The sequence below is a fragment of the Scomber japonicus genome, chromosome 5, assembly GCF_027409825.1.
Source record: "Scomber japonicus isolate fScoJap1 chromosome 5, fScoJap1.pri, whole genome shotgun sequence".
Classification (NCBI taxonomy): Eukaryota; Metazoa; Chordata; class Actinopteri; order Scombriformes; family Scombridae; genus Scomber; species Scomber japonicus.
In genome coordinates, this window is record NC_070582.1 from 6249733 (window position 1) to 6393568 (window position 143836).

Consider the following 143836-nt stretch of genomic DNA (forward strand, 5'->3'; position numbering starts at 1 on the left):
GCACAAAAGACACTTTCTGTAGAATTTGAAATTATCTGCATATGGCACCACCCAAGGTTGCACCACCAGTATCACAAGACTCATGACAACGGAACTGCTATGACTCAAAGTTCCCGTTGCTATAGTAACAATGACAACAGTAACAATTTTGCCTAATTGTTGATATATGCATGTGTCATGTAAATATGGTTGCAAATGTAAAACATGTTCAAGAATGATTGATGTTTATATCAAATAGGCCATAGCAACGAAACACTAGTAGGCCTACAACATGAAAAGACAAAAAAATTCCAAACATATTTACTTATTTACTCCCTCATTTGGTTCAAATTAAGTTTGTAGGAATGAAGGGAAAAAATTGTTTTATTCATAAATCAGTGTGGCAAATACTTAAATCATCATTTAAATGCATATAAAAACATTGTCTCCATTTAGAAGCCTTACACCAAAACACATGGTTTTTCTCTTGGCACAAAAAACAAATGATTAACGAACGAATAGCGATGAGATCTGGAGCTGACAGGTTTTAATAAGGCCTCTCAACATTATCTCATTATCCTGCTTATGCTGAGCTCCCAGTTGGCTGACATGTGGATCCCCTCACCACTAATCAATTACTCCTTGGCCCATGGCTTTTTCTATTGCACATTTTACTGGAAGTAGCTCTTGAGATACATAAAGTTTACTAAAAGAGCCAGTTGGGTGTTTTTTGTTTGTTTTTGAACCACATTGGGACAGTAGACCCCTCTGACTGTCCACAAGCTTTGTTCAATGCACTGTAGTACTCAGATGAAGATACATGGAAGGCAGATGATGCTTTTGTCTGTTTCATATCAGGATCATCCAGAAACATGTGTTTAATACACACTTCACTTCACACTTCAGTATCTCTCTGCAAGCAAACACAGACCTGGAGGAGTATGTGTAATGTGGTCAAGGTGGGATTCAAGTAAACTTCAACACCATGCAAATGCCAGTGAGAAATCAATCACAACACCAATTCCTGTGTTAAACTGGAGCACAATGCAAATTCAAAATATGAAACAAATCACATTCAAATTCCAACTAGCACACAATATTACAGGAATAAGACCCCACCCCTCTCTCCTCTCCTTTCAGCATGTTTGAACTCTTTCAACTCTTTTCTTAGGTAAGATATTTGCTCATATATTTGCATTATTCCTTAGGAAAACAGAAGGCGTAATTCTTAGATCAACAGTACAGTACAAGGTTTCAATCCATTGAAGCCTCAACTTCCTGTTACAGAAGAACTGGAAAAGAAAAGACACAAGTAAAGGGACATAAGGTTATGACTGGGTGATTCTGGAGTTAGCCAGGTGATGCGGTCACATCAGGTCTGGTATAGCTTCGGGTTGAAAGAGGGGAAACAGCAATGCGGCATTGGGCTGACTGCCATTTAAGACAATGGGGCTCCTCAGAGATGGAGCTTCCTTGAATTGTGCACAGTTTCCATACAGTGAGTAAAAAACATGAGACCCCCGGAGGTGGTTTTTCCATCATGGCCGACCTGCGACAGAGTTCCCATCTGAGCTGATGTGTCAGAGAGAGCGACATGGGCCTTGAGGGAGCCAAAGTGAGCAGCACCGGTAATTAAAGCAATTTTTGGACATGCAAGGGGGCGTGTTTGTGTCTGTGTAAGGGTTAGAATTAGAAGTAGTACACAGGTTTCACTTTATATTTAGCTTTGGTGGTGTGAAAACTATCAGAGCCCAATTTCGAATATGTAGCTGGTTAACACGGGAAAAAGTGACTAAATTCAGTCTTTGAAAAGAAGTCAGTATGAATTTGCTGTTGATGTAAAATGCAAACAGGTGCAAAACATAAGAAACTAATTGTGGATGATGATGATGATGATGAAAGCACAAAAACAGAAAAAAACACTTTCATTTTCTCTTTTTGAAGTTTAATTGGCGATGGCATTTCATAACTGCACTGTGCACATATTGCATAATTTCCTCCGAGCACAAAGCACTTTATGTACATTGTTAATATGCAGTGCATGTGTACACTATGGTATTATAACACTGCTTGTATCTTAATTAGATTCATCAAAGCTTCTGCACATCCACACAGGTGTTTTCATTTATACTATTTGGACTCTTCCTTACGCTCTGATGGGAATACATGAGGTCAACTCACTTTTCCACATTTAATTTGACGCGTCCCAGTGGGAGAAACACAGGTGTAATTAATTAATATTATTAACAATGGTTGCATTCCATTTAAGTGAGCCTGTTTCAGTGTCCTGGTGTTTTGCATATTGGCTTACTGGAACATTTAATGGAAGAGCATGTTAATGTGATCAGCTATACAGCCTTAGAGCAACTTCACTGGCTGCTTCACATCTGGGGGAAAATATCCACAAGATTGGTAAAAAGGTGCTGCTGCAAAAAAACGGACCAAGCATGCAAATCGAGCATGTACAATCTGTATAAACATAAGTCTCAAGAAGAGGTCTAATCAGCCAAAATAAGTACAAACATTTCTGAAGATGGACCATGGTCGTGGTCAAGGTCGCCTTTAATGAGCTGTCAAAAAAAACTCTTTGGTTGATGCTCAGAATGTTTCCATTGGTCAAAATATTAGAAAATAATATTTAAAGTGCAGTTCATTGCATGACAAAGGATGGCGCATGGCACAAAAAGTAACAGAAAACAGTATAACAATTTACAGTGTATCTCTTGAATTAATTAAATCTGCCATTATTCCACTGATTAACATATCCATCAGGCCTCTGCCAATTATTGACAAAGTAACTACAGAAGGAGTTTTGTTTTGTTCGGATTGTGTCTTTCGTTGAGTGATGTAAAAATTGACTACTCATAACTTTATCATTTCTATTATTTGATATCAAATAAGGCAGTCCAGGAAAACTAATGACAATTGGAAAAAAAAGACTAAAGAATTACAGTTTTTAATTACACTTATAAATGCCATCTAACACAGTAGATACATACAGATCATGTGAAGGCCTCATTAGATACATGTTTAATCAATTCTACAGCTTGTGGTGGTGTTTGTATTTAATTGAACTGCATTACAAAGTGCTACCAGTTCATTAGGTACAAACTGATGCCATTCAATACAACAATGCTGCAATAATTCAGCCATAAAATGAGGAGGGGGGGCATTGTTTAAGACACCTGTGGATAATGCAGTCAGGTGTGGCCTCATAAATCGGTAACTGGTATTATACACTGTAAGGTTTTCACATTGTTTTTGCTCCTTTGAAATACTTTTATAATATTACTCTAACTCATGGGATGATGCTATCCAATACAACTACTACAGTAGATGGCTGCTTTTATATAGATACACAGTACTGCTATCAAGATTTAGGACAATTTACCTCCAATTCTCTCTTAAATTCAGGAAGTAAACTTGTCTGCTACATAATTATTTCCATTTAGATGTACTGTAGGGCTTTCATTGAAATGTCCTGTTGAATACACAGTGCACTGGAAGCAAATCAAGCCCAAACCTTGCTAATATTGCTCATCATATTGCTGCATAGAGGAGAGTGAATATCAGTAGTTTTTTTTGTTGTTTTTTGTTGTTTTTTTTTGGATAAAGGAAGCCGTAAATTAACAGTAGCTTCATTAAGGGACAACAGCGCTAATGCCATCGAACAGACACAGGTTTAAAGTAAAAAAAGTAAAAAAAAGAAAAAAAAAGAAAACATCATCATCTTTGAAATAATCTTATCAGTAAGAAAAAAAACAGTGCAAGTAAAAAAAAAAAACTACTTGTTGAAAGAAGACAACTGATTTTAAGGCAGAGGATATTAGAAGTTTGGATGTTATCCTAAGAAAGGAAATAGCACCCAAATGCAAATAGACTCACTGTTACTTGTACGTCTCTATAGTAGAGACAAGAGGCACTCTATTTTATGTTACCATAGCAACGGTCAAACATATCTTCCCCTCGCCCAGCTGTACCAGTGTTTTTGTTTTCCCTGCTCTGGTTCTAGCTTTTAGCTGAACCCGTCCTGGTTGTGGAGAAGACGGAGGGAGATGTTTTGTTTTTCGGCCGTTCCTAAGTCATGATTTTCTTCTTGCACTCCACGGAGCAGAAGAGGAAGCCCTGCACCGCCATGAAGCGTTGACCAACCAGACACTTGGTGCAGCCGGAGCATTTAAAGCAGTCCGGCTCAGCGTGCCAGTGGTGATCGCCGTAGGAAACCCTCTGCGCCTCGGGATCCACCGGATTCTGGCAGACTGTACATTTCTGGGAAGAGAAAGGATATAATGATGTCAAGTCAAATATTCGTCTATTTTACTTTGACATTTTAGATTGCTGGATTTGTTTTCATATTGTTATTCAAACTTTTATTACATTTTTGAGATTTTTTTCTGTAGATTACGTTAGGAGGATAATCTCTCAAGACAAGCGAGCACATACTGTATAAGAAAAATACACCAAAAATGTAACTAATATAAGCCGTGACTCATTTACTGCTTCAGATCTTTTTTATTAAATCCACATTTTCACTGCACTGTAACTTTTTATTCCTATATTTTTTTTATCTGTCTTACTCTATTTTAACTTCATTTTATATCTAATTTAACATGTTTGATCATATTTAAATGTATTTTTATTTAACCATGTGTTGTTTTTATATCCTGTCTTGATGCATTTTATCTTTTATGTAAAGCACTGTGAATTGCTTTGTTGTTGAAATGTGCGATACAAATAAATGTGCCTTACTTTACCTTTTAATTGTGTGTTGGTGGTAAATTAAGTATTAACCTTCGTGTAGTCCTCCCGGGTCAAATTGACCCCGTCTGTTTTGACTGTTCCTTCCTTCCTTCCTTCCTTCCTTTGTTCCCTCCCTCCTTCCTTCTTTCCTTTCCTTTCTCCCTTCTTTCCTCCCTCCCTCCTTCTCTCTTTCATTCTTTCCTCTGTCCTGCTTTCTTTCCTCCCTCCCTCCTACCTCCCTTCCTTCCTTCCTTCCTTCTTTCCTCCCTCTGTCCTCCCTTCCTTCTGTCCTCCTTCCTTCCTTCCTTCCTTCCTTTCCTTTCCTTTCCTTTCTCTGTCCTTCTTTCTTTCCTCCCTCCCTCCTACCTTCCTTCCTACCTTCTTTCGTCTGTCCTTCCTTCCCTTCCTTCTTTCCTTTCTTCCCTTTTTTCCCTCCATCCTTCCTCTGTCCTTCTTTCTTTCCTCCCTCCCTCCTACCTTCCTTCCTTCTTTCGTCCGTCCTTCCTTCCCTTCCTTCTTTCCTTTCCTCCCTTCTTTCCTCCTTCCTTCCTTCCTTCCTCCCTCCTTTCCTCCCTTCCTTACTTCCTTCTTCCTCCCTTCCTTCCTTGACTCGAGGACAACAGGAGGGTTAAGTATAAAATTATTTAAAGAATAAAATAGAGAAGCTGAAACATGTAAATACATTCATGCTCAATGATGGCTTCAGTTCAACAGAACACTTGGTAGCAGGCAGTCGAGTACCTTTTAAACACTTACTTCAAATGACGCAGTGAGAAGTCAAGGCAAGTATGAAGTTACATAAAAACAGAGGCTTTGCAGGGGATTACGTTGGATAAATCTTGTAAACACACACCGAGTGCTTCACATTCTTGGCTTTGGGTGGCCAGCGTTCATTTATAGTTGTTCTCTTACATCCAATTTACACCGAAGTCTATTTTTCAACCTGCCTGAGACACTTTTACACTGTTAAGCTGTTTAAACATCTCAGGAGCATGGAGGTTGGGCCACTGCTGTCGATCATACACACTCTGAGTTTGTTGTCACCATGACAGCCACACATCCAGACTATGAACACATTTATATTGTCATTATAGAATTTCAGCCTCTATTTAGTCATTTAAATAATCAAATAAAAATGGAAGACTGATAAGTAATAAAGTATTATATAAAACAAACAAAAACAGGTATATTTTTTTGCTTTATATAGCAAAATTCTTTTATACATTGCTGATCAATGCTCTGATCATCTGATTAATAATGAGCAACATATTACAGGCAGGCTCGCAGTACTCAGGAACTTAAAAAAAATAAATATATATATATAACCACTAAGAGTCACTGAATTCAGACATTTTTAAATCTTACATGATGATGAGCTTTTATATTAAGTCCATAAAGCTCATGGAATATTTGATATCGCTCCATTAAAGCAAAGACAGCCACAATGTGCAACAGTTTCTTCCCACAGGCCATTACAATTATAAATATTAATAAATCACTGCTGCTTTTATGTGTGTCTAAGTTTAGTTTTGTGTATATGTATTGTTCCTATAGATATATATGGGTGGAATCACAATAAACAAACTTGAACCTGGACTTTAGGTTTATAAAGTTTCCCAGATACTGAATGCAACAAAGTCTCTCTCACCACAGCGTAGTTCTTCATGTAGCAGGGTTTGCAGACAGGTTTATCTTTCTCCATGACATACGTCTCTCCAGCCAGGATGCAGTCGCACTCGAAACAGCAGAAGTGCTTCAGATGCCAGTTCTGGCCTTCAGCCTGAGTGTACTCGTTACTGAAGATCAGCTGCAGACAGACAGGCATCAAAAATGTAGATGGAGTAGTGCCACCAACATCACAACTACAGATACGTGGCACAGTTGCAATTTTGCTTCCTGAATATATTTTCTCACCTCGTCACATCCTCCACAACGCGGCTTCTCGCTGTCTCCGTAGTGGCGTCCACAGTACAGTTTGCCTTTCTTCCAGAAGTAAATCATGTCCACCAGCAGCTCGGTGCAGTTACAGCACACGAAACAAGCCGGGTGCCACATCTTGTCATAGCCGGCCCGCTCTGCGTACACGGCCGGCTCGCCCACACGCATTGGCTGCTGGCAGTGATGGCACGACTGGAGTAAGAAAACAAAAAAAGGAGAGAGAGAGAGAGAGAGAGAGAGAGAGAGAGAGAGAGAGAGAGAGAGAGAGAGAGAGAGAGATTGTTAATATGGCGGTGGATTGGAGAAGATCGAATTCTCCCTCAGAGGTTCCTCTGACAGGTTCAATACTCATTGGAGACCATTACTTAAATATTTAGATGCCCCGTGGCTGCCCCCCCCACCCCCCCCCAAAAAGACTATTCTCTCTAAGACACTCCAGCATAACAAATTTACTTTGATGACTGAGGAGCAAGCAACCATTAATACTACTTTATAATGATCAACACTAGCACTTTATGGGGTGGGGGTGTTCATTTAAGTTCATTGAATGTTACAAAAAGAAAAAGAAAGAATGCTATGTGTATGTACTTTATGACTGTCTGTCTTCGATAAATAAAAGTTATAAAACGTTTTTTTTTAAATATGGCGGTGGATTCAAACACCAGCAGAGCACTTTAACAGGTGATGGAATACTGCTACAATTTTACATAATTTTCATTGCCTATTACTCATTTGTGACTTCTTATTTTCTAAGAACCAACAGTCCAAAATCCCTAAAATAAAACCAATAAAACTGAGAACAGCAGTAATTCCTGGAAACGAGACAATATGCTGCATTTTTGCTTGATAAATGAAAGATTAGTTCATTCAGTTTGCAAAACAATAATACACAACCGCTCCCTTTTTTTTTTAGAACAAAAAATAATTATGTACTTCTCAAAAGGTACACAAAGGGTAATTACCTTCTCTTTGAGTCCCTTTCAAAGTCAAATAGGGCCTCGTTTGATCTGACAAAGGAGACATTTGAACTTTTTCACAGTACTTCCTGAATGGAAGAGATTGGCATATTTCACTACTGAAAATAGGCGGAATTCCCCTTTTTGGATACAAACGCCACTGTGGCCTGACCGTGGTGTTATTTAGATGACTTGATATCTGGAGCTACATTAAAGTAGAGATAAGTACATATAAAAAAGGTATGGAGTCAGTGAGAGGAGTATGTTTTGACAGACTTGGATACTGTAAGGAATTACGAGGGAGGGAATTTAAGAACACTATAACAACAGAGCAGAGATGTTGACTTACAATCTCACTTCTACTCTTGCATAACCACTGCTGCTTCTTGTTACAGTATCAAAGGCCGTCACACAGTAGAAGAAATAAATCATAAGACTACACACACACACACACACACACACACACACACACACACACACACACACACACACACACACACACACACACACACACACACACACACACCTCAGCTGTGACTCATGACTCACTGTGAGCTCTTATCAAATCAACATCCATCACTTTTATAACAGGAATCTTAAATCAGATATTTGGTTTTATGGCTCCATCTAGTGTCCAATCTGAGAACTACATGTCATTATTCCAAAGAAATCCACTGCATTATTAAACTGAGATAAATCTTCCTTATTACTGTAACTAAGTCATCAGATTGTAACAGAGCTGCAAACATTAGTTGATTAATTGATTGCACAACTATTAAATTAATCACCAACTATTTTGACAGTTGATTAATTGATTTTGGGGGTCATTGTTTAAAGAGAATATGATCAAATTGTAATGTAGTGTAAATATTTTGTGGTTCCTTTTAGTAGTAAATAGATTATATAATACTATTTATATATAGTAATATCAATATTTATATATAATTACATAAATAGTAAACTGAAGATCTGGACTGCTAGGACTAAAGATGACTTTTAAGGATATCGAGCTGGGTTTGCGGAAACAGTGATCAATATTTTTCACAATTTTCATGTTTATTTTTTATAGACCAAATGATTAATTGAGAAAATAATGAACAGATCAATTGATAATGAAAATAGTTAGTCTAATAGTCAGTTGAAGCCTTACATCACGTTCATATTCATTTTATTTAAATTATGTTTGACTTATTAGCAATCTGAGAAGTTGAGAGGTCACAGATAGACGCTGCTTCATTTTAAAGGGCTCACAAACCAAAATAGTTGAGAACCAGTAGCATCGAATAAACATACTATACACAAACAATACTCTGTTCTTGCTCCAGACGCTGAGATAATGACAGTGAGTTGACTCAGAAACTGGTGCAGATTGTTGCCACAACAGAATAGTAATGATTAAGATGCCTACAGCCTACATTTTAGGCTCTACTGCACTGGTTCATTATCACTGGTTTTGTTTTTAGACTTCACTACAGCACAGTGTCCCTGCAGATTGGAAGGGGTGGGGGGGCGGGGGGTTCACTGTGTTGTTCAAGGACGCTTCAGCAGACTGGATGATGATATGGGACTTCTCACTAACCCAATTAATCCACTATACTACTCATTCACCTTTTATCAGTTAGATAAGAAAAAAAAAAGCATTAAGTAAAAAGTATTGTTTGCTGATTCATATCCTGACGGTTTGGTTACATCGTTCTGCAAATGTGGAGTAATGGTGTAGAAATTAGACTGATTATTTTTTGTGTCAGAAAACGTCCTTATCAATATTGTGATGATCATTTTGACCACATGTCGCAGCCCTTTGGTGTATCTAACAATGACAGACAGACAGATATATAAACCACTTACAAAGTTCTGTGGTAGTCCAGCTTGCAAAGTTCCTGGGACGCCGATGGCTCCAGCAGTGGCAGTAGTTCCCATGGCTCCTCCAGCTGGCCCGAAGCCAGCTGAGGCTCCAATCCCAGGCCCTGAGAAAGCTCCAGCACCTCCAGGTCCAGCTCCAGCACCTCCAGCTCCGACTCCAGCTCCAGGTCCTACTCCAGGTCCAGCTCCGACTCCAGCACCTCCAGCTCCAGCTCCACCCATGGGACCAACACCAGTGCCTGCAGCTCCAGGCCCAAAACCAGCTCCAACTCCTGCACCCCCAACTCCAGGTCTATACCCAGCCCCTCCAGCTCCAGCTCCAGCTCCAGCCCCAGCATTAACACCAGCTCCATTGGCCCCAGGTCTAAACCCAGGCCCAGCATTAGCCCCTCCAACTCCAGCTCCAGCACCAGCAACACCAACTCCACCAGCTCCAGGTCTAAACCCAGGCCCAGCATTAGCCCCTCCAGCTCCAGCACCAGCTGCACCACCAGCTCCACCCGGCCCTCCTGCCTGGATTTGAGCCATGTCTTCAGGCAGCATGACATCTCCGATCCCGAGGGCCTCATCCTTGTACTTGCGGACGAACTGCTCCATTTGCTTGACCTCGGCGGGGGTCAGCTCGTGGCACTTGGACGGGTCCTGGTCGTGCTCGGGCAGCTGGCGAGCCATCTGCTGCCGACGATAAGCGGCCCCTTCTGAACCCGCCACGGGTCGCTTCTCTGGTGGGAGCAGCTCGATGTAACGCACCGCCTGGAAGACAGAAGGCAAATAAGAGGAAATGGTTTTTTGCTCAGATGGGACAAACAAAGATTGTGTGAAGGACAAGGATGAGAAGAGTACAGAGAAGAGGAAAGGACCAATCAGAGAGAGATTAAGAGAAAACTGTCTTGGGGGAAAAAACTCTTCAAACAGTGCTTCTGGTGAGAAAGACATGCAAAACAAAAGATACAGGGAGTTTTGAGTTCTGGTATTAAGTCCAAACAGGAAATGAGTGTGAATGTGAGAGCAGCTGCCATCAAAAATTACAATACCTTTTAATTATCAGTATTTCAGAAAATCTGCAGAGCTATCTATAAATCACAGGAGCTTTTGTGTTCATAAGGAATCATATTTTAAATCATTAAATTGCTTATTTGAACATAACAGGTTTAAGGATTTTTCACCAGTAATGTCCAGACCCAAAACATCAATATGAAATTATACACATATTAAACAACTCTGACAAGATTCAGGTAGAAATTGCACTGTCACACTTGACTCTGTGCTTCATTTACTTATAATTTAAGTATAATGAAAAGATGGAGACAACAATAGAAAAAGAGGTGAAGTTTTCATATCACTGCTTCAACGGGCAGTAGTGAAAAGGAGGTTTTTTTGAGTGCACTTATGCACACCAGAGTTAAATGTGCTAGATGGTTTGTTTAATCTAAACAAAAGCAAATAATAATTTTGATAGCACGATGGGTGCAGTAGTGTGCTGTAGTTTAGCTGCTTTATGTCTTTGTTGTCTATGTTGACTATTAGTAAATTAATGCAGAGGAAGAAATTATATTTTGCTTCAGAGAGGCCAGAAGTGATGTCTTTCTCACATTTCAGAAACTGAAACCAGAGAATATTGAGAATTTTGGTTTGAGTGATTTTTTCACTTTTGTCTCACATAGGTTGAACTCTTACCAGATATTTATTGGCTACCGGTGGTGCCCACTCGTAGGTGACTGACTTCATTGGTACATCTTTGGAGACTGGCAACACATTGGCTGCTGTGGCGCTGACAGCGACTGGCAGCTTGCCAGCTTTGATGGGTGTGACACTGGCAGGTGCTGCCTGAGCCTGAGCTTGAGCTTGAGCCTGAGCCTGAGCCTGAGCCTGAGCCTGAGCCTGAGCTTGAGCTTGAGCCTGAGCTTGAGCTTGAGCCTGAGCCTGAGCGCTGCCGGGTGCTGAGCCTGCAGGGGCTCCAGCAGGCTGTGCATAACCAGCTGCAGCAGAGGGAGGCACCATAGTCGAGGAGGCACTTGGAGGAACAATGTAGGAGCTGGACGAGCTGGGCAGAGTGATGGTGACCATGTTGCCCTGGTAGCTTGGTATGCCATCAGTCTTCAGCTTGGCAATAAGCCCGGTGTACTTGGTGTCTTCAAACAGCTTTCCCACCTTCTTGTTCTCCTCAGAGTTCATCTGCACATTGTGCTCCGTCAGGCCACATTTGCAGTTTCGGCAGATTTTTCTGCAGAGGAGAGAATGTGATGAAAAGTTAGGAAAACAGGTAGGACTTGAATTTCTCTATTAGTTTTGATAGAGAGAAAAGATATCAAATTAAATTCAGATGGTTTGCCCTGATTGTGCATGTGTGAGCTGTGCATGGACACAGTTGATGGTAAATCCAAGAAGATGATTTGTATAATTAAAACGCTACATAGTGGAGCACAATGTTTCTGTTTTCCCAGTTTTGCATTATATGTTAATTACTGTATAGTCCTTAGGAAAGAGCCTTGATCTATACATTCATTCTTATATTTGAAACTGCATTACAAACTATTTTTTATACAATTACACATCTCTTTAATTCATTCTTGCAGCACAGCGATTACAATCTCAAAACAAAATGCACTATTTGCAAAAGCACCAAAGTGCATCCGACAGATTTATAGTAACAAAACAACTAACTCCATCAAAACAGCTCAGTGTTAAATTCAAATATCTCTACACTGCAGTATGCACATGTCTCAACAAAACCTGCTTCATATTTGCAGAGTAACCATGACATAATTCATGACTGCTAGTCATGCTCCAGCATGAACAGGCTCACACATTTCAGCAGGATTGAGACAGCACTCTTTTGTTTGTCTCTGCAGTGTCAAGCTGCTTAAACCCACTGTGATAAATCCACTTGGACACATTGAGTGTTTGTAATTTACATTTCAAAAAACATTGCTGAAAACATTTAAGAACAACCACTATGTTGTGCAGCTGGAGTTAATAAAAGCCTTAAATTAGGTGGAAAAGCATGAGTGTGTACAGAATGTCCAGTATACAGCATGTCTACAAGGCCCATATATGCACATAGCCGACTAGCTAAAGCAAGAATCTACAGATCCACTGTGGCATGATAAGTAAGGCCACCGTTTGCTTCTCACAGTACAGCATTCCTGGCTAAATTGAGAATGACATCTATAAACTCTGACCACCACCGGAGACCCACAGGGAGCCTTTATGCTGGTGCTGTGGTGGGCATCACGACACCTGGGGCAGTCTGAAGGAAAACTAGACAAGTGTGGATAATTGTCAGAGTCCTGACAAAACTGATTTCCATGAGTCAGTGGCCCAAAGTTAGAGCACAGACAGCGTGACAGACTGGGAAAGCAAAAAAAGGGAACCCTGGGAAGTCAGGCTGCCTGTGCACTGTCTCTATTCTGTTAACCAATACAGTGTCTAAACTACAGTAGAAGTCATGAGAGTCAGTCGGGGGGAAATTGGAGGGCAGACTTGGACCAGAAATCCTCATCTTCAGCACTAATTAGACCTAAAGTTATCCATTATAGACTCAGACTGGCCATATTTCCACCATCATTTTTTGTTAACAATAAGCCAGTGGGACGTGGAGCTCTGTGTTCAAAGACAAGCAAGACAAGCAGCAGTACTGGGGGAACAGCATGGTCCCATTATGATGGTGACTCCTGCTGCTATCTCAGTATTTTTAATTAAGCAAAGAGGAAAGTGATGTTATGGGCCAGTCTGGGCCGAAGAATGGATGTTTTTTTTTTTGTTATTCTAGGAAAGATGTGCTGAATAAGCTCACTTTTCTTCACCATTGTCCTGGTTTGTAATCTTGAACTAACTCACCTGGCAGCTGCCTAATAAAACTACTGGTTTCTATTTTGGGCCTTTAACCCTCCTGTTGTCCTCAGGTCAAGGAAGGACGGAGGAAGGAGGACGGAAGGGAGGAAAGAAGGAATGAGGAAGTAAAGGAGTAAGGAGGGAGGGAGGAAAAGAGGAAGGCAGTGAGGAGAGAAGGAAGTGAGGAAGGAAAGGAGGAAGGAGGGAAGGAAAAGAAGGACAGAAGGAAGGAAAGAAGGATAGAAGGCAGGAAGGAAAAGAAGGAGAGCTGGAAGGAAGGAAGGAAGGAAGGACGGACAGAAAGAAGGAAGGGAGGGAGGGAAGACAGAAGGAAGGAAGGAAGGAAGGAAGGAAGGAACAGTCAAAAGAGATGGGGTCAATTTGACCCAGGAGGACAACAGGAGGGTTAAATAGCTCCACCTGAGGGCTCCTTTACTCCAGAGAGCACTTTCACCACAGTTGCTGTTCATTTCCTTTAATTACCCACATGTCCTCAGTGACACAGGAAGTCACAACCAAACTTGCTGCTGACAGTTCAACACACTAGACAGAAGTTACACAAACCTCCAGAAATGCAGTTCAAAGCCTTCACACTTGTCCTTGCATTTCAAACAGGCCGCTCCCGCTCCGAACTCATGCCCCAGGGTCATCTGTAAACAAGACAAATGAAGAAGGTTAGTGTGTTATCAGGGACTTTAAAAGGAAATCTTGAGCTTCCACAGGGCAGGGCCGACAAATATTTGGTTATTTGCTCATGCTGCTCCGGTGCTGCACACTAGAGACCAACATCAGATTGGGAATTCTTTAGGACTTAGTGGACCAGCCCAATCTTTGATAAGACTGATACTCAACTTATTAAACTCATTACTCTGGATTGAAAATGCTTCAGTAGTAGACGTGATGGCATCTAGAAGGAACAAGACTGGGGACAACTAAATCAAGAGGATTGAGACATGAAGGGAAGTAATTCATTGATCCTGGGCAGGACAGGAAGAAGATTTCACTCCTCATATAATACACAATATAATATAATGATGTAGAGATGCAATGATTAGTCGATTCATGAATAGTTTTAAGTCATTTTGGATGAAATAATGCCACAAAAATGATTCCAGCTTCTCAAATGTGAATATTTTCTGGTTTCTTGACTCTTGTTTGACAATAAACTGAATATTTTTGAGTTGTGGATTGTTGGTTTGGGACAAAAAAAGACGACATTTGAGGACATCCCCCTTGGGCTTTGGGAAACATTTCACTATTTTTCAACAAAAGTGATAAATCGTTTATTTGTGGACGTAATGGACTGAATAATTGATAATGAAAGTAATTGTTATTTGCAGATCTAGTTTGAGGGGGGAAAAAGTCCCTACAAGTCGTCTAATGTGATTCAGATGATTTGTTATCCAAGCAAATTCATTTTCTTCTTGCCTTTAAAAGTATTTCCTTTTCTCTTCCACAGAAAATATGTAGCCGCTTCACTTAACTGCCATCAGAAATTACATCCTCTCTAGTTTTCCCTGCCAAGTGAGTCTGCGCTGCGCCTCTCTCTTTTCTCTCCATCTGCATCCTTTTCTCCGGCCTCACAGTGAACAAAGCTCCGTCCACCTTAAGCCATTACCATCGCTTATGCCCATATATGGTCAACTATTCAATGGTGTTGAAAGGCTTATGGGGGATGCCAGCAGGCACCCCAGTTGTCTGAGATGTTTTGACCCAAAAGACACTCACTACTGAGGAATGCAGACAGTGAAGAGTCTAGATGCTATTATTTTGGCTTCAAACATATCTTCCAAAGAACTGAAATATTCTTTGCCTGGAAGACTTTCAGGAGCTAAAGAGTGATGTTTAGAGGCATGATTTGTGATTTGTGACAAACAGTAGAGTACATATAAGTGAATCTGAAGTTGCACAGGCTCTCTCCTGCTTTCAGTTTTGCAGCATAAACAAAGTAAAAAGTGTCAGAGTGGATGTCTAGCTTGTTTATTTTATTCAGAAAATGACAAATTGTCAAATTGACGCTATAAATACAAGAAAATCCAAAGCTGTTTGTCCTCCTAGACCAGGGGGGTCAAACTCATTTCCATTCAAGGGCCACATACAGCCCAATTTGATCTGATGTGGACCGGATCATTAAAAGGAAGGATAGACGGAAGGAAAAGAAGGAGGAGAAGGAAGAGAATACAGGAAGGAAAGATGAAAGGAAGAGAAGACAAGAAGTAATGAATGAAGGAAGGGAAGACAGATGAAAGGAAAGAAGGAAGAAAAAGAAGACAGGGAGGAAGAAAGGTAGGAAGGATAGACTGAAGGAAGGAAGGAAGGAAGGAAGAAAAAGAAGAAAGGAAGGAAGGAAAAGAAGACAAGGAGGAAGGGAGGAAGGGAGGAAGGGAGGAAGAAAGGTAGGAAGGACAGACGGAAGGAAGGAAAAGAGGAAGAAGGAAACTGGGCCGGATTGGACCTCTCGGCGGGCCGGTTCTGGCCCACGGGCCGCATGTTTGACACCCCTGTCCTAGACTTTTAAACTTAAGCCCTCATCACTGTCCACTTACACTCGCTGTACTGACTGAACTGCCTATTTAATCTGTTCATAAAGATCATTGTGTTTCTTCTACCTCCTTAGGGCTTAATGGTTTTAAACAGTATCTCATTTCATGTTTAATATACTGTGTAAAGCACTTTAAAATGCCTGTGTGTATGAAGTGTGCCATATAAATAAACATACAGTACAGTGTATGCTACCACATGTGGGGAGCAGAGTGAAAACTATTTAACAGCATTCTTTCTTTAATTCAATTGGAGGCTGTTTAGAAAAGATATGGAGCTGAGCAGTTGAAATGTGAAGCTTCTCAGCCCAGACCAAACATTCCCACTTTTCCTCATTTCCCCTCGTTTTCAGTACAACGCTCCTTCACTATCATTCCATGTAGGGTCGGGTATGATCTGAAACTTTCCAATAGTAGTTTCACTGGTGTTACCCAAGAATCTCAGCAATGTATGCACATGCTATGATATTAAGAGGTGAGTAACATCTGGAACAGAGCATTTACTTAGTGTGCAGGTGGGTTTTTGTTTGAGTACTAATCATAAAGCAATCCTTGATAGAGTCTAAATAAAGTACAATCAAAAATTGGCCAAATTTGGGTTTTGGTTGGGAACAAGAATAAACAGGATTACAAATCTGTGCACTTATTCAATGATCATTTTCAGTCTTTGACAGTTGTTGATACTCAGCTACATTTTGGCTTGTATCAAAAAAGTATTAAAGGTTCAAATCTCAACTTTTATTCCACTTAGAGGATCGTTTTGTTGCATCTCTTCTCAAGTTGATGTGAGAGTCCATTATTTATATATTTGTTGAGGAAGCAAAATGATTTGAATAAAAGTGGAAATAGGTGTAAAAATCCTGTTTTGATTTTTTATCACATTTCAAACATTTCCACATTTTAGGATATTAAAGTGTTAAAATAAAAAAAAACACTTTGTTAAGGAGGTCCCTACACTGGGTCTCAAACTCTCTCCTCTCCACTCGGCCAAACACAGAAATCTGCTGCTGTTTTAACCCTCCTGTTGTCCTCAGGTCAAGGAAGGAAGGGAGGAAGGAAGGAAAGGAGTAAGGAGGGAGGAAGGAAGTAAGGAAAGAAAGAAGTAAGGAGGGAAGGAAGGAAGGAAAGGAGGAAGGAAGGAAGGAAGGAAGGAAGGAAGGGAGGAAGGAAGGAAGGAAGGAAGGAAGGAAAGGAGTAGGGAGGGAAGAAGGAAAGGAGTAAGGACGGAGGGAGGAAGGAAGGAAGTAAGGAGAGAAGGAAGGAAGGAAGGAAGGAAGAAGGAAAGGAGGAAGGAAGGAGGAAGGATGGAAAGGAGTAAGGAGGGAGGGAGGGAGGGAGGAAGGAAGTAAGGAGAAAAGGAAGGGAGGAAGGAAAGGAGTAGGGATGGAAGGAAGTGAGGAAAGATGTATTGAAGGAGGGGAAGAACAAAGGAAAAATTAGAGAAAGAGGGAGGAAGGAAGGAAAGAAGGAACAGTCAAAAGAGACGGGGTCAATTTGACCTGGGAGGACGACAGGAGGGTTAAACATCAGGACACACAGACAGCGGATCAGAAGACAGAGGACAGAGGAGACAGTGACATCATCGACCTGCGCCCTGTTATTTGACTTTTTCTTCATTTTTCTTTCTTTTTGAAAACAAATCATTTCTAAAACATTTGCACAGAATAAATATTTGTTAAACCCCCCCCCCCCCCCCCCACACACACACACACACTATTTGTGCTTTTCCAAAGACCATATTTGGATGTGAATCTACTCCTACTAGATACTTATACTCTACTTAGCTTGCTTTCAAAGTTAGTAATTTAAGAATTTCAGTGAGTGCTCTTTTTAGATCTCTGGATGACATCATCAGTTAAATACTGACCTGAAATACAAAAGTAATTGTTGTGATTTAAGGTCGACCCAAGATAAGTGCTCACCACTAATGGATGTGTAAATATTTGTCTCAGGCACAGTAGAGACATCAGGCCATTTTTGGTTGAAGTCATACAATGTGTGTGTGTGTGTGTGTGTGTGTGTGTGTGTGTGTGTGTGTATTTCCTTGGAACACAGAGTTTCACAAACTGATATAGCCTTTGCAGCCGGGTGATCAGTGACTTTGTATCATGACTAAGCCTGCTGGGTAATTATTCGTGTTGACAACCATGCTGATATGAAGTATAAACTTCACGTCTTATGAGTCACTTCCATGATGAGTCATGTTTGTCACTGCCATGATGAGACAAGGTCTGTTTCTCAGCAGGCCAACGGCAGCTGTAACGGAGGTTAGTCACTGACTGTGGAGACATTTGGTGACTTTCACTCAAACCTCAACATCTTCTTTCTTTAACCTTTACATTGTTTTAACATCTGAGAGCTGTAAGAACAACCGACACATTTCTTTTAGCCAGACGTCTCCTAATGTGACCCACAGCTTACAAAAACTGGAAGGAAGCAAGGAAGGAAGGAAAGGAATAAGGAGGGAGGGAGGAAAAGAGGAAGGAAGTAAAGAGAGAAGGAAGCAAGGAAGGAAGTGAGGAAGGAAGCAAGCAAGCAAGGAAGGAAGGCAGGAAGGAAGGAAGGAAAGGAGTAAGGAGGGAGGGAGGAAAAGAGGAAGGAAGTATGGAAGGAGGAGGGAGCAAAGAAAGAGAGAAGGAGGCGAAGAACGAAAGAAAAATTAAAGAAAGAGGGAGGAAAGAAGGAAGGGAGGAAGGAAGGAAAGAAAGACGGGATAAGGAAGGAAGGAAAGGAGGAAGGGAGGAGGAAGGGAGGAGGAAGGAAGGAAGGAAAGAAGGAACAGTCAAAAGAGATGGGGTCAATTTGACCCGGGAGGACGACAGGAGGGTTAAAGAAAATCCTTATACCCTTCATATTCTATAAAAATGTCCTCCTGGATCATAAAATAGTGATTGTGAATGTCTTTTCTTTCTATAAGATTAATCACATATATATTAATAATTGATGGGGAATATATGAATGTGAATTATGAGGATTAACATGTTTGAGTTCTCTTACATCTTCAGCTAATCTGTTCTATTTTACGTCTAATGTAGTGAAACAAAAGTAGCAGTTGAGATATCTGTGTGTGTAATACTTTGGCAGCTATTTGACAACTTTTGTTTCATTTCAAAATCCTTTATATCATGTAACACAAACAGTCCTCTAACAAAAACCTGCTTCTGTTGAATAGCCGGGAGCGATGAAGATATTCATATATCAGCTCGTAACACAGAAGTCTGACATGGATTTGAACAAACAGAGAGAGAGAGATGTGAGGAGGATGAGGTCACTCGTCTGTGTTGCAACTTTTTCCACAAAAATTCCTGCTGATGGCAACTTCAACAACCGTTTAGGTGTTTAGAGAGGAAAATGAATCCCGGTGAAGTCAGAGCCCTCAGAGGCACGACTTCAACTTAACTAAACTGCAGTGATGATGATGATGATGATGATGATGATTCTCCTGCCTGAACACAGTGTGCTCACAGTCATATTTTACTATTACATCAGCTGTCTCTTCTGAGGACTGCTTGAGACAAACTGAGCGTAATATTACCTTAATATAGAGGTTGCTTTACTTAAAAAAAGGAGGTCAGTCACTGTTTGGCAGTATTTACAGCTGCCTCCAGCAGACAGAGAGCCTGCAGCTGCCACAGATTTATCTCCTCCAGGGATTAAGAGCAGATGTCACACTGGGTCCGTCTGGGTCATCCAGTTGTCCACATCCCATCTCCAACTCCAGCTTACTGTACGTACAGTAGAAAACGTCTCATCTGTGCTGTAATAGAGTCACTTATGCTCACTTGCTACGGCTAACCAGCAACCAGCAACCAGCAAACAGAAAGTAGAAAACCACCAGCAGACACATGTAGGACTGTTGGCTCTGTTACAGGTGGATGAGTTATTTCACTTTGGCAGACGACCAGTTTTCTCGTCATATTTCATCCAAAATGTAACTGCCAATTAGAATAAAAGACAACCGTATGACAGCTGCGGGCGGGGCCTGAAATAGGACGCAATGTGGACAACTAGCCATAAATTAGTGTCACGCCACTCACACATCATCATGTGCTTCACTCGCATGGAAACAGGACGTTTTTCCTGACTTATCCGGATGTTTGGTGCATACGCAGTAAATTTAAATGTTCAAATCAAAAGGTTGCCCGTGCAGGTGACTGAAGCCAAAAGTCATGTTGTAAAAAAAGTTGTAGCTTATTGAGTGACTGACGCTGCCAATTCACTGCTACACACATTACATCACGCTAACCGCTTTTACCCTTGGAGCTAACTGTACTGCTGCTGCCAGCTATCTAAACATCCACCCAAGGTTGTGAGGAGGATGACTAAGAGAAGAGAAGATGAAATAAATCAAATGTGGTGACAAATGACTGTTACAGATGCCTGGATTACCAAGAAGAGCATCTGCAGAAAAACTGACCCCCATATACAGAACCTCAGGCCACAAAGATGAGGGCATTTTTAAAGATAATTTGAAGTTTCATCTACATTTACCATACATACTTCTCAGCTACTGATCACAGATTTGAAAAGTACAGTTAAGCACATTTTTCTAGATGAACTGTTAAAAAAAAAATTCAAAAATTGCAACACTGTTATTTCCTAATGCACCTAAAATAGAAACATGATTGACCAACAAATGCATAATGCAAATGAACTCATGGTGACCTCTGTCCATCAATCGATTTCAGTACAACAGGAGAGATTTGAAGTTATAATCTCGAAGATTTTTATTTAAATAAAAATCTGTTAAGTCACGAATGAGATGACACAATGGTGACTCAGGCTATGACCCACTGATGAAAGCCCATTTGCACTTGCAGTATTACAAAGTGGGTGTCTGTGGTGATATTCACAGCAAAAAAAGCACAAGTGGCACACAATTAGTGACACATTTTCCATTTTCCATCACCCAGGAGTAGTTGGGGATAAAAGAACGGACTCTTCCACTCAACAGTAGAGAGGGGCTGATCTGTAGTCTTGCCAACATGACACAACACGACCCAACATGACCCCCTGACTCCTAACCCTGTCATGGTCGTGTACATATTGGAAATCTGCAGACAGACCTACTTAGACTTGTGTGTCTGATATCACACAGGCAACATTGTTTGCCCAAAAAACAGACCTGTAATTACCACTCATCGCCACAGGTGCCACCAGAGAGCTCTTCAATATTGTTACTTTAAAAAAAAGCAGATTTTCAAAAACAGCACTACCGAAACAATACCATACATCTAAATCTACTGTGTTTATCCATGGTTCACCACAGACCACGCAGAAGGAAATCATTGTATGCAAGAAATTCAATGAATGCAATTTGAGCCCACTGCCCAGCAACCATCTGTCTGCAGCCTCTGAATCAATGAATGTCTCAAATACAAAATCTCTGCCTCAAAAAACAGACAAGTTTAACATTTTAAGAGTCTCACAACAGCATGATAACTTTACTTTTCTCCTTGCATGGAGTGATAACACCAAATTACATTTAAAAACTCTCTAAATTTGATATCTTCTTGTATATATCCTAAGATACACGAAGTAGAAATAATGACTTAATAAGTCATAAGAACTATTGAGACTTTATCTACAATTCGGCATATATACTGTTGTAAATTACTGTCATACAGCTGGATTACATTTTAATTTAGGCCTTCAATAACAGAGATGTTGGCAGTAGAGAGCAATTTTTTTGGCAGATCTATCACTCCTTCGTGAATAAAATCTATGCCGAATAAAGCAATGTCTTCAACCCATTCCCTTAATAATTGTTAATACTTTATAGGTCATTTAGGTTTTCTTAATACTTAAAAGAAAGTCATTATTTACAGCTTTTTAAACGCAGTATGGGAACGTCTTCAAAAAAGGGGGAAGTAAACTTACTAACAGGGTGCAAGGTTATTTCAGGATAAGACGTGCCTGTTTATATCAACTAGATCCTACAATCAGATAACTTTAACATTATTTGTGTGGTTTAATTTACATTTTTACATTTTTTATATTAATTAAAAAGGCAAAAACTTGATTGTGAGTGCCTTATTAAAAAAAACAACAATACAGGAAATAAGTGTGGCAACTTTTCTGGCCACCTGCCCGCTGCTCGGCACACCTTTCCAGGGCGTTCCCCGGTCAGTCACGGCGAGAGACAGAGTAACAACGTTGCTCTGCGGGGGGAAACCTTACCTTCTTCACCTCCTTCTCTATCTCCATTTTTGAGGGTCTGTCGGTGTAGACTTTAGTCGGTTACAGAAGAAGCGAAGAGAAAGACCTTCACCGACGAGGCTGTCAGGAACAACAAAAAAAAAACAACTGACAGAAAAAAGGAGACGAGAGAAATAAAAAGCCCCGGTTCACTCTCTCTGTCTCTCTCTCTCTCTCCGCTTTCTTTCCTGCGGTCCTGCTCCGCTGAAAGGTCAATGAGGAGAGAATGAAGGGAGCTGTTTCCGGTTGGTGCTTACAAAATAAAATACCTGTTTGGAGCTACTGCATCTGTCATATGTAAAATACAATTAATGTAACTACTATTACTACTACTACTACTACTACTATTATTACTATTACTACTACTACTACTACTACTACTACTATTAACTACTGCTATTGTTACTATGACTACGGCTACTACCAATTATAATCATAATCACAGGCAGGTTTGGGATGGTTACTTTGGAAATGTAATTACAGATTACTAGTTACCTTATTTGAAATGCTGTAAATAATTTAACTATTTCAATTACTTAATCAAATGTTACTTATTACATTTAATTACTTTTCTAATGAATGTTTTCAGCTGCTAGATTAAGTGTACCCATTAGGCACCAAAATCTAAGTTCAGGTGTTTTTCATACTGACATGATTTATAAGGGAGATCATTTCTTATAAAGCAACATTTATCTCTCATTTGAAAATGTATTCATTAGTTCATGTAGATTTTGGAATATACAATAAATAGTAAGTTTAATTTAATTACACATTTTTTCTTAGTAACTGTAACGGATTACAGTTACACTTATTTGGTAATTAAATGACATAGCACTGTAGCTAGTGACTCCCCAACACTCATCATAATAATAGTAATAAAACCTTTTTTTTATAGTACATTTCAAAATGCAAAATGCACACAACTCAAAGTACTTTACAAGACAAGATCAAAGTAAAAAAAAAAAACACAATTATTCGATTATCAGAATAGTTGCTAACTTATTTTCCAAAATCAGAAAAAAATCAGATTAAAATAGCTAAATTACAGGATACACAGCATCTTCAGAGAGTATTGTGCTGTATTAAATATATCAGTCTGTATTTCGCTTCGTTAATCATTTTTGTTTTATTTTGAATACAGCATTTCCTGACTTCCGGAGCTCTCTCCGTGTCATCTCTTCAGCTTGACACGGCTTTCACTCTGGAGGTCCCATTCAATTTTCACTCATGTTCAGGACGGCACTTCCGCGTTGATGGATCTTCATCTTGACCAATAGAAATAGAGAAAACGGCCACTATAGGACAGGACAACCAATCAGCGTGCAGCAGGGGCGTGTTCCCTCATAACAAAGGATATGACTGTATTTTGACAGATTCAACCTGCTGTAGTGCTGATTTGACATTTTACTGCCTCTCAGAAATGTTTCAATTATTTTATTCCACCATATCATGACATTTTGATGATTTCTTAAAACTAAGTAAAAAAAACAATATATTATAAGTAAATAACTGTGAAAACGTACAAATTCACATTGGAATAAGCCTTGCAGACATAAAGACAGACGCCAACCGCATATTACAGGCGGTTTGCTTTATGGGACCGATGGATTTGTGGTTCAAACTCAGACGCGTGTCAAACATCTGCACTGCTGTTGCCTCAGCGACAGGAAACAATGTGGTTAGCAGCAGCTTCCTCTGTGAACTACTGAACTTTTTTCATAAGAAACAACACTGTCACTCCCTGACAGGTCAGAGGGTGCTATCTATCAAGGAACAGCTATGGATGGGTGTGCATGGTGTTTTTCAGCAACACACAATGCTGATCTATGCACTCTGGTATGAACATCTGTAATACACAATTTCCTTTAGTGCTCCAGAGCCTGTAAAACTCCCAGACAGCTGTTTTCCACCATTTCCAGAGATGTTTTCATTTCATCTGTAGTATCCAAAACACAATACAAAGTTATACAATGCTGTGATCTGCAGCAGCCAAAAAAGCATTACTGTGACCTCATTTGACCCTGAACAAGAGTACATGGGTATAGGAAATGAGCAGATAAATAAATCCAAAGGTAAAATTAGACTTAACAACAGTGATATGACACCTAAGAATAAACTCGCCTTATCATCTCAAACTACAAAGTGTCTGCCGCTAAATGAGTGCACTGACTGCAGACACTGCACATACGAAAGTTTTCTAATTGGATGTCTGTACACTTCTTTTCTTGAATAAAAACTTGAAGCTGAAATCTGTTATTTTATTATTTCATATGTATGTTGGATGATGGTGAATCAAGAGAAAAATGGTCTCTATAAGCTGCTATTTTAACATACTGATAACGTGCTCAGTGTTGCCTCTAAACTGTAGGTGGCACCCTGGGCAGGATCTGAAAATGTACTTAAGATATTGGATAATCCACCAAGGTAGGTTGGGTGTATGGTCATGTGACTTCAGGCCAATCATTGTCCCAGACTGGCAGGGAGGCAAGGGGAGTGTCTAATAAATGACATGAGTGACACCATGTTTGGTCCCTGAACAAGAAAAATACAGCCGGAAATCTAAACTGTGCCTATTTGATGTGCCGTATTGGCTTACATATATGCATGAATAGAATAGAATAGAACAGAATAGAATAGAATAGAATAGAATAGAATGCTTGTATATGAATAGAATAGAATAGAATAGAATAGAATAAAATAGAATAGAATGTTTGTATATGAATAGAATAGAATAGAATAGAATAGAATAGAATGTTTGTATCATAAATACCCTCATACATAATAAATATGCTAAATGTTTTATCATTACCCATTGGCTGATGCATGTCAGGATGTGCATTATTGGTTACTTTTGTAAATGTTTTTAACTTTTTGATTATAAATGCTGCTTGTAATGTGTTTTATGATGACTCTGAGGAATTGAGGAAGGCTGCAAGCTGAAACATGTTTGTCTGTTAATAAAGTTCTTCTATACTGCAAGTGTTGCTCGAGCTTTGACTTTCTTTAGACTTTTTTCCCTTTGCCATGCACCTTGGATTTAAGTAAAGTTATGCCAGGACCCTCCACCATTTTCTTTACACCAGACATGTCATTAAGAAAAATGACAACATTGCTTTTTTATTCGAAAAGCTTAAAACGACCATAAAACAACCTAAAAATGTAGCAGTGAGGCAGGAAGTTGGGGGGTTGCGACACATCACATTTAACTATGACCACAATCTCTTCCTGCTGTTGTCTTGATTTGAAAAAAGTAGTGCTGATGTATTCTGTCCAACAGATGGGGATAATAGATCAACAAAATCTGTCTGTCACCTTGAAGCTGTCCCCTCCCCTTCCTGTGCCACCATAAGGCCAGGTTACATCATTGCCAAGTTGTTGAGCCTTCATTGTGATTACTAATTAGCCCACCCCCCCTCCCTCTCCGCCATCACATGCTCTTTCCCAGCCGGCAGCAACCCCTTCTGCTTTCTGACTCAATCACTTCTGTAAATAATAGATGGTTGTTCAGTTGCTTTTCACAAATGCAGTATTATTTGATTCATCATCACTGCAGAAAGGTATGAATACCAGGTATAAGCTGTCATGTCGGACCTCATTTGCCACCATTGTTCACCCCCTACTAAGATTTCAACAGGGCCGGATTAATCTGCAATGACGAATCTGGGAAAAAAGGAGCTGTGGGTTCCCAAACCATTTGTCCCTGAGTCCCGAGGCAACCAGTATTTCTATGCTGGAATACAACTCCAGTTATTTTAGGATCATTTCAGGAAGATAAATGTGTTTAAAGATAAGCACCACACAAGCATCAACTGAAATATTTACCATATGAAGACTAGTGGCCCAAACACAGACTGTATATAAACATGGTTGTTACTCATTGGTTTACATTGGAGCTGGTTTCAAGGCCAGAGTTGCTGCTTATCAGAGCTCACGCTTTGACCGTGAAACTCTGTGTCAATGGAGTGAGACTCAGTTGACACAGATCTCATGATCCCATGACACAGACATGCCTTTTCTCTTAACGTTTTGTCTTCACTTCCTCCGATGTAAAATTTGTGATTTATGAGCAAAGGAACAGCAGGGGGTGGGGGTTCAAGTTCAGACAGGGTGAGGCGCAATGTATAACAGGGTTAAAGCAGATTGTCTTTGAAGGCTCTGATCACCATCTGTTTGAACCCAAAGTGTGCAAATCATTACAATGTGCATTCTGCTGGAACTGATTATTTATTCATTTATTGGATGATGGGAAAGACTTGGTGAGGAGCACTGACCTTTCTTATCCTATAATTTGAAGAAAAAAAGTGTGTGATATCTGGCATGAAGTGGGTCAGTTTACCCTGAATAATGCTCCTTTTATTATGAACAAAGACAAGAAATCTCACTCCAAGCTGAAGACCGAAGTAAGCGTGGCATGTTTCCAGATCATGCAAGGCAATACCAATTCCTTATTTGTTCCTGGCTCCAAATGAAAAAGATGTCACTGACCAAAAGCAACAGGGCTGCCAAGTTTTGTTACACTAGTTAACTGTGAACACCAAGCAGTTGTTCTAATAGGGCAGGAATCATAATCAATAAACATTAAACTACTGAGGAGAGCAGCTGTCAATCAATGCCCACATAGTCTTCAAATCTTACTAACAGAGCAATAATTTCCAAAATAAACATGAGCACACTTATTAGAGGACCTGAAATTAGAGATTGAGACATAATGTGTCATTAAAAAAATGATTAATTTAGTATTTCTAGAGAGAAGTTGGCTCTTTTTCAATGGGAGTCAATTGGAGCCAGCATCTAGTGGCCATTGGTGACATTGCACTTAACGGTACATCAAGGCAAGGCAAGGCAGTTTTATTTATATAGCACATTTCATACACAATGGCAACTCAATGTGCTTTACATAAAACAGAAAAATATGCATAAGCTTCGGCCTTAAACTGTGATAGTTGTCTCTTGGCAGTGACCTAAGGGCCTTAACCATTTCAGCTTTTAATCCTGCTTTAAAGGAGCATTTGACCAAACATTAAATAATTATTTTTAACCCTTTATTTTCTTTAATTGACATAGAGGCTGACAGGAAACAGGGAGTGAGAGAGAGGAATGACCTGCAGCAAAGGTCCCTTGCCAGAGTCAAACCAGGGATGCTGCCATTATGTGGCATGTGCAGTAACCAATCAACTACCAAGGCCCTACATTACCAAACATATTTGTAAGTAAATCATCACAAAGTAATAACCAGGAACAACCTTCGCCCTGACTGGTAATCCAGCTCACACACAACATCATTCAGCCAAGATCAGAAGTGACGGCTGAACCACAAATGTGCAGTAATAGTTTGTGCCTTCATTCACCTTTTCAAACCTTTTATTTTCTTGTATCTGAATACTTTTACTTCAAAATTCATGTGTATTATGATGTAATATTCTGCTGTTTTTTGTGATCTTTCGTCTACCCAACATCACATTTTAACATAGATAAAACATTAAAATAAGGAAGCTGCACACTCTCAAAAAATGCTGTTTCATCGTGACATCTGTCACTGTCAGACATGTTAGCTGCTGAGGCTTTCAATGATGCCTAAACCGAGTAGGTAGGAGTCCAGCATCTTGCTCAAGGACACCTCAGCAGGCTGCATGGCTGTGGACGAACACACTGTAAGTCTGTGTGAAACGGAAACTCTCCAGCAGGTGTTTTCCACACCTTGACTCAATTTCTGTCTCTTTACTTTTCCTCTGCAACGTCGTTATCAGCTGGGTTGCATAACACAAACTCGCAGGTTCTGGGACATAAACAGAGGAGAGAGGTCGTTTTAGTGAGTAATGGAAAGATCAGTACTTTGCTATCATATGAACTGGCTTTAAATAGGTACATTTTTAAATGTGTCGCTGGTATCTTTTCATAAGGACATTTGATCGATACGAGGAAAGAGTTAGATTTTAGTGTCAAAACTACGGATAATGTTATCTGATGTCTGTTGGTCAATATTTAAACATTCCCATTGACTATACTCACTAAAATGTGACTTTCTGAGAAGTATAAGGCGAAAATTGGATATTTATGTCAAGTAAGTGTTTCATGCAGGTCTTCTGTTTCTTAGTGTAGGCGTCACATTTTTGGGTGGATATCTTATTTTGAAAAGAAACTACAAAAGCACCAGATATCCATTACTTTCCCTCAGTTTCTTGTGTCTGAAAGCTTTGTCCTCCCAGCCCACATGCATGAGGGCATGTAACCCAGACAGCTGGTTTGAATTGAGCTCATTGAAGTTGCTTGTTGATTACAGTGTTGCCCAAACAGTAACAAACAGGACGAAGTTGAAGCACAGTGTGGCCGGCCGTGACTTCCTGTTAAGCAGTGAGATTCTATTTTGAGCTGTCAACAGACTTCAGACCAGCACTTAATGCTAACTGAGATAGGACAATTACCTAGTATTGCGTCATTGCATTATTATTAGGGCCTGAGCGCTGACCAGCACGAAGCCGTATTGTATCTGTAAACCGACATGCATGGGGTGGCGAGGGCCCGTTCATCGCTGCTTGCACCTTTAATTATTTTTATTTTTCTCAGAAACTATCCACATTACAAAACAGGAAAACAAGTACAAAATGTATCAATGAACACATTTTGGTTAGAGTGAAAGTGAAAACACATCTTTTTTTGGGCTTTTTTGCCTTTAATGTACAGGACAGTGGAGATAGACAGGAAACAGGAGGCAGAGAGAGGGGGAATGACCTGCAGGATAAGACCGCTCGGCTTGGGATTTGAACCGGGATCGCCTGCAACGAGGACTATGGCCTCAACACATGGGGCGGGCACTCTACCCGCTGGGCTATGCTCAACCCCGAAAACACATCTTTAAAAGCAAATATTTTTGATGCCATAAAAGACAATTTGTAAAAAAAAGGCAACCAATTTGATAAATCAATAAGGTCATTTATTAGAATATTCTCTGGTGACTGCTTCTCAAATGTGAGGATTCAGTGCTTTTCTGTGCTTTATATAACTGTAAATTGAATGTTTTGGACAAAACAAACACTTTGAACATGCTACATTTCGGTCTATAAACTGGTGAAGGGCATTTTTCACTATTTGCAATAAAACAATTGAACAAATATGAAAATAATTAAGCCCCATTATTTTTTCACACTCTTTATGTTGCTGTAATGTTCATACCTGTCAAACGTTTGGACACATTTCCCCATTCACTGAAATGAGAAAGTGTGTCTGTTATGAATGCCAATACAGCAAAATAAACCAAAAATAAACCAAAACTAAAACCCACATTGATCAACTTTCTTCTTTCTTTGCACAACTGAACACAGCTTCAGGTGTGTGAAAAACAACAAGAGTGCATGGTGCAACTTTTCATCTGGTATCTTCGGGCTGGTGTGGCAACAGGACCAGCTGTTCACACACCTCAATCACCTTAAGCAAGGTCGTGGTTTGGACACGTAACCCGGCCACATTTGTCCATAAAAGTCGGTGTTTGCCCCTGCCACATTCACATTGTTGGACATGATGAGGGGGCTGCTTGTGTTCGTCGCGCTGTTTGTGGCCGTTTTCGGCAAGGAGACATTTGAGGGGTAAGTAGGCCTCACTGGTGGATTTGTAGGGTGTAATTGAACTGTATATGTGAACTTATTGGCCTCTTTTAAATTTATTCCATCCAGTAAATTACAACCAACAAAAGCTTGTTTAAATACCTGAAATCATCCATTAAATGCAACGATTTGTATTTTTCTCAGGAACGTAACATTTACAAAGTTAGTAGAGGAAACACATTGCAGAGGACAATATAGTATCAGCATAAGTAGACTCTTTAAAGGGCCAGTTCTCCTAAATTATATTTGGATTTATTTATCCAGATTTTAACATATTGTTCTCTGAGATTTGTGCCTCCAAACCTAAAACAATGGAGGTGAATGAAACACGGACAACTTTCAATCAACAGCCAAATTTCTAAAACAATCCCCCGCTGAAGAATAATCCACTGACTCTGATGTTCTCTGAATGACTTAGAGTTACAGGGACACTATTTCTGGATTCTTTAAATCTGTAGAGTCCCTCTCGATCTTTAAGAAAAGACTAAATCCCAGTACCCAGCTGAATATGATTAAACCTGCAGCATATTCATTTATAATCTACACTCCTGTCAGATACTAAGAGGATGAGATTTGCACATTTTAACATAAGTTATCTGTGTAATGATTAAGTCCTTTAGACATCTTCATTTTTAAAGGTAAAACCCCTCGTTTCCTTGTTTGAGGCCACCAAATATGACGTATTCAGTTCAGCTTTATATAGATAATAAAAGCCACACTGGGAAATAAACCATGAGTGGATCACAAATCATCTCAGCTTGTGCTCTTCAGTTGAGTAAAAAGTTGTAAAACTCTGATGTTACTCTTTGTTACAGACATCAGGTCCTTCGTATTCTTCCTAAGAATGATGTCCAGCTGTCTCTTATCAAGGCCATGGAGGATATGGTCGAGTTTGAGGTTAGTCAACATCATCTGAAAATTGTCTTCATTTGTCTCTTTCTTAAACAATTAGCTTCTCACTACTTTCAACAATAAACAGACACTTGATTTGACTTTGCATGATGATTGTGTTTTCTTTCAGTTGGACTTCTGGAGGGACGTGAGTGATGTGGCTACTCCTGTGGACATCAGGGTTCCCCTCCACAGCCTGCAGTCTGTCAAAATTCATCTGGAGACCCAGGACCTCGAGTACTCCGTCATGATTAATGACCTGCAGGTAAGAAGTAAAAGCCTGGATTCTCAAGTCCTGGCTCGAGTAGGAGCAGAATTTAATTTCAAATGCTGACCAGTTCAATATAACTGACTGATGGATTTGGCCTGCAGATGATGCTGGATGAAGAGAAGCAGGAGATGGAATCCGCTGCTCGTGTTGCTATGCCCAGAAACACAGACAGCTACGACTTCGCCAGTTACCACACCATCAGCGATGTGAGTACATAAACCCTGTAAACAAGTATACTTCTGCCTAAAACAACATTCACTTAATACCTTTGATATAATCATTGATTCTAATGTATAAAATGAAGATTTAGACATTTCAAATCAGGGTATTTGACATTTCTATAATTTAGAATTTGGCATTTTTCAAATTTTGTTCAACTAGTACTGAATAATAAAACCAAAGGATGTGTCTTTGTTTTAGATCTACAGTTTCCAGGACATGCTGGTGGCTGAGAATCCCAAAATGGTCAGCAAGATTGTGATTGGACAGAGCTACCAAGGCCGTCCCCTGAATGTGCTCAAGGTAAATGAAAGAAATAATGGCTATAATGCTGTACTTTAGATTTTTTTGCTCATTTATAGGATGGAATATTATTGTTTTCTTTTTTCTGTTTCATAGTTCAGCACCGGTGGAACTAACCGTCCTGCCATCTGGATCGACACTGGAATCCACTCCAGAGAGTGGGTCACTCAGGCCAGTGGTACCTGGTTCGCCAAGAAGGTACTTTAAATGACTCTTAGGTTTTTTTTCTTTCCTCTCACTGTCTCTGCAGCTTCTGACCACTGATCATCTACACTGGAACTTGTGTCCTTTACTTTTAGATTGTGACTGCTTACGGCAGTGACCCTGCTCTCACCGCCATCCTCGACAACATGGACATCTACCTGGAGATTGTGACCAACCCTGATGGCTACTACTACACCCACACCAGCGTGAGTCTCACATAGAAACAAACAACTGATTTTATATTATTATAAAATATATAGGCTGCCATCTTCAGTTTTTTTTATCTATGATATCTATCTATGATGAGATATTGATTAATGGAAAGATTTCTTAACCCTATGTAGGTCCCAAAAATGTCATTACTCCTGCAATAAGAAATATGTGAATCTGACTATTGCATACCTTTTTATATTGTGTGCATCAAATACAGTAGAACCAGTAGATTTATATCAGTTACATTATAATAATAATGTTGATAACCATAGAAAAAAAGAAACAAAAGAGAAAAAGAAGCTGATGAAATACTGATGTCTACAAGACAACGGTAAATTAGTAATATAAAAAATAATAAAAATAACTGAGATAAGTTACTCTGATGTTTCCAGAACCGTATGTGGCGTAAGACCAGGAAGCCCAACCCCGGATCTAGCTGTGTCGGAGTTGATCCCAACAGGAACTGGGATTCTGGTTTTGGAGGTAAAGTCTTTCCCTGATACCAAGGCACCATATTTGTTTACAGTAGCTCTAAACCTACACATGTATATTTGGCATTTATGGAGAGCCTTGGACTATTTGTATTAGCATCTACTACATCACCAATTTATTTCTATAATGACCAGCGATTACAGCAATCCTTTAATACCCTTGCTATTTCTTTAATTTTGTTTCCATTGTTTTAGGACCCGGAGCCAGTGGCAGCCCCTGCTCTGAGACCTACCGTGGACCCAGGGCTCACTCTGAGTCTGAGGTCAAGTCTATTGTGGACTTTGTGAAGTCCCATGGCAACTTCAAGGCCTTTGTCTCCATCCACTCCTACTCCCAGATGCTCCTGTACCCCTTCGGCTACACCAGGACTCCAGCCAAGGACCAGGCTGAGCTGGTAAAAAAACACCTTCTGCCTTTTTTTGATTTCTTTATTCTGAATTTTAGTTGGTTGAGCTCTGTGGTTTGCACAGGGACAAACATGAGAAACTATGAAGAATAATCTGAATGTGATCATTTCTCTCTGCAGCACGCTCTGGCTAAGAAGGCTATCACCGACCTTGCCTCCCTGTACGGTACTCGCTACAGATACGGCAGCATCATCAACACCATCTGTAAGTTTCAGCAACACGGTTATAAACTACTTTTACTTAATTCCACCTAATACTCATTATCAGAAAATATCATTTCCTCTTATTATTTATTTTAGTAGTGGTTGTACTTCCACTAATAAACAGAGCATCCACAGATTAACTAACTTTGAATTATGATATATTACTCACACATGTCCAAAGCAACTTGCACTGCATTTAGCTTCCATAGGTGCAAGAACTAGATGTAATCACAAGCATTAATTTCAGTTAACATGAATCTTTTTTTGTTTTAGACCTTTTAGCACATAGTTGTAAATTAGAAAAAAAGAAATTCTCCATATAGCTGAAAGCCTCACTGAGATATTCCCATCTGATGCTGCTGATTTCATATTTGGGGTATAATATTTTTTCATTTACAGACCAAGCCAGCGGTGGCACCATTGACTGGACTTACGAGCAGGGCATCAAGTACTCCTACACCTTCGAGCTGAGGGACACCGGTCGCTACGGTTTCATCCTGCCCGCTAGTCAGATCATCCCCACCGCCCAGGAGACTTGGCTGGCTCTGATGGCCATCATGGAGCACACCCACAAGAACCCCTACTAAACCCCTGAGGAGACTCCACTCCACTATTAGTGTATTTCGTCTCGAAAAATGTCATTTTTTGGGACTAATGTCATCTTCATCATCATCCTCCATGACTCTTAAAACATCATGAAAAACACAAACAGGCAAATAAATGTGTCCATTACAAAAAAAATGCAGTTTCCATTTCTTTATGATTATTATAAAGTCTTTTACTTTGTTGCATGTTTACACACATGCAGTACTGTGTTTTCTATGTCTGCATAATTTTCACATCCTTTAAATCTCTTTTACTCAGGGAAACATCAACATCCGGCTCCTTTTTAAAGAGATTATATATGAATATTTCTCATATTAAACATTTCAAAGTTCAATTTAGTTTAAGTCATTGTGGATACAAGCATCAGCTACACATATACAGTAAGGATAATTATAAAAACCTCACCATTCCTTCACCAGTCCTGTTCCAAGGGCATTTTCATCTTCTTTTCATTCATGTTTTTGTATTTTAATTGAATTGAATGGGGCCAGTTGGGAATTAGAGGTCGTTATGTTACATCCTGCTGAATTAAAGTCATTTCTCTCTAAAAGGGAAGTAGTTCAGGTGCTTTTAATAAAACAGTTATTCAACAAAATAAGATCCTGTTCACATTTCATACTCTAATAATTAGAAGTATGCTGGCTAACCAGAATAGATATCAGTATGTTCAGATAGAAAATTTCAAATCACAATTACTGAAGGTCACTTGGGAGGTTTTTCAGGGATCAGTGTTGTGACCATTACTGTTTATTTTGTACATAAATAATAAAAGTGAAATGTCCAAAACACTGAAAACGATTCTATATGCAGATGATATACATGTTTATATTGTTGTGGGGACAACTTGTAACAACTTTTGGATACAGTGGAAAAAAATATTGAAAAAGCTAAAGAGTTGGTTTGATGCAAATAAACTTACACAGGATTTAAGTAAAACAAAATATATAACCTTTGGTAATCATTCAAATAAGACACTTGTTTTAAATGATGTTGAAACTGAAAGAGTGAATATCTTAGAGTAAAAATAGAAAATAAATTGTGTTGGAAACCATAATTACCTGCCAGATTCACACTGTTGGTCATAATGAAGGAGGCTGCTTGCATTTTCCACACTGTTTGTGGCAAGGAGGCGTATGAAGGGTAAGTGGACCTCTAAAGGTCTCTCACTGGTGGATTTGTAGGGTGTGTTTTGTGTTTTAACTTTACAAGTGAAATAATAATAACTGAACATATAATTTGAAAAATAAAATTATTTATTTATTGGCGTCATTTAAATTGAATGCAATAAAGGATGAAGTTCAAACAGTGTGGCCAGGCCATGACTTCCTGTTGAGCAGTGATATTCTATTTTGATATGTTAATATTATTTTTACATTTAAGTTAAAATGAAGGTAAAAATTCTAATTTGTTGACAAGGATATTTTCTATTAAAAAAAAAGAAAAAAAATCTTGAGAAACAAATATTATAGCAACAAGAAAGTGTTTTATTAGTCATTTACACTGTGCAGAACTCTTTTCGATGTTTTTATATAATTATAAATTGATTCATATTTGGAGATGCTGCTTTGAGGTCTATAAACAGGTGAAGGGCATTTTTCACTATTTACAATTTTAAAAAGGGTTAACAACTCACATTTCCCCATTTTCTGGAATGAGAAAGTATGTCTAAACTTTTGACTGTCAGGATATGTACGTATGTAATACAGCAAAATAAACTAAAACTAAACCCAACAGACATTGATCAACTGAACACAGCTTCAGATGTGTCAAAAACATTCATGGAGTTCATGGTGCAACTTTTCATCTGGTATTTTTAGGCTGGTGTGGCAACAGGACCAGCTGTTCACACACCTCCATCACCTTAAGCAAGGTCATAGTTTGGACAAGTGCCCGGCACATTTGGCCATAAAAGTCAGTGTTCAGCCCGGGCAGATTCACATCGTTGGTCATGATGAGGGGGCTGCTAGTGTTCGCCGCGCTGTTCGTGGCCGTTTTCGGCAAGGAGACGTTTGAGGGGTAAGTGGGCCTCTTAAGTCCTCTCACTGGTGGAACTGTAGGGTGTAATTGAAAATAATTGTATGTTTTACCTGTAGACCCAGCACCTTAAAGACCTTCTGCAAACATCTCTGCATATCATGGACTGAACAAAAAAACTATACATAAATACAAAACATAATACTTCTTCTATGCAACAGCTTCTTTGGACTGCCTGGTGGTCTTATAATACTCAAACTTGGCACTTTGTTGTGTTGTTCTCTCCTGACTAGGTCCCTTGGCCCTAGGACTTGTTTTGTATCAGCTGTCAGATATACTTTGCTTTGGATTTAAAAGCAACTGCTAAATTGCACTAGTCTTTCTAAAAACACATTTTAACAATAGAAATATAGCAATACATCCCATAACAATAAATCATATTGGCCATTTATAATGGCTGAGGAGTATCATTTATCATATCATATTATTAAGTCAGATATTTCAAATCCTAAAAGTTTAATCGTTGTTTCCTTGGTCCTAGGACTTGTTTTGAATCAGCTGTCACATTTACTTTGCTTTGGATTATACTAGTCCTTCTAAAAAACACATTTTAACAATAGAAATATAGCAATACATACACTTTACCTAATAATTAAGTCTGATATTTTTTATATATTACAGACATCAGGTCCTTCGCATTCTTCCAAAGACTGATGTCCAGCTGCGTCTTGTTAAGGACATGGAGGACATGGTCGAGTTTGAGGTCAGCTACGATCATCTGAAAAAAAACTCTAAAATTAGATTTGTTTCAATGCAAGTTTCAAATAAGTTACATCGCTTTTCCTTATTATCTTTGTCTCTTTCTTAATATAACAAGCAACTTTGTTTTTAACCCTCCTGTCGTCCTCCCGGGTCAAATTGCCCATTACCTTCCTCCCTTCCTTCTTTCCTCTGTCCTTCTCTCCTTCCTCCCTCCCTCCCTCCCTCCTACCTTCCTCTGTCCTTCATTCCTTTCCTTCCTTCCCTCCCTTCCTTCCTTCCTTCCTCCCTCCTTCCTTCTCTCTTTCTTTCATTCCCCCTCCCTTGATCCCTTCCTTCTTTCCTCTGTCCTTCTTTCTTTCCTTCCTTCCTTCTTTCTTTCTTTCCTTCCTTCCTTCTTTCCTTTCTTCCTTTCCTTCCTCCCTTCCTTCTTTCCTTTCCCCCCACCTTCCTCCCTTCCTTCTTTCCTCTGTCCTTGTTTCTTTCTTTCGTTCCTTCCTTCCTTTCCTCCCTTCCTTCCTCCCTCCTTTCCTTCCTTCTTCCTCCCTTCCATCCTTCTTTCCTTCCTTCTTCCTCGCTTCCTTCCTTGACTCCAGGACAACAGGAGGGTTAAGCACTTTAAACACTGAACAGACAGTTTATTGTTTATTTGACTGAATTTGTTGCTTGATAACTGTGTTTTCTTTCAGCTGGACTTTTGGAGGGACGTGACCACTGTATCTACTCCTGTAGATGTCAGAGTTCCCCTCCACAGCCTTCAGTCTGTCAAAATCCATCTGGAGACCCAGGGCATCAAGTACTCCGTCATGATTAAAGACGTTCAGGTATGAGGTAACATCCTGGATTCTCAAGTCCAGGCTCAAGTAGAAGCAGAATTTAAGATAACCAACTAATGGATTTAAATGGTTGATGTCTAACTTAAATATAAATGGTGGCACTGGCCTGCAGATGATGCTGGATAAAGAGCAGAAGGAGATGGAATCTGCTGCTCGTGTCGCCAAGCCCAGAAACACTGACAGCTACGACTACACCACATACCACAGCATCAGTGATGTGAGTACACACAGTACAACTGTTGTACACTATGTACTTTTCTTTTGATATAGTCATTGGTTCTAATGTAAAATGAAGATTTAGAAATTTCAAGGGGTACTTCAGGGTATTTGTGAGTGACATTTTGTAAAATTTAGAAAGAGATTTTAAACGTTCCAGTTTTTGTGTTCTGGACACATTTCCATTGTTTTTTTTTTGCTATAGCCCTGATTGCATGCATTCAAAATCTGTTTTCTTCGGTTCTTTTACCTCCATTATGTTTGACTTTGATCTGAGGACAATCAGCACTTTTTTATGACAGTAAAGCTGTCACTGATGATTTGGCTTCTACTAAAAGACCAGGACTTTGTCTTTGTTTTAGATCTACAGTTTCCAGGACATGCTGGTGGCTGAGAATCCCAACCTGGTCAGCAAGATTGTGATTGGTCACAGCTACGAAGGTCGTCCTCTGAATGTGCTCAAGGTAAATGAAAGGAATAATGGCTATAATACTGTACTTCATAGAGAGTAGTACTGTAAGTAAAGCATTTCCTTCATGCATGTGTTAATGTTGATTAACAAATCTTTAGAATTGCACCATTTATGAAATAAGTTTGCTCATGTATTCATTGGATAGCATAATGTTCAACTGCATGTTTCCTTTTTCTGTTTCATAGTTCAGCACCGGTGGAACTAACCGTCCTGCCATCTGGATCGACACTGGAATCCACGCCAGAGAGTGGATCACTCCGGCCAGTGGTACCTGGTTCGCCAAGAAGGTACTTTAAATGACTCCTAGGTTGGGTTTAATTTCCCCTCACTGTCTCTACAGCTCCTGACCACTGATCATCTACACTGAAACTTGTGTGCTTTACATTTAGATCGTGACTGAGTACGGCCGTGACCCTGCTCTCACCGCCATCCTCGACAACATGGACATCCTCCTGGAGATTGTGACCAACGCTGATGGTTATGAATACACCCACACCAGCGTAAGTCTCACATAGCAAACAACTTTTTACTGATTTGATAGTAATTTCCATTCATATTCAGTTTTTATTGATGATATCCAGATGAGATATTACTTCATGTAAGGATTTCTTAACCCTATGTAGGTTCCAAAATTCTCTTGCAGTAAGAAATATGTGAATTTGAGAACCTTTTTATATTATATGTTCATGTACATCAAATATATACAGTAGAACCAGTGAATAAAAATAAGAAACAAACTGATAACTTCCTCTGATGTTTCCAGAACCGTATGTGGCGTAAGACCAGGAAGCCCAACCCCGGATCTAGCTGTGTCGGAGTTGATCCCAACAGGAACTGGGCAGTTGGTTTTGGAAGTAAGGATGCCTCTTTCACTATATAGAGCCCTAAATGTGAAGCAATACCTGCTTTTTTTTCCACATACACATTCATACACAGTACAATGTGTAGTGAAATGCCTCACTAACTGTTCCAAGTGAGTAAAAACTAAATTAAACTGATTAAAATTGGGAACTATGCATATTCAAAATAAGTTATAAAGTTACAATAAAAAGAAGTTAAATAAAATATAGACAATATACATATACCATACTCAGAAGAGGGAAAATGACCCGGTATTAAACAAGAAATAACCAATGAAAAAAATAGAAAAGATTCAGAAATAATAAAATGTGTTTCCTGCACCAATATTTATATATTATAATTTTAATATTCTACACATCAAAAAAGTTGAAGCCAAAATGGCAACACAATTGCACAGACTTGACACAAAATGCTATTCAGGAAGCAATGCAAATGACATAAGACCCTAAGCCACCATGGCAGTTTATTTCTATAATGCCCACGACCAGTGATTACAGCAATCCTTTATTTCCCTTGCCATTTCTCTAATCCTGTTTTCATTATGTGTAGCTGCTGGCGCCAGCAGCAACCCCTGCTCAGAGACCTACCATGGACCCAGCCCTAACTCTGAGTCTGAGATCAAGGCTATTGTGGACTTTGTGAAGTCCCATGGCAACATCAAGGCCTTCCTCTCCATCCACTCCTACTCCCAGATGCTCCTGTACCCTTACGGCTACACCAGAGCTCCAGCCAAGGACCAGGCTGAACTGGTAAAAAACACCTTTTGCCTTTTTTGACTTCTTTACTCTGAATTTTAGTTGGTTGATCTCTTCTCTTGGTTCTGTGGTTTTATAGTCCCTGTGCTGGTTTGCCTGTAATGTAAGAAATGTAAAAATATACAGTACAACAACAATAATGTAACACATGAGAAACTGTTAACAATCATCTGTATGTGATCATCTCTCTCTGCAGCACGCTCTGGCTAAGAAGGCTATCACTGACCTTGCCTCCCTGTACGGTACTCGCTACACATATGGAAGCATCTACGAAGTCATCTGTAAGTTTCAGCAACATATAACACTGTTATAAACTGTTTTACTTCATCCCACCTAATACTTATTAACATCTTTTAGTAGTGGTTATACTTCAATCCCCTATTAAACAGACGAACTACAGATTAATTAACTGTCCAAAGCAACTTAGTGTATTCAACTTCCATACAAACAAGAAGTTGTTGTCATCAAGATCCGAATAAATGTTTTCCAGCACAGAGCATTAAACCAACTTTTTCTTACTTACCGCTATTGAAGCTTTGTGTTTCAAATTCCCAAAGTAACAAGATCTGCACCTAGTTATGAGGTCCAATGTAAAATAAATATCCAGCCAACATAACAACAGTACAAGTATGCAAGTATGAATCTAAAGTCTGATATTTTTTTTATTTTATTAAAGCAGCTGCAAGGCAAAGAAATGTTTGACGTAAAAAGATTGTAACTATGGAAAATATTCACTTTATTTGACTAACTCACATGGCTGAAGCCTCATATTCTCTTTACATAAATGTTTAAATGGATTTTTGCTTAAAAGAAAGACCTTTTTTTGTCCCAATCACTTACATTGAAATTACGATGGGAGGATCTTCTAATGGTTGGTATGAACAGGAGGAATGATTACAGCAAGAAAAACATGGATCATGGATTAAATTCTATATATACTAATGGCTTCATTGAAATATACCCAACAAATGTTGACTATTTCATACCTGAAGTATAATCCTCTCAACAATTACTGCTTCATTTGCAGACCAAGCCAGCGGTGCCACTGTTGACTGGACTTACGAGGAGGGCATCAAGTACTCCTACACCTTCGAGCTGAGGGACACCGGTCGCTACGGTTTCATCCTGCCCGCTAGTCAGATCATCCCCACTGCCCAGGAGACTTGGCTGGCTCTGATGGCCATCATGGATCACACCTACAAGAACCCTTACTAAAGTGGAAATCCATGAGGAAACTCCACTATTGGCAAATTTTATCTGGAAAACGTCATTTTTTCGACTAATGTCATCTTCATCATCATCACCCTCCATAACTCTTAAAACATCATGAAAAACACAAACAAGTAAATAAATGGGCTTATTGGAAAAATGCAGTTTCGATTTCTTTATGATTAAGCCTGCATGTTTACACACACAGTACTGTACTTTCTATGTCTGCATTCTTTTCACATCCTCAATACTTAGGGCAACTTCCACATCCACTTCCTTTTTGAAAAGATTTTAATCCAAATTACATTATATAAATTTAGCTATAACACAGGATTAAACTGTCTTGTTTGACCTGAATTTATTTCTTCCTGATCCTGTCACATTTTCTGACAATGAGTGAGTGAATATTCCTCATACTAAAAGTGAAACATTTCAAAGTTGACACACATAAGCACACATAAGCATAATTATACAGACCATGTGCATTTTCATCTTATGTATTATATGCACCAGTCGAGAGTTTGGGTACACTTCCCCACTCACTTAAATAAGAAGCTTTTGACTGCTACTGTATATGTAACACAACTATAAACCAACACTAAACCCAGCAGACATCGATCAACCTTCCTCTTTCTTTAACTTCAGATGTGTGAAAAACATAAGAGTTCATGGTGCAACTTTCATCTGTTGTCTTCATCTGGTGTGACAACACGACCAGCTGTTGACATATACCTCCATCACCTTAAGCAAGGTTGTGGTTTGGGCACGTAACCTGACACATTCAGCTATAAAAGAGAGTGTTCAGCCCGGCCAGATTCACACTGTTGGTCATGATGAGGGGGCTGCTTGCGTTCGCCGTGCTGTTTGTGGCCGTTTTCGGCAAGAAGGCATTTGAGGGGTAAGTGGTCTTCTCAAGGCCTCTCACTGGTGGATTTGTAGGGTATAATAGTATGTTTGAACTGCAAACTTATAATAACTAAACATGTAATTCCGATAATAAAGGTTCTTTATTGTTTGGTTTCCTTTAAATTGAATGCATACTATAAAGTTACAGTATACAGTGGACAACACAGTATGCAGAAATAGACTCTTTAAAGGGCCAGTTCTCCTAAATTAATGTTTGGATTTATTTGTCCAGATTTTGTTCCTTCAACCCTAAAAACAATAGAGGTGAATGAAATGTGATTTCTGGCACTCAAAACAGCAAACAAATTAATAGTTTCAATCAACAGCAACATTTCATCTAAGAAAAAATGCATGGGATAATCTGCAGACCTCACTGAAACTGCAGTCACAAGTTCTGTAAATGATCCAGAGTAACAAGGATTCTGTAACCCTAGTGTGTGACACTTTAAATAGGGACCCATGGAAAACATTAACTCAATAAATACGCAGAATTGAGTGCTTTTAATGAGGCCCCCGAGGACTCCAATACTTAAGTATAATTGACATGAAGTCATTAAAGTCAGTGTAAAATGAATAAATGGATTTAATTCTGAATGCATTATACAAGTTAGAAATGTGCTACTGAAAACATGAAGAGACTGATAACTATGTAATACTGAATTGTGCAGATAAACTGATTAGAAAGAAACTGATTCGAAGCTGATTGACAAAGGCATGAATAATTTGAATCAGAGAGTGAAACACTTGAGATATGACAAATAGTATGCTTTCCCCACTGTGGGATCAATAAATGTATTCTTATCCTTCTGGGGTCTGCAGGTACCACAGTCTGTAGATTTAAGGTTAAAGCTGCACTAACACTTGGACATTTTGACATAATTTACCTGTGTAATGATTATGTCCTTCAGACATTTCAAATCTTAAAAGTTTAACTTTTGTTTCCATCAAATTATAAAAGTACTTTGTTCGGCTTGATATAGAAGATAAAAGCCACACTGGGAATTAAACCTCAAATCCTAGGAAGTGCTTTCCTTTCTTAATCAAACTGGAGGCTTTCAAACACTAACACTAAAATCCTAAATCATCACTCTGTTTATTTTTGTGCAACTGCTGCACATTGCAAGACCGATGAGCCTTGAGAAATGAGCCACAACATGTGTGGAAATTTCTCTCTTAGTCTGTGGTCCTGAGTTGAGTAAAAGGTTGTAAAACACTGGTGTTACTCTTTGTTACAGACATCAGGTGCTCCGCATTGTTCCAAAGAATAATGTCCAGCTGCATCTTATCAAGGACATGGAGGGCATGACTGAGTTCGAGGTCAGTTATCATCATCTGAAAATATGACATACTTTTTCTATATTATCTTTGTCTCTTTTCTAAAATCTAACAAAACAATTTGTTTTTAAGCACCTTAAACACTGAACAAGCACTTGATTTGTCTTAATCTGTTGCATGATGATTATGTTTTCTTTCAGTTGGACTTCTGGAGGGAGGTGAGGGATGTGGCTACTCCTGTGGATATTAGAGTTCCCCTCCACAGCCTGCAGTCTTTCAAAGCTTTTCTGGAGACCCAGGACCTTGAGTACTCCGTCATGATCGAAGACCTCCAGGTAAGAGGTAAACGCCTGGATTCTCAAGTCCAGGTTTCAATAGGAGATGAATTTCATTTACTGTACCTGTTTAGATTTTTCAAATGTCAATCATCTTAATGTAACCAACTAATTGATATAATTAGATTTGTTGATATCCAACTTAAATATAAATGGTGGCACTGGTCTGCAGATGTTGCTGGATGAAGAGAAGAAGGAGATGGAATCTGCTGCTCGCGTCCCCAAGGCCAGAAGCACTGACAGCTACGACTACGGCAATTACCACAGCCTCAGTGATGTGAGTACAGTTGTATTAACTTCACTATTAGCTGTCCATTAAAAGCAAAAACAATTCATATCTTAAAAAATCAGTTTGATTTTATTATTGTACCTGCACTCAGCGCCATTTTCTTGACAGTACAGCTGTCACTGATGATTTGGCTTCTACTAGAAGCATCTTCTAGATTATCTAGATTATTATAATAGCACAACAACAACAACAAATCCAGAGCCAGTCAAGACCAGACAATGCTAAAGAGAATCTTTTACCCTACTGATAGTGAATTACAAAGACTTTGTCTTTGTTTTAGATCTACGGTTTCCAGGACATGCTGGTGGCTGAGAATCCCAACCTGGTCAGCAAGGTTGTGATTGGTCAGAGCTTCGAAAGACGTCCTCTGAATGTGCTCAAGGTAAATGAAAGGAATAAAGGTTATGATACTGTACTTCATAGAGAGTAGTACTGTAAGTAAAGCATTTCCTTCATGCATGTGTTAATGTTAATAAAAAATCTTTAGAATTGCACCATTTATGAAATATGTTTGCTCATGTATTCCTTGGATAGGATAATGTTCAAGTGCTACTGTTTCCTTTTTCTGTTTCATAGTTCAGCACTGGTGGAACCAACCGTCCTGCCATCTGGATCGACAGTGGAATCCACGCCAGAGAGTGGGTCAGTCCTGCCAGTGGTACCTGGTTCGCCAAGAAGGTACTTTAAATGACTCCTAGGTTGTGTTTTGTTTCTCATCACTGTCTCTGCAGCTTCTTACCATTGATCATCTACACTGGAACTTGTGTGCTTACATTTAGATGGCAACTGATTTTGGCAGTGACCCTACTCTCACCGCCATCCTCAACAGGATGGACATCTACCTGGAGATTGTGACCAACCCTGATGGCTATGAATACACCCGCAGCCGCAGGGAAGTGAGTCTCGTATAGCAAACAACTTTTTACTGATTTTATATGAATTTCCTGCCACATATAGTTTTTACCGATGATATTTAGATGAGATACTGAGTCATGTAATGGTTAGTGAATGTGGTGTGAATTTGAGTATTACATACCTTTTTATATTGTATGTTCATGTTCATCAAAAACAGTAGAACCAGTAGATTTACAGTACTGTGCAAAAGTCATCTGCCATCACCACCATACAAACAGAAAATACAGGAAATATGTACACAAAATTTAACATTATTATAAATGATTATGAATTACGGTTCCATTCATTGGAACCATTAAGGCTGAGTTCACACTGCAAGCCAAAATCTGATTTTTAGCCAATCTAGATTGGAACCAGATGGCTCTTATGAAGTCTGAACAGTCATAAATCACATGAGATCTGATTTTTGTAAGCCAGATTGAAACCACCTTTGGGAGGAAGTTTCAAATCTCATTTGGACAGATGTGTCTGAGTCTGAACAGCTCCAAACACTCATATCGGTTTTGACTGTCTGTGACGTCTCTCTACGTCTCTACGCTACGTCACTCTATGCGACACCAGACACGCGCTTATTCCAGTTGTTGTTGCTAGGGGTATCACACTAAAAACAGTGTGGACAGTCAGGCCTAAGAGATTTGAATCATATTTGCCTGCAGTGTGAACGCAGCCTATAGTTTAAGAGAGCCAGGTCAAGTGAAAGGGGAGGTCACACTAAATACTTGCCAATTTAGCCTATAGAAGCTGTTTTATTTTTTTTTTTTCCTTTTTTTTAATAATGCATTCACATTTCCAGTATTTTCTGGTTGTATTCTAATTAAGAGATGGAGAAATAATTATACATGGTCATTATAGCATTATTAAAACAACAAATCTAATGGTGGCCTAAGACTTTGGCACAGTACTGAATATTAGGTATATTGAAATAATAGTGAAAAAAATAAGAAACAAAAACAAAGTAGATAAAATATTCATGTTACAGGCCAAAGGTAAATAAGATGATAAATATAAGAAATAAATTAATGTTTCCAGAACCGTCTGTGGCGTAAGACCAGGAAGCCCAACCCCGGCTCCAGCTGTATTGGAGTTGATCCCAACAGGAACTGGGATGCTGGTTTTGGAGGTAATTTCTTTCCGTCTTTGCTGGAATATACCAAGCAACCACATGCACTAGTCAGCATTTATTAAGCTCCAGACCTATTTTCTAAAGCCGTTGTTTCCTAAACTTATTTTACTATACAGACCTCGAAATGTGAAGCAATACATGCTTTAGGCCCCATATGTCACAGGTTACATGTCTGTGATCAAAATTAAAATTAAAATCTAATTGCACATATGCAGTTATACTCCTGTACCTCGATGAATCACACCATTTAGACATTTTTGCCATAATCCTCTAATATATTCTCTCAAAATGGATTAAAAGCAGAATTTTGTTTCCTTGCTGTTTCTCTGATTCTGTTCTCATCATGTGTAGGTCCTGGTGCCAGTAATGACCCCTGCAGAAGCGACTACCGTGGACCCAGGGCTAACTCTGAGTCTGAGGTCAAGTCCATTGTGGACTTTGTGACGTCCCATGGCAATTTCAAGGCTTTCATCACCGTCCACGCCTTCTCCCAGTTGCTCTTGTACCCTTACGGCTTCCAAAGAACTCCAGCCAGGGATCGGCGTGAGCTGGTAAAAAAACACCTTCTGCCTTTTTTGACTTCTTTACTCTGTATTTTAGTTGGTTGAGCTCTTCTCTGGGCTCTGTGGTTTTATGCTGGTTTGCCTGTAATGTTAGAAGCACATATAACAAACATGGGCAACTGTGTAGTCATCTGTATGTAATCATAGAAATGTCTTTCTGCAGGACGCTCTGGCTAGGAGGGCAACCTCTGCCCTTACTTCCCTGTTTGGTACTCGCTTCAGATTCGGCAGCATCGTCACCACCATCTGTAAGTTTCAGCAACATTGGTTTTACTTCATCCCACCTAATAGTCATTATCCAGCCCAACTGCCAGAATAAAATGTTGGCGTTGTCTGTTCTGCAAACCCCAGATACGTTGAATCTCTATGTTTCAGTTTATTATGTAGCACATCAACATTTCAACAAAATGTATCATATCAACATTTAACATGACATAGTTCAGATGTACGGAAGAGGATTAGGGCCAGTATGAAAAAAAAAGTGAGTTCTGACTTTAATCTCAAAGTCAGAATTCTGAGATTCTTCCTCATGTTCATTCTCTCAACGATAACTGCTTCAATTGCAGACCAAGCTAGCGGTGGCAGCATTGACTGGTCTTATGACCAGGGTATCAAGTACTCCTACGCCTTCGAGCTGAGGGACACCGGTCGCTTCGGCTTCCTCCTGCCAGCCAATCAGATCATCCCCACCGCCAGGGAGACTTGGCTGGCTCTGATGACCATCATGGATCACACCAACAGGAACCCTTACTAAAGTGTTTGGAGACTCCACTGTTGATTGATTACATCTTGAAAATGTCATCTTTTTGACTAATGTCATCTTTATCATCATATTCTACAACTGTTAAAACATCACGAAAACCACACTCACGCAAATAAATGGGCTCATTGGAAAACTGTGGTTTCCATTTCTTTATGATTATGAAGTCTTTTACTTTGTTGCATATTTACACACATTAATGTATTTTTTTACATTCTTTAATCCTCCGCCGTCTTTTTTAGTCATATGTTAGTAGTTAGTCATAGTTATATGTTCAGATACAACATTTCAAATCACAATTACTGAAGGTTACTTGGGAGTTTCCTCATGGATCAGTGTTGTGACCATTACTATTTATTTTGTACATAAATAATATAAGTGTCCAAAATACTGAAAACGATCTATTCTATATGCAGATGATATACACATTTACATTGTTGTGGGTACAACTCGAAACAACTTTTGGATACAGCGGAAAAACTTGAAAAAGCTAAAAGACTGAATATTGTAGAATGATAATAAAACATAAAAAATAATTTAGTCGTTGTTTGGCTCTGCCAGATTCACATTGTTGGACATGAAGGGGGCTGCTTGCATTTTCCGCACTCTTTGTGGCCGTTTTCGGCAAGGAGACGTTTGAAGGGTATGTGGGCCTCTAAACGCCTCTCATGAAAATAATTGTGTTTTAACTGTACAAGTGAACTAATAATACTGAACATATAATGAAAAAAATACAAGTTTCATACAGACTGTTTATGTTGCTGTAATGAGCGTTTGGACCGTTTGTTGGAGCGTTGGAGCGTTTGTTAATGAGCGTTCTTTTTACAGTCTATGGTTTGGACACATTTCCCCATTCACTTAAATGAGAAAGTGTGTCTAAACTTTCGACTGTTAACACATTTTATGTAATACAACTGAATAAACCACAACTAAACCCAGACATTGATCAACTTTCCTCTTTCTTAAACAACTGAACACATCTTTTTGCAACTCTTTATCTAGTATTTTCAGGCTGGTGTAGCAACAGCACCAGCTCTTGACATATATCTCCATCACCTTATGCAACGTCATGGTTTGGACACATAACCCGGCACATTTGGCCGTAAAAGTCAGGGTTCACTCGGGCCAGTTTTACACTCAGACATGAAAACAGGTCATGGGTGAAAAAGGTGAGAAGGATACGACCCCTCTAGGGAGGTTAGGGCTTGAAATCATCAATCTGATGCATTTTGAGAGGAAATTCAAGCAAAACTACAACCCGACCCCGGATAAGCAGCAGAAGACGGACGGACGGAGGACAGTACAGTTTGATGAAAGTGCAAAGATTAAAAGAAACATGTTCAATGTAAATTTCTGCTTGAAAACCACATCTTTATCCCATTTATATGGAAATGGTTAAATACACACACACACACACCAATACAACAGACAACTAGTTTACTAGTGCACAAGTGTGGATGTAGTAGTTGTTGGAAACTCCTGTACTTGCACAGGATTCACACTGACTGATAAATTCAACACCAGACTCTCAGCACATGCAGTGAATGTGTGTATGTGTGTGTGTGTGTGTGTGTATTATCAAAACAGTCTACACTCAGATATGCAGAAACACTTCAAAGAATAGCAAACAACCTGTTTTTAGAATCTCCACAATATCAAACATCCCAACAACAAATGTTTTCAGAGTCATAAAAAAAACACAATGCACATTAACAACACACACACACACACACACACATTGGAGTAGTTCCCTTATGCAATGACCTTTCTCCTAGCAAACTCCTCCACAACACCTCTAAAGTCCAGGTCTCTGACAGGTTCAGACTCTATTTCCAGTAATGATAAAAGGACTTCAGGCTCATTTTTGATTCTCCCCAAATGAGAAAATGAACTCTCCCCCTCACAGTTTGTCACCGGCAACATGAGGAACATCCTCAAAGCCACATAAACATTAGGGAAGACTAACTAAACTGGCCAAACTTCAATCTGGTTTTCAGCATGTTTGAGGGTGACTTGTCTGTTTCAGCCAACATGAAGGACCGGAACTGCAGACACGTAAAACACGCTGTTCCGCCTACGGGACGGACCGGAAGTTGGGAGGTAGCCACAAGTTCTTCTGAATGTTTTAAACACCAACCCTTAAACATATATATTCATGCCGTACATTGTTGGAAAGCTTAGATTGTCCTGATTCATTCAAGACCACTCACGAATTATATGGTTGCTCACAGCCGTAATAGTATTAGCGGTTAGCTCGGCTAGCCACTTAGCTAAAGTAAGAAAAGCTATAATGCTACATACCTTCAAAGTCTTCCCTTTATCCACAACGATCATCTTATGACTCAGGACTTTCTGTACAGCTCGCCAAGTATCCATTCTTGTGAAATATGAAATCCGTTTGCATAAAACCGGAATACTTTCCTCAATATGTCCATGTATTTAGTCCAACACGTAACGTAATAACACAAATAACAAACCCTATACGGTCCGTTTACGTCATTTCCTGCGTGCATCTGTGGGAGACGTGACTGTTTCATACGACACCACACACACCAGCCAATCAGTGCTTAGGATGAGGCAGCACATGTCTCCAAAGCCAATGAGGACATGTGACCGACGACAAAGTGGGTGACAATAGTTGCGTGTATTAATCGTCTATCTATGGTATTAATGAGGTCTATAGTGACGGAGGCCACTTGACCCCCCCCCCCCCCCCCCAAAAAAAAAAATTCTCATCGGATCTTCTTGAATCACGTAGGACATCTATTTTGGTTTCAAAACGGCGAATTTCGCCGAAAGGTGAGTGATTTTCATGTCTGTACCATACAGTCTGGTCTGTACACTGTTGGTCATGATGAGGGGGCTAAGTGAGCCTCTCAATGCCTCCCATTGGTGGATTTTTAGGTTGTAATTGAAAAACAAACGGCCATGTTAGACAAAAAAAACAACTCTAATAAACAATTTTACACTTTATTTAACATTCATGTACAATCCAAATCATGTGATCAGCTGGTTAATGTCAGTTAAGACTGATGACGAAAACACAGAATCATGAAATAAAAGGGCTCCATAACGTCATTAAATGCACTTCATAAGATTGTGTCCAGGACATGTGCAAAAAGTCCCATGCAAACAAACCAACAACACGCAACAAAAGGCCACAAATTACAAATTAGCAATACTGTTTTTCACATTTGAAAATGATCATTTTGTTACAGTCAAGTGAGAGTTTACCAGACGTAAAAATAGCACATAAAGGCTGAAGTTGCACTGTTGGTTAAAGCATCACAATAAAGACATCATGACAGGATGAAGCATTTTACAAAAATACAGCAAAACTTCTCCCAAAAATGGATCCAAGTCTGTAACATTATGTGTACATATATTACATCTACTGTATTACAGAGCATATCCTTCACATCATATTAACATTCAATTTCTCTGTCTCCAACAAATAAACATCTTTTCCCAAGGCCCCTTTACTTGTATGTCATATTAATGGAGTTAAATTGGACCTTTCTGGAGATAATAACCTTAAAATAGAAAAAAAAAAAAAAAAAACATGATTTGAACAGATCAGATCATCCTCGGACACAAGTGAAGAAAAAAAAAATGATGACAATAGTGTTACGTGAAATCTTAAAATTGAGTCCAAAAAGGATTTGTCAGCTCGTAAGGTTCACAGATGAGGCACTGTGCAAACATATACACACCATTTATTAAATATATTAAGAAAAAAGAAAAAAAGGACACAGGAAGGTGAAAATACTACAGTTTGACATGTGATTTGTGAAGATGAAGACTCCAACATTTTCCATTTTGAAAATTTCATACTGTTGTCCAAATCTCATAGTCTTAATCTGAGATTAAATATTTTGGTTATTGTAGTAAAACCTACGATGTTCACAGCTATTATTTTCAGTTCCCAAAATTGAAAATCATATAACAGTTTTTTTCTCTTAAACCTCTGCAGGAACCCTGTCCTCCGCCTGAATGTTCTATTTACAAAATGAAGCAGAGTTTAGTTGTTTCAGTGTTGTCAGAGTGCAACTGATAATCTACTCTCAATACAGCAGCAACAAAGTGCGTTAAAATTGGTCAGAAGCGAACGGAAATGATCACGATTTAGGAATTTTACAGCAAAAGTGTAACAGATGGCGCCAGAAACCAGATTGTCATTTTGATAATGATAATCTCAATTTTGCGTCACTTCACGAACACACATGGGAAAAAAAAAAAAAGTTTAAAAGTCACTCTAAGTATTCAAACTGCTGGTTTGTCCTGTCCACCTCTGACTCTACAGCAGTATCATGGAAGACTATTTTGAGGTGCGTTTCAGTTATGGAGCAGAGGGGAATGTAATCTGAAATGAATGGACTCTGTGTTGGAGGTATGCTTGTTTGAGTGTGTCTAATGTATGTGGGTGAGAGAGGAGGGAGGGAGGGAGGGAGAGAGGGGGGAAGGTTGTTATTTCCAGGGTCTGCTGCTCTGAACCCTGGCGCTGTCTCCTCTCCCGGATGTGGAGGAACTCATTCGACTCCGGGCGCTGGACGTTTTGGACTGGGTGCTGCTGGATGACATCCGGCTGGACATTCGGCCTGCAGCAAACACACACACATGCAAACAGCTTTCTTTAGATGACAGTCCGGTTTACTCATTACTTCAATCTCCAAATACAAAAAAACTAAAAAGGATCTCAATCAAAAGGGACGGACTTTACTGATTCTTCATAGCCCTATTTTGTTATCCAGTTTAATTAGACTGGTCACTAATATTGCTTTGATGTACAGGTCCCATAGTGTAGTTTCCATTAACTTCCTAGACAGTACGTAACTAAATTCACTGAAAGGTTCCTGCAAAGACCTGAACATGCATACACTTCAACACATGGGGATTAACACATAAATAATATATAGCTCAGTGACAACAAGGGTCGGCAAGATGAGCAATTCAACAATAATTTAAAAAATAGTCTTAAAAGCAACATCAGGTTTGTTATAATGTACATTTAGTTATGTCATTTGCCAAAACTAAGACTGAATGCTCCTGAAAATGTCAAATGGTGCAACCACAAAAGAATGATAAATATTCAATAGTGTATCCACCTACAGTGTATTTAAGTGGACTTATACTAATAATGACTTCACTTTAAACAAATGAAATGGTTCCTGATCTCCATGGTTACCCAGATTAAATGTAATATTTAGAACAATTGTATTCCATTAGCTTTATTTAATATAAAAGTTATAATGTAAGATCATGCCAAACTAGTTAAAAAGGTGTTTTATTGAGAATTTAGCATTTTTAAACAAGTTTAATTATTTGGTACAAAGTTTTTATGGTTACACCACTTAGACATTTTTGCCATAATCCTCTAATATATTCTCTCGAAATGGATTAAAAGCAGAAATTTGATGCTGGGTCCACAAAAAAAGAATGTGTTCAAGTTATTCATACGTTTATTTTCACATTTTAACTCCTTTTAATTTGACTAAACCACATGGACACCAAAAACAACATCATTGACCCACATATACTTGAGTTGAAATGGAGCATGTTTTTTTTTTTTCAAGGGGAATTCCTCTGGAAATCAACATCTGCTCATAAATTCAACACAACTGACTAAACTGAAATAGCTGTTGCAGATTTTTCCTCCATTACCTAGTGCCACACTATAAAGCTCTTCCCAGGAAACTTCCCTAGAGGACTGTTAGGTAATTATAAACCCTTAAGATGAAGTATTCTGGCTGGTCTAATATCTTACTGTTGGTGTTGCTGGGGATGAGCATCTCGTCCAGCTGCTCCTGGATCTTGGCCAGCTCGTCTGACGTGAACCGCCACCTCTTCTCAGCCATTTGTGTCGATTGCTGCTGAACGGACGGCCTCTTTCCCCTCGATGATGGAGGAGATGACAGGCACGAGGTCGGGATGGAGCCGGTCGTCATTCCCTCCGGAAATCTCTGAGCGATTAACTTGAGACCTTGCAGAGGAGAGGACAGAAGAGTGGAAAAGCAGATCTTTACTGGCTGAAGCATTTTCATTAAAGTCTGTGTAAAGTAAGAATAAATATGTGTTCCATACCACAGAAAAGTGTGTTGTTAAACACCCTGCCAAATATATAAAATTAGGCTTCAGTTGTGTAAAACTCAGTCTCTTTCTCTGCACCCAAACGCTGTGGGCGTGCCCTCCAAGCTCTCTGAAACCCCGCCCCCTACCAAGTATCACCTGTCAATCAAAGTCACCACCTCTACCAGAAACATGGACGCTAGGTCTGAGAGCTTTCTGCTGCTAGCTCGGTGGCTAACTCAGCTAACTGTAGACTGTAGTAGTAGTAGTAGTGTGTGCTGAATATATTTATACCTCTACAGCAGCAGGGGCGGGTTTATGCTAATCACCACTGCATGATTTTCAGACCCGCCCTCTAAATCCTAAACACAGAAATGTTGAAACACAGTGTGTGAAGCCTAGCTCCACAATTCAAATCTAAATGGTTGAAATGCTTTTTACACCTTTTTTAGAAATACATTTATGATCTATTTAATGTGTTTAGAAGAAAATGTCTGAATTCCCTTTTATACAGTCTTTAAGTGTTGTAGCCTCTGATTTTTCCTTTCAAGTAATCTCCAGTAACTTTTAGCTCCAGCCGCACTTATAGCTAAAAAGCGGTGATAACTTCAAATACACGATGCAGCTTTTTCACTAAAGTGTCATGTTTAAAGAAAGTAGACTAGACAGCTTGAATGATATGAGATCTCACCTCCGGAAAGCAGAAATAGATTTTCAAAGCCTCGTTCGCACATGGTGGTGGCTGCCTGAATGGCTATCCTCTCATCCTCATCGTACACAATGATGATCTTCCCTGCTGCATTTTTCTACACAGTTTGCAGGTTAAGGTCAGTGTTGTGTGGATTGTGATACAGGGCTGCAGCTAAATTATTTTCATTGTCAATTACCCTGTCGATTATTTCCTTAATTTATTGATTTGGTTTTTGGTCCATGAAATATCAGAAAAAGGTGAAAAGCAGTCCACAAAGCAAAGATATTCAGTTTTTGCCGATTAATTTAGTAGTTGACAATAAATCAATGAATCAATGACTCATCGCTGCAGCTCCAGAAGGATACATATTCCAGCACTTCCTTGGTGTATGGGTTCATAGTTCGAGACAACGTGGCGATGGGGAAATTGTGTGCTGTAGGAATGAGAAGATAAAAAACAAGAGATGATACAAAGAGTTCTTGAAGGCATTAAAAGTTTGATGAGCTTCGTGTTCTCGCCACCTACCGCTGACGATGTGACAGCGGTCGAACTGGTCGCGGTCCCGTACGTCCAGCAGCAGGTAGGGGCAGTCGGGGTAGGGCCTGTCAGCCAGGTCTGGGCTGGACACCGACATACCCGTCATCTTCTGACTGTTCCTGTCGAGGTTCAGCTCCCCCACACCGCTGATAACACTGTGAGGTGAAATAAAATCCTCTTTTATTTAAAAAAAAACTAAACAAAAAAACTTTATGGATGGCTGCTTTATTCATTTTTATTGTCTTCCATTGGCCGTTTATAGGCGTTTTTCACTTTTGGGGGGGTTCTGTCTTAAGGACTATACAAATAAAGTGTATTATAATTTATTATTTTGTGATTCCCACCGATGAACAAACAATCCCTAAAAAGGATTAGGTCATTTTAACACAACTGAATGCCTCCTGTTGCAGAGAAACATGTATAAATTGAAGCAGAGGTGCATTACATGAAATAAATCATGTTTTTATGAGTTAATTACAATGTTCTGATCTTGTATAGAAAATGTGTGTTTTGGTCCAGTGTATCTCCTGTTCACAAATTCATAACATAATTTAATGGAGTATGATTTAAAATGCAGACTGAGGAGCTCTAATACATAATTTTATCACTTGCCACATAGTCAGACATGTATCTTCTTTGATTTGCCCTCATACTATTTTCTGTAAGTCTGTATCCAGTTCAGAACTGCAGTGATTTCTTTCACAAATCAGGGACGGTTGGATGAAACATGAAACCTGAGACGACTCTCAGCAGCAAATCGAGTTGTGGAACTGAGCCAAACAACTCTATGGAAGCACACCACTTTCCCCTTGTGTAGGTTTACCCCAACACTGCCCTAATTTCTCTCTCCATCTGTCCTCGCCACAAGGTGAAGATGAGCTAAAAGTCCTGTCATTAAAAGGAGGCTCAATCTGCAGCACCCCCTGGAGAGGCCACCACAGATAGAGTTACACCCCCCGGCGGGTTTATGTTCAAGCTGTAGGAGATGGAGGCTCAGGTGAGGGGAGGAGGGGACGCAGAGAACACATGGAGGGAAGTTACTGACGAAACGGGCGTCTTCTGGGACATAAAGGTGAAAGTACAGTGAGTTAGTGCAGACGCAGACATGGTGGGTGTGGGGTTACAGATGTGTGGGGTCACAGATGGGCTTTTGTGGTTAGGGGTTGTTGACAATGGGTGAAAATACAAAGCCACTGCACACAGAAATACTGACGACAAAACCATGAGGAAGACTCTAGATTTAAGCATCCATCTGCATGGTGTATGAACAGAAATTAAAGGGTCGGCTCACCCAAATTACAAAATTACACATATTTTCTCACTCTTATCCATGAAGATAGTTCAAATTTGTTTTAAATTTGCCCCAAATCTGAAATTCTGCTTCCACCCCAATGCAACTGAGGTGAATGGAATTTCCTATAGGGTGTACACTACATTTCAAGTTTTTAAGAATTCAGCACAAACACCATTTAACTGTATCGCAGTTGAAGAAGGAATCTCAAAATCTGGGCAAATAAAACCAAATGTCTCTGCATGGCTAATTACCACCTGAAATAAGGCAACTTAAGTCAATTGACCATTTAACACCCATTCAGTGCTGATGAATTTGTAGCTCTAACCTGCAAGAACACAAACTAATCTTTATCTGATTATATCTCAAAATACATTTGAGTGCTTACTGAGGGAAGTTTGCATCTGTACAGGCAGGGTATGCCACAGATTTACAGTCAGTGCAGCTAAGACAGAGGTACAGTTCCCTCCAATGCAAACACATAGGGGAAATATTTGCCTTCACAAATGTATGAAGCAACTTGATGACCAAACTATAAGTAATATTTGTGTTGTATGCAGTTTGGGGCAGTTAGTGAGGTTTTTTAGGGTGCTGAGCTATGCCGAACCTTAACAGCGTTGACCGGGCGGTGTAGCAGATCTCCTTGACATCCTGATGGTCTGACGCCTGCGGGGAGTCGTTGGTGTGTTCAGACAGACTGTCCAGGTCTGCGTCAGACATCACTGACAGGCCGTCTGCGAATGAGTCAGATTGTCACCAACTGTTCTCTGAGACTAGATAGTTAATGAGTTACTTTATACTTTAATATTACTGGAAATAATTAGATTTAACCTCTTCAGTTCTATTTATTATTTTTACCTCTTTGCTGCTGCAGTGACCTGATTTCTAAATGCAGATAAATACACTTTTCACTGTGTTGTTACGTGAATGACTAATCGTGCCTCTTACCTTCTGGGACAAGTGAGTCACCGTCAGTCTCACTTCCATTCAGGTCTGATACGGAGGCCACTTGAAGGAGCTGGTGTGAAAAATAAGATTAAAAAAGTCAAAAGATGCTTGAACTGGGAAATAAATGTACAAAGAGAGATAGAGTCTGTAAATCAAATTAACAAACCAAGCAAAATGCATTCAGAGCTGCCTGTTTAAAACTATTCAAACTGTAAATGAATCACTGCTTTTTATTGTGTCACCTCCAAAATATAGTCCACAAAAATTGCACTGACTACAACAGAAATCTAGCAGAATGTGACACTATTGCAAGGACATAGTGTGACTATTTTTTTACTGCTGTTTTTTGTGCATTTATTTATTATTCATTATTTCTATTGATGCTCTTCTATATTTTCTGCCCACTTTGCTGCTGCAATAATGTAAATTTCCCCACCGTGGGACTAATAAAGGATATATTATCTTAAATATTAATTGATGCTCACCAATTGCGCAAACGTCGTCACCTTTAGTCGTTTGAAGATTTCGTCTTTTCTGTACCTGTAATCTGAAGAGAAAAGAGAAGAAGAAAATACTTAAATCTAGAAATTGATGTATAAAAGAGCCTCACAGCCTTTAATGAGAGACTTGAAACATTTGGATTGACTGCTGTAGCTGAAGATGATAACATTGCATCATATCAAGGTCTAATCATTGTAACAGATAATTGTGATGATTAACTAGAAAATACCCCTTTAACCACTCCTCAAACCCACAGTACATACAACTCACCTGGGTCTGGAAAGTCCTCCTTTCCCCCTTCCTCCTCTAATGCTTCACCAAACCTCAGCTTTACAATCTCTGTTCCCATGCTGCCTTCCAGTTAAAGCTGTCACTGCTACACCCAAATCAGACCACTCACTGTTTTTATCCTTGCTAACTGATACTGGTGTTACCTCTATTGTGACTCCTCTATCTCACACCCCATCAAAAGGCCTCTAATGGCACCTGACCAGCAAGTCCCTATAGTTCATGTCCAGTGCCACAGAGGAATAATTGTGGACAGCAGTACAATCCTCCATTGGAGAATGAAGGAAACGGTGTCACTTATCCCTGAGAAATCACAGGACAGGTCAAAACTAAATGACCACCGTCCACAAAGAACTTCTTTAAGTGGGAAATATCAGTGGGTTAGAGCTTCTCCGGTTTACCTCTTGATGTGCAAAGACAGACACAGAAAAGAAACCCAACTGTGTGAAGTATGAACCTGATCTCAGGCGTACAGTAAATAGTTTATTTTCACTTAAATCTAAGAAAAAGGCCCTGAGGGAGGTTGATTTCCATGTGAGTTTGACAGAAGTCTGCCAAAGTGGAGCTATCTGATCCACCTGTTCACATTTGCGCAGAATGGAAAGTGTTTAAAAGATGTCAATGGACTGAACTGATGTTGTGTGGGCAGCGGTCTAGTGGTTCAGTGTGAAGAGAGGTAAAAATCTGCTATACGTGTCCTTGTAAAGTTTCCATTAGGAAGACATTGAGGCTGTTCCTATATAAGCAATCACCATCTGTTAGGCCCACTGAGTGCCATAAAAGTGAACTGAACCTTAAACACAAAAGTTTAAATTTGAAGACCTCCAAATGGTGGGTGCAAACAGCAAAATATAAGTTTCAATGGTGTCATTCCAACGATGAAGTGAAATATTTTGAGTCAAGACCCAAGTATAAAAACTGACAAAATGCTGCTAGAAAACTCACAAACACACCAAGCAATAAACCACACATAATCACACAGTGCATGAAAAACCTGAGTGCAAAAGTGCATATAGTAGTGTAAAAAGTATAACAAGACATACACATATAGATACCTATAAAGTTATGTACAATTCCTTCCCATATCTGGTTCTCCTTCTAATCAATTACTCACATTTTTTAATCTCCTCCAGTTTTTCCATATACTTTGAAAGGCTGCATCCTGTCAAAACGAGAGAATGAATAATGTAAACAGTTTGAATTATAAGATGAGGAAGAAGAAAACTGCATTCAGACACATCTGCAGGTCCTCATCGACAAAACAAGATGAAATAAAGCATGTGACAATACAAGTACAAGACTGTATAAATATATACAAGGTTAAAACAGAAACAGACAGTTGCAATGCTTCCAAAAACAAGAGGACTTAGTGTCACTTGTGTGTACACTCTGTGTACAGTAAGTTGGGTTAATGCCATTATAGCTTCATTTTTTAAAACATTAACATCCTAAATACAGCATGAACGGTGGGGACAGTATCAGAAACAAGCTATGACTAGCAGCACTCCTCCATCTTGGAAGCTTAAGCACGATTGTGAATGCACCATTTTTCTTCATTTTTTTTCCCATTGCTATAATTGCACCATATATGTGCTGTATAGATTGGAGTGTAATATGCTTCTGTCTTGTATTAAACATCATTGAGTGAGAATATCAGTACGTCTGATTACCTGTGTCCAGCCTTGTTTTGACATTTTGATACTTGGCGTTTTGAGGAATCCTTTTTTTCATGTACTGTAAAAAGAAAAAAGAAAAAGAGGGAAAAGACAACATGGTTAGCTTGAATAACACATAGCAAAGGCTTGGTAGTACAAATGTTCACTCTTATTTTGTAAAGTTGAGATGTTTTATAAAGAGTGTTTAACGCTATGAGACCTCACAGGTGTGCTGTGGTTGGCATGGTAACTTAACACTGATGATAGCTAACAGGCTAACTAGCGTAGCTCCGGTTGTTTTCTCGTTTCTAGATTCACAGCACATGATAACACTCGATATAACGCAGTAATGTCAACTAGCAGGTTAATATAATAATGAATGCTATCATTTAAAAACTAGCATTACCTCCACACTGCCGATGTCCCGATTGTGCGACATCTTCTTTTTTTTAAACCTAAATACAAAACGTCAAGTTCCAACTTTAACTACCTCTGCGCTGATTGGTCGGGGGATATTTCAAGAGCCAATCGGAGAAGTCTATACTGTGGCGGTCAGCCTCCAGAGCAGTTACGACTGGCTAGTTGCTTAGCAGCGGAAGACGCTCCACCTCACTGACATGGTGCATTCAGGTTACATAAAAAATAGGATAACCGGGGAGACGAATTTTGGGTTAAAGAAAAGTCAAAGATACTGTCTTGTTAATGCGCAATACATTTAAAAAAGAGTTTAATTAAATTTCAGTTACATGTGAAAATGTTGATGATTACAAAGGGGTTACACCTGAAGACAGATCCTTAAGATTTTGCTCAGGAAGAGGCTTTTTTTTCTTCATTTTTAAATATTGAACATGCCACTGAATACATATATTGCTGATTTTAATTCTTTGAAATTATTATTATTATTATTATGTTTTATATATTTTGTAAATGAATCATGGTGTGGGCCTAAATCATGAAAACGTCTGTTAGAAAATTAGAAAAGTAATCAAAAAGTAATGAAATGTGATAGGTTACATTACTTTGATTAAGTAATTGTAATAGTTACATTACTTATTACATTTTAAATAGTGTAACTAGTAATCTGTAACCTATTACATATCCAAAGTAACCTTCCCAACCCTACTAATATTTTAATTTTTTCAATTTCATATTGTGAATGGAATAGTAAGGTGAGATTCTCGCATCTCCTCCTTCACACATGGTAAGTGAACGCAGCACTACTCTTGTTGCCCCAAGCTGCAGCTACAGGTTGCTATTTAGTTAGCAGGGTGTAACTCTGTGCTGTATTAGCACCACCTATATCTGGGCTCGACAGATCAGGTCTGAAGCTCAAAACAGCGGGATGGTTCAACCTTTGCTTTGACAACATTATCTCAGTAAATGCCCACCATGGCGTCTGTAATGGTGAGTAAACTTGTTTTCATATGTGCGTGGACATTTGTTATCATACACTAACCCCCCAGCTGAGTCGGCGAATTTGGTAGCTGTGCCTCTGCTGCTAAGAGGATTTGGTGATTTGGAGCTGTCAAACACACCCCGGATCATTTTTGTTATCACACTCAGCACAGCAGTGATACGTTTGTGTTATTCATATCGAGTCAACTATGTTTTATATGCTCAGACAGACCAGCAACTCAGTGCATTTCCCTAGCTTTAGCTTTTAAAGTATAAAAACTGTCAAAAACAAAACATGGCGAAACAAACACAGCAGTGCTCCAATGTACACGACAACAGCACTTTGCCTGAAAAAAGTGGAATTTCTTGAATATATTTGCTGAATTACCCTCTAATCTACACTCAGAAGTTGTCTCCTTACAGCTAAAATTATGTTTTTTCACATGATCAAGCATCTATACTAAAGCAACCACCATTAAAGCAAGATTCTCAAACATTTCCTTAAAAACTAAACGTATTTTGAGTATTAAACGTGCAGAATAAGAGATAATGCAGAAGTTGTTTTTTTTATAGGTTAATTGATCTGTGAGCAATGTCTTTGCAGGAGGATCCCGCCCTTGAGAGACACTTCAAGGGACATAAGGATGCTGTAACCTGTACTGACTTTAATCCAAACCGCAAACAACTAGGTAATTTCTGCTGCCAGCATGAATTTTACAGTTTTATACTATTCAGATGTTCTTTGCTGTATGTTTGTGTGGCTAGTTTGATGTTTTTTAATGTTTTTTAGCTCCTACAATTTGTCAAATATTGGCCTTATTGGTTAAAATGTGAGTATCATGATAGTAAAAAACAAGTATCAGATCATTAATAATAATCTTGCAATCCTATATGCATGCCTATGTGGCTTATTATGTTGATATAATACAATATGATGCTTTAGGTTTTTACATTCAACTGAGCTAACTGACTAGTTTCCTATGATGGCCATCTTTGTTTCTGCTTGATGTTTTCTGTCAGCAGTTTGATTGTTCATATTTCTCTTGATGCACATGTAGAACTTTGCCAAATTTAAGATGTCAGGACAGCATCTCTAACCACTAAGCAGACCTACTAGTATGTTAATAGTTATAGTTAAGACGCTTTCTTTATATTTGACAAGATTAAATTCGCCACCAGCAAAGCTGCACTGATTATAGTGGTTAAAGTTTCTTGTGTAATTCTTGGCTGAATTTTCTCTCTACAACTTATTTGGTTTCTCTCCAGCCTCAGGATCAGTGGATAAGAGCCTGATGATCTGGAATCTGGCTCCGAAGGCAAGAGCTTTCCGCTTTGTCGGCCATCAGGATGTCATCACCGCGGTGCAGTTCTCACCCTCTGGTAACCTGGTGGCAACTTCCTCCAAGGACAGGACGGTCCGACTGTGGACACCTTCCATGTAGGTTTATGTCATTTTTGCCACTTTAATTATATCTTTTTTAACTATCTATAATAAATGTACAACAGTGTAAAATCCTGGTGTCCAAATGTACTGAAATCATAGTAATTGAATGTGTGTGTGTCTGTTATCTGTTACAGGAAAGCAGAATCAACTGTGTTCAAAGCACACACGGCTACCGTACGTAGTGTTGCTTTCTCTAATGATGGACAGAGACTGGTGACAGGGTCTGACGACAAGTCCGTCAAAGTGTGGAGCGTTCACCGGCAGTGCTTCCTCTACTCTCTCAGCCAGCACACCAACTGGGTGCGATGTGCCAGGTACTCAGCAGCACCAAATCCTTAGCATGCATGTGTGTGTATATACTATATTGTTAACATACCACAGACATATACCCGCCACCATACATATAACTGGGAAATTGATATATGTATGGTGGTGGGTATATGTTTGTGTCTGTGCAATTTCTCGTGGCAGTACGGAATGTGAAAATAATTATCCTGGAAAGGACAATAAATCTATCTATCTAAAATTAAGGTGTAAATAGCTTTCCTTTTTACACACGTCCATATAAATGACTCATAAACAAACATGATTTTTATCAGAATAGCTTTTACTAATAGAGATAATAGATGGAATTCAAAGTTCGCTCAGCATTTGGCACTCTACTTGTTTCCAGTGTACCTCAGGCACCATTTGAAACATTTGATAGAGATGAGTATATGTAAACTACTCAGTGGTCAAGTGTGTCAGCAGTAAATACTGTATGTGTAACCATGTTTTCACTCAGTTAGTGCAACTTGCCTTTTTTGTCTTTTCTCTTCTGTCTTTTGCTGCAGGTTCTCTCCAGATGGGCGGCTCATCGCCTCCTGTGGGGACGATCGTTCTGTCCGTCTGTGGGACACTTCCACTAAAAACTGCATCAACTGTTTCAGTGACTATGGAGGGTAAGTCCTAAAAAAAGGAAAAAAAAGTCTGCTTGAGTGTCCTGTAGGGCTGAACAATTAATAGAAATTGTCAAAAAAATTAAATAAGTACTGTCGTGCTGTAGAGATGTCCCGTCCTACATATCTTTGTTTGGTACAGACCCCCACAAAAAAATCACACCGAAGTAATTTTAATGTTTTTCAATGAGAATGAGAATAATGCTGTAAATATTATCATTTCCTCTAATATTGTAAATCATATCACAATTGCAATATCAGACAAAATAATCGCAATTAGACATTTTTTCAAAATCATTTAGCCCTATTGTCCTGCTATTCTATTTAGCTTTAATTTTGTCATCTGTATGTAATTTTGTTTTATGTGTTGCTTTGTGACTAAATCGTATACAGTCATTTAATGAAATTGTATTTTTGTGTGCATTTTAATTTGCACAAACTCTTGTAATGTCCCTCATATTTTTTCCGCTTTAGTAATACTTTTCCAACCAGGAGACTCAAAGAGGTTAAATAGATTCTACAACTTCAATGGATATTATTCCAAAATTGATCTTAAAGCTAACTTTGTCTGTCCCGTAGAAAGCATTGTTGTGTATTATTTAAATACCACACTACTGAGCTGCTGCAGGGACTGACTCCACTGTGTATTTACTGTTACAGATCAGCAACCTTCGTTGATTTCAACTCAAGCGGCACCTGTATTGCGTCCTCAGCCGCTGACAGTTCACTGAAAATTTGGGATCTACGAACCAACAAGCTGATTCAGCATTATCAAGGTAGTATGGCTGTAGTATAATCGTGGAAAATGTCTTTTTTTTTTTATGTCAATTGATTTTTTTTTCTTCTATCCCTTACCATCAGTCCACAGTGCAGGAATCAATAGCTTTTCCTTCCACCCATCCAACAACTATCTGATCAGTGGCTCCAGTGACAGCACTATTAAGATCCTGGACCTGTTGGAGGGACGACTCATCTATACCCTCCATGGACACAAGGTGGTGCTACAGAGCAGCTCAGCTTATCCACAGACAAATAACAGATACACACTACAAGTATTTGGTACATCACTACATGGGAACTCTGATTAACTGGGTAGTAAAAAACCTGACTTTTAAAAAATGATACAGTATTTTCTACAAATATTGGCATAGTAATGAATCAAAATGCATTAAAAAGTCCAAATGTAAGATTATTTTTAGCACTTTCCTCTAATTAAATCTACTCAGTGTGTTACAGAAACTAGTAGATCATCATTTAGGAATTCATTTGGAGTTAGGGGTAACTAAAACCAGGATTTGTGTTTGACAAATCCCAAATTGTCCAAACTCTAGTGGTAGTGTCTGTTTCTTCACTATTAATGCATATTGTGTTTTTGTGTATTTCAGGGCCCTGTACTCACAGTAGCTTTTTCCAGGGCCGGAGATCTCTTTGCCTCCGGGGGAGCTGATGGTCAGGTTAGTGTGACACAACTAAACTATTATCCTGTGTTCCTCTGGAACGTGGAAATGCTTTCACAGGCTGTCCTTTCATAGATTTGAATGGACTGCTGGGCCTTTCTCAATCACCTCACCGTGTCGGTACGAGCCAGAATGGTTCTAGTATATTGTAAACTTTAACTGTACTCATGAATCAGGTTGTTTAAGCATCAGTTACAGCATTGACCAATCCATCAGACCCTTCCCAGTAATCTAGCCTAAAAGGAGACTCCCAAAAAGAAGCTGCAGAGTCAGTTTTCCAAAGTTTGTGGATACAGTACAATCATATCTTGATTTTAAATTAAATCTTATAGTTGTGATACCTTCAAGGTTTTGAGGGCCTGTACACAGTTACCAAGACTTAGTTATAGGGCTGTGTGATATGACGATGATTGAAAAATGTCTATTGTTTAATATTATGGTCTATTTTCTTCACTGTGTCATAAATCCCACTCTTTACAGCAATATTTTTCATCTGTTAGAGCCTGTCCTTTTTTTCGTGGATTAAATTATGTTGAGGGACGAACCAGGAACTATTTTCAGCAAATTTTCTCTAATATTGTGTAAATTTGGACGCTTTAAATAAGCCCAATTGGGTTTTTGGCCTCTCCCTGTACTGTAGATTATCTGTAATTTTATGACCTACATCAGGGAGGAGGAGGGAAGGGAGGGAGGAAGGATGGAAGGGAGAGAGGGATGGAGAGAAGGAAGGAAGGAAGGAAGGAAGGAAGGAAGGAAGAAAAGGAGGGAAGGAAGGGAGAAGGGAACGAAGGAAGGAAGGAAAGGAGGGAGGAAAGAAGGAACAGTCAAAACAGCCAGGGTCAATTTGACCCGGGAGGACGACACAAAGGTTAAAGACAAAAACATGGAATATTTTATTGGTTTGTCAAAGTTGTGCTGGTTCCCTATTATCCTCTAGGTGCTGATGTGGAGGACAAACTTCGACACCAAATCCTACGAGGAGGTCCTGCAACTACACAATCGAAGGTCCACCCCCGATCCTCCACCTCACCTGACTGACATCTACCCCCGAGGACCCCACCTTCACTACCCTCAGCCCACAGGCATTCAAGTCAGTTCTGTGACTAGATCACTGCTAAATATTGAATGTGCTACCAGAAAATCTCATGTTGTACAAAAACTCTTGCAGATATAGTGACTTCTGTACTTTTTGATTTTTTTTTTTTTGTCTCCATAGATTAAACCAAGGGTGGCAGACACTCAGTCCACTGACCCGCCTGTTATAGAGTTAGGCCAACCTGTTCCCTCCACCATGGTAAGTCCACATGGTTAACCCCAGCCACAAGGAACCAAGCTTTATTGCTAATCAAATAGAGGGGGTATTTGCTCATCTAACATTAACAATTTCACTGGACAAATCACATACAAACACATTTTAAATTACAAACATTGAATTAGGACACAAAAAAACACACAATATTACAAATAGGCAGCACTGAAGCAGTTTTTTCTACCTGTCACACCTCATCAATCAAGGAAAGAATTCAGCTTGTAATGAAAACGAGAACCTGTGAAGATTACTTTACTTACGTCATGCTATTCAGGATATTGGTTTCTGTCATGCTCCTCATTACCACCAGGTGGCACTGCAGACTAGTCATACATTTTTGAATCTCCTGCTGCAGCACCTGAACATGTCATGTGTTGCCTGCAGCTTTTAGACATTTTTCTCCTACAACAGCCAAACAGCTCATTTATCAGAGAGGCTGCGATGACAGCAGAAATGAACACTCTACCTGTCTTTACTCTGTGATCTGTATATATTCTTTATATAGTGACATTGAGAAAACATACTACTTATCATTCATAATTTTCTGCACATTCACATGAGAGCTGCACAGTACAGGTAATAAGAATATAGCTTAGTTGTTGTATTCTTTATCATTTCTGGCTAATTTCTGATTCATTTCTCCTTATTAAATATAATGCTGTATGCCTGCTTTTACATTCTCGACTTGTGCACTGGATTGTGGGTTTCTTGATTGATTGATTGAACTTCTGGTTTTATGTCACTGGTTTTTATAGATCTTCTCAGTTTAATCAGAATCAGAGTATTGAAATTGGTTTCATGAGTAGGATTGACACCCTTACTTATGGTTGGTGCAACACTGGATGATCTGGAGGGATTTTTCTTCAACCTTAGCCTTAACCCTAACCTTTTTAGAGGCTGATCCAACCTAGCATTTACCCTTACTTACCTGTAACAGCTCTGAAGAGAAATAAGAAGAAATTACTGCCACCTGCTGTTAGGAAACTGAATTACAGGAAACAACATGACTAGTAATTGAACAGTATTCATTTCGTGGTCACAAAATAGTGTTTTTTCGTGATGTGTTTTATTATGTTTATGGTTTTTTCTCAAATTGCAGAATCCAAATTTAAGGGAACTCAAACTGACTTTTTAAAATATGGTAATTTAGTTCTCAGTAAGCACACACACACACAAAGAACATAGTGGCAAAAAGCTCAGATAGTTCAAATTTTGGCCAACTGGCTAAATACGCAACATTTTTAACAAATTGTAATATTATTGATATTTTGGAGCCGAACCTACAGTATGCAGGCAAAATGGGACCCTGAATGTGTGTTTATGAAGAAAGATTCATGTATTCCTATAAATATGGACAGCAGATCTGATTTATTATAGCATTTGAAGTGGTTGCATGTATACAGTAGTAGTATTGCTTCAGGGCCTCAAAACTAAAAGTCAAGTTGTGTGTGAAGATCTTTTTCTTGAGTTTTCTGCACAGTTGAGAGACTAATGGAGAATATTGTGTCAATTCTGCATTTTCATTATATTGGTGTTTCCATGCTCCAATGGTGTTAAGATTATGCAAACAAATGTCACTTGAGTTGGACTGAACACCATAAAACATCACCATTTTGGGATCTTTGTGTCCTTTTTTTTTCAATCGCTAAAAAAAAGAAACATGTTAAATATCATAGTCTATTTAAATTATGGCTCATATTGCAGTGGTAGTAGTTTTTCACTTAGTGTGCCGCCCTACTTCTGCTAGTGTCTCCTTCCCTGCCTTTGGCTGCTGTGTGGGAGGAAAGCTATGAATGGACCAAGCCAAGTGGAAGTCATTTAAAGTGAGGATGGCCAAGTCAGATAAGTAGTTTTGGTTCAAGACTCCAGGACACGCAACCGCAAAACAGCCATTCATAACTTGAATGTTCTGAGGTTAAATTGAGCTGTATACATAAATGGGGCAGAGGAAGGGACTCATTTTAACCTGGGTGGAGTTTACTGTTTCAGGTCTGCTCGGGTCATCTATTGTAAATTGTCAAATGTAGGACATTCATTAAATGGACTGTTTAAAGTTTTTCCTCTAATTATTCATTAATGTTTTTATACTAAATAGCAGATATGAATGTGTTTGGAAGTCCTTTTTTTTTTAGTTTGGCATACAGGAAGTGAGAAATATCACGAGTAAGAATGGCAAAACAAACTCGAATTTTCTGGTTGTATCTAAGACTCCTGTGTGTCTCTGTTAGATCTTCCTCTCTGTCTCTCTTCTTCCTCCTTTTCCCTCCTTTCATATTTCTGTAGGAGCTTGTTTTTGCTCCCTCTATGAAATGCTCGAGCATAGCTGAATGGAAAGGCCCATGCCTTCCGGGCCGGGGGAGGAGAGAGAGCGAGATCACAGGGAGAGATGGGGAGGAATAGAGATCAGAGTGATGGGGGGTGAGAGCAGGAATCCACGTGCCGGTGCCTGGGCCCCCGGGGGCCTCATCCAGGGAGCAGCAGCCGCAGCTCTAATAATAGACTAGCTGGAGTTCTGCCTGCCTGTTTAACTCACTAACTCGCTGCACCCTGGTGTCACACACATTTAATACAGACACATCAGTTTTGTCCTTGCCACAGATAGAAAGCTAAATGTTGTGCTTACTCACTGTTAGTGCATCAGCGAAATGTGTTATAATTGAAAATACACACACACACACACACACACAGGCACTGAGTACATTTTTCACATTCAGACTTTCCTTTCTACCTTCTACCTGCAGCCCTGCATCTTGCTGTATAGTTTGCTTGTATGTATGTGTGTGTGTGTGTGTGTGTGTGTGTGTGTGTGTGTGTGTGTGTGTGTGTGTGTGTGTGTGTGTGTGTGTGTGTGTGTGTGTGTGTGTGTGTGTGTGTGTGTTTCATGTATTTTTCATGTGAGTACAGTTGAGTCAATGGACATGTGAGTGTATGAATGAGCCTGCATATGTGTATATCTTGTGTGTACATGTGTCAGCGGATATGCAGTTTTGCAGTGTAATGTCTGTGTGTGTGTGTGTGTGTGTGTGTTGTCCTGGGCTGTGTTTGTGTGTACATGAGTCACTGGGTATTGGAGTGTGAATGTGTGAGTGTGTGTGAGGGTTATTCCTGTTTAGATCGGTTCAGAGCAGGAAGCCCCTAGTGCTACCCCTCCTGTCAAGTCACATCACCTGATTTTCATCACTGCAGATTCTCCTCTCCTCTACTCTCCTCTCTTCCCCTCCTCTCTCGTCTTCCCCTCTGGTCATTTCCTCATCCCTTCCTCTTCCTCTTCCTTTCACCGTTGTTGATGTCCTCAGAGTGCTTTCCCTTCCGCCCCGCGTCCGTGTTTCCCCTCCATTGCCCTAATGGGTCCAAGTGTAGGCGGAAGCAGAAAGAGAAGGGGTAAGAGAGCCTGACAGACAAATAGGGAGAGAGAGAGAGAAAGAGAGAGAGAGAGGGAAGGGAAAGGACGGGACGGGAGATGCAAATGGCCTGAGGTGGGTATGTGGGTGGCTGAATGGGGAGGTTCCTGCATTCACAGTTCCGTTGACTTCTGTGTCCTTAATTTAGGGCCATCTCCTCTTATCACTTATGTATTATCTTGACTTTTTCTTTTGAATTGAATGCTACTAAATAGACGTTTGTCCACCACATCTTGCATGCAGTACAAAACACCCCTGTGGACATTCTTTCCCCTTTCCTTATTTAAAATGACAATGCCTTTTGTGCATAAAGATTGGTCTGTAAAGAAATGGGTTTTCTCAATTTGGTGTGGAAGAACCTGACTGACCTGATCTCAAACCTAACATCTTTGGGATGAAATGGAGCACCGAATGTGAGCCAAGGTTATTATAGTTATGAAATTTTCTTTAGTTTTTATCTTTCTTTAGTTTTTCAGATTGCTTTTTTTTTATTTCAGTTTAGTTTTAGTTAGTTCAACAAGTGTTAGTTTTCGTTTTTCAGGTATTAAGAGAAAGCCTTGACTTGTAGAAGCTGAAAAGGATGAAAGAATGTGTGACACCAAATATGATATAACCACGAAGATGAACTTTCAAATTTGTGTGAGTTTTTCCCTTTTAGTTTTATCCTACAAATGTTCCCATCAGTCCTCATCACTATACATTTACTCTTATCTATCAGTAGCTCGTACTCCAAGTAGTCCCATATTGGGCTGTGGTGTTTTCGTCCTGCAACTTGAGCCATTTCTAGCAAATCATAAAATGCCAGCTAAGCACCTTCTTCTTTCAGTATGCAGCAGATGATATCCGCTATGCTGCCCCCCTCTGGAGGGGTTAGGGGTAGCAGCATAGCGGCTGCTGCAGGACAGGAAGTAATTGAGGGAGAAAACGAAACGACAATGAAAACGAAGCTGAATTTATTTGCAATTCAGTTTATCTGCAAGTGTTTTTTTTATTGTAGTTTTTATATTAATTTCAGTTAACTAAATTAGTTTTTCGTTGCTAGTTTTAGTTTTAGTCTTAGTTTTTGTTAACTATAATAACCCAGATGTGAGCTTGACCTTATCGCCCAATATCAATGACATTTTGGCTGAATATGCACTTAAAATCTGTGGAAAGCCTTCTCAGAAGAGCGGAAATGATTTTATACTCTATAATACTATCATGCAACTAATTATCTAACAATAATGGTAACAACACATGAAGTGACCATTCAAGAGTAGAAATGGGTCAATTCATTCACAAAAAAGTTACAGCAAAAGCAACTTGTGTGTTAGATTTGTCTCTCTTGTCTCTCATCTCAGCACAATTCTTCATCCTCTTTTTGACTTGCAGGGAGTTTGTACTGTATGACGTCAATAATAGCAGGATGACACCAGTGTGGCATCAGCTATGTCTTTGTCCCCCCCTTCCTCTCCTCTTTCCGCATTAGCTATTCTGCTCTTCGGTAAGCTAGTGGCACAAGCAAGGCTCAGTGCTTCTGAATGGAGTGTTATCAGCAAACACAACGTCATTACAGAGCAGAGAGAGGCCAAGGGTGGTGCCCTCACTCTCCACTGACATTACACTGCTTCGATAGACACAACAGTCGCCATAAAGTGACATATCTCATCCATGCCAACAGCCAAAGTGTCCGTCAGCTGCTCTCAGCGTGTCCTTGAGTACTGAGTCCTTTTGTACTCTCTGCTTGGGATCCACTAAGTCTACAAACATAAATGTAACTTTTTGAAATAAATAAAATGTCACAGTATTAATGTGACATCATCCTGTTATATTCTGATATAGCTACAGTGTGACAGTTGCTCCCAAATTACTTTCAGGGAGCCAGGGAAGATCATTTAACCTTCGTGTCGTCCTCCCGGGTTAAATTGACCATGTCGGTTTTGACTCTTCCTTCCTTCCTTCCTTCCTTCCTTCCTTCCGTCTGTCCTTCCTCCCTCCTTCTCTCTGTCTTTCCTTCCTCTCTCTTTCCTTCCTTCCTTCTTTCCTTCCTTCCTTCCTCCCTCCTTCTTTCCTTCCTCCCTTCCTTCCCTTCCTTCCTTCCTTCCTTCCTTCCTTCCTTCCTTCCTTCCTCCCTCCCTCCCTCCTTCTCACTTTCTTTCCTCCCCCTCCCTTCCTTCTTTCCTCTGTCATTCTTTCCTTCCTCTCTTCCTTCTTTCCTCCCTCCCTCCCTCCTTCCTACCTTCCTTTCCTTCCTCCCTTCCTTCTTTCCTTTCCTCCCTTACTTCCTCCCTCCTTTCCTTCCTCTCTCCCTCCTTTCCTTCCTTCTTCCTCCCTTCCTTCCTTCCTTCCTTCTTCCTGCCTTTCTTTCCTTCTTCCTCCCTCCCTTCCTTCTTCCTCCCTTCTTTCCTCCCTCCTTTCCTTTTTTCCTTAACTCGAAAGACAACAGGAGGGTTAAAGGCCTCCTAGACTGTGTGAGAGCAATTTTATTTTGTTAAGTACTCCCTTACTTGTTTTCTGCTTGCCTCTGGCTGGCTGGCTGGCTGGCTGGCTACTTTTTCATCTAAATGTCACTGAGTGGATGAAGTTTTAGGGGAGAATGTCTATTGAGACAATTGAGTGAATAACTGCTAATTGATGTCAGTGTAGGTGAACTGTTTCAGTCTTTTGTTTTTGTTTAATTAACCAATAAACTTTTACTTCAGCACTTTTTAAAAATGACTATGTTCATTTTTTATGTAAATGAAACATTAAAAGTCTATGTGTGGCTATATGCCCTCAGGTCCATCCAACAAATGAAATGTGGCTTTAAGACTGTATTCACAACTCATGTGGTTTAGATTTGGACTGCACTTGTGTTGAGGTGTGAATTAAGTTTTTTACTTGACTTTACCTGATAAAAAACAAGATATATTAAATTACAGTAGTATAAGAAGCTACGTCTTTGTTGAACTATGTGACCGGGTGTCTCTCAAAGCTTAGTACAGTCTGTTGGCTGCCTGAGTTCTTCTTCTAGTTGAGTGGCAGGCGAGAGTAGGTAACGATATGGAGTGTCAAACCCATTGCGCCGAACAGATATTAAGTCAGCTGTGAAACACATGAAGAATGGCAAGCGTGAAATGGGGCCAAGAAGTTGGCAGAGTGCTATAATTTGTGTGTGTATGTGTGTGTGTGTGTGTGTGTGTACCTGTCTTTGTGAGGACCAAATGTCCATGCAGTTAACTTAATAAAAACCCTCAAAAGGAGAGTAGAATGCTGGTCCTAATTACTACAAAGAGTGAGTTTGGAGTTTAATTCATAATGTCACGGTCTGTGTAATTTCTGTTTTTAGCACCATTTGGTTTTAGGATCAGTTGGAGGTCAAATATCCAGTAAAAGTTCATTTAGATTAGTCTCATAGTGTTGATGGTAAATGTTAAAGTGATGTTTTGGTATAATAACACTGCTGATAAACGGCCCTCACAGCTACAGCAGTGCAAAAGTGTGTGTGTACTTGTGTGTTAAAGAGGTGATTAGATAGCAGAAGGTTAGATTTGGTTACTTGCGCCATCTCTCATGTTCCTGCAGACGATAGCTGTGACGCCAGTTTGACCAGACAAGGTGTCCTCTACTGACATGCCTCCTCTCACGGACCTCTGTGTGTGTGTGTGTGTGTGTTGTTTGTTGGATTGTTTTTCCTTCCATCATGTGGGAATTTTGATGCCAGAGTGTGTGTGTAGTAGATTTTACTGTGCTCTGACCCCTTTCATGATAATCTATAGTGACTATGTAAGGCCATGAATGTTTGTGTAATTGAAAAGTGTGTACACATCTACATTGACACAAATTGCCCCCCCCCCCTGCCCTCCCGCTACCCCTGTCTAGCTTCCTGTGCAGGGGAAGTACAGGATATTGGATGGCCCGGAGGTTTAGATACCAGATTTAAGTGCTGTAGAGGAGAGCACGAGTGACAAGACATGGCGGAAACGAGCTAAAGATAGTAACAGCTCCGGGGAGTGGTGATGGTGGTGCTGTGAGGGAGGGGGTGGGGTGGGGGGGGGGGTTATTCACTTTCCACCAGGACAAGGACTCCCAGAAGCTTCATAGCACCCTCACACGCACACACATGCCCACACACAAACACACACACACTATACACTACACTCAGGCAAACCCACTCAGTCTGAGCCACAATCAAACAAGTTCATTCATACTGTATTCTGTCATCCTCTGTTACAATCATCTGACTCTTGCTCACATACTCACTCTCATACTGACCTTATCAGATGGAAATGCATGCATACAGAATGTGCACGCACCTGATACGAAATGTTAGATGTGGGATTAAACTTGATACTCATATGCAACGTCAGCTAAGGCCATCAGTGTCCCCTTATTATAATTATTATGTGCTTTAAGTTGCATTAAGCGAGGGATTTTGATAACATCATCAGATGACGCTTGCAGTGTTGGACGCACTGAGAATCAACATCCAATTATACATGTCTGGGCAGCTTTTAGCTTCGTAACTAAGTGTGTTGGTGTGGGTGTTTGGCTAGAGGTGCCAGGAAGAAGATGAAATACAATCCAGCATGTCCAGTTTGAGTAATACATCCATGAGTTTGAAAGCTTACCAGACAACTCAACATTGCACAGCAAATTGCAATACTTTTGCAACTCCAGAAAATGATCATGACGTCAATCGTCTTTGGTCTTGGCAAACTGTTGGAAGGTAAACCATACCAGTAATGTACACTTGCAAGTATATTTGCATTATAGAAAATCAAAAAACGCTGTAGCAAAACTTATTGCCAGGTGACAGATTTTTTTTGTTGGAGCCCTTTGTGCCAGGATGCTAGATAGGTCAAGATAATTCACAGATAGGTTAGAGATATTTTTTACTCACATTTACTGTGTCTACTAGATCTGTAAATAGGCAACTGTTTTTTTTAACATGTTAGCCATAAGTACTAGAAAAGCAGAAAGTACATGTTTCTATGAGTTCCTCCTCCTAATAGGCAGAACACTCTTAATGAGATATAATGAGGTATTAGATGCAATACTTTTGCAACTCCAGAAAATGATCATGACGTCAATCGTCTTTGGTCTTGGCAAATTGTTGGAAGGTAAAACACACCAGTAATGTACACTTTCAAATACCAAAAAACACTAAAGCAAAACTTATTGCCAGGCGACATACATTTTTAAGTTGGAGCCCTTTGTGCCAGGAAGCCAGATAGGTCAAGTGTTCACCATGTTTCCCAACACAAACCCGCTATGTAATAAGTGGTGAATAAGGTTGAGCATTTAGCTACACAGATCATTTTTTCTCACGTTTCTGTATCTATTAGATTTGTAAATAGGCAACTGTTTTTAACATGTTAGCCATAAGTACTAGAAAAGCAGAAAGTACATGTTTCTATGAGTTCCTCCTCCTAATGGGCAGAACACTCTTAATGAGGTATAATGAGGTATTAGATGGGACCTTGTGTAACTGGTATATTACGTGACGTTTCCTGACCATCTGATCTCCCCAGTGACAGTGGAGTCAAAGCTTAAACTCGTCTTGGGACACCGCATGCGTCCTGTAATGCAGTGTTTTGCTGTGAGACTCCCTGTGGCCGTTCCAGTCCCCTCACCTCTGCCATGCAAATGTCCAAAAACTTGATATTCCTCATCAAAAATACAGGAGGAGGGCAAGCCTTATCACTAATTCAGGAGGATTCTCTCTTCGGATTCCCATCTGTCCTTTCCCTCCCTCACCTCTCACCCAACCTCTCTCCTTTCTCTCCTCTTGCAGCTCTTGTCTTTTTATCTCAACCTTACGCAACGCTCACTCATCAGAAGCAGGGGAGTTGCTTGAGGGCCATGACAGTTCTCTGCTTTTGAGGAAACAGTGTTTCTTTTCTGTTTTGCAGGTTGGATATACAACAAAACCACCACCATTTTGAATGTGTATATAACTATTTACTTCCTTCCAAAGAAGCACAAATTAGTGACAGCAGTCTTGAAGTTCATAAACAAAAGATCTTATTGGCAATAAATGAATTGTTAAATTAAATTTATCAAACAAAAATACCGGTGATTCACTGGTTTATATCTTGTCCTTTTCAGGTTATGGTTTCAGGTGCTATTAAGGTCATTTAATATGTAAACTCATATGGTGTCAATAATGTGCCTGCCATCATGTAAATCTATATTAACCGCAGTTTTCTCACTCTGACACATCATGACTTTATTAGGCATGCCAGCTAGGCTCTAGGGATGGCACTGTCAGACAGCCAGTCTACCACTTTGTTCCAGACTGAAATGTTAACAACTATTTTTATCACCAAACATGCATGGTCCCATGAGGATGAATCCTTCTGCCTTTTGATGATCGCCTGACATTTTCTCTAGTGTGTTGACATGTTGTCTGGTGTTTCTTGAAATATCTCAACAATTAGTCAAATCGGTACAAGATTTGATACAGCGTAGATAATGATCTCACTGATTGTGGGAATATCCTGACTGTTCATCCAGTGCCACTAGGCATGGGATGATAACCGTGCTCAAGGTATATCGCGATAAGAAAAAGCCACGATAACCGAAACCGCCAAATTTTCTGTCATACCGTTCCTAAGGTATGAGCCATTTTTTGTCTGGTCAAAGACAGAAAGTGGTAAGGTCAGAAATCCCTCAGGTGGTGCAGCTTTATTTTTCTTCTTTTTTAGGAACATTTTAGAGCTGTAATCACAATACTGTGAAACCATGATATTTTTGCTTATGGTTATCATACCACCAGAATCTCATACCGACCCATGCCTAATTGCCACTATGAGATCGACATTGTTATTTATTGAAATATTTCAACAACTATGATATGTATTGCTGTGAAAGTTTGCACATACTCTCATGATCCTGGTCCCCAGATGATGAATTGTAGTAAATGTTATCCTCTGTACTTACAGCCTCAGAGCCACAAATATGTATCTTGAGTGGTTTACCTCCATTTCTGCCCATTATTCTAAGACTACATGCCAACTAAAACAATCTCCATTCATTTTTGCACAGTTTCAGGAATAATCTGTGTCCATACTAACATGCCTGAAACTGAGCATGCATGAAAAAGCAGATTGTCCACTCTGCAGTTGGTTGCTTAATTGCAGCAAATACTAGAGAGGAAGAACAGCAATGGCAAAAAGTAAGACCAGAGACCTTTGTTTGGTTTGACGACAAGGTGGAACTGTCACATGATAGGGGCATGATGGATCAGGGAAGAAACATATCGTGACTCATTAGACCTAATCAAGAAGAATACGTAGGTTTCTGCGTCATCATTTTCAAAAGTCTCCATGTCTGTCTGTCCAGACTAAAACACAATCCTGGAGTTAACAAAAACAGGCTTTTGAAAAGTCTATTTTAAGGGTTTTGAAAACAACGAAGGTAGTGTGTGTGCTCTAGGCATAAATGTAGCAAAAGTAATGCATTTTAAAATTAAAACGTATTCGTGTGGATATAGCCTGAGGACTTCCCTCCTTAGATGTCACCTCCACCATCTTTCCACATCCGACCAACCCCCAACCCTATGAATGTGCTCTCTCAAGGGTACAGCTTGTATCCTGAGAGGCCTCCTCTTGGAACGTGCTGACAGTCGGTCCACATAGGAGGCTAAATATAGGCAGGCAGGTCTATTACAGGTACCTGGGACACCTGAAAGGCAAATGATGATGTGTTGTTTTTTTCCCTGCTTGCTGTTATCCCTGCCCCATGAAATGGTGGTGGGGGGGCCGGGGGGGGGGCTTGGAAGAGAGATGAAAATAGAACTTGGATGAGATAAAGAGGAGTAGACAGGAGATTTGATTATATTGTCATCATCTTGCTTGTAAGATTCTGGCAAGAAGAGAGGGAACGAGACAACAAAAAACACAGTACTCTGCCTATCCCTTGTGATCATTTCATGTTTTTTTTCAAAATTTCTAGCTTGCTTTCTGATACTGTGTTCTCCTCATGAATGGATTCAGTTTGTTAGTTTGGAAATGTTCTTCTTTCCATGTTTTTGTTTGGTTTATTCTCCTATGTGATGATTTTGTATATTCATTTCTTATACTTCCAAGATCCACTGAGTCCTTTAATGAACAGGATGACCATGTCTTAAACACAACATGGAGATGCTCTTTTGGTAAAAATGTTGTCTTGCTTTTCTCACATTAATCCCTTCAAGTGTGCCTGTAAAGAAATCATTAAAAAAAAAAAGGGCAAAAACAAAAGAGGCTTCCTTTTGTTTTCAGTGTTGTGTCTTGTCGGCAAAAGAGGGAAGAGTGTGATTCGGATCACAGTTTCTCAAGCCAACCTTTAACATGCTGCATCTGTGAATGATGTTTGCACACTAACACCAAAATCTTAGCTGCCAATTATTTCTGTTTTGGACTGTGTGTTTAAGAATTTCATTTGCACTTCCAGTAGGTGTTCTAATTTAGGAATGACACTTATTTAGATATTTATACTAAAAGACTAATGGACAGTAACAGGAAATACTGTTGATGTTGTTCTGAAGGTGGACTGGCCAACATATTATAATAATTTACTGTATTTAAATGTTCCACACACTGTATTGGACACCTGTTATGGACACACTGTGTGAAAATAACAGGCTACCTTTAATATCTGGCAGTGTTGCTGGTTGATGCTATTTTCTCCCTGAGTGGAGGCAGAGAGGATATGGCCCGGTGAACCGCGTAGGCAGATCAGACGCCTCATGGCTCTGCTGCTGGCCGGGCTTATTTCTGTACAGCTCATCTAGGCTTACAGAAAAACAAATTATTGATTTTTCTGTTTTTTTTTTTTTTATGTGTTTTGTTTTCCCCCCACCCATTGAGAGCCATCTACCTGCAGACCTTGAGCAATTGTGGCGAAGGTTAGCTTAGACAGGACTGTGCTCTCAGGGACTGTCAAGACACTTAGGAATGGATTTTATTTTGCCATTTTTAGCTCGGTGGTGGGTTGAGAATAGTCGAGTCTAGCTCATTTGTTTGGGTATGTTTGTTACAGCTGGTTATATGAAAACCCTGAAGTTCATATTTTAGGAAGGTGCTTGAACCCTCTCAGTCTTTTTGTACCTCTAAAATTTGTCTTCTTTGCACACATATGCATCAGTCTGTATGTGTGAATCCTCATGTACTTGTGTCAACACACCCATCCCATACGCATGTCTGTGAAAGGAGGATTACTGGGAAAGAGGATAGGAAAACAAATCCATTTCCTGTGAGTTGAGAAAGCCACAGGGTCATGGCTTCTCTCCGGAGGTGCAGCTGTAACCAAACACTGCCTCGGTCCCAGGTTAAACCCCACCTTCCCTCACTGCTCACCCCCCCCCCCTCCTCCTCCTTGTTAAGCTCATGGTCCACCTGTTAGGAAGTCATTCATCTCTCTGTTCCCCGGAGAAGGATAACTGGATCCCCCCACCTCTGACCACAGCTGCACTGATGGATGGCTTTAATGGGCTTTTATTGTTTGATGTATCCACTCTTCCTCCTCCTTTTCTTTTCCAAATCTAATTTTCTGTCTTTATATCTCTTTACTCTATCTGGTCATGACTTAACCTTTTTACTTAATTTTGCCTTTTTGTGTTATTTATTCTCTATTCCTGTTTCACATATGCAGTCTTATCATGAGATCCTTGTCCTGGTGCAGCAATTATTGGGGCTTTACTTTTGGTTAATGGAAGGTGTCTGTTACTAATCTGAAAGGTCTTGTACAGTCTTAAATCTTCACCATCCACATATTCACATTTTTTTTTCTGATTGTAATCCAATCAAAAAAAAAAGGAGAAATTAGAGAATGAACCAGTATAGGGAAAAGACAAAATGACAATGACTAAAATAGAGTAACCTAATTCTCTAAAAGGAATTGGAGTTTAAGTTGTGTTATTATGAGATGATTTGATTTTAAGGTAGTGTTTAAAAAAAAAACTTCCTTTGATTGTATTGTAATCCCAGACTGTTTTTCTAAAGGTCTTTTGGGATCTGGGGCAATGCTTAATCCTCATTCCTTACAGTGAGGCCACTGTATGGTGGTGGGTTGCAAAGTTGATTCTGACTGAACTTTTGCTGCAGCTCAGTGTAACAGCACTTGGCCATGAGTTGTGTTTACCAGTCAAATACATGGAAGTACAAATTCCTTGGTCAAGTACCCTATAACCATATATATATATATATATATATATATATATATATATATATATATATATATATATATATATATATATATATATACTGTGTGGTACTGAGTTTTGAAGCCTCCTGGTTTGGTTTTTATCTCTTTATCTTTGTATACCATTCCCACCCTAACAGCCCCTTCGCTTTTTCTCATCAGTCTAAGCGAAGTTTTGCATTAACCAGCAATCTATTTCCATTTAATTAACCTCTTAAACTCATAACAACCTGTTAGTCGGCTTGTCTATCATTATCAGGATTATAATCGGGGGTTGAATTGTCATCAGGGGATGCTTAAACTTTACACATCTTCAACTGTGTCTATATTTTAACTCTTTTCTCTGTCATAATAATTCAAACAATGACTAAAACACATTGTCTTCATAGCTGTAGGGAACATAGGCCGATGTGAGGTGATGTAAGAACTTGCGAACATCAGAACTTGCATGGGGTTTCATTTTTTCTGTCAGTGGTTTTCCTTAAAAGCTACTTTGCAGATCAATGGAAGAGTGATAGGTTGATTGCAAGGTAGGGAGAAAGATCGCTTTAATAGCAGAATGTACATTGCTTAAACAATGTTTCCATTTTACAAAATCATACTATAACTTAAATGCAACATATTTTGCAGCAGGTTGCCTCCAATCTTTAGTACCTAACTGTAACCTTTGTGTCGTCCTCCCGGGTCAAATTGACCCCATCTGTTTTGACTGTTCCTTCTTTCCTCCCTTCCTTCCATCCTTCTGTCCTTCTTTCCTTCCCACCTTCCTTCTTTCCTTCCCTCCTTCTCTCTTTCTTTCCTCCTCCTACCTTCCTCCCTTCCTCTTTTCCTTTTCTCCCTCCCTCCCTCCCTCCTTCCTTCCTTCTTTCTTCCCTTCCTTCCTTCCTTCCTTCTTTCCTCCATCCTTCCTTCCTTCCTCCTCCTTTCGTTCCTTCTACCTCCCTTTTTTTGTGTATTTAAAGAAACTACTAAAAAGAATTTTCTATTCATATTATGATACAGATTCTGTATTTTATTGTCACCATGACTTTAGTTTTGCGCTCTGCCAACATCATCTATAATGACTTTGATTTGCGTTTTAGTGTTCAGAGCAGATTGTTGTCTCACCTTGTTACATTGAATGTGTTTGTCGAATGATATCAGATTTTGTTGTCCATAGCAACCCTGAAACCACAGACGTTTCCCACATAACAACTCCCAATTCAACCCCTGATTTAAATACAGTAGCCAGTGTGGGCGCAGCTTAAGTTGTTTGGCTCTCTCTAGCCGGGCTTTGCCGATACCTCTTTGATCTATTGAAAACGTGTTTCTCTAATCAGATATAAATTTAGCCGGCCAACAATTGCAACTTTTATGCCATAAACTGGGATTATAGCTACACTATAAAATGATTTTCATATTCTTAGATCTCGAGGAGTACGAGCTTATTGTTGCATTGTTATTGTGTTTTGTTCAATTGTTTATCAAGTGTCAAATATAAGATTGTGCACTAAAGATGCTTAAGTGTTTTGTGGTGGCTGGCAGCCCGGTATGTGTGGGAACATGGGAAAAGTTAGGTCGCTAGCATAGTCTGAGAGGGGGATCAGAGCTAGTCTAGAGCTTGCATTGTCTTACGGTGGAGAAATTAGCAATTAACAGTGGGGTTATTCTCAATGGGAAATGAGTTTCCCACAGGTGCTTTGCAGTCCTTTTGGTATTAGCTTAAGTGCTAAAGCTGATTAGCGGGAATTTGTGTAGCAATGCAGCTCAATCCAATCTCCCCTTCTGGACGGCCGCCTGCTGCTGGCAATTTCCTGTAAGAGGCACCGCCTTTGAAATGGCGGGGTTAATATTTGTATTAAGATGTTGCTGACTTTGTTGCATTTAGGCTTCTATAGTCAGAGTGAATATTCAAAACCATTCAGGTGTTTTAGTGCACTCTTGTTGTACGTTTTATGCTCTACCTTTCATTAGATTATCATCAACAGATGAATTTCAAATGCCGGATTTCCTGTGACACTATCAATCAGCACCACCGATCTTTGTCCATCCTCTTTGTCAGTCTCTTTCTCTCCAACTACAGTGGAGTTGTTTACATGTCAGGTAATATCCAGGCTAGCTTTCCCAGGGAGGTAAAGGGATATGAGTCATTCTCATGTTTGGATATGTGTCAAGATTACATGGAAAGATTAACCTCCTACTGTCCTACATATACCTAAGCCCTCCATATGGCAACACATTTCTCCCCTCAACACAAATTCTGCCTGTCTTTTAGGTGATTCTCATCTTAAATGGTAAAATGACTGAATTACAAAAGGGACTGGAACAAATGTGTCCTGTTTAAGAAAGCATCAATAATTCCACAGGTAGTAAAAACAATTGGCATCTCAAATGACACAAAGATAAAGATAAAACATCCTTAAAAAATGGATTCTTCATGGTATCTTATTTGACTTTCTGCTTCAGTATATCTTCGTATATTTCCATCTGTTCTTCCACTCATGTTGTTCTTGGTGATGACACACCTGTTTAGGTATTAACTCTCTGTCTAGCTGCACAGCATTATGTAACTGCCATTCAGAAAAAACAGTACAACTTGTGAATGGTCAGTGTTACAGTTGGTTGCTTGTTACTATAATGTTACTGGAAAATTCATACCTGATAGTACTGATGCTGGGAAAAAAAGGTTAAACATTAATGGCATATGCTTAAATGTGTAAGTTCACTGAGTTCGTCTGTAGTGTTGTGTAGTGAGGTTACACATTTTTGAGTTGGGTGTTGGGAGTTGGTTCACATGTGGAGTTCGTTTGACATTTGTAAGAAATATTTACCAGATTTATCCAGAAATGTGTTTCAGGTGTCTGCTGATGGAAACATGGAAGTAAAAGTTTGGACCCACTGTTCTTATGTTGACATAACAAATCATGCATGCATCAATGCGTCTATAGTATTTACAATATGGCTGACCAAAAGCTAGTGATGCAGCGAAATCTAATATCTGAGAGAAAACAATTACATGCAAGGGAGGAGCTCCATTTTAATTAACAAAGCTTTTCCTTTAGTTGTAGTCATAATGTCCTAGAATCCGCTAATTATAGTCCATTATAGCTAAAGTAAAAATAATTGTTTAAAGGGGCTATATGCGAAATACAGCTTTATTAGCTTTCAGGAATTTTATTTTTGCTATGTAAACAACTAATGGTGTATTGACATCTGGAGTAGACAGTCACATACTGTATGTGCATAGTAAGATAAAATATTAAAAGTAAATTCTGACAATTTATAAAATTTACAAAAATGAACTCTATCCAACCCCAGTCTTTCTAGAAGAAGTCCACAATTTGAAAAAAAGAGTAAGAAAGTCGTGTAGAAAATTGATCTTTACAATAGGCTATTTTTATCAATACAACAAAAATGTAGAATATGGACAAAAATAAAGATAACAGTGTCTCTCAGAGTACATCTATGACAATCTTAAATGAATTCCTTCAGTTTCACATATTTAACATGAACTATGAAGAAACTGTGAAAGAATGTGGTATTAATAAAAAGAGTCTATTGTATAGAATTAAACTGGAACAAAAATGGAACAAATTCAGCGTAAATGTCCTCACTCTGACCCACCACAGTTTTCTTCATGAATATGTCCACATGCCACCTTTGTGCCGCAAGTTCCCTTGTGACCAGCTATATTTGAACACTTAAGTGAGCCTAATGAAAGGAAGTCACCCACTTATGTCCTTCTCTACAGTAAGTTATTCTTAGAAAGTCCCTTTGCTGCTCTAGTGAATCAGTGGCACTACTTCAAAGGCCTCGGTCTGAACTGACAGCCATGGCCCTTGTCAAGACGCATTCAGTAATCTTGTGACACACAGCAGGAGCTAGAACTCTGGTCAACAAGTGACACAGTGAGGTCCCTGATTATAGCATGGATCAACTGGATTAGGTGTCTTGAATCTAATTCTAAAATTTTCCTCTGAATTCACGCAATGTCATATGTTCATATCAAATATGTCAAATGATATGTGCCAGCTGCCTCAGCGGTTTGTCTTTAAAGGTCAGCATCTGGTAAACATTTAGTTCCTGTTGAGCATATGCTGACGGAGGCATGCTGCTTCAGGTTTTTACACCTCAGTACATTTTTGTTTGTTTTTTTGGCAGTTGTTGTTGCCTGAACAGATAAAGTTAATTGTAAGTGTGGCGTAACTGCATACCGAGTCAATAAAAAAGATGCAAGTGGTAAGCAAAAGATGTAGGTTTACTCTACAGGCGGTGCAAATTAGTCCGTGCAGTTTCAAAATCTGTTTACTTCAGCCAAAAAATGTGGCATTATCGGGAGGCCATGTAACTTCACATCATGAATGTACAGACTTCTTCTCTTCATCGCATTTGCTGTTCTTTCCACACCAATAGCAAATTTGTACAATTTAAGGATGACGAAAATGTACTTAATGTTCAGTCTGAATGCACCTTTTGAGAGCTTGCATATCTGGAACCACTGCTGATTTTAGGCTGTAAAACCTGCTGAGACATGGTGGTACTGGGGCTATACACGATAGATGAGCATTTTCATTGTAGGTGTGTTTCCAAAACGTGTTCCTAAAATGAAATTAGCTAGGGATTGTGATGTCTAACCCTGAGATACTTTGACAGAACTACCAAACCCTTCCGGTTGCATTATGATCTCTTACTGCTGCCGCTCCTACAGTACATGCTCCATTTATTCTTTGTTCCCTGTCTTAATTTTTGTCCTGCATTTCACACCTCTCTCTTTTAAAACTGCCCGGCCTACTGTCAATGATATGAAGCAGCTGGACTTTGATGCCTTTTTTTTTTTTAACTGACATGAGACTCAGTTGATGGAACAGATTTCCTCTGTTCCTACCACTCTCTATAGAGCACAATGGCCTTGGTGTTTATAAGTGGCCAGGAGGAAACACTTGTCAGTCTGTTGATACACCTGCTTCAGGACAGAGTGGGCTTAAAGGTTTGGTCTGTTTAGTGTTAACCCCTGGCCCTTGTGGAGGTGGTACAATGAAAATGACAAGAAGGGCTCTACTGTTTGAAATGTTTTCCTTGTCTCTCAAATCTTTCCTCTGGTTCTCAGATGTTTGCCCAGTAGGATGTCTCTTACCTCTGGAGTCTTTCCCTCCTCTGCAAATTATGCTTTTAAAGCTGTAGTATGCATTTCCCCCTCAAAAATAACAAATGAATACAATATATCATAGATCACCAGTCTGTATGTTAGCTTTTGTGTGCTACACTCCACATTAATGTCTTTGCCTGAAATTGTTTTTTCAGGTTGTTTCCGGGTGTAGAGTTTGCTGTTGTACTGAATTTCCATTATATACTTGTTTTTTCACTTCTTGAACTTTTTCAGGCTGACCTTAGATGTAGTTAAACACCCCCAAAAGCCCCAGATAGTTAGCACACATGTATGTTTGGTAAAGTGGACCACACCATTGAAACACAAAAGTACAAGGCCAAAGTCATGCTGATTGTATAGCCTGTATAATCAATCAGATTTATTATTGTTAAAAATATGTGAATTTAAAGTGAGTCACAGTGTTGCAATCAAAGCTACCTTTTGGCAAAAGTCAAAGAAAGGTATAATTTTAAAAGTTAAGTTTTTTGGAAGAGAGGCTTAATTCTTGTTTATGACAGTGTTATTTTGTATTTTGTATTGAACCCAATGCCCCTTCATTACTATACTCTTGGACTAACTTACAGGAATAATTAAGCTTTCGAAGTGCCACAGCTGCACAAAACCAGGCAAACTCCGAGAACCTTTTGTTTCTGCCTCGAAGGCAGCAGTGGATGAGACATTTTAGCAACACACAGAGAATCTGATGTAACTATCCCTTGTGCTATTTAGACTGAACGCCTACATGAGAACCTGGCTTTGATGTTAGAGTAGGTGGGTGAGTGCAGGAATGTCACAGGGGTTACAGAATAAGCACCTCCTCTGCCAGCTAGTCCTGTCACATCTCCAGAAAAAAAGTAGATACTTCCTCCTCTGAAGCACCCACCTCCACCACCCACTTTCAGCTCTGCTCAGCTCTGAGCTCACCCAGACACATCGTCTACACAACCCTGGCACTGGCTTTACCTTTTTAAATGATGCATACAGTATGTACCACACTTCACAGTAGACATTCAATAATATTTCAGTGTATTGTCAAATCCTGAGTCTCAGTGGTGTGCAGGTGTTGATTTTAGGTCATTGTATCTGATTTATCTCAGTTGTGATGGCCTGTATATTACTCACATTGACATAAACGTCCTTAACAATGCACAGACTTCAGAATAGTAGCATTTGTCCTGTTCTTATAATGATATTTTTGATGGGTTTATTGTAGATTGCAGTTTCTATGAATACTGGGTTACCCACACATGCATACACATTCACCCACATGCTAAATTGTACCTCAGGAAATCTATCATGGTCCTCATGCATCCCATTGTTTGATGGGCAAGGTCTTAGCAGTATATGTCAGCCTAATCTCCAATCTGAACCCTCAATGCTGCCTCTAGAGTAGGGTGTTTAAGAGGATGAGGCTCAAAACAAGGAGAGCAAACAAAATATCTAAAGCCTCTTTCAGACACTGCAATATAATGATAAAGGATCCCCAATTCATATTTTCAGAGTTGATGGGCTGTCGAACTGCACACTGATCTCCAACAATTACATTGTATAACCAACATTTTGACTGCACTTGGATTTTCTCAAAATAAGTTTGAATTTGGCAACAAAGGCACAAGTGTTGGAAGTTGGACCAAGGCTGAGATTGGAGAAGTGCTCTCCTTTCATGCCAAGGATGATATAACAAGACAATAAACCATCTTCAAAACAAGCTCATGTATTGCTAAAACTCACTGTCAGATGTGAGATATCTTCTGAGAATTGCGGTCCTATCCCTAGTGATGCATTCCCACAATGGAAACCAAGGTGAGAGATAGATGACAGATTGGTGGCATATCAAGATCAAGATGGCAGCCTCAGTGTGTTGGTAAGCAGTGTTAAATGCCCAACCAGAGAGATCACGGTTACACTACAATCAACACTGCCTATCATGCCATCTCCTGTGCTGCACTGACTCACTCTGATCACACCGTAGTTCATCTAAATTCTGCATATAGGCAGGAATTAAAACTCTCTAAATGAGGATCTTCACTCATGCTTGGACTGCACTGACTGGAAGGGTTTCAGGACTGCTACCAACAGTCTGGATGAATACAGGGTTAGTAAAATGAACCCTGGTTTACAGCAAAATTCAGACCTAAGGTTGGAAAAGGAGGAAGCTTTTAGAAGTGGGAACAAGGATTGGTGAGAGATGCTAAACATCTGTCAATAGCAGTTCTCAGAAAACAGCTCACCCTCTGACTTGGAAGGGCCTCAGACAGATCACCAAGTATTCACTGCTATAGTGATGTTCATTTTTCACACATGTAGCTACACACAGGAAGCAAGGGACAGTCCAGAAGATGGCATTCACACCTATCAATAGAAGAAGATGGGGCCAGACCGGATGTAAGTGTACATGATGGAAAAAGGAACATGTCAGGCAAGGAGCTGTTGTTGTCTGATGCCAGTGGTTTTGTAATGTCTATAATCTTCATAATATTCCATAATTTCAATTTCATAATGTTTCTATAGGATTCTACAAGTTTGCAACACTAACCACCTGCAAACTCATTGGCAAGGCAGCCGTAATCCAATGTGACCTCATGTTTTGTCAGACTGACTTAACCCTTATTGCGCTTATCCCTGCAGTGTTACTCCTTTCGTTCCTTTCAACACAGCCGTACCAGTATTTCCCCTGAAATGTTACTTAATCTTGAGGTGGGAAATTGGTGGTACAGATTTCACTGAATACCAATTTCTTCTCTTGTTCATACATGACTGCATGCAGGAAATATTCCTTAACATTTCAGGAGTGTGTGAAAGGAGCTTTGCAGATTTCATGTCTGAAAAGGTCTAAGCTATAGAAGAAAGCCAAGAAGGCCAATTAAATATTTTCCACATGTACACATATGTGTTTTATATTCTGGCATACACATAAAAACAACAAAGCTGTGTCTATTATGAATATGAGCACTGGTAGAAAGATGCAGATAAGTACATGTTGTATACACATGGAAATATATGGCCACACACATTTAGAGATAGCCTGCTTATTTGTCTTTCTGATAATAGGGCTGAGATGCATCTTGGGGGCACAGAACCCATAATGATAGTCCACAAAGCCCACCTGTAGCTGCCAGGGCCTGAGACAGCTCTGTCTACTCCCTCCTGCCTGTACTGTGAAGGGCAGAGGCACAGCATGACCTCTAACCCCCCATTGCTCCAGCTGCCAGTCAAGCAGCCTAGCCCCCCCCCCCCTCATCCAGAGCTCTACGCCTGCAAAGCAACTCAGTGGTGGAAGTGCGAGTTGCTTCCTTTTTCGAGGCCCTTCAGCCTAATCAACTGGCCTTTCTTGTCATTCATTTAACCTCCTGCTATCAGTGTTTCCCACAGTTTGGCATTTTGGAGGGGTGGCAGACGTGTGTTAGAGTTGTCTGTGGATCGTTGTTGACATTTCAGTTAGCAAGCCCAATATGTCATTTTCGGCTGTGATAGATGAAGATACCTTTCACTTAATTGCCACTGCAACATAACACTCTCTTCTAGTGCTGCTTCTGCTTTGGTGAAGTGCAACTGATTGATCATTTAAAAAAGGATACTTACTCAACATAGTGTTTATGCAAATGCATGTGCAGGCAGAATAGATTATCTAATTTGTCAAAGTGCTCACAGAGCCATTTTCTACTGGTTAGAACTTTTTCTCCTGTCCTTGATCAACAATTTCATGTGTTTGGTTGTGGACTGGATTTTTTCTCTTCACTATTCTACCTTTGTGTAAACTTCTTGGTTTAAGGAATTTGAAAAATGATGGATGCTTCCGCCTTAATCTCCTTTATCTGGCATGAACAATTGACTCAACCCAACCGGTAAAGGCAGAGTCCGGTTCTCCTGAAGGTTTCTTCCAGTTAAAGCTAGTTGTCGCCTAGTGCTTGCTTTTTGAATTATAGAGTAGCGTATGGGCCGTCTAGATGTGAAAAGTGCTCAGAGATAACTTCTGTTGTGATTTGCCGCTATATAAATAAAACTGACTTGACTGAATTCCTAAACCGGAACAATGCAAACTTGTGTGGCAAGTCCGTGTGACCAAATGATTTTTGCAGTTTTGGTTTGCAGTCAATCACATTGGTTCCTCTCATCCCCTCTCATCTCATTTAAAGGCAGTGACCGTTAATGGGGTGGGGAGGAGACTCTTGTAGAAAAAAGTCCATCATAAACAAAGACAATTTATCATGATGATATTATATCTTAAGGTATTATTTTATTATAACGCCAATTTAGATTCTTTTCAGAGGCTCAAATATTATTTGCTCTATACCTTTTTGTGTATTCATACAGTACTCACTCATTTAAACAGGAACACTGCCTATATGTGTTTTCTAAATTTCAATAAGTTCAATGCTCTTATTGTAGCCACACAATACTTTCACTTGAGTGAGGTCGTTGAACCTTGAAATTTCTTCCCTTGTAGTAAGCCTCCCGCCGCCTTATTTCATTGCCATGGATTTTGATTTTAGCGAGCATGTGTATGTGTGGGTGGGAATGTCCATTAAAATGTGAATAATGTGGGTAAATCTTACTAAGGGGCTTTAAAATGGGCTAATCCCATGCAAAGCCACAATGACGCTCATTCACTTCCTCACTGTGAAAGGATTCGCCTCCACTTGAGACTCTGGTGGGAAAGAAACCGAAGAAAAACCCCTGGTTAGGATAGGAGTTACTGAATTTCTCAGCGAAAGCTTCATTTCTTTTTCAACAAGAGACTTTTCTCAGGAACCTCAGCTGTATGTTGCCAATCCATTTAAAGCTCATTTAACATAATACTATACTAAAGCTATAGGCGCAAATCATCAATATAGACGCAGTTCGGATTGGATAAGTGCAAGGAGCTTTCCTTGTGTTTGTCCTTTTCCTTTTAGCTAATGCTTCATAAAGGATTGAAGTAATCCTGGTTTTCTCTCATCAGACTGTGAAACCTCTCAAAAGGCGGTTTTCCTTTTTCATGAACAACACCTAAAAGTTTGTAATGCCTTTGAAACATCAAGACACTCCTCACACATCTCGATTTGTTACCCTAACATGAAAGATACAACCACATGGCAGTACCGTTAAGAAAGTTAGAGTGTAACTTGATGAATCCTAGCTCAGGGATTGTGAAACTTTCTAAATTTTGTTTAACATTGTTGCAACGACAATGACTACAGAACAGACATTGGTCACGAACACTATCTTTCCATTTCTGTGTCTGTGTTGTTCAGTCAGAGACAGCCTACGTGGATGACTAGCAGACTTTTATTGTAGGGCCGATCCGAATAGATACAGGGAGTCAGATAACTGCCACTGCCACTTGGCACGTAACTGTGAGAAAAGCAGAAGAGAAAAGAGGAAGTATAGTAGAAGAGAGGGAGAAAAAAACGAGGGAGCGATAATATGAGAGGAAGTAGAGTTGCTGACTGACTCATAGGATGTTCAAGAGCCAAAGAAAGAAAGGAACCGAAAGTTCCAGCAAAGGGGAAAATATAACCCTGTTCTCCGGTGTCTGGGTTGATGAACTACATCGTTGGTCTTCATTTTGTTAAATAGGTCTGCCTGAAGTCATACAATTGCCTCCTGTTGTTCTCTTTGGTAAGGTTGTTACTTCCCGTTTTGGCAGTAAGACCTTTCTGAAATCTTATCCACATGTGAAACATTGATTATATCTATCCACTAACAAGTGGTATCGGACTGCCATGTTTCATGTTCAAGTCCCCGTGACAGTAAACATCCTGCAGAAGTGTCCTTGAGCAAAAACACTGATTATTTAGGGGGTACTGCTCTATCGCCAACCCTGACGTGAGAACCCCCCCCCCCCCCCAGTGGAGCAGTTCAAAGAGAAAAGAGGATTTCCCCTCTCTAAGTCAATACATATGTACAGAATATTATAGTTAGTAAGAACTTAAGAGCAGCTATTATTTATTTTATTCCTTAGTGACCTATAGAGAACAAAGGAGGGAATTTTGTTTCTGACATACAAAGGCCTTTGACTGACTGGACCATCAGCTGTAGTTCTATGTTGTGTCTTGTGCTATTTGGTCCTTATCAGCAGCTATCAAACGTTTGAGCATGTTGAAATCATGTTTTAGGCAATTGGTGATAGTTGTTAGACTTACTTGGTGTAATTTATTTTTATCTTTAAGCTGTGCCTGATAGAAAGCAAAGACTCTGCATGGCGAGATGCAACTCAGTATATGTCATATGCCATATTCTGGATTTGTATCCCTAACATGTAACACATTTCAGCAGAGATATAAAGCATTGAAATTGAAGGGTTGTTTTTGGTTGTTTTTGAGTTCCGGTCCTCTGAAATGACGCCAACGCGGAAGTAACTTAGAACTGCATTCTATCAAAAGGCCACCAGGGGGCGACCGTTTTGGTGTCAAAAGGACTTCCGTCTCTATACAAGTCAATGGAGAATTCACCAACTTCTCACTTGATTTCTAACCTCAGTAAACGTTTTCAAAATGTGTTTATGGTCTCAATCGCTAGTTTAAACCCTTCTTCAATGCAGTATGATGTTCATTTGTGAAATTTTGGCCTCCATGATTTTATATTTGACGATAAAGCAGGGTATGCATTAGGGCGTGGCTACGCCGTGATTGACAGGTTGATTGCCCAATGTCCTCGAGATCCAGCCCTCGCAACCATAGCAACCTCCCCGCTCCGCCCATGGCTCTGCCTCATGCCCATATAAGTAGAATCTGTGTTTTTATTTTTCCCATCATGCACCTGAAATTTTCAAGATCACGCTGCCCAGATTCGAAACTATTGGCTTCTGAGCAGCAGTCCACAAACCAATGGGTGACGTCACGGAAGTTATGTCCATTTCTTTTATACAGTCTATGGTCCGAAATCACTCCCTTATGCACTCGTTCACTACTCCCTATTTAATAGACACTAAATAGTTTACTCAATAGTGAGCAACGAATCAAGCTTTTCGGACACTACTGTAATTAATCCAAACTGAAGGCATGGAAAATAGAGTTCTTAGGGTCCAATATGATCAATCTACTTTATTTTAGGATGTGTAATATTTTTATGCAGCCCTTATTTTACTTAAAATGAGAAAAGAACATGTATTTGCTGTTAGCCTATTATTTATATAATGCATGTTTAATGAATGAATGCTTCAATCCTGTTGCTGGTATATCATTCATACCAAACGTCAACTGTATTATTTTTTTATGCGTTAAAGTAGCAGCTGGAGGCCAAGTAATCATTCTCTGCACTAGTGTGTTGTAATATGAGGTAGGGGAGGTTTAAATTAACTTAACTCTGAGCAGAAGGGACAATTCCTCTCGGTCTTGGCAACAGCCTGGGGTAACAGGTGAAGGCAAGTATGCAAAAATGGCTTAAGCTAAACACATTAAACAGTAGCTTTGTACTACATGGTAAACACAATTAACAGCATCAAGGGTAAGGTATTGTATGTGTGGGTGTATTTGCATGGGTGTGATCTTATCTGAGTGATATCCCAGGTGTGAATATGTGTGTGTGCATCCGTTGGGGTTAAGGCCTCTAAAGCACAGACTCACTTCATTGTATTTGCTCTGTGGGTGTTTGCAGAGTGAACTACAGCCAGGAAAACATGTTCCTTGTTTAATGACAGGTTTGTTTTGCTCTCACTTCTCACTCTCCATCCTTGGATTTGCTTCTTTTTTTTCCCCTTCTCATTCTCTTCATTGTTTCTGATGACAAAAACCTAACTTATAGTGCAGGTACAGTCAACACTGAAATGTCAAATCAAAATAATAACTGGATCTTGAAGGGTAATTTTCAAAAGCTTATAGCTAGAGCCAAATCTTACCCAGTGTATTTGTCTTGTTATGACTTGCACTTGGTTCATTTAATCTTGCGTAAAAATCAACACCTTATGTGGCGCAGAACTTTCTGTGCCCTTTTAGCTGTCATCGTCATAATTCAGGTAAGTGAAGGTTATGTTTACTTTGTCCTCTTATCGCAATCTGTGACAGGACCCTGGTGGTGTTTGACGTTAATGATCAACAGTGTTTGTGTAAGGTTATATTTACTGTCAGTTAGGGAGAATTGTTGTAAAGTATGCCTGACCTTTGCTGGAGCTACATAATTACAGCTTATACATTTCCCCAGGTACAACGAGCACATCATTTTTAGTATTTTACTGCCCTTTTTAGATGTGTTATTACATCATCAACTGTCCCATTTTCACACAAAAAAAATGGCAGGACTAAGATTTTGTAATATTGCTGAGTAATACAATAGTCATACACAGTTATAGCCCTGTTTTGTGCAGTTTTGACATTATGTATCTCAGATGTTCATCACTGCCTGAGAACTCATTAGTTTTGGTGTAGTTAGCTGAAGCAGGAAAGAATGGCCTTTTTTGTCCCCACTCTTAAAGAGCAGCACAGTGAAAATCACACATGGCCAACACTCCAACTTTAATTAAATGTGACACTAATGGTTTCAAACAGCACACTTCATGCTTGTGTCACTCTTGTGGCATAAAGGAGGACATGGTGTCAGGACTTTTTTAATGTGGTTGAAGTTTGACAGGCTCAGTAGCCTTGGTAGCTGTACTCAACAGAACATTTTCTCTTGTATATCCAAACTTAAAGATACTCTCATGTCCCTCACTTGTGACACTGTAGTGACCTTTGCAGAGTGCTAATCCAAGTCAAAATGATTTTATTTATATAAAGTGAGAAAAAACATCTGGCCTCTACTCAAAACTGAGTGATAAAGTCTGCATTGTCTAAAAAATGCAAGAATCATGGAATGGAATATATGAAAAGTGGAAAATATATGGGAGCACAGGAGCTGTGGAAAGCTATATTAATCAATTACTCACCACGAGGGAAGGCCGGGACATAACCTTCTCAGAGGCAGCCAAATTTAATTTCCTGCCCCTTGTTGGTCTGGTAATGCCATGTTAATAGCTTCCTGCTCTCATGCATTATAGCCAAACTGCCACATATGCTTGTTTATTTCCGCCACAGCCTGCCTGCCTCACCTCACGGTTACATGGATGACCTGTTTTCAGCACTGATATGAACGCACAAACTGTCACACACACACAAGCAAACACTGTTGTAATCACTAAACTGCTCAATTGCTTGTGACGATCACAGTTATCTTTCCTTTGAGTGAATGAAAAGTGAAAGTGAGGGTGAACATGGAGGCGATTGCTGCATTTTGAAGATCCACTTTTTAGTTGTTGCTGTAATACTGTTGCAAAAAGATGATTATGATGAACATGTAGAAACATCCTTTGTTGTAATTTCCTAAAAAGTGGTTTCAATAATATAGCTGTAAATGTGTTCACAACCTGTGAGATTGTTCATGTTGCAAGGCCCAATGATATTGTTAAAGCTAGGCTTTACGCCGACCTGATCGGCTATATCGGATCAGCCGATATTTAGCATTTTATGCAATTAGTGAGATCGGCTGTAATGTCTTAATTCGCAGATCCGATCAATGTCGTCATGGTGAAACTTTTTGCAGATGCTCCCGTTGCATAGATTGCAGATGGCTTGTGTTTTATCTGCCTCATTTACTGAAGTTGTCCCACACCACCGACATGTTTGTTTGAATCCGACGATCTGACGGACAATAAAGTTTTTTGAATATTGAATCATGAGCTGTCGGATTCAAACAAACATGTGGGTGTTGTGGGCAGACAAATAAAACACAGTCTGTGCAACACTAAAGAACCTCGTGGGGAAGCATCTGCAAAATGTTTCAACAGCACAAATGAACCTGGAGAGGGAACACGAGGAGGAGCATGCCGAGTTTAAGAAACGGAGCGTGGACAAAGAAGACGTTTATTTAAACTCACTGATTGGTGATCGGCCCCAAAAATCCTGATCGTGTAAAGCCTAGTTGAAGCTAACCTGTGGAATTTTTCAGTGTTGCTTTGCTATAATGTGTATTCTCCAGCAAATGTGTTGAATGCATTCCCTTCTACGTTCATTTATTCCCTTCTACATTTAATAAGCAGATGGTGCATTGGTAGGTTTTTTGTATGCACCACCGTTATTCATTCATTGCTGTTGGCAGGAACATGTATCATGATAAAGGAGTAGTATCAGTCCAATATGTTTCACATTACTGCTACTTTTCACTTGACTTATGTGTTATGTGTTGGTTTGTATGTTTTTCGGCTACGTCCTTAACATGACAGCATTGGTGCTTTTTATAGGAGCTGCATGAAGCTTAACCTCTGTGTACCATGATGATGACTCATCTTTGGCATGGTGTTATTATATAAGCGGGTGGTGTGTCCTCTTAAAACCGGGCACAGAGACACCAGATCATAGACACATAGACACTTATGCACGAATTCAAGCGAGCTGGATTAATAACATGTACTAAGATTTGATTGCAGATCCATTAGATCACCTGCACCCTCGGCCATCTGTGCTTCGTGCCACTCTAATCTTTGTGCTATTATTTTACATTTAGCCTTTGATTTATGCTAACGTGGAATCTAACTAATGCTGAAGCAAAGGTTCGTGAGTTTGCTCTCTTTATTGTGACATTTGCAGCTGTTCACAGACTCGAAAACAAAACATGTGAAGAATGTTTTCCTTGACATCGTGTCTTGAATCAAACCAATCAAGGGTTAGTTATCCATTCATTATTAGTCTGTTGTTTTTTCAGCCAGCCAACTGATGATAATGAGGGCTTTTCACCAGGCAGCGGTCCAGATCACGACTCGTGCTCTTGTGTGAATCACTCCTCTTAAAGGGCCTGTGTGTATGATTTAGGGGATCTATTGGCAGAAATACTGGCAGAAATGGTATACAATATTAATAAGTAGCCTATGTTTTCATTAGTGTATAATCACCTGAAAATAAGGATTGTGTTTTTGTTACCTTTGAATGAACCAATTCATTGAAGTTGTCCTCACATCAAAAGTGAGATGAAATGAAGAGAGGATGGGATAGCTGTTCGAAGCCTGTTTCCACACCAACGCCGTAAGTGTTGTGACCATGTTTAATGAACACTGAACCTGCTTTTTTTGGAGTATGCTTTCATCTAAAGCCCTCTACTGTCAACACTGCATCCATTTTTAGCATGAGTGGGAACCCTGTGACCCCAACTTGTTATGCTACACAGTACTAAAAACAGTTTAATTTTCACCCTCATAATTACTTATAAGTGCTGTTACATAATGCACAACTTCTAAGTGACAACAGATTTTGAATATTTAATATTTATAATATTTTTATTTATAGAGCTGATGAGCATCACTGTGACTCATAGCAGCCTGTGAAAGGATTTTTATTAGAGAACAGAGAGCTGCTCGTTGCACAACACTGTGTCAAGCATCTTGTTTTAAATGGACTACTGTGTTATATATAGTTTTGACCTAATGTCATTGAATGTGTTAGCAAAATCCAGCAGATATGACAGGAGACAGGAGCAACGTTAGCATTCATTTGTTGTTGTGTTTCTGGTTCACCTGATTAATGAAAGTCCAAATTTGTTCCTTTCTTTTTTTGCTCTGTTTGATCTCCACCAACTTGTGAGTTAAATACCAGGCTCTTTAACTCCTACGTGCTCCAATATGTTCACCAATTAGTCACTAACCCTGTCTGCCATTTTGGTGTCCCTCGTTTCCAGCTCACTGCAGCAGGAAATCAGGTTGATTAGAGCAGCGAGACTGAGCATAAACAGTCGTGGGCCGGAAAACCAAAAACGATGAGCTGAAAGACACTTAACCGCACAGTAGGGCCGAGGAGGAGGACTGCACAGTAAGGTGATAATTATCTGTAGGTTAGTGCAACTTTAAAGCTCCCCGATGTCTCTGTTAAGATCTAAAACCCAGCATTATATCTGCAGTATTTTGTGAATTTGCAGACTTACATTCATCATTTCCTCTGAGAAGAATGATGAACATTTTGCTCCTGGGTGTAAGGGGCGAAACTGATTGGAGAGATGGCACCTCTGTCTCCTTTTCTCTCTCTCCGTCTCCTCGGTACCTCTCTCTATCCCTCCTCGTGTGGTTAGCTGTGCCGAGTGATGAGTCATCTTCAGTCTTGGTGGGATTCAGTGACAGATGCTCACTCATTCATTTTCTAGAAGTGGGTCAGACTGCCAAGTTCATCTTCACACTTATATTCATCATTTCTCCTCTTTTTTTCTTGTCTTTCTGCACCACTATATATGTGCTACTATATTTCTTAATCTTCTCAGACTTTCATGTCTCACTCATTTCATCTTTGTTTCTCTGTCTCTGTCTTTATATTGCACTGCCTTGATCCGATATAATACAGCCGGATAAACAACTGATTTGATATGAATTACCATTCAAACAGGCATATCTATATATAGTGCATTTAGTTATTTGGTTATTCAGTACATTTTCAAATAAAGTCTGCTACTGTGGTACAATAACAGAGGACCGGTTCTACCTGGTAGGTGATATCTCATAGTTTGAAAACGTGTGCATACCAATCTTCCAATGCCAATAGTTTGTTGATACCCGTGTTTGTCAGTTTCTTTGTAATCTGCCTCAACCTTTCAAATAGCACAAGTTTAATTAGTCTCTCTTGTTATTAGTGTATGTAGTCAATATGACAAAAATGAAGCTGAGCAGCAACATAATGCAGTTTTGCTCTGTATCTTTACATTTTAGAGATTGTTATTAATATTATCCTCATTAATGATGTATTAGTAATAGTAATAGTTTATTTTTGGATAGGGACAGTGCATATTGATGAACATCGATATTAGATATCTCTGTAAATATGCCGGATTATAGCAAAGTTGCTAATTTACATCCGTAGTCTCTAGTGAGTAAAATAAATATAAAAAAGAAGTCGAAGAGACAGCAAATTATTTCACCACCTATAACCCATCCGCTATTTATTAGAACGTAACTTTTTCTGACCTGACCCACCTGATTCTATAAATGTTTAAAGTTTAGATTATAGTGAAAAAAAAAGACCACAATAATATATCAAAATCATCTAAATGTGTGCTTTAGCTAATGTACTCCCTCACAGTCAGGAGGTGCTGTGTTTTGTTTAAGCAGCACAACATATTTGCAAAGGTTGTGCCAGTAAGTGGTTTGTGACTGAGGGGACAGATGGAGCAGTACCGCGGGAACATTTCAGATCTTGCGATGAGTAGGCAGAACGTGACGAGAACTGTTTTAACAGCATGAGAAGACACGCTTCATTGTAGACAGGCACTCAGGTCAGTTTGTCATTTACTAAGTAATATTTTTAACCCTCCTGCTGTCCTCGAGTCAAGGGAGGAAGGAAGGGAGGAAGAAGGAAGGAAAGGAGGGAAGAAGGAAGGAAGGAAGGAAGGAGGGAGGGAGGGTGGAAGGAAGGCAGAAGGAAGGAAAGGATGGAAGGAAAGGGGGAAGGAGGGAGCAAGGAAAGGAGGGAGGAAAGAAAGGGAGAAGGAGGTAAGGAACAAGGAAGCAAGGAGGAAGGAAAGGAGGGAGGAAGGAAGGAAAGGAGGGAGGAAGGAAGGAGGAAATAAGGAAGAAGGGAGGAAGGAAAGAAGCAAGGAAGGAAGGGAGGACAGAAGGAACAAGTCAAAACAGACGGGGTCAATTTGACCCGGGAGGAAGACACAAGGGTTAAATAAATAATTATATATATTTAAATATATATATATATATATATATATATATATTTAAATATATAAACATCTCTATCCTCCTGGAGGTGTCCCAAGGAAGATATCTATCAGTTGAGAACACATTTTCTACCGTTCCCAGACCAATGGGATGCTGTTGGTTTCGAGTCTTAAGGCAGATATGACTGCATGTGAACGTAGCTGCTGGATCAGTGGAATCTTACAAGTTATCAGAAATATCTAAAAGCATGGGAGCATTAGTAAAAAATAAAGATTAGGAAAGACTCACATCATGCTTCCATCTATGAACTTATACTTACATATTAATGTAAGCTATAGTTTGTAGTTTGCGGTCCTCATTTTTGTGCATTACAGAATTGAGTGCCTCCCCTCTTAAAAATGACATTTGAATGCATCTTTGGACTTTGAGCTACATAAAAAATGTATATATCTATATGTTTGAAGATGTTTAAGGTTTTTTAAGGACCCGTGGGGACGGAGGAAGCCTGAAAATTGACGGAGGCGGCCGCTTAGAAATTCTCTATGCAGGAAAAATCCTGTTGTAGCATAAAGCCTCCGAATGAGGGACATTAGCATTTGTTATGAATGAACGGCTGCTGCACTGCATTCATTCAGTAGTTAGCAGCACATTCATTCAGTAGTGTTTGCATTTAAGGAGGCATTATGGTGTGTCTCTGTTTGTTTTGGCTTCTCATCACAGGTGGATTGCTTAATTGCCTGTGTCCTTGTAATATGTGTGTGTGTGTGTGTGTGTGTGCTAAGAAACTCACAGTATTCTTGGTTCGGTGTGTGTGTGCGTGTTTTCGTGTGTGACTGTGTTGTTTGTGATACTGTTCTTGTTTTTGAGGTTACTGTCTTAGCGTGTGTCAACATTTGCAATTGTGTGCTTCTGCGTGTAACTGTGTACACGTTCATGCATGTGCGGTGTGTGTGTGTGTGTGTGTGTGTGTGTGTGTGTATACCAGAGTTTTAGACATCCTGCTCAGCTGCAATTGAACCATGGCAGGACGACGTTTTTTACTGGCCTTGGTTGAGGTGTTTACTGTCCCCAGTCATGTGGGTGTGATGTGGTCAGAAAACACACTGTATTTAATGGCAATCTGCCGCTGAGCACTATATTTTCGTCTGAGTGTGTGGGTGGGTGGCTGCTGTGCGGATGTCAGAGACAGACAGATAGAGGGGCGAGAAGGAGGGAGGGAGGGTGAGAAATAAAGAGGATGTATCCGCTTCCTCAGAGCCACATGAACCTCCTCTTGGTTTCCTGCTCGGCTTTCTGCTCATCTTTCAGCTGTGCCTTTTTTAAAAAGAAGAAAAAGAAGTCAGTGTTGCTGCACTTCTGACAAAAATCCTGTTAGATCAGATCAGTGGTTTGTGCTAAATCGTGAAGTTAAATGACTTGTGTATGTGCGTATGTCTTCATGTGACTGCTGGTGTTTTGCTCGCCCTCACGTGTCCTTACGTGGGTGTGAATGTCCTTAACAGTGTATGTGTGTGTGCGTGTGTTTTGTTTGAAGAGATACAATGTCATGCTGCGGGTGCTGATAGAGCACCTGGATACATGACAATTAGGTGTGACAGACATGAATGGAAAAATCAGTCCTGTGATGTGGCATCTTGGCAGGAGCGACAGGAAACAGGGAGCTTCAGATCTCTTTCCAGTTCTACCTGCAACCTAACTTCCTGTTTAAGGTTAAAGGTTAGGAGTGGAGGAGAGGGGAAGAGGATATTGTGTGTGTATATGTGTGTGTGTGTGTCTCTGCTCATTACCACACAGGAAGCAGGTTACTTTTTAAAAACTGTTATATTGGATTCAACTGTGGACAGCTTTCAACAGTCAGCTTATACACTGTTGCTACAGCTATTAGCATTAGCATTAACTACCATTGCTTCTGCTCCTACTGCTACAAACACATACTACTATACTGTCATTACTCCTGATACTAATACTAGTTCTTCTTCTACTCCTGCTAAGATTTAGCACATTCAGACTAAAAACAAGCCTGTGTTAAAATGCCAGAAGGAAGGAGGGAGGAAAGAAAGAGAGAAGGAGGGAGGGAGGAAGGAAGGAAGGAGGGAAGGAAGAAGGAAGGAAGAAGGAAGGAGGGAGGAAGGAAAGGAGGGAGGGAAGGAAGAAGGAAGGAAGGACGATGGAAGGAAAGGAGGGAGGAAAGATGGAGGGAGGAAGGAAAGGAGAGAGGAAAGAAAGAGAGAAGGAGGTAAGGAAGGATATTATATTTATTGGTAGGGGAACGTTCCTTCAGGTACCAGCAAAACCATGAAATATAATCCAGGAAGTCCAGTTTGAATAATAAATATATGAGTTTGAAGGCTTATCAGATGTAAAAACACCAGAAAGAGATTATAATACTATGAAACAGGAAAGTTATCGTGGCAGCAATCGCTTCTATTTTTTCTCGGTGATGATCACGAAGTAAACAGACGAAATACTGTAGAGTGTTCACATTACACAGTAATCTACCAGGAATGTGTGTTTGCACATGTTTTATCGTCCAAATTTGAGCCAGGTTTTTCTTGTTTTCACTGGACAACCTGTTGGCTCCTCCGCTGCATCAACAGAGTGGCCGTCATTTCAGTTTTCATTCCACATCTGTGAGGCAGTGCTTAAAATCCACTTTTTTGTGTGTGTGTGTTTGATATTATGTGATCATATAATGAAAGCTGCAAGGCATGAATTGCATTGAATTAGTGTTTTAGAGCGATGCTGCATTATACTGTTGATGTTTTTATTTCCTGTGTCTCTAGCAGCAACGTGGGGCCCGCCTCCCTCAAAGCAAGGGATTTTTGGCAAACTGACCCCTGCTTACAAAAACTGCAATTTGTGGATGTGAATTTCCTTTTGGTGAGGAGCACTCTCTCTACTTTTAAACACAGCATCCACTCTGGAACTGCTTTTTTTAAGAAGGAAGGGAGGAAGGAAAGGAAAGGAAAGAAGGAGGGAGGGAGGGAGAAAGGAAAAGGGGAAGGAACGAAAGAAGGACAGAGGAAAGAAGGTAGGGGGAGGAAAGAAAGAGAGAAGGAAGGAAAGGAAGGAAGGAGGGAAGGATAGAAGGAAGGAAGGAGGGAAGGCGAGAAGGACAGAAGGAAGGGAGGAAGGTAGGGGGAGGAAAGAAAGAGAGAAGGAAGGAAGGGAGGAAGGAAAGGAAGGAAGGAGGGAAGGAAAGAAGGACGGAAGGAAAGGAAGGAAGGAAGGAAGGGAAGGAAAGAAGGACAGTAGGAAGGAAGAAAGGAAGGAAGGAGGGAAGGCAAGAAGGACAGAAGGAAGGAAGGAAGGAAGGGAGGAAAGAGAGGAAGGAAAGAAGGAAGGGAGGAAGGTAGGGGGAGGAAAGAAAGAGAAGGAAAGGAGGGAAGGCAAGAAGGACAGAAGGAAGGAAGGGGGGAAAGAGAGAAAGGAAAGAAGGAAGGGAGGAAAGAAAGAGAGAAGACAGAAATGCCAAAAAAGTAGAGAGTCTACTTTTAAACCCAGCATCCACTCTGGACTCTGGAAGTGCTTTTGACAACACAAAAGGTCTCTGGCAGAGACATGTAGGGTTGTCCGGCTGGCAATCGAACCTGGCAGAAGATAAGATGATTGTGGCCGTGATAGAGTTGTTAAAGAGTTGCAAAGTCCCCGTTAAGCACTGTGTAGTGTTCTGGTGTCTGTCTGATAAGCCTTCACACTCATGAGAGTATTAGTCAAACTGGACCACAGCGCCGACTTTGAATGAAGTGCTTTTTTTTTTTGTTTAACACCACCAAGAGCGTGAGAGGCTATTTGATTGTGTGTCCTGGAGAAGAAGAAGAAGAAGAAGAAGAAGAAGGCCCTCACTGTTGTTAACAATCAAGGCAAGAATTTTGGAGAGTGACTCCAGCTGTGTGTGTGTGTGTGTGTGTATGTGTGTATGTGTGTATGTGTGTGTGTGTGTGTGTGTGTGTGTGTGTGTGTGTGTGTGTGTGTGAATGGTGGTAGTTGTTAAGGGGGATATTTGTTTTTGTGTGTGTCTATTGGTAAGGATTAGCACTGGCAGGCGATAGTGATCGTGCGTATCTGCCACCAGTAATGTTTGCCTGCCGTGTGTGTGCGTGCTTGATTTATTTGCTTGCGTGTTCAACTGCGTGTTGGTGTGCAAATATAGAAAAGTGAAACCCGGGGCGGAGAGGGTCAAGGCCAGCTAATGCCTCCTTTGATTTTTAACAAGGATTTCCTCCCTCCATGGAGCCTGCTTTATTAAAGGCATTACATGGCATCCTGTGACCAGGAAACGCTCCCTTCCCATCACAGGACCAATTTCAGTCACCACGCCATCAGTCTAATAGAGGAAAGGAGTGGTGAGGTTATGTGATGGGTACACACTAGTCTGATAAATAAAGGTTTGAAAGACATATGCCAACTTTTTTTTATCCATATGAAAACATCCCTAAAATGAATCCCACATTTTCTGAGCAAAGAAATTTTGAAACACCAACAGCAACAGCAATAACAGCTTTTTTATCAATTATCATTCATCTTTACAAAATGGTTGCATTCAAATCAGTTCAACTTTAACACATTACATACAATATATACACTGTGCTTACCTACCAAGAGATGGGGATGGGCAAAACACCCCTTTTCGTGACTTGTAGAATCAAAATTTTAGATTTACTGACCCACTCACTCTCACACTCACACAATGATTTTTAATTTGGCTCATTTTTTTTGATTCCTTTCTCACCATTCTTTGCCTCTCAGGTATAAAGCCTTGCTGCCATGTCATCATGACATAGTGGATAAAAGGCTCAGGAGGAAGTAAAACAGTGGGGTTCTTTACCACACTCTTAATGGATGGAGCTTGACGGTTGCTAATCGTCAGTTTCCTGTGTGCGTGCCACAGCGGGCAACAAAGTGAAACACCCACAAGAACCGTTTGATTGGCTGATTGTTTAAAGAGCTCACGCCACTCTGCTAAAAGAGCTCTTAAATATGAATCATTTGACATGTTTACACAAAAAAGCTCTTGCAGCATGTACTCCTATAAAGACCAATATGCATTTGATTTTATTGCACTTCTTCTTCTTCAGTGCAAACCCTCCGGTGCTTGTGAGTGTCTCCTTATTGAAACCAAGTTTTTTGAAACAATACAAAAACACTTTCCCAATGGGCTGAGTGGAAAAAAGAGGTGATTTTGTACTTTGAAGATCGTAACTTGGGAAAATACCCTCTTGACTTGCCTCACTTGGGAGGAACAATAACTGTTTCAATCCAAGTGTTGTTTTTTATCAGACTTGAAAAAATGTGAATCTATCCTTAAAGGTCAGGTCAATTGAAGAAATAGGTTTTTTTTTAATTTCTCTTAATTTTTCATCAACATGTAGAGCTCGTCCATGCTTGTCACCATTTTTGTGGCTATTTTTCTAACTAAAACTTACTTAATGGCTGCACAACTGAGTCCTAGTCTACTGCACAGCTTCCACACAGATTCCTGTTTTGCTAGTCAGCATCACTTCACCACCTGGATATGTCATGCTGATCTCGTGATAATCAGCAGGATATTGTGCTCATGATAACAAAGTAACTCCCACAGACATCTGAAATTTGCTGTGGTGGTTACTATGGTTATGCCCCCACATGGGCCCACATGGGCCCACATGGTTCCAGCATTAGTTTTACATACTGCTGCCTTGCTGTCTTTACATAGAGTTTTAACCTTAACCCTCCTGTTGTCCTCGAGTCAAAGAACGAAGGGAGGAAGGAAAGGAGGGAGGAAGGAAAGGAAAGGAAAAAAGGAAGGATGGAGGAAAGAAGGAAGGAAGGAGGGAGGGAGGAAAGAAGGAAGAAGGGAGGGAGGGAGAAAGGAAAAGAGGAAGGGAGGAAGGAATGAAAGAAGGACAGAGGAAAGAAGAAAGGGAGGAAGGTAGCGGGAGGAAAGAAAGAGAAGGAAGGAAGGAGGGAAAGAAAGAAGGAAGGAAGGAAGGAGGGAAGGAAAGAATGACAGAAGGAAGGAAGGAAGGGAGGAGGGAAAGAAAGAAGGACAGAAGGAAGGAAGGAAGGAAGGAGGGAAGGAAAGAATGACAGATGGATGGAAGGAAGGGCGGAAGGAAAGAAGGAAGGGAGGAAAGAGATAGGAAGGAAAGAAGGAAGGGAGGAAAGAAAGAAAGAGAGAAGAAGGAAGGAAGGGAGGAAGGAAGGAAGGAAGGAACAGTCAAAACAGATGTGGGATGTGAAACTGATGGAAACCATTAAAATGCTGTGTCACACAGATTATATAGAAGTGTCACTTTACAGAATTTGCGCGATCACGTTCTCCTATCTTGAGTAGTTGTTATGATATTTTTCACATTATGGTGAGCTTGTAAACACAGGCAGCACTAAGCATTATGAGAGCAGGCAGCTCAGTGTGAATACTAAGCATCACGAGGCTGGAGAGCCCATCTGTGTGCTCTCCTGTGGACAGCACGCTCTGGCCAGCGTGACAGACCACCTTATGAAGCGTGCTCTGCATGCTGATTTACATTTTACAAATATGGATGTCAACCATTAAAAGTGACCTGAGACATTTTTATCTACAAATGAAATGTGTCTCGGTGGAAAAAAAAAAAATCAAGTGTACTTTAAGGTATTAGCATTTGAAGACCCTTGTTCACATAATGAGGAGGATTGTCAATGTTGGGTTATAAACAGGCCCTATATGGCTTCAGGTAGAGATGTAGTGAGGGGAGGCACAACATCAGAGAGACCCTTCAATTAAGATCAAACAGCTTTTTATGTAAGGGGTCACTGTGTCTGAGGGTTTCCTGCCAAAAGAGGGAGCGCAGCTAATTCTGTTCCTCATGGTAATCATGTTTTTGATCAGACATCTGTGATTTAATTTAAAATTAAGGGGGAGGCTATTTTTGATCTGTGTTCTCTTCAGGATCCTTTTGATCGTAAACATCAGAGCCACTGTTAACATTTAGGCTACTCTTTGGATATCATGACTATGTTTAGTAAATTTGCTGTCATGTAAATGTATCAAAAATATTAGCAGTGTTTAATGATTGATTAGCTCAGTCGCTATCATCTCTCACTTTGCATCTGATTATCATCTACTTCAAGGAAGGAGGGAGGGAGGGAGGGAGGAAAGAAGGAAGAAGGGAGGGAGGGAGAAAGGAAAAGAGGAAGGGAGGAAGGAACGAAAGAAGGACAGAGGAAAGAAGGAAAGGAGGGAGGTAGGGGGAGGAAAGAAAGAGCGAAATAATATGAGTTTTTAATGTGAGAATAAATCTGTTGAGATTTGGGCTGTTTCACATGTGAGTGAAATGTAACCCTCCTGTTGTCCTTGAGTCAAGGAAGGAAGGAAAGGATGGAGGAAGTGAGGAAGGAAGGAAGGAAGGAAGGAGGGAAGGGAGGGAGGAAGAAGGAAGGAAGGAGGAAGGGGGGAAGGAAAGAAGGACAGAAGAAAGGAAGGAAGGAGGGAAGGAAAGAAGGACAGAAGAGAGGAAAGAGAGAGGAAGTGAGGAAGGGAGGAAAGAAGGAACAGTCAAAACAGATGAACGACAGGAAGGTTAAACAGCTCTTGGTATAAAAGAAAAAAAAAATTAGCAATGTTTAATGATTGATTAGCTTTTACTGATGTCAGTCGCTATCATCTCTCACTTTACATCTGATCATCATCTACTTCAAGTCAGAAAGTTCAGCAAAATAAAGATCCAAGATTTAACGCTTTGCTGTAGCATTTGTGAAACATGTACTTCACTCACGACACCGAGCGTACCCATTAAAATTAATGAAAAATAAAAAAAAAGTTTTGTCTTTGTTTTCCCTCCTCCTGCACCCCCTCCTGACCTAGTGATCTTTCACCAAGCATTCTGCACAGAGCCTCTTTATCCCGCAGGATGTAATGATGTACAACAGCCCTCCGTTCCCAATGCCACGCAGAAACAACACGGACATTGTCGTCGCCTCACTATTAGCGGGCGAGCGCCACTGTCACGTCACTCCCACTGGCCTCTTATTATCACAACGGCTAGTTTCTGCTGTGCCACCCCGACCTAGCCACCCACTCATCTCCCATCGGACAGAAAAACCCTCGGCTGGCGTTGTGCCAACAGCGCATTCCTGCCGCTATACTGACAGCGGTTACAGCGAGCCGTGACCCCTGACATTCCACAAAGCTCGGCAGAGGAGGATTTTTATCTCAGAAATTACCCTTATAATTAAAGTTCCTGTTTTAGATGTCATGCTTTAGCTCTATGTGCCTTGAAATAATAATAATTAATCTCATGTTATACTTATTTTTTTTCCTTCAGTTCAGGCACAGTGGTCCTGACGGAGCTCGCTGTTAATAACGGGGCTTTAGTCGGTACATTTGATTAAATGAACTACAGTGCTGTAGATCAGTATGTTCTCGTGCTTTGGTACATACCTGATGCTATAAATAGCACAAATTAGCATGTTTAAGTGCTTCTAACTTGTAATTATGTTAGAAGATATGAAGATACTTGCTCCTTTATAGTCATGCATTGATGTATGTGTATATCTGTGTGTGTGTGTGTGTGTGTGTGTGTGGGTGTGTGTGTGTGTGTGTGTGTGTGTGTGTGTGTGTGTGCATGTGTGTGTGTTAGTACATTGATTGACACTCGAGCCAGCCAGGGTATCCTGCCTGTTAAACATTTGATTGCACCCAAACTTCCTGGCTGAAGGTTGGGGGGCAAAGAGATGGAGATCTGGATCAGCGTAAATGAGCTGAGCAGATGTTGGCCAGATGTGGCTAAGGAGGAAAGGAGGAACGAAGGAGGAGGAGGGGGGAGGAGAGGGGGGGGTTGGATGGATAAAGAGAGGAAAAAATAAGGAGGAAAACAAGCACGGATAGCAAGAGAGACTCACCATCCACACACTGACAGCTTTGTTCACCTCCACTCCGGAGTTAAGAGTAACCCCCCTCCCCCCTCCTCCCTCCTCCCTCCTCCCTTCCCCTCCTCCTCCTCATCCTCTCTCCTCTTTTCATTACACACACACATACACACTCATGCCACTTCTCCTCTCTTTCCCTCCATCCCTCCATCCCTCCTTCCTCTTCTGCCTCCCTCCACGCTCTCTCTTTGAAGTGTGGACAGTGCGCAGGAAGCGAGCCGGAATCGATTGCTCCATGCATTAGGCCAGGAATGTGTGACACCCTCCACCTCTTCACCCTCCTCTTCCTTCCTCCTCTATCTTCCTGACACATCCCTCATTTATTTTTTGCCCCGTTTGGCTCCTCTTCGCTCACTCCATGCACCACCTGCCCCATTCCACCTTTCTCAAGACACACACACACATATATATATACACCACTTTACCATTACTTTGGCCGAAAGCCCGACTTTGCTTCACGTTTTGCCGTTTATGAGTGGAGTCTAGACACTGATCTGACTACAGCTGTCCAAAGTGTCATGGAGTTTGCTGTTTTTAGGAGAGAGTGTGCAAAGTTTGAAGCAAAAGCAGACAAATTAGACAGGGCTGAAGTTATTAATTGATTATAAGGAACATTTTTTTTCACATTTCTAGTTCTATATTTATAATCTGGAGCTCTATGGGAATATCTTTGCATGAGTTACAGTTAAAAAAAAACTCCTTATTTATCTTATATGGATCCTTTATGCAGCTTGTTAGTTTAACCTTTGTGTCGTCCTCACGGGTCAAATTGACCCCGTCTGTTTTGACTGTTCCTTCTTTCCTTCCCTCCTTCATTTCCTTCGTCCCTTTCTTCCTTCCTTCCCTCCATTCTTTCCTTCTTCCTGCCTTCTTTCCTCCCTTTGTTCCTTCCTTCTTCCTTCCCTTCCCTTCCCTTCCTCCCTTCCTCCTTTCCTCCCTCCCCCCTTCTCTCTTTCTTTCCTCTGTCCTTCTTTCCTACCTACCTTCCTCCCTTCCTTCTCTCCTCTCTCCTTCTTTCCTTCCTTCCTCCCTTCCTTTTTTCCTTTATCCCTCCCTCCTTTCCTTCCTTCTTCTTCCCTTCCTTCCTTCCTCCCTTCCTTCTTCTTCCCTTCCTTCCTTCCTCCCTTCCTTCTTTCTTCCTCCCTTCTTTCCTCCCTTCGTTCCTTCCCTCCTTTCCTTCCTTTCTCCTCCCTTCCTTCTTTCCCCCCTCCCTTCCTTCCTTCCTTCCCTCCTTCTTTCCTTCCTCTTTTCCTCCCTCCCCCCTTCTCTCTTTCTTTCCTGTCCTTCTTTCCTACCTTCCTTCCTTCCCTCCTTCTTTCCTTCCTCCTTCATTTCCTTCCTCCCTTCCTTCTTTCCCCCCTCCCTTCCTTCCTTCCTTCCCTCCTTCTTTCCTTCCTCTTTTCCTCCCTCCCCCCTTCTCTCTTTCTTTCCTGTCCTTCTTTCCTACCTTCCTCCCTTCTCTCCCTCCTCCCTTCCTTCTTTCCTCCCTTCCTTCCCCCATTCTTTCTTTCTTCCTTCCTTCTTTCCTCCCTTTGTTCCTTCCTTCCTTCCCTCTTCCCTCCTTTCCTTCCTTCCTCCTTTTCTTCCTTCCTCCTCCCTTCCTTCCTTCCTCCCTTCCTCCCTTCCTCCTTTCCTCCCTCCCCCCTTCTCTCTTTCTTTCCTCTGTCCTTCTTTCCTATCTACCTTCCTCCCTTCCTTCTTTCCTCTCTCCTTCTTTCCTTCCTTCCTCCCTTCCTTTTTTCCTTTATCCCTCCCTCCCTCCTTCCTTCTTTTCTCCCTCCCCTTCCTTCCCTCCTCCCTCCTTTCCTTCCTTCTTCTTCCCTTCCTTCCTTCCTCCCTTCCTTCTTCTTCCCTTCCTTCCTTCCTCCCTTCCCTCTTTCTTCCTCCCTTCTTTCTCTCCTTCCTTCCTCCCTCCTTTCCTTCCTTCTTCCTCCCTTCCTTCCTTGACTTGAGGACAACAGGAGGGTTAACTTCTGTCTGAAATGTGTCTTTAAGCTCAGCTCCCACTCTGCTCTGATAGGTTTTCACTTAATTCTCTTGTCCTTACTCGAAGAATTGAAGCATGTTAGAGCCCCAATCTGATCCGAAATGTGTCTGCAGACAGTCTGAACACCTTATTGAACAACATTAGCAAACAACTTCGCAACCGAGGTTACCAATAGACGGCCGTTTGTGGTCATGCATGAGGAGGAAGTAAGGGTAACGTAGCCAATGACGCACTTAGAGCAGACTGAAGCCCCATGCAGCGTTTAATAAAAATGCCCAACAACACCAGTTCCAGCTTCTCAAATGGGATGACTAGTTGAATGTCTTTGGATTTTGAACCATTGGTCATATGAAACCAGCTATTTTAAGACATCACCTTTGACCCTGGGACATTCTGATCAGCCATTAAATCAATTTTCTGATATTTTAACCCTCACATACTGTTCAGAAAAAGACTATTGCATTCGTCACATTTAATATAGTTCATGTTTTTTTCTCCATAAACAAGAAGTCTAAACTCTCTCAGCTCTCTGAAAGCTTCATTGAGGATTAATCTCGCTTATTATCTGTGACTGATGACGTATTCGTGAATGATTTGTTGTGCAGAAATTTGGTAGAGAACAATTATGAGGGGGAACTGTGAAGAGTCTGAATATGAACAGTATGTGAGGCTTAATAACTAAACAATCCATCAATTTATTGTGAAATCATCAACAGATATATACGGATTAGTAAAATCATCAGTCTAAGACTTTGATTGTTTGGTTCTGCAGTCAAATTGACAATAATTTTAACTGTATTCAAAGTGGAATTTCGCCATTAAACAGGACCTGCTGGCCAAATGTGGGTACTGCACCCCGTTGAAGAGTAAGAAAATTGAGCCCCTCCCTCCAGATTGACGTAGATAAACAAAATTTGGTATATATATGTATTGTCTAAAGACGCACAAAAAAGTCTCTTGGACCCATATCCTCACTAGGTAAAATGGCTCAATAGCGCCCCCTAGAAAATTAAAAAATGTAGCCCCTTCCTCCAGATTGACTTAGATGAACGAAATTCGGTACACATATGTATCATGTAAAGACGCACAAGAAAGTCTCTTGGACCCATGCCATAACTCCAACAGAAAGTCGGCCATTTTGAATCAAATTTGCAATTTTGCCGCTGTTTGTTTCCATTTGACTGAGAAGATGCATCGCAGCAAGACTCGCTCATTTGTGGCGGGGCGGGGGAGCTTGGGCCCGTTCATACTGTAACTTGCTTTCATCTGCCAGTTTATCAACAAAATCAACATACTTTCATTCAAAATTGACTTAATTTCCCAGTCACGTTAGCTTAAAACAGAAAGTTGCTAGTTTGAATCTCTCTTCGAGCTGGGAATGTTTAGCCCTGAAAGTGAAGGACTAATGTGTCTTTTGAGCGAGGCATTAAAACCCCCTATGAGCTTTTTAGCAGCCTTCATTCAAATCCTGTGGGGTGTACACTGTGAGATGACTGTTTTGCATGTGTGAAACTATTTAAATGTGAAGTCATGCTCTGTCGTGTCTGCCTGGATAAATGATGAACGAGGAAAACGTGTCCCTGGTTAAACTGAACATAATGTTCCCTCTCTTTGTTCAGTCTTTCCCCTCACGCCTGTTTGTTTTTCTTTTTGTTGTTGTTTTGTTTTTCTCTTTACTTGTGAAAAGAAAAAAAAATCATATTGTCAAGAACACACCTCAATAAAAGTAAAGGACAAATAAATAGATAAATAAATAAATAAATGAAAATAAAGCACATTTTCTAGCTCTTCCTGCCTTAGAGTGCAAATGACCTTATGAACTTTCCTTTAGCCAACAAGTTAGTCAATTGGTCACAGAGTCTGCTGTTCAGTCAGTAATCCAGCAGTGTGAGTCATCCACCTCCTTCAGTCTGCCAAGTTACAACAAGCTCAAGGCCTGCTTCACTGAGAACAATGAGACAGGAAGGAAGTTGGCTAACCCTGCATAGAGTTATTCATCATCGTGGCATATTATCCAGGCTAATTAATACTCTTACACTTTATTCTGTCTCTCTCCTAGTTTTGATTCTTGTATCTTTTTTTTTAACAATGAAGCAGCGTTGATGCTCAGAGATCCATTAATCTGTTAATGTGTGTTAATGTTTCAGGTGGTATTATTAACAGCTGAAACTTTATTCAACACTTCAAACTTCACTTCAAACCCCCTGCTTATAGTACCTCAACTCCTTTTAGGATTAATAATAATAATGTATTTTATTTATAGAGCACTTTTCAAGGTACTCAAAGATGCTTTAAGTTAAAAGGACCATACAAAAATGAATGACTCAACACACTAAAAGCACAAGATAGCACACATTAATCACACATTAAAAGCAGTTATGAAAGAAAAGACTGAACTTCTACTTCTATTTTCACTCTTGCAGGTGTTTACACTTATTCAGCAGTCGCATTTCAACTCAAACTGAAACTCAAGCCAACTCCTTTTAATTAATAAACATCAACTTTCTCTTTTAAAGTTGATGAATATAATTGATAAATTATAGGTTCACTTTAATGATAGTTAGGTTCCCAAATGAACAGTGATTCCCTTCTTAATTCACTTTCAATGTAAGTGATGAGGGATGAAATCAAAAATGTTTTTAATCCACCTGTTGTCCTCGAGTCAAGGTAGGAAGGGAGGAAGGGAGGAAGAAGGGAGGAAGGGAGGGAGAAGGAAGGAAAGGAGAGAGGAAGAAGGAAGGAAAGGAGGGATGGAGGGAAGAAGGAAGGAAGGAAGGAAGGGAGGAAAGGAAGGATGGAGGGAGGGAGGAGGGAAGGAAGGGGGGAGGAAAGAGGGAGGGAGGAGAGGAAGGAAGGAAAGAAGGAAGGAAGGAAGGAAGGAAGGGGGAGGAAGGAAAGAAGGACAGAAGGGAGGAATGAAAGAACAGTCAAAACAGACGGGGTCAATTTGACCCGGGAGGACGACACCAAGGTTAAAAGTGTATTTAGTGAGTTTACAGGAGGCTTCATCATCCAAATCAAGTCAATATCTTTTAATATTTTAGTGCCAAATTCTTTCTTTCTTACTTCACTCTTGCTTAACGTGTGTAGACATTAAGTGATACTTCAGCTGCTTTCAGACACTTTAACTCTTTTCCCCACTTATACTGAAAGCTCTTTTTAAGCACTTACACTTCAACTCCTCTCAATTGCAAACTCCTTTTATAACGTACACCCAAAGTCACTCTTGAACTAATTTCAACTCAATTAAACTGATACTTTCTTTACTTCACTTTTACTTTAACAGCATAACTCTTACTTTTAAAGGTTTTTCAGCACTCAGCAATGTACATCTCAAAAGCTCTAACACATTTTATTAATGTTTGTTTTGTTTTTCAGTACAAGAGGCAGTTTTCTTCAAATAATATTGCAATATATTTCAAGGTCTCTCTTTGCTTCGTGTTCGCTTTCAGTAGAGTTTTGTATCAGGCTTAAAGACTGTAATGTTTTTTTTCCGGTGACATGTCCTCAGTTAAATATCAGGATGTCAAAATGATGATTTGATTTAATGTGGGCGACTTGAGGGATACAATATATTTTAAATGAGATCAAAATTCATGGCAGAGCACAACACTTAAGTAAAAAAAAAAAACCTCTGCAAAAAAAATGTATAATAGGAGCCGGAGACACAATGCAGTGAAAATCAATCCGGTCTTTTCTGTCTGTCTCGTTTTCCACCTCCAGCTCTTAGGCAGTCGAATACATTTGACGGCCACGCAGATCCCCGCCAACACCCACCACTCCAACGGTGAGCCGGCACATCACGCCGCCAGTTCAAGATTTGAAGGATGGACGGGGGATGAAAGTGTCGGCAGGGCAGGATTGATAGCCATTGGGAGCCAGACTAAGGCCAGAAGGAGAGGAAGAGGGAGGAGGAGAGAGGAAGAGGAAGAGGAGAGAGGGCAGACGCACCCACTTGAAGATCTCTCAGGTCATCCATCGAGTCTGAACTCTACGCTGCGGCACATCGTTCAACAGTTGGATATTCTCACCCAGGTTAGTCATAGGTAAAATGGGGAAATGGGAGAAGTGTGTCAACAGGTTAGTTTTGAAAGATTATAAAATAAAATGAGAATAAAAGTCACACAGGAGTCACTTAATGAAGGCCACAGGTAGAGGAACAAGCATCGAAGGCCAATATAATAATTGAGTTTATTCAAACAGTATGAGTCACTGGAAGATTTTCTTTTATATCCAATTTCAGCTTTTTTTATTTAATATTTTATTATTTTCAATTCTAAGTAGTTTATTGTATGGTATTATGTTAATGTTAATGTACTTCCTTATAAGTGTACATTCAAAATATCCTTGAGAAGTATAAAAAAGATCGTGAATTGGAGAAATGAAAGGAATTGATGTAGACACAAACAGAGTAGAGGTGGACTGAGAATGTAAATAAAGAGCTGGAATGTAAAATGATATGAGTTGTTGTAAGGAAGGAGGGAAGGAAGGAAGTAAAGGAGTGAGGGAGGAAGGAAGGAGGGAAGGGAAGGGAGGAAAAAGAAAGGAAAGAAGGGAGGAAGGGAAGGAGGAAGGAAGGAAGGAGGGAAAGGAGGAAGGAAGGAAGGAAGGAAGGAAGGGAAGAAGAAAGGAGGGAAGGGAGGAAGAAGGAAGGGAGGAAGAAGGGAAGGGAGGAAGGAAGGGAGTAAGGAAGGAGGGGAGGAAGGAAGAAGGAAGGGAGGAAGGGAGGGAGGAAGAAGGAAGGAATTAAAGGAGTGAGGGAGGAAGGAAGGAGGGAAGGGAGGAAAAAGAAAGGAAAGAAGGGAGGAAGGAAAGGAGGGAAGGGAGGAAAGAAGGGAGGAAGGAAAGGAGGGAAGGGAGGAAAGAAGGGGGTAGGAAGGAAGGGAGGAAGAAGGAAAGAAGGGAGGAGGAAAGAAGGAAAGAAGGGAGGAAGGAAGGGAGGAAGGAAGGAGGGAAGGGAGGAAGGGAGGAAGGAAGGAAAGGAGGGGGGAAGGAAGGAAGGAAAGACAGAAGGGAGGAAGGAAATAAGTAAGGGAGGAAAGAAGGAACAGTCAAAACAGACGGGGTCAATTTGACCCGGGAGGACGACACGACGGATAAGAACATCTGCTGTTTGTAGATGGTGGCACTGACATAAATACAGGAAGTGGAGCTGGAGGTGGCAAAGATGAAGATGTTAAGAAAGCCAAAGAGAAGGTTTATGGATATGGTGTGGGAGGGAGGAGGAGGTGGAAATGGATGATATAGGCACTAACAGATTTCAAGTTTGATCACCATATTTTTTTAATCAGAAACACATCTCGGTCACACCAGCAGTGAAAGAAAGGAAAAAGGAAATGCAGAAAGTTTTTCTTTTTTATTCTCAAAGTGGAGTTTTCACCTGTTATACAATTTTATACTCTGGCTTTGATACCAAGAGCACCTCAGTTATCACAGGTCAAAGTTTCACTGTCCTGAAAAAACATGGCAGTATGTCACCAGAACACAGAAACCACTTCTGTCTCTCTTTTCCTTTTATGTTATTTTTCCATGATGGTGACAGGATTGATTTCAAGGCACTCAGACTGATCTTTGCTTTCCCGATTTTCTCCTTCTATAATTATTCTTTGGCCGCTTTATAATAATTATACACTCTCTCACCCCGCTTCTTTCCACTCGCACAGACCGTCTCCGTGCTGGAGGAGCGTCTCACCCTGACTGAGGACAAGCTGAAGGATTGTCTCAGCAACCAATCCCGGATTCTCAGGGACGTGAGAGTGTCAGGAGAGAGGCGGAGATGGGACAGCGAGGAGACGGATGGGTCACCTGTGCTTTTCACATGAGGATGACCTCGCCCTCGCCCTCCCCTCGGACCGCAGGAAGCACAAACACACTGAGTCTGAGCTGCACTGCTTAACCCGAGACTGCTGGACATGTGTGTGAGAGTCTAAATGTCCACTTTGGTGGTCTTTCTCAGGGGTCAGTGGCTTAATCAGGATTTGGTTTAGGTGGGGGAGAGTGTATGTGTGTGTGTGTGTGTGTGTGTGTGTGTGTGTGTGTGTGTGTGTGTGTGTGTGTGTGTGTGTGTGTGTCTTTGTTACATATTTTCTCCATGTCTTTCCTCACCTCGTAAGGATATCCAGCTGTGTAGCCAAGCGCTGTCTGTGTGTGTATGTGTGTGTGTGTGTGTGTGTGTGTGTGTGTGTGTGTGTTGATATGGATGTTACATCCAATCGAGACAGCTGCAGCTATGGAAACAGATGGTGCTTGTCTGCTGCATGAACTGTGTGTGTGTGTGTGTGTGTGTGTGTGTGTGTGTGTGTGTGTGTTTACATCTGCATAAGCTTATTTTTTAGCCAGCTTCAGCAAAAACATTTTAATCGTAATCTGATTGGATCCATATTGCCTCATATTAATATAATGTATATGAATAAATGATATACTATGTTGCTCTAATGTTATTGGCATACATATTTTTTCTTTTGATAAGAATTTGTTTATTTTTGGATTTATTTATTTATTTGGGATCATGTACAATATTAAATTGAAATGTCGAGATTTAATGTATTGAACCAAAATTAGTGTGAAGCTAATTGCAGCCACCACACTTTAATTATCTTTACATTTTTTTATTATTCTGTTTTGTTCCACCTTCTATACATTTGATAAGGATCTTTTCAACTGCAGCATACTTTGTGTTAGAAAAAACGACTGAACTGTCAAACTGCGCAGCTTTTTTAGCAGGTGTGTTATTAGTTTAATGGGGTTTTTTTAATCATTTTCCAGCTATTTTAAAATGCATCAAAATGTTACAGCATTCTTGAAATCTCATCAGTGTATCACGCTAAGGCAGAGAGGAGAACAAAATTGATTTTCTTTGGCCAGAAAAAAAAATGCTAACACATCCTCAAGCAGACATCACACCTTAAAATATAAATACATTTATTTTGGAGTCACCTCAATTGATAGGCAGAGCGCTGACACTCTCATTGACTGTAATAGTATCATCAACCCAGTTTCCTCTCTCTCCTCTTTTCTTAAACTTACATTCCTTTTAACTTTGCATGCATAGTACTTCCACATGCTCAGCTGGTCCACTACTACTATAAGTGTTCAAATGTCTGGCCTAGTAGCTTCATTTTAGGCAAATCAGCTTTTCCTCAACATGGTCAACCTTCCCTGTTAGAGGCAATGCTCCTTATTACATTTATCTCATGAACAATGTTTGCTTTGTATGTTTATCATGTAGTATCATTCAACTCCAGCACTCTTCAATATTATTATTTAATATTTAGCTTGATATGGATGTAAAACAGTCTTCTTTAGTTGTCAAATAGCAGTATGATATTGCCCCTGTGCCCCTTGAAGATTTAAAGGTTTGAGTTTGAACCCATGTAAGGGCAGCACTCATATTTCTTTTCCACCGAGCTGCAGCCACGTGATTACGTCACTGTATAACGTAGCCAGCGCGCGCCTTTGAAGCACTTCCATGATTCACCAGTGAGAGGCAGCAACACGCCGCAAGGTATCTAGCCTGCCGGAAACAAAGAAGAAGAACAAGAATACCGCTCTGGCAAAAAAAAAAAAAGGATAAAAATAGTACTTTTAATCAACAAATGTTTAACCCTCTGTAAATGACAGTTAGCTACGCTAGTCAGCTACTGAACTTTTACCCCGCTAGTCTGCTAATAAACGCTAACACCGCTAGCCAGCTAATAAACGTTAGCCCTGCTAGCCGGCTGATAAACGCTAACACTGCTAGCCGGCTAATAAACGTTAGCCCCGCTAGCCGGCTAATAAACGTTAGCCCAGCCCGCTGATGTGATTGCTTTTCTTTTATACAGTCTATGCTTTAGACCAGCAAAGAGTTGGTGCTTGCTCCCTTCTGAGGCTCGGGGCTGGAGCTTTGGTGGTGGAAAGGCAAAGAACCGGTGCTTAGTCAGGCTCTGACTCCGAACGAGCTCCAGCTCGGTGGAAAAGGGGGATCAGTGGAGTTAAAGGTAAAAACACAGGTGCTCTCAATCCTCTCGCTGAGACTGCAAAAACACCTGTTTCCTTCTCTTTTTAACTGTTTGTCACTTCAAACTTTCAGGTTTCATTTACAATCTAAAACCTGCGTTTACCTCACAAACACAAATGAGCAATATGCACCAGAACATTATAATATATTGGCACAGCAGCTTCCTTTCAAAGTATAAAAATGTTATGTCTTTATGCAATTAAAAGTCTAAATTTGAAAATCTATCTTGTTTACTTTGTGTTTGTTGTGTCTCATGTTGGCTCAGTGAGTAGCTGTGTTGTTTTTACAGACATGAGGCCACGGGTTCGATCCCACATGTAGGCAACGTTAATCTCAGTAGATTTTATTCAGCTTTCAGCAATCACAACATTTCTTCAGATACGCTGTTTTCCAGCACAGCTCTTTCTTTTTGATCCACATTCCAGACATTTTTTTGGACCTTTTGAACTCGTGCTAGAAAAAACTCTCAGATGTCAAACTGTGGAGCTCATTCAGTGGATGCATTGTATTACTTTATGTTTTGTTTTCTAGGATATTTCACTGATTTTAACTTTTAATCATGAAATGTTATATAACAGCAGTCTATGAGAGAATTAGATCTCATTAGAACTCATTTGGGATCAACTTCTCAGACACCCATTATCCTACCGACTCATTCAAACCTTAAAACATTCACATGTACACATATATATAAGTATAGTAAGTTTATATGTCAGAAATATAAGATACTAAGTCCATATTAGGGCTTTGTATCTTATAAAATAAACCTCATTTTGACTTTAGTATTCATATTGTAACATTCTTAACTTTTCATCTATCTTTTTTTAACCCTTACATACTGTTCAGGGTCAAATTTGACCCATTTTAACACTTGAGAACACCAAATACACATTTATTTTAGCCGGACTTTCATTATGTGACCCACAATATACATACATGGTAATAAAATGCATATTTTATTTTATTTTTGTGTAGTTGATAGTAGGGATGGGCATGATTAATCGATTTCTCTCTCGGCTCGGCTGGGTGCATTTTGGCAAAAACTGTCAGTCCGGAGTAATATTCTGTTTTTTGATTAAGTTGTTATTAGATTTGATTGTTTTTTTGGAAGTGTTTCTAAAAGAAGCTCAATTGTGTTTAAGATTGCTCTATTGATTGATATGTGAAGAGGTTTGGCTTGGAGCTTTGGGCTCAGCTGCTTTTACAAGCGTCCCGTATCATGGCATTTTTAAGATAAAAAATAATGATTAATCGATAATTGATCGTTAATTTTCCCGATGATCGATCAAGAGAATTTATTCAAATGCCCATCCCTAGTTGATAGACATTTTTACACATGCAAATGTACAAATTTGACCTGTTTTTATTTAAAACAACTCAAAAATCAGCATTCAAACATGTTGTAGTCTTGAAATGCTCTACCAGACTATAAACTAGTGACTATGAATGTCTTTTCTTTCCTCCATAACAATAATCAAACATTTATTAATGACTGATGGGGGTATTTATGAATGTGAATTGATGTGGAGGCTAATTATGAGACAGAATATGAACAGTGTGTGAGGGTTAATATTTCCACTCAGCTCGTACATGTGATACGTGTCACAGTGCCTCTCCTCGTCTCCATCCGCCAGCGACTCAAATGTTTTGGCTTGCTCTCTGCCCAGCGTGGAGACTTTAGCTGTTTATGTTTTTCCAAGTGGCAGAGATGTGGTGAGCGATGCGGACGGGTCGGGAGGAAGCAGTAAGAAAAGCCACACAAAGGGGGGGAGGGGGGAGAGGGTGGGAGCTCTCCACTGGCTGCAGTTTGAGCTCTCCCCCACCACATCCTCTCCTTCCTATGTGGCTTTACTGGTTTTCCTCCTCCTGCATCATCTTTTTCTCCTCTCTTCTCTTCTCTTCTCCCAGTTACATAAGAAGGAGCGGTCCGCTGGGAGAGGACGGGTCCAGTTTCACCCGCAGCAGAGAGGAGGATGTCACAGCTGTGGTAGATCTGAGGTTTCATGCAGCATAACAACACCAAATGTATACATGATGGGTGATGTACAAAAATGGATGAATTTTTAAAAAACAACAGCATCATTTTAGATCAGCATCCTCATGTTTCCACTTCTTTCTCCACTATATCCACAGTTATTGTTATACATAGTTCTAAATATGCGGACCACCACGAGACAATTTAAGTACATATGATTAAAAATTAGGGATTGGCAGGATTGAAGCTATTGGTGGAGCATTTCTAGGGTCCATTTTTTTTAAGTTTCAGTTTTGTGTTCCATATTAACCCTCCTGTTGTCCTCCCGGGTCAAATTGACCCCGTCTTTTTTAACTGTTCCTTCTTTCTTTCCTTCCATCTTTCCTTCCTTCCTCCTCCCTTCCTCCATTCCTTCCTTCCTCATCCCTTCCTTCTTTCCTTCCTTCCTTCTTTCCTCCCTCTTTCTTTAATTTTTCTTTCATTCTTCGCCTCCTTCCTTCTTTCTTTACTCCCTCCTCCTTCCATACTTCCTTCCTCTTTTCTTCCCTCCCTCCTTACTCCTTTACTTCCTTCCTTCCTTGCTTCCTTCCTCCCTCCCTCACTTCCTTCCTTGCTTCCTTCCTTCTTTCCTCCCTCACTTCCTTCCTTGCTTCCTTCCTACATTCCTTCCTTGCTTCTTCATTCCTTCCTTCCTCCTTTCCTCCCTTCCTTCCTCCTGTCCTTCCTTGACCTGAGGACAACAGGAGGGTTAATAACTCATCTGACATAAATGTGATGTAAATGTAAACATAAATGTTTGTAGCTACAGTTTAGTTTTATAGCTTTAATTGTTTCAACAATATGATACAGTAGATTGAACTAAAAACAAGAGAGTATTATTTTACTCCAAATATATGAAGCTCAGCTGAATAGTTTAAATCTATATATTACAATAAACTACATCACAAAATTTATTCTAAGCTGTTAGCCGTTTCTCCTTCAAATTTATGCAGAGTCATATAAAATAACCAAATTTACATTCATTACAATCAGCTGTGTCCCACTATTGTATATTCTTCATATGGAACAGTTTTTAATTCTCTATAGCTCTTCTTTAAAAAAAAACAGCATATTTCAATTTTCTGTGAGATGTAGAACATTTGAAGATGGAAGTCAGCAAGACCGGTAAATTAGAGAGTAAGCGAAAAGAAAAGTGAGAAGAAAATCACTAAAATTTCAAATTGAATTTGACATATGAACAATTTTTGTCCTAAAAGCTCCAGAATGAGTCAGTAAATGGAAATTGAAATTGTTATCTGCTCTTTCTGAGGACAAGAATGGACTCTCAAGCTCAACTTTTGACCCAAAAGTGTTTCTTTTTAAAAAAATAATGAAAGGTTTGAAAATCTGCAGTCTGAAGACAACTGAGCAAATTTCATCTACTGTTGTGAAATCTAATTTAAATGCACTGAATAATTTCCAAGCCTCAATTTCTCAACTTTTAAACTCTCAACCTAATTCTGAATCCAAAAAAAAAAAAAACCCTGACTCTTTAAACAACTGTGGACTGCCCAAAAATGATCTCACAGTACAGAAATTTCCCCCCGAAGTTTCTACAACACTTACTCGGTTTCCATAAGAGTGGAAACACAGGAACACACAAACACAAACAAACCCAGTTGCAAAAAGCTTTTGTGTATAAAAGCAGGAGGAGGAGAGAATCACATGCAAACGCTTAACGACCAATTTCCACCTTCACTTCCACTTCCATCTCATTAAGAGCACACAGGCCTCGTTTTATAGAGCACACACCAGCGAACTGTAAACCCAGATTTGTGAGTGTGTGTGTGTGTGTGTGTGTGTGTGTGTATGTGTGTGTCTCTTTAGTGCGTTGTCAACATGATCCTATAACCTGTTAATAGTTTCCTGGAGGAGGAGCTTCCTGTTGATATTGAGGAAGGAGCTCTTACAGCCGGGGTTGTTCACTTGCCGCCGCCGAGCCAGCGCATGGTCACGGTTTACTGCTGAACTGTGTGTGTGTGTGTGTGTGTGTGTGTGTGTGTGTGTTGGTGTTTATATGTGTGTTGTCCTTAGATTTACAGGCTATGAAAGCAGTGGCAGTGTGATATATATATTGATTTGATTGAATCTGCTATAGTTTTCATCTGATCTTCCAAGCATAGACTGTATGTATAGATGGGTTTATCACTCATTGGTTTGTATTGATAATAACAACAATGATAATAATAATACATTTAATTTAAAAAACAAAAATCAAAATAGAGCTGGTTTGAAGCCCAGAGCAGCAGCTTGTGGTGGGTGCCACCTCTCTAGTTTGGACCTTCCAAATAATGAGTTATTTCTCATGCTCTGGAAACCAGGCCTGCTACTTAAGCTTCATTTCACGTATTGTTTTTTGTTTTTATTGATTTTAAGATTAATACACAGAAACAAGGTATAAACTTTTTCTTCACAAACATCTAAACATAACCAAGAATAAATTAGAAGAAAAAAATAAATAATAAAATAAAATAAATTTAAAAAAAATAATGAAAAAGATCAGTAAATAAATAAATCAATTTAAAAAAATTAAAAAAGAAAGAAAATACCAATAACCAAGAATAAATTAAAAGAAAAAAATAAAATAAAATAAATATTAATAAAAATAATTAAAAAAAAAAAATCAATTTAAAAAAAAGAAAATTTCAAAAGAATTAAAAAAATGTCTGTTTGACATTGTGTGGGTATTTTTGTGTTAGTTTGTTTTTGTTATTTATCCACTTTTTCTTTTCTTTTTCTTTTTTTAATTTCACGTAATTAAATAACATTCAACTTTAAGTCCTGGAAACGGGGAGAACAGCAGGTGAGCGAACTGTCAATCACAGCTGCCAAGTCCCACACAGAAGACATCAAAACAACTATGATAAATAAATATGTAAAAATAACTGAGCAATAATTTCCAAAAATGGTCAGCAGCTCACTCATGTAAGGGCCCAAGTAGATCGAGGCTATAGTGACTCATTTTATATTTCTGGAGAGAAGATGATGAATTTTAAAATAGGAGTCAGTTGAAGACAGCATCTAGTTTAACCTTCCTGTTGTCCTCCTGGGTCAAATTGACACCGTCTGTTTTGACTGTTCCTTCCTTCCTTCCTTCCTTCCTTCCTTCCTTCCTTCCTTCCTTCCACCCTTCTTTCCTTCTTTCTTTCCTTCCTTCCTCTGCCCTTCCTTCCTTCCTTGCTCCTTTCCTTCCTTTTTCCATCCCTCCATCCATCCATCTTTCCTTCCTTCATCCTCCCTTCCATCCTTCCTTCCTTTCCTTCCTCACTTCCTCTGTCCGTCTTTCCTTCCTTCCTCTCCCTTCCATCCTTCCTTCTTCCCTTCCTTCCATCCTTCCTTCTTCCTCCCTTCTTTCCTGACTCGAGGACAACAGGAGGGTTAAGGTGCTTCCATGTCGGCTTTGGCCTCAAGCTGCTGTAGTTGGTTCTCCTGCCTTAACTAGACTAACATGAAAACAATAAGAATAGTAAAACCATTAACCAAAAAAAGAAAAAAAAGCTTACTTATCTTGGTAGTGCAATGCAACTTTATTTCAATGTTTCAAATTGCTTTATGGAAAATAAAATAATACTGCAAAAAAAAGATGAAAACAATGTGGGGGTTAATAAAATAACTATTAAAACATACCAAATTGGAACTACATTAAAATTATGTAAACACACACACATAAAAGCATGATAGAAATAAAATTGTGTAAGCACATTAAACACATGTCCAGTCATAAAGACACTGTGTTAAGGTCTGAATTAGAGTTCAGATGAGTGAAATTGTGTTTCTGGTGCTCACAGCATTAAAAAAAACAGAAATTCAACAACCTCTCTTCCCAGAAACAACGTCCCTGTTACTCTGGTTAATCCCCCAGAACATGCTGTCAACAGTTTTTCACTGGAACTATGTTTTACAAGGTAAAAAAAAAAAAGACAGCAGGGGTTGTAATTTGGGTGAACTGGCCCTTTTAACTGCTCAATAATGTTTTTTGGTCCATTTAAGAGTTTCCCTGCTTGTTGAATAGGTCAGATGAGCCAGACTCCCATTAAAAAGCTGGTAATTCTAGAGGAGCTTTATGAGTCTGGGTGTCAGTGGAGAGTTTCAGTGTTTCTCCCCCCCCCCCCCCCCCCCCCACCCTCAGGCTCTGGATGCTGTTTCACAAATCTTCCCAAAACTCTGACAAGACAGAAATATTTCTCTGCTTCTGTGCAAAAGTATACATTTTGGCTTTCGGGGATCTCAGTAACCTTTTTTCTGTGCACTTGCCTGTTATCATTTTATCTTGCATGGTTAAGTTATTGTCCTGTGTCCTGTTTACAGCATCCAAACACTTGTTACGTGGTTGGGTGGGGTCCGAAATGTGCAACCACAACCAACTGTGCTGGTGTGTGTGACCCTGACGTGCAGCAAAGTGAGAGATTAATCAACTGGAGGTTCACACAGACATGATTTTAACCCTTAAACAGGAGATACAGACTCTTTAACACCTTTTTTCAGAGCATGATAGGTAAAGGCCGTTATTCAATTGTATTTGCCTTGAATTGGTAGAATTGAAGCTTGTGGTCAGTCTATACTTTGATATGAATTATAGAACTCAGTTAGTAGGGACTGAGTTGTATCTTGGAAGAGATACAACTCATAAAAATCTGAAATATACAAAATATTTTAGGTGCACATGAGAGAACTAGGGTTTTAGGTTTCACAGGTTTCAGGTTTTGATCATTAACGCTATAGAGCAATTATTTACTAAAGTGAGTCCCTGTTTTGTTTTTATGCAGCATGTGCACGATGACGATAAACTCTGCTTCTGTGCAAAATATACATTTTAGCTTTTGGGGATCTCAGTACCTTTTTCTGTGCACATGCCTGTTATCATTTTATCTTGCATGGTTAAGTTATTGTCTCACAGCCAGCAACTCCATCCTAAGGCGGAAGGTAAACATTGTCTTTAGCTCCCAAGTGAATCAGCATACCCCCTCCTCCTCCTCTTCTTCCACCTCCTCTTCTTCTCTTTTCTACCGCTTCCTCTGAAAAACAGGAGGATTATCTTTTAGGAAATTCCCCCTCTTTTTAGCCCCCTTTAGGGGATGAGGCGATAAACTGAGGCCAGGGACAAAAGGAGAGTGGAGGGAGTGGAACAACAGATGACAGAGAGACAGAAGAAGAGGAGGATGACAGCGGAGGAGAGGAGGCACCCACGCCTATTGAGTTACAGTGAGTCTGCCTCTGAAGTCAGGATAGAGAGGACCTCAACAATAATTGACTGTAGTTTATCTAATGTGCACACCCATTCACACACACAATGACACCTGTTCAAATAGGTAGAGAAGGGCTCAGGTAAACAGTGAGAGCCTGCACGCCGCTCAACAAGTGGCTCCTCTGTTTGTTTTTTAAGCCTCTCTGTTTGACTTCGCCTCGGCCGGATAAATGCCTCCTGTTTGCCTGAAGGGTTTAACAACTAACAGCTTCCGTTGCTTTACTTATTAACCTTCCTGTCGTCCTCCCGGGTCAAATTGACCCTGTCTGTTTTGACTGTTCTTCTGTCCTTCCTTCTTTCCTTTCCTTCCCTCCTTCATTCCTTCCTTCCTACCTTTCTTCTGTCCTTCTTTCCTTATCTCCTTCCTTCTTTCCTTTCCTTCCTTCCTTCCTTCTGTCCTTCTTTCCTTCCCTCCTTCTGTACTTCTTTCCTTCCCTCCTTCTTTCTTTCCTTTCCTTCCTTCTGTCCTTCTTTCCTTCTCTCCTTCCTTCCTTCCTTTATTCCTTCCTTCCTTTCCTCCCTCCTTCCTTCCTTCCTTCCTTCCTTCTTTCCTTTCCATCCTTCTGTCCTTCCTTCCTCTCTATCTACCTTCGTCCCTCCCTCCCTCCCTCCCTCCTTTCCTCCCTCCCTCCTTTCCTCCTCTCCTTCCTCCTTTCCTTCCTTCTGTCCTTCTTTCCTTCCCTCCTTCCTTCCCTCCTTCCTTCCTTTCTTCCCTCACTCCTTCCTTCCCTTCCTTCCTTCCTTCCTCGTTTCCTCCCCTCCTTCCTCCCTTCCTCCTTTCCTTCCTTCTGTCCTTCTTTCCTTCCCTCCTTCCTTCCTTTCCTCCTTCACTCCATCTTCCCTCCCTTCCTTCCTTCCCTCCCTCCATACTTCCTACCTCCCTCCGTTCTCGAGGACAACAGTAGGGTTAAAAAAACAACATGATTGGTTAAGTTCTTATTGCTGATCTGGTAAAAATACAATCTTTTTTTTTGTTATCACCATCAGACTAAACTGAACAGGATGTGTTATGTGGTGAAATATTTTTAACTGATACAACACAGGAACTGACAAAGTGCGCAATGGGCGAAGTGAAAGATGAACAAACGTGCTATTGACAGTAATTACAGACCACCGTGTCCTGTTTACAGCATCCAAACACTTGTTACGTGGTTGGGTGGGGTCCGAAATGTGCAACCACAATCAACTGTGCTGGTGTGTGTGACCCTGAGGTGCACATGCACATCACTGCAGCAAGATGAGAGATTAATCAACTGGATGTTCACACAGACATGATTTTAACCCTTTACAGACTCTTTAACACCTTTTTCGGGGCATGATTAGTAAAAGCCGTTATTCAATTGTATGTGCCTTGAATTGGTAGAATTGAAGCTTGTGGTCAGTCTATACTTTGATATAAATTAAATACAACTCATAAAAAAGATTTGTGTAGGGTTTTAGTTTTCACATCTCATTTTCCACTCCTGCCTGTTTACGAGTTAAGGCAGTTATAAGTTACTCTGTAAGTAGTGAAACTGTCAAGTTATTAAAGTTTTTGACCACTAACTCTATAGAGCAATTATTTACAAGTTGAGTCCCTGTTTTGTTTTTAATGCAGCATGTGCACGATGACGATAAACTCTCAACTCTCCAGTTTCATGCTATTCTGCTGATAGACAGATAGATAGATAGATAGATAGTGGCAATAACATGAAAGAAGCTAGACGATAGTAAACGTGGATTCAAATGATGCATACTTTGAGATTTGAAAGGTTTGAAAGTGTTTTATGGGGAAGGAAATGCACTTAACATGTTTGCCAGGCCTCAAAGAATATACACATATATACTTTTGTCTGTCTGCAAGAAAAAAGCAAACAAGCACATACATACTCATAGTGTCTATAGCAGAAATATGTGCTTTTCTTTCTCCTTCCTATCCTGTTAATCTTCTTGTGACCCCTTCATTCTTCATTGTGACCTTTTTGCTGGCATACAATAGGACAGGAAACAGGAATGCGCATGTAGTTCATGTTCCACATCTGAATTGGTTAGATATATCATTATAATTGACTACATTCATATAGGCCTACTGTTGGCATTGAGCAGTTACAATAAGACTCATTTAAATAAGCAGCTCAGAGACATGGAGGCTGCAGCCTTGTAAATGTGTGAATGGAAACATGGTGTTGCGCTAAAATGAGTCCCCCTGAGAGATGTTTTCTCACTTTGCTGTGGTTTTATTGCAATGTGAGTAAATCATAACATCATTTTAATGTTTTGGGCATTGTTTGCTAATGCTGTAGCAATTATTGCTGTAAAACAACATTTTAAAAGCAGAGCTGCAAATAATCTACTCAAAGCATTAACCCTTTTTTTTTTATCCACTCAACCCACAATCATCATGCCCATTCATCAAGTTATGATTTATATATCCCAACAACACTTCACAGTTAAGACACAACCAGAAGCTCATTTTTTCGGGGACATGAGGCTCTAAGCAGCAGACGCCTGATGCAGAGTAGCATGCAGGGACATCTTTGCAGACTGGTCTCAGCTTAAACACTCGTGGCCTGTTTTTACAGGGCTTAGCATGTTGAAAGCTTATCTCCGGTGGAAAAGGAGGGGTGGGGGGGCGGTGGATAAAAAAAAAACTGAGGGGAAAGAGAGAGCGAGGGCAGGGAGAAAAAAAAAAAAAGCTGACTTCCGCACGGCGAAGGTTCAAAGAGACCTCCGCTCCTGCATGATCTGTTTGTTGTCATTTGATCCCTGAGTTGATTTTCTATCTCTCTCTCTCTTTCTCTTTCAGCCTTCCTGTTCCTCTCTTTCACTGACAGGAAACAGAGAGGGATGCATGTACACAAGGCCTCTGACAACAGGTTCACCCTTCTCCTCTTCCTTTGTGAGCTAATAAAATGTTATTTGTTTCTCTTCTAACTTCCTGTATCCTGTACACACAGCCTACTAAACCCCAAATAGTTTCACTTCCATGATATGTAACCAGCTAATGATGGTAACCCTTTTACACTCCAATAAGCTGCAAAGAGCCATCAATAGAGTGTTTTTCACTAAAGCTTCACTGCTATGCTCATTTTCTAGGAAAAACTCATTAACTGTGTTAAGCAGTAGATGCCTTTTCCTCCTTGCATACCTTTACTAAAGATATTTACATAACATGTCTAGTTTTCGTGACCATGGAAAGTTTTCTGTGTTTTTTTTTTTTTTTTTTGCTTTCCGCTCAGTCAGCAAAACATTTTTGTGGCACTACAGAAAGCGAACAGCTATCTTAACCACTTACTAGATTTGCATCAGAAAGGATGTAGATTATCAACCGATATGTTGATTTGCACGTCTAAAGGTTTAAAGGTTAAAACTGATCTAAATTTGATGGGGATTGTTCTAATTAGAAGTCAAAACAGGCCATACTGAGGAATGCACTGGAAATGAACAGAAATGTCATGGGTGATAGTTCTAATATCAGTTTGTCTTATGGTAGTGTGGAGGAAGATTTTCTAAAAACATGGTAAGATTAGAACATTAAAATACATCTGGAGCTCAAACTTTCCTCATTTTTTGTGAAGACCTTGGATTTGAATATTGTCTAGTCACTCTGTTTGAGGATTTGGCACAAAACCATTGAAAGTTGGGTCATAAAAAAGAGCCCTCAACACTTTTTGGACACAGATCTGACTCCATTTAAAGACTTGAATTGAAATTTGGACACAGAAACATTTTCTGGTAAAATCTCAGTCAGAACAATAAAAAAGTAAATAAATCAGCACCTGGCAGGACTTGCATGAATATTTATTCGGCTTATATGAATTTCAAGGTTTTGGTCATGTACAATAATCTACTGACTAGATTTTAGAGGACATGCTCACATGCCATGTCATTTTAATGATCAAAACTCCCTGAAAAACTTGCAGGTTGACTCACGACTGAGCTCAATTCTTACTTCTTCTCAGGAACACACACACACACACACACACACACACACACACACACACACACACACACACAAACATAACAAAAAAAAATCCCACCATCCTCCCAACTCCCTTCCCATACAGTAAATGCCGCCTGGCTTCCGACATGGCTCAGCTTTCAGTCGTTTTATCTAGTTCCTTTTTCTCCGGAATAAGGGACATAACGTGGGAACAGGCCGTCTCTTTTCCTCAGATAAGGAAGTGGCGGACTTCCTGACATCCTTGTGTGTTGTGGTCCAGGGCCATATAGGTCAAAGGTAGCATTAGTGCATCACACATCCTTCCTGCTTGGCCGTCGACCATCTAGTTTGGGTGAGCGGGGCTGCTGTCATGACTTTCTATGTGAATTTTATTCTGCTTTCTATTCCGCCTACTGGAAGCTGGTGTTTTAATATCATATTTATTATCAAAGAGTTTGTTAATGAAGATCAAAAAATATACTTTTTGGTGTTGTATGTTACTGACTTTGTGTTTCAGAAAAGAAGAAGTAATCTCAACCGCTTCAATATAAAGTCTTCTTAGAGGCAGCATCTAGTGGCCGTTACAGGAACTGCAGCCAAACACACTTTAGCACCTCAACCTTTGTTCAACTTGCAGCCTCAATTTGCGCCCCCCAAAAAATGGTGTTAGTGCATCTGTGTGGGTGCATGTGTGTGAGTTTTGGCCCCAGTTGATACTTAGGAACACAGATTTACAGGAAGTGCCATCTGGGTTGTGGGTGGCAGCTCTGACTGGCATATCCTATTTACCCTTTACACACACACACACAGACACACACACACACACACACACACACACACACACACACACACACACACACACAGGCGAACACACACAGTCAATAATACTCATCACTGCTGCCTTATGTACTAAATCTTTCATTTTAGACCTTGTTATTGACTTTTGGCTTTTTCAGTTTACTGTCTAAAGTTTTTACTTTCTTGGAATGATTATTTTTACATCAATATTAGACTTGGTTGGGCTAAAAGTGTTAGATACGCTAATATGCACAAAAATGTTGCCAATTCTTACATTTTTGAGTCGTCTGTAGGTAAAATCAGATCTAATCAGATCTCAAACACTTTGTAAAAGTTAAATGTTATACCTTATATTGAGATGACATGCTTATAATGTCTGCTAATACTCTATGTAGCCTCTATAGCAGCCAATTTATATCCGTCATGAGATATAATCAGTAGTTGGCAGGGAGCAACAGATGAAGAATTTGCTTGAGGTAAGTTTCATCTTATTGATTTCTTCTCTCCTTTATTCTCATTAATGGACAAATGTTTAGAAATGCATGTTTTCCATCTACCTTATGCCGGTACATTCATCCTGTGAAGCATTTTAAAAAGGCATTGAAAACATGTGCTGCTTTGTGGAGGTGAAAATATGCTGAAAATTTAACTTTTTTAATCAAAAATATTGTGGTTTGTTGTCTAGATTGTCAACTTTTAATGAAATCAGCAAACAAACTTATGTGTAGCAGTTTGCAATGTAGAGCCAAACTTTCTTTCACATCAAACTTTCTTTCTTTGAAACTATACAACAACACACATCATGCACACCAATCATTACCTATATGTTTATATAACTTCTGTTATTGTTGAGAAGCTTTCCAAACTTTTAACGTATGACAGAAAATGTATTGATATTGATTTTGATTATGGATTAATAGATTATTTATCTAGCAAAAAGTTCCATCATCCTTTGGTTCCAGTTTAATAGTAAATTAATAATATTTAGGATATGAACTGTTTATCAAGAAAAACAAGCTTTTAACCCTCCTGTTGTCCTCAAATCAAGGAAGGAAGGGAAGGGAAGGGAAGGAAGGAAAGGAGGGAGGAAGGAAAGACAGAGGAAAGAAGGAAGGAAGGAAGGTAGGAGGGAGGAAGGAAGGAAAGGAAGGACAGAGGAAGGAAGGAAGGAAGGAAGGGAGGGAGGACAGAGGAAGGAAGGAAAGGGAGGAAGAAAGAAGGAATGGAGGGGGAAGGAAGGAAGGAAGGAAGGGAGGGAGGACAGAATAAGGAAGGAAAGGAAGGAAGGAACAGTCAAAACAGACAGGGTCAATTTGACCCGGGAGGACGACACGAAGATTAAAATACCACTGTGGGTTTTCTAAACTTCTGAACTAAGAGACTAAACAATAAATCTATTAATTGAAAAAGTAATCTAGAGATAACCCAATAATGAAGATAACCTTTAGATTTCTCTGAAGACCTTTTTTCAGTTGACAGATGTGATAAGAAGATTACACTAACAGTCAGGTAAACATAGTCACGAGCTTTCCATTGATAATCTCAAACACAATGCATGCTGGGACATGTAGGCACCGTGCCAAACAAAAAGTAATGCAGATTTATTTTTGTTTCACAGACTAAACAACTACATATTCAACCTGGAAGGTGACATGATGAACTGATTTAAAAGTATTTGTCCAAGCTTGTATCAGGATGTCTTGACTTGTAATGCAGCGGACCTCTCGCACCTCTCTCGTCTTCAGCTGTGTGATTGACAGACGGCCTGACAGATCCTGAGAGGGTGATAGTCTTCCTCTCTTCGCGTGAGTAACTGTGTCAGTTGGATGATCTCTGTCCCTCTGTCTCTTCTTTGCTTTCTCTTTTCCCTCACTCTCTCTCTCTCTTTCTCTCTCTCTCTCACCAACCCTCCATGTGTCTGTTCAGTCATGTGTTTGGCTCCGGACCCGAGGATCCTCTCTCAGTTAATAGTTTTTCCTCTAAGCCTGCTGTCACGGCTTGTCCCTCTGTGGTCTTCCTCTGAGGTGAGGGTGGCAGCAGATCACTCATCCTGGTCACAGCGGGTTAAGATTGTCTTTACCTGCATGTCGTGGGAAACAGAATGACTTTAGTAAGTGTGTGCAGAAGTGCAAAAGATGACACAAAATACTCAAAAGGGGGCGAATGGAGCGAGATGTGACAAAAACTTCAGACAAAAACTCTACACAAGGAAAAAGAAAAGAAAGCTGTTTAGTTGTTAAAGAGGGATGGCTATTTTTCCTCCCAGAGAATTGCCTTATTGTTATCTCTTCTTGCTTCTTGACCACATTCGATGATGGTAGAAATAAAAGGCTGCGTTCACACTGCAAGCCAAAATCCGATTTTTAGCCCATCTAGATTGGAACCAAATGGCTCTTATGAAGTCTGAACAGTCATAAATCAAATGAGATCCGATTTTTGTAAACCAGATTGAAACCACCTTTGGGAGGAAGTTTCAAATCTCATTTGGACAGATGTGTCTGAGTCTGAACAGCTCCAAACACTCATATCAGATTTGACTCTACGTGATGTCTCTCTACGTCTCTACACTACGTCACTCTATGCGACACCAGACCCACGCTTATTCCAATTGTTGTTGCTAGGTGATATCACTGGAGGCAACGGAGGACGTAAACATCAGTCCATGGACACAGGACCAAACCAGATTCTTAATCTTTGGGGAGATGGCTCCGTTCAAGAGAAGCTTGAGGCTTTGTTGTTGCTGTCGCAATTATATGACATCACACAATACACGCTAGATGATGCCTCCGCTCCAACGATGTTGCCATGGCAACCTGTCAGATTGGTCCTTAATGTGGCCCAGTCTGAACAGAGCCAAATCCGATCTTGGATACTTGCTAAAAACAGTGTGGACAGTCGGGCCTAAAAATCGGATATGAGAAGGAATCAGATTTGAATCAGATTTGCCTGCAGTATGAACGCAGTCTAAAGGAAACATAAGTACATAAGTGCTTCCCTAACCCTAACCCTTTATAGTCAGAATTGAATGGGGGCAACATGCTTATGTATCTAAAGTACATGGAAACACACTTATTCAAGTTAAAAACATGTCTGATGGTTTATTTGTGTTTATTTTGAGGTGCCAAATGATATACGATGGTTATGATGTGCTCTTGTGTGAACCAGTAGAAGCAGAGTCAGGAAGACCCAAAGATAATCAATACACACTGATATATTTAGTCTATAGACTCATATTTACTAACAGTCTGCAGTTGCTGATAATTCTGAATGGTTGCTACAGTCCAGTTTGTCCATTCTAGTACTTTCACCACCGCACTAAGCCAAAGTCCTCTATTCAGCATTTTCTGGCCTCTGGGTCAACTCCCACAATGCATCTCTGGTATAGGCCAGACTCTGCTTCCCAGTACGTGACAGCAGAGTCTCCTGCCAGCAGCCTGCCCTGATCCCTTCTTTCTTTTTGTCCTCTCTCATCCCTCCATCCTCTTTGCCTTCACTGATTGGATTTACACGACTCCTGCCTGCTCTCCCTTTGCTGTTTGAGGACACGTTTCGCCACTTTTCTTTTCTCTTCTCTCTCTTCTCATTGTCTCTTCGTACTTTTTCTTCCCTGTGGTTTTGAAATTCTTAAAGTAGACATCTTTCAATTGTTGTTACACATAATTAAAAAAACAGCTGCTTTCCCCTCCCTTTGCAATTAGGTGTTAGTTTGATGTTGTTTGATGTGAATCTATCAATTAAAGTCACAAAAAGAGCAGCGGAAATAGTGCAGGTTGGTCGTGGGGAAGGTTCAAACGCAGTAAATCGTCACTCCAAAATTGCAATGTGCTGCAGGATTGCCAGTGACACTTACACACAGATTTTTTTTCTCCCAAAAAACGCTGTGCCTCAAAGAAAACAGAAAACAGAAAAAACAGTTCACACATACTGTAGATAGAGCTCCAAGTCTCCAAGCACTGCCATGTAAATCACTTCCTAACTTCTGCTTCAGCTTGATGCAAAATGACACGGGAGGGATGAAAGGAGGGAGGGAGGAAGAAGGAAGGGTGGGAAGGAAAGAAGGAAGGGAGGAAGGAAGGAAGTACGGAGGAAAGAAGGAAGGAGGGAGGGAGGGAGGTAGGGAGAAAGGAAAAGAGGAAGGGAGGAAGAAGGAATGAAAGGAGGAAGGAAGGGAGGAAGAAGGAAGATAAGGAGGGAGGAAGGAAGGGAGGACGAAGGAAGATAAGGAGGGAGGAAGGAAGGGAAGAAGAAGGAAGATAAGGAGGGAGGGAGGAAGGATAAGAGGAAGAAGCTTGATGCAAAATGACACAGTTTTGAGCTCAAGGGAAAGATTTTAATAAGCAAGGCTTTGGTGTCACCCAAATGGTTTGTTGACCTTTTCCACTGAATGTCAGGACAGCGGAGACGCTCTCACATCTTCTGCTGTAACCTGGAATGTCTCCTTTCACACCTACATAAGCTCATCTCCTCCATACTCAGTACTTCTAAACCCACCTGATACTCTATATGTATTTACATTTATATTACCTAACCCTAACCCTCATCGACAACTAATCTTATGAAGTCGAAGGCTTCGGGAACCTGCGAGGTCAGATGGAGGTCTGGGACACAAAGAAGTACAAACAGGTTTCTAAACTTCAGACAGAAGGAAGATAAGGAGGGAGGAAGGAAGGAAGGAAGGGAGCAAGGAAGGAAGGGAGGAAGAAGGAAGATAAGGAGGGAGGAAGGAAGGAAGGAAGTATGGAGGGAAGAAGGAAGGAAGGAGGTAGGTTGGGAGAAAGGAAGAGAGGAAGAAGGAATGAAAGGAGGAAGAAAGAAGATAAGGAGGAAGGAAGGGAGGAAGAAGGACGATAAGGAGGCAGGAAGGGAGGGAGGAAGAAGGAAGATACGGAGGGAGGAAGGGAGGAAGAAGGAAGGAAAGGAGGGAGGGGGAAAGGAAGGAAGGGAGGAAGAAAGAAGATAAGAAGGAAGGAAGGGAGGAAGAAGGAAGATAAGGAGGGAGGAAGGAAGGGAGGAAGAAGGAAGATAAGGAGGGAGGAAGGAAGGAAGGGTAGAAAGGAAAGAAGGAAGTACGGAGGAAAGAAGGAAGGAGGGAGGGAGGTAGGGAGAAAGAAAAAGAGGAAGCGAGGAAGAAGGAAGATAAGGAGGAAGGAAGGCAGGAAGAAGGAAGAAAAGGAGGGAGGAAGGAAGGAAGGGAGGAAGAAGGAAGTGTAGCCAAAGCCTGACTCCCCTTTGCCACAGAGCTCCATTGTTATCCAAAAAACACTTCCATCAACCACCCTGTTGCACTAGCTGACATGTTCCTTCATTACTATGAACTCACTCAAGTTTATTTTGAGTGAGTTCCACATACACCGTCCTGCTGCCAAAAATACCTCCAGGGTAACAATTGGATATTAATCCGCAGCTGAAAATAGTCCCTGAGTAAATGTACTATTTACTCCTGTTTGAGTAATGTTAGTCGTTTAAGGAAATTAATCAGCCTTGTTTGAAAGTGTTATATACTTGTGACGCATTTTTAAAGATTTAGATATTAGCGTTGTGCAGAGTATGTAAGTTGGAGAGTATTGAGATGCGACCACATGCACTAACACATTGTTGTTTTTTTGTCTTTTCATGGGATTTTCTTGACAATAAGAAAATGACAGCTTACAATGATAACTTTAAAAACAATAACTTCACTTCACTGGACTAGATTATCGTTAATGACCCTGTTGTTTTTGTTCATGTGTGTGTGAGTGTTTTGGAAAAGTCTGATTTCTCTCAACTAGCCTCTAGTGATATGCCAAAAAAGAAAAAAAAACCCCAAAACAAAGCACTTCTTTCCTCCAGATCACAGAACCCCCCCCCCCCCCCCCCCCCCCCCCTCTACCTCCCCCCCATCCCTCTACCTCTAATCCTCACCAGGTGTTGCCGAGCTCAAGCCCCCACTCTACCCCACTCAGCCCTCTCTCTTTCTACTCCCCCTTAATCAACCCTCTATTCCGGGAATTGGACATCTCTCCTTTGCCCATGAAGAGAAACACTTTGTATCTGGCAACTGCTGCTGTTCCTTCCCTCCAGGTCCACCCTCCTCTCTCCCCTCTCCTGTGTCCGGATGTCAAAGGTCCATCTGTCAGCATGTCTATCCCCCAGACTGGAGAAAGGGGAAGGGAGGGAAGAAAGGAGGAAGATGACAGATGAGAGAAAGCGAGAGGATCAGCCAAAGGCCTCAGATGTGACGCCCTATGTGCACTGTAAAAAACTTCTACTATCTGCTTCCTGAAATGATAAACAGGGATTTTTATTCATTCAAGACAAGAACGCGTCGTGTCCGATGACTTTAGTTCTTGCTTTGCTGACAGAAAACAAACCCTGAATCTCATGTCCTGCATTGTTTCATCTAATGGTTCTCTAGCCTTTGTACATGTGAACACAGTTTTCCAAAGAGATTTTGCATAAAAATGTTTGGGAAAAAGAAGGAATAAAAGGAGGAAGGAAAGGAGGGAGGAAGGGAGGAAGAAGGAATAAAAGGAGGAAGGAAAGGAGGGAGGAAGGAAGGATAGAAGGGAGGAAGAAGGAATAAAAGAAGGAAGGAAGGGAGGCAGAAGGAAGGAAAGGAGGGAGGGGGAAAGGAAGGAAGGAAGGAAGAAGGGAGGAGGGAGGTAGGGAGAAAGGAAAAGAGGAAGGGAGGAAGAAGGAAGATAAGGAGGGAGGAAGGAAGGAAGGGAGGAAGAAGGAAGATAAGGAGGGAGGGAGGGGGAAAGGAAGGATGGAAGGGAGGAAGAAGGATGGAAGGGTTGAAAGGAAATAAGGAAGGGAGGAAGGAAGGAAGGAGGGAGGTAGGTAGGGAGAGAGGAAAAGAGGAAGGGAGGAAGAAAGGGAGGAAGAAGGAAGATAAGGAGGGAGGAAGGAAGGAAGAAAGGGAGGAAGAAGGAAGATAAGGAGGGAGGAAGAAGGAAGGAAAGGAGGGAGGGGGAAAGGAAGGGAGGAAGGAAGGAAGAAAATAGCATAAAAGTGTTGGGGAAAACCAGTGATCCTCCCATGGGAATATGAGTGTCTTCTCCTGTTTTCCTGCTCTAAGCTCTTGATTTCACGCATCATCAATCCTGACCTGTGTAACCCAATAGGAACCCTTTATTCTTCACATCAAAGAGGCCCCACCGGACCACAGATCAATCAACAATTGATAGTCTAAAGCAGATTCCAAGCGTTTTGAAAGCCATCAATACCGTGACCAAAGGAGGGGAATCCTTCTGTTGAGTAATTGATTGATTTGATTAGGACTTCCTCTCTGATTCCCAAGACAAGCTCATTCCCTCGTTGCTTTCACTGGTCATCCAGGTGGAGATTTCATTCTTAGTTCATATCTTTACTTGCATGTTTTTAGTTTAAACTTTCACAAACTCACTGATGTTTCCAGATTGTTCTCATTTCCTTTGTCTTTGGTATTTCGTTGCATAACACAAACATCAGTCACTGTTAATGAAAAAGCACGTTTTTGAGATTTTCTTCACTGTGGAGTTGTCACACAAAACATTTTAAGTTCATAAGTGAATGATGTTGGAACAGCAGAAACAAAAACATGAAGAACTTGAAGAAATGTTGTTTTGTCTCCAGGTGAAATGTCAAGGAAGATTAGTTGGCTGAACCTTGAGTATGGAGCTGGTTGGGTCTCTGTGTTTGATCTCATGAATGGCTTGTCATTTTCTCTCTCAGGAAGCGTCCGGTCCTGTCATACTCAGAGTGCCATGTGTCTGACCACGGACTCTACTGCTAAACAGGCTGTGACCTTAAGACCTCGCAGCCAGTCTTCCTGAACAGAGGGGGGAAATGGGAAAGAGGCCCATGTTGTGGCTATGTCATGATCAGGCGCCAGGAAGGCAGGAAGTGATTTTTTTTTCACATAAACACAAAGATTCAGCACTTTTGAAGCAAGTCACAGAACTGTTTGTTCACATGAAGCACACAATAATAATGATAACTATGTTACAATGACCACACAACAGTTATGATGGTCTGAAGGCACAGTGAGTCACATTTTTATCTTGAATGCTACATCACTCACGTACCCACCAAACCCCTCAACACACCATAAATACTAAAAAATATTATCATTGAAAAGGTTAAGATGTTAGACTGTTTGTCACTTACTGTCAACATCACTGGCCACATACTGTATACCCTAAAGTTTGTGGTATCTTGACAATAAATAAGCAATAATTCCAAGTAAAGGTACATATAGTCCCTATTTCAGAGTAGTTTAATAGTAGCTTGCTCAAAATGCAGTTCAACCTTCACTTGGCTTAATTGCTTTTAGTTTACAGTTTAACATTTTGTTGTAATTCATAAGGCATATAATATACTGCTGGAGTGAAACATGACGTAATCCAATAAGGTGCTTCGCTGGCCGATCATTAACACAGTTAAAATACTATATTGGAGCGCTTTGGTAGTCGAGTGGTTACAGCGAATGCCACTTAACAGCAGTGTCCCTGGTTCAATGCCAGCAAGAAACCTTTACTGCAGGTCATCCCCCCCCCCCCCTCTCTCTCTCTCTCTCTTTCCCTCTCTCTCCCCCTGTTTCCTGTCAGCTTCTATGCCAGCTACTTTAACTCTCCTGTTGTCCTCGAGTCAAGGAAGGAAGGATGGATGGAAGGGAGGAAGAAGGAATAAAGGGAGGAGGAAGGAAGGATGGATGGAATGGAGGGAGAGAGAAAGGAAGGATGCAAAGGAGGAAGGGAGGAAGAAGGAATAAAAGGCGGAAGGGAGGAAGAAGGAAGATAAGGAAGAAAGGATGGAAGGGAGGAGGAAGGAAGGAAGGATGGAATGGAGGGAGAGATGAAGGAAGGATGCAAAGGAGGAAGGGAGGAAGAAGGAAGATAAGGAGGAAAGAAGATAAGGAGGGAGGAAGGAAGGGAGGAAGGAGGAAGAAGGAAGATAAGGAGGGAGGTGGAAAGGAAAGGAGGGAGGGGGAAGGAAGGAAGGAAGGGTGGAAAGAAGGAAGTAGGGAGGGAGGGAGGTAGGGAGAAAGGAAAAGAGGAAGGGAGGAAGAAGGAATGAAAGGAGGAAGGAAGGGAGGAAGAAGGAACATAAGGAGGGAGGAAGGAAGGAAGGGAGGAAGAATGAAGGAAAGGAGGGGGGAAAGGAAGGAAGGGAGGAAGAAGGAAGATAAGGAGGGAGGAAGGAAGGAAGGGAGGAAGAAGGAATGAAAGGAGGAAGGAAGGCCCCAAATAACACTGTACTGTTTTAACATTTGGCTGTTTTTGGACTGAAGGTTATCTGCAGTGGTGACTTTAGTTGCAATCAACTCCTTCTGTTCACACTAGATTTAAGTCAGCTTTCATTTCAAGTTTTTGTGATCTCTCTGGACTTTGGGGGTCTCTGGGGACAAGTTCAGTTAACTCAGTCAAACAAGGAAATCTTTGAGTGCATCCCCTCAGAAAAACACATAGTTTAAACAGTAATCCAGTTACAATTAATTACTTTTGACCAAACCACAGAAGTTCACATACTGTAGGCCAAAATAGATAAAAACAGTGGCAGCTGGGTCTCTGATGTCCTCCTCATCACATCCCATCAGACCTCTGTCAGTCTTACTTTTCTTTCTCTCCTCCTGCCAGCCTATACTGTCATCTCTGGCTGTGGTACAGTAGCCCCCACCCCTTCTGTCCCAACAGCATGCTGTAGTATGCCGAGCGGGCAAAGGGCCAGCCAGCAGCCGGCCGTGGGACGGTGACGTTTGATCTTAAGGGAGGCACCGTCAAGCTCTGAGCCTTCCTCAGCTGAAGCGCTTTGTGCTTAAGTGGCATTAGCGGCACAGAGATCCTTTAAGACGCAACAGTCACACACGAGACCTGTGGGCAGCTGGCCCTATGCAGGGCTGATGGGATTGAGGGAGCCAGGAAGTGCTGGCTACAGGTCGGGCGGGGATATTAGGAGGGGCGAGCGACTCAAGGAGGTGTGGGCCTGGCAAGCCTTCGCATGCCAGCGTTGGCAGCTCTGGCCTTTTTCAAAATCCCCAATATCCCCAAACAGTGCAGGTGCGGGGGTGGACACAGTACTCTACCGCTGAGGATTAGCAGCGTTTGGCTTTTCAGCTGCAGTGGGAATGGAAATATGTGTGTGTTGGATGATGTGTGGAAAGAGGGGGATGCACGTGTATCCTCAGATGACCTAAATATACATAATAACAATGATGGCTAGTTTATTTTATAGGACTGTAAAGGTTAGTTGTTTATGTGTGCGTGCCCACATGCCATCCCATCGTGTGTGTGTGTGTGTGTGTGTGTGTGTGTGTGGTGACAGTTGGCGGTCCAGGTTGCCCAGCACTGACAGTGGTAATCGCTGCATTTTGGGCATTTGGCTAACGGCTGTTGACTCTTGGCGTAAAGCGTCCGTCTGCTCTCTCTCGTTGTGTGTCACTGTCACAGCTGCTGAAGCGCTGAAAGAAAATCTGCTCTCAGTGGATTAAACTCAACACGTCTTTACTGGGCAACGTGGACCATAGGTCTCAATTGATGAAAGTGACACAAATGAGGGTAATGTTGAAGTCAGGTGACATAAACATGAAATATGATGTGATTTAGCACACATAGTGTTGTTTGATCTAGTTTTTGGGGAGGTTTCAGAGAGAAAATGAAATATGAAATATGCCTGCGGTATTGTAAAGGTGTGTAGCGAATTTACTGGAACATCACACCACACCTTCATGAGCTGTATAAAGTGAGGTCCTTGAAAATAGCTCAATCTATATTGGCTAATCCAAGCCATCTACTGTGGTATAAATACATGCTGCTATCAGGGCGCACTTACAATGTAGAACTAATAGGTTCAAGAGGTCATTTTATTCCTGCTGCTATCCGCCTTGTAAATTAATTTTGTGTTTATTTAGTTGTTGTATGTATTTATTATTGGTTGTGTTTTTTTATTTATGTATTACTGCTAGCTGTAAATCATATTGCCCCCCCCCCCCCCCGGATAATAAAGATACCTTAAACCTTGAACATTAACAAATGCAAAGTAAAGTAAATTAAACACATCCTACCTGTAACAACTGTGACTTACACATATGACATATGATATAGATTTTTAAAAATTTATTTATTATTTGAACATTTTAGTTAACTATAGTAAAAGTGTAAGCGCTTTAGCTAATTGATCCATCAGGATATCCTGGTGTTTCCGTGGTGATTCTGACCCTTTGATCTCTGTAGGCTTCCGGCCTCTATTCTGACTAATCCAGGTAATCCCATTTCTCTACATGTTTACACTGGCAGTTAAATTTCAGCAGAAACATGAGTCAGTGACAAATAAGGGTACCAAATGGGTTACCAAAAGTAAGACTGAATGCTCCTGAAAATGTCAATGATAAATATTACATATTTTATCCACCTACAGTGTATGTAAGTGTACTTAATTACTTAAAAAATGAAATGGTTCCTGATTTACACGATTCCCCAGATTAAATATAATATTTAGAACAATTGTGTTATATTAGCTTTATTAAATATAAAAAGTTATAATGTAAGATCATGCCAAACTAGTTGATATGGTGTTTTATTGAGAATTTAGCGTTTTTAAATTGAAGTTGAATTATTTGGTATAAAGTTTTTACGGTTACACTACTTTTACTACATTATTGCCATAATCTTTTCAAATGTTAACCCCTTTAAATTTGACTAAATCACATGACCCACATAATTTTTTTTCAGACACTTACTAAACTTAAACCGTCTTGATGGGTTTTTAATCTCAGTGTCAAAATTGGGGTGTAAACTGCATCTTAATCTCTGTCAGATCTCCATGAGTCAAACATAAATGTCAGCTAACATTAAAACCAAGCTTTTCTTACCCACATTTACCCAAATACTCACTTGGGTGATAATACACAATAGTACCATCTTTATAATACACAATACAGAAATAACCAAGACAAATATGATTAATTTCCATTTTCCTCACCTTAAAAACATGCTGAGTTTTAATGCTCATATTCAAAGTGCAAACATCAGGCAGTGAAGATTACTGCCGCAGACACTAAAGCCTATATCTTCCAACAACAAAGATTTAAAAAGCATTAATGAAAAGCCCTCAACAAATAAAGTAACAATACTACCACAGCAAAGTTATAATTAAACTGGCAGTTCATAAAATTTAGTGTTGAAAGCAGAGGACAGTCTTTTGTTATGGGATTTCCTCGAGCAGGTTGTTCCAAAGTTCAGCGGCTCTGACTGAAAATGTTGGATTACCTTTTGTCTTTGATCTCAACTTTAGAGCAGTTAAACGGAGACCGCATCCTCTTAGCTGAAGCAAATTAACCACTCTCTTCAAAAAACCCTTGTTATTGTTTGTCGTCAGAAGCGTGTAAGACTCCTGGCTTTGTGTCCTCCGGAGTTCCTCGAAGCTCATTTCTTCCCTGCCACTCAGTCGGTCAAAGGTCATCCCTTGTGCTAATTGTTCCAAAAGGGGATGGAGTGGAGCAAGTCCTGTTCTCCTGGACCGACTCCAGGCATCTGAACAATGGTGACCCACTGTTTGTGTGTGTGTGTGTGTGTGTGTGTGTGTGTGTGTGTGTGTGTGTGTGTGTGTGTGTGTGTGATTGGCAGCCTGGGTGGTCCACAATCACACTAGATAGGGGTAGCGGGGGTCAAGTTAAGCAGAGTTAGCTCGTGTTTTGCCATAGAGACCAGACCCCCTACCTTTTACTAACATTTGCAGAGCACCCGAAACCCACCAGAGAGTTGTGCGAAGGGCACGAGGGCGGTTTAGTGCACTTCGGAGTTTGCTTAACATGAAATGTGAAAAGGAATGCAAGGCTTGGGGTGCGGTGAAGCACACTGATGTAGACCAAATATACATGAGACATACATACCAGAGATTCCCATTCACTCAAAGTCCAAGTCAGATTTGTCTTTGATTTAAAGTCTATGTCAATTCTTGAGTTATGATGAAGAAGAAGAAACTATATTGTTATTCTTGACATTTTATCCCAAACCCAAACATAAAACCTATAAATAGCCTAAACCTTTGCGTTTCAAGTTCAATCTGTATTTTCAGTGGTTTTGTAGAATTATTTTAACCTGAAGACAAACAAGAGAACATCAGAAGGATCCTATTACTGAAATGTTGTACTGAATGTTCAGGGCAAATGCTAAGCTAAATAGAGGCTAATGTTTGTTAGCTACATTAAAGGGATAGTTTGGATTGTTTTGAAGTGGGGCTTGTAGTTATCCCTATAGTCAGTGTATCACATGCAGAAGATTTGGGTCAGCACCCTCCCAGTTTGAAGAAGCAAACAGGAGTACTGGAAGAACATCAGAAGGATCCTATTACTGAAAATGTTCAGGCCAAATGCTAAGCTAAATCCCCCCAAAAATATTGGACTTAGCATGTGTAGTAGAGGCTAATGTTTGTTAGCTACATTAAAGGGATAGTTTGGGTTGTTTTGAAGTCAGTATATCACCTGCAGAAGATTTGGGTCGGCACCCTCCCAGTTTGAAGAAGCAAACAGGAGTACTGGAAGAACAATGTGCTGCTATGGGTGGGGTCAGCAGTCAACAACACTTTCTGACGCAAACAGCTGATCTGTGGCAAAATACATTTCACAGCATGTGTAGGAGTACAGAAGATCTAAAGGAAAGGACTGTCAGGCCAGCAAGGTAAAGCGATGAAAATATTCTTAACACAGCGTTCACTTAAACTGATTTTCATTTTCAGGTAGCCCTTTTCTTAGGAAGCTAAAATGCATTTTGCTGCTGGGCCGATGCAGTAGTTCGTTTCCATGGCAGTACTTTTGCCTGCTTCTCCAAACTGAGAGCATGCCGACCCTAATTTACTGCAATTAATACACTGATGATAGATAATTACCTCATACAACCAAAAAAAAAAAAAAAAAAAAAAAAAATCCAAACTATCCCCATAAGGTCATAATAAGCAGCAAAACAGAAATCACATTAACTAAAAGTGTGATCAGTTATCAGCAATTCCAGGTACTGATATAACAGTGTTGACACTTAATAACGGACCAAAGAGTTTATATATTCACCATTATAATTTCAAGAAAATATGGTTTGTTAGCACAGAAGCAGAACTGTTTCTGGACTGCGTGATGAACTCATCTGCTGACCATAATAATCACTCAGTCTGCCTCACAAAGGCTCTATTTGCTTCCTGTAATCACGCTACTATTCACAGAAAATGTACAACAATGAATCTATCAGAGGACAAACTGACTTCAATTTCACTATAAAATCAATGTCTTTATGAAAACAGGCAGTACAGTAATCTACCCCAAGGCGAGTACTATAGCCATAAAACACTGGCTTGTGTTTTTAGAAAAATAAAATATTAATGTTAAATTAGAGGTTGTAACTCTGTACACAAGACAATTCTCCTATTAGCCGAATCAAAAGGCTTCAACATATGGTATTGATCCTGTGTAAGCCATGCTGTAACAAACACAGCTACTCAGTGTGTTGATTTGATGTCACAGATCTGTAGCTGGCAGACACAACGTGAATGAGAACGTTGTAAAAACAGCTTTGCTTATGTGAGAACATTCACATTTTCTTCTCTAAAGAGTCAAATGTGACATTAATAACAGACAGTTGCAACTGAAATCTAAATTCTATGTTTACTACATGGCCAAAAGTATGTGGACCACTAACTATGTGGACACCTTACCATCACGCCCATATGTGATTGCTGAACATCTCATTTCAAAAACTGTAGGCTTCAATATACTACCATAACAGCCCACACGTTAGGAAGGCTTTCCAAGATTGGCTGCTGGGATTTGCTCCCATTCAGCCACATGAGCGTTACTGAGGTCGGCCACTGATTTTGGGGCAATAAGGGTTACGGTTAGGGTTAGGCCTGGGTCACAGTCAACATTTCAGTTCATCCCAAAGATGCTGGATGAATAATGATTTTTTACATCTGAACACCTCCACAGAGGTTAAATACCTGGGTTACTCCACCAGTTAGTCAGACACACATGAACTGATGAAGCCCCTTGGATAAGAGGCGAAACGTCTTCACAGACATATAACAAGTCCACTGTTGCTTTTGATTCAATATGACAGTGTTTCCAGGTACATATGATAATGACTGTATTTGTAATAGAAGAATGTGTAATCATTTTGACATGCCATAGTTCCCGTTTTTGCCATTTTACAGAGATGGTACAGAGCTGAATAGAACAACCCTGATTATTCATTGTACTTTTACAATGACAATAATGCACTAAACTGTTTCTCGATCTGTTATAAATCATTGAGTCACATCTCTTCGGAGATCTTGTTAGACAGTCAGCCCTCACTGCAATCAAACTGGTGAACCCATGGATATATTGTGAACATGGCACAGACCTTTTGGCCCTAATTGACAGTGCAAACTCTGGGTATGTATCGGCACCTTGAACCAGATAACACACTCATTGACCTGCTGCTGTGCTCGGTCTTATTGTCATGTTTGCCTTAAAGTTGGAAGAACACACTGTCTTCAATTATATTTAAAA

General features: G+C 40.2%; 6 protein-coding genes across 7 annotated transcripts; 4 read left to right on the forward strand and 2 right to left on the reverse strand.

Annotated features, from left to right (window-relative positions):
• Window positions 1-3690: 3690 nt before the first annotated feature.
• Window positions 3691-22057, reverse strand: tes (testis derived transcript (3 LIM domains)). 2 transcript variants are annotated; one of them, XM_053318957.1, is made up of 8 exons: window positions 22031-22057; window positions 13875-13960; window positions 11154-11700; window positions 9620-10229; window positions 9462-9559; window positions 6634-6849; window positions 6368-6526; window positions 3691-4248 (listed from the first exon to the last, which is right to left on the reverse strand). In XM_053318957.1, exons 1-8 carry the CDS (start codon window positions 22055-22057, stop codon window positions 4057-4059), a joined length of 1935 nt encoding a protein of 644 aa, XP_053174932.1. In that variant the 3' UTR covers window positions 3691-4056. The 2 variants fall into 2 exon arrangements, with proteins under 2 accessions (XP_053174932.1, XP_053174931.1); XM_053318956.1 differs by having other exon boundaries at window positions 3693-4248; window positions 9462-9565; window positions 9755-10229.
• A 7329-nt stretch (window positions 22058-29386) lies between these two features.
• cpa5 (carboxypeptidase A5) lies at window positions 29387-33436 on the forward strand. The gene is made up of 11 exons (XM_053318960.1): window positions 29387-29628; window positions 30462-30543; window positions 30668-30802; window positions 30910-31014; window positions 31229-31330; window positions 31427-31528; window positions 31630-31740; window positions 32140-32230; window positions 32434-32633; window positions 32766-32850; window positions 33249-33436. Exons 1-11 carry the CDS (start codon window positions 29561-29563, stop codon window positions 33434-33436), a joined length of 1269 nt encoding a protein of 422 aa, XP_053174935.1. The 5' UTR covers window positions 29387-29560.
• A 1967-nt stretch (window positions 33437-35403) lies between these two features.
• Window positions 35404-40570, forward strand: LOC128358578 (carboxypeptidase A1-like). Its single transcript, XM_053318911.1, has 11 exons — window positions 35404-35471; window positions 36111-36192; window positions 36878-37012; window positions 37137-37241; window positions 37603-37704; window positions 37898-37999; window positions 38102-38212; window positions 38476-38566; window positions 39123-39322; window positions 39525-39609; window positions 40356-40570. Exons 1-11 carry the CDS (start codon window positions 35404-35406, stop codon window positions 40541-40543), a joined length of 1269 nt encoding a protein of 422 aa, XP_053174886.1. The 3' UTR covers window positions 40544-40570.
• A 2128-nt stretch (window positions 40571-42698) lies between these two features.
• Window positions 42699-46712, forward strand: LOC128358577 (carboxypeptidase A1-like). The gene is made up of 10 exons (XM_053318910.1): window positions 42699-42760; window positions 42919-43053; window positions 43226-43330; window positions 43623-43724; window positions 43919-44020; window positions 44122-44247; window positions 45287-45377; window positions 45732-45931; window positions 46107-46191; window positions 46510-46712. Exons 1-10 carry the CDS (start codon window positions 42737-42739, stop codon window positions 46695-46697), a joined length of 1158 nt encoding a protein of 385 aa, XP_053174885.1. The 5' UTR covers window positions 42699-42736; the 3' UTR covers window positions 46698-46712.
• Window positions 46713-50512: 3800 nt separating this feature from the next.
• On the reverse strand, window positions 50513-59124 carry cep41 (centrosomal protein 41). The gene is made up of 11 exons (XM_053318908.1): window positions 59087-59124; window positions 58696-58759; window positions 58140-58187; window positions 56722-56783; window positions 56237-56306; window positions 55896-56022; window positions 53986-54152; window positions 53826-53893; window positions 53461-53575; window positions 52468-52683; window positions 50513-51301 (listed from the first exon to the last, which is right to left on the reverse strand). The coding sequence occupies exons 1-11, from the start codon at window positions 59117-59119 to the stop codon at window positions 51171-51173; spliced, it is 1101 nt and encodes a 366-aa protein (XP_053174883.1). The 5' UTR covers window positions 59120-59124; the 3' UTR covers window positions 50513-51170.
• A 1600-nt stretch (window positions 59125-60724) lies between these two features.
• On the forward strand, window positions 60725-118375 carry poc1b (POC1 centriolar protein B). Its single transcript, XM_053319472.1, has 11 exons — window positions 60725-60764; window positions 61342-61513; window positions 61654-61833; window positions 62353-62460; window positions 63118-63238; window positions 63363-63452; window positions 63843-63911; window positions 64852-64944; window positions 112260-112397; window positions 114026-114162; window positions 118270-118375. The coding sequence occupies exons 2-11, from the start codon at window positions 61368-61370 to the stop codon at window positions 118373-118375; spliced, it is 1188 nt and encodes a 395-aa protein (XP_053175447.1). The 5' UTR covers window positions 60725-60764; window positions 61342-61367.
• The last annotated feature ends 25461 nt before the right edge of the window (window positions 118376-143836 follow it).

What these genes read in the sequence shown, in the direction of transcription:
- poc1b (XM_053319472.1), top strand. Translation starts at nt 61,368, where the DNA reads ATGATCTGGAATCTGGCTCCGAAGGCAAGAGCTTTCCGCTTTGTCGGC. An exon ending in AGTTGGATATTCTCACCCAG is followed by an intron (nt 112,398 to 114,025) that starts GTTAGTCATAGG and finishes CCACTCGCACAG; the next exon opens with ACCGTCTCCGTGCTGGAGGA. An exon ending in GACAGCGAGGAGACGGATGG is followed by an intron (nt 114,163 to 118,269) that starts GTCACCTGTGCT and finishes CTCTTCTCCCAG; the next exon opens with TTACATAAGAAGGAGCGGTC.
- LOC128358578 (XM_053318911.1), top strand. Translation starts at nt 35,404, where the DNA reads ATGATGAGGGGGCTGCTAGTGTTCGCCGCGCTGTTCGTGGCCGTTTTC. An exon ending in AGGACATGGTCGAGTTTGAG is followed by an intron (nt 36,193 to 36,877) that starts GTCAGCTACGAT and finishes GTTTTCTTTCAG; the next exon opens with CTGGACTTTTGGAGGGACGT. An exon ending in TCATGATTAAAGACGTTCAG is followed by an intron (nt 37,013 to 37,136) that starts GTATGAGGTAAC and finishes ACTGGCCTGCAG; the next exon opens with ATGATGCTGGATAAAGAGCA.
- LOC128358577 (XM_053318910.1), top strand. Translation starts at nt 42,737, where the DNA reads ATGGAGGGCATGACTGAGTTCGAG. An exon ending in TCATGATCGAAGACCTCCAG is followed by an intron (nt 43,054 to 43,225) that starts GTAAGAGGTAAA and finishes ACTGGTCTGCAG; the next exon opens with ATGTTGCTGGATGAAGAGAA. An exon ending in GCCGCAGGGAAGTGAGTCTC is followed by an intron (nt 44,248 to 45,286) that starts GTATAGCAAACA and finishes TAATGTTTCCAG; the next exon opens with AACCGTCTGTGGCGTAAGAC.
- cep41 (XM_053318908.1), bottom strand. Translation starts at nt 59,119, where the DNA reads ATGTCGCACAATCGGGACATCGGCAGTGTGGAG. An exon ending in TGACGACGTTTGCGCAATTG is followed by an intron (nt 56,307 to 56,721) that starts GTGAGCATCAAT and finishes TTTTCACACCAG; the next exon opens with CTCCTTCAAGTGGCCTCCGT. An exon ending in TGACTCACTTGTCCCAGAAG is followed by an intron (nt 56,023 to 56,236) that starts GTAAGAGGCACG and finishes ACTCATTCGCAG; the next exon opens with ACGGCCTGTCAGTGATGTCT.
- tes (XM_053318957.1), bottom strand. Translation starts at nt 22,057, where the DNA reads ATGGAGATAGAGAAGGAGGTGAAGAAG. An exon ending in TAGAGAAGGAGGTGAAGAAG is followed by an intron (nt 13,961 to 22,030) that starts GTAAGGTTTCCC and finishes TCTTGTTTACAG; the next exon opens with ATGACCCTGGGGCATGAGTT. An exon ending in ACATGAAGAACTACGCTGTG is followed by an intron (nt 4,249 to 6,367) that starts GTGAGAGAGACT and finishes TTCTCTTCCCAG; the next exon opens with AAATGTACAGTCTGCCAGAA.
- cpa5 (XM_053318960.1), top strand. Translation starts at nt 29,561, where the DNA reads ATGATGAGGGGGCTGCTTGTGTTCGTCGCGCTGTTTGTGGCCGTTTTC. An exon ending in GTACCTGGTTCGCCAAGAAG is followed by an intron (nt 31,529 to 31,629) that starts GTACTTTAAATG and finishes CTTTACTTTTAG; the next exon opens with ATTGTGACTGCTTACGGCAG. An exon ending in ACTACTACACCCACACCAGC is followed by an intron (nt 31,741 to 32,139) that starts GTGAGTCTCACA and finishes TGATGTTTCCAG; the next exon opens with AACCGTATGTGGCGTAAGAC.